The sequence below is a fragment of the Tachysurus vachellii genome, chromosome 2 (assembly GCF_030014155.1).
Source record: "Tachysurus vachellii isolate PV-2020 chromosome 2, HZAU_Pvac_v1, whole genome shotgun sequence".
Lineage (NCBI taxonomy): Eukaryota > Metazoa > Chordata > Actinopteri > Siluriformes > Bagridae > Tachysurus > Tachysurus vachellii.
In genome coordinates, this window is record NC_083461.1 from 20996261 (window position 1) to 21140439 (window position 144179).

Sequence of the window (144179 nt, forward strand, 5' to 3'; positions counted from 1 at the left end):
ACTTACTGCAAAATACGAACAAGAATCTGTTCAATTACTTTTTGGAAATCAAACTGCAAGTTGATTTTTCAATGTTTGTAACTTGGGTTTTAGTTCACTGTGGCCCAACATGGGAAGAACTTGTTGGATGAACTGGAATGTGTTAACTGAGTTAAATGTGCACAGACAATCTTGATGTAGGAAAGGAAATGGAATAGAATAGAACAGCTTCCATGTTTTAACCTACAATATTTTAATAGGTAACCTCATTTGTCACATATAACTTCCACTTCCACTGTATCTTCAAAAGATCCTGTGAAAACAGAGCATAAGAAAACGTTTAGATTAGCAAATCACTTTCACTGTAAAACGTTAATGAACATCTGCTAATGACTACATCTTTTAAACAGTTGCTACTACAAACAAACAAAAATAATAAAAGTTTCAAAAGAAACTTTAAGAAACACGTTTTTGAATGGTTATTTTAATACACCAGAGACATATGCTAGCGTTAGCGACTTACACACGCTTATATGAACCAACGAAAAATACATCTGAGACATAAGCGACCATTAGCGACAAGCACGTGTACATGCATACACGCTTATATGAATGGAAAGAAATACAAACTTTGTAACTGGGACCATATAACACTGGATAATGTTATTAAATGTGACCTGACAGAAATAGCTCATGTTACTGTGAACGGACAGAAAATGAGAAAAAAAACTAGCATCGATCGTCACATTTACACTAAGTTAACTTATTATTATTTAACTAACATCGGTTTTAGGGTAATCATTTATTGTCAGAAAGATTTTTATACATTAGACTATTTACACTCACCTTTTCAAAGTGCTTTCAAAAATCCACGGTTTGCGTGACGAGGACCAGACAGTGCATTTACCTGTTTCAGGCCCCTCCCCTCCCTTACAGAAGCGTAACATACCAAGTTGTCAAAAACCTGGGTTGACACAAAACCTGGGTTTAGAGAGAGAAAGAGAGAGAGAGAGAGAGAGAGAGTGAGAGAGAGTGTGTGTGTGTGTATTTCATGCCCTATTCATTCGGACACTGGACACTGCAATGCACAATACCAGTTTTTTTCTGATACAAAAACATTCATATCAGCTGATACTGAATGCTTTTATAAACTGGAAGCAGTTAAGTTATACTCACACAAAAATCACTTACATATCACTATATTGTAATAAATTGTACTATACAGTATATACTACTATATAGGAGTTTTACTATATTGTTTATCAGAGCTGGATTTAAATGTGTGATATTTAGAAATGAGAAATATTCTGAAAAACACTAGGTGTCAGCATTTCCTTGAGACACTAGGTGTCAGCATTTCCTTGACACACTAGGTGTCAGCATTTCCTAGAGTTTCTTTGCAAACTCTAAGCAAAAGCTCTGAACTATGTATAGAGCCACATTAAAAAAAAACCAAAAATTTAAATTAAACTCTTTGATCTTTGATTGTAATTGAATTATTTAATTTGTGTAGACCTGTGAAATAGTTACAAAATTCTATGTATTTATTTATTTCCAAATGACACAATACATTATGTATAGATAATCATTTCAAATGATCTGTTCTGTGGCTGAGTGACTGTGTCCTATAATGGAATGGCACCATGCATTGAAATACAGGGTGTTGTGTTTGGTAAGGATCACTGACCACAATTTAACCAAATACAAAGTATTTGTTCAATTTCAATTTATTAAGTTGAACATTTACCATTGAAAATACCCTCTCTAATGAATCTTTTTCATTTGTTGTTGCGTTAAATCTTACCCAGATTTTTTGATTGGCTGATAAGTGTCAGGCTGTAATAAGAACTCCAGGGGAGACGAGCTTGATTCCTGCAGGGTTCCACAGAGACAGCAGTGCAGACAGATACATTTTGGGCACTGTGGCATATTAAATATATGATAAATAGTCAAAAAGTTTTTCTGCGTGAAAAATACGATGTGTGGCAGAAGAGCGTGACAAAAGACTGAAATGCATGACTGTTACTCTCAATGCGTGACACTTGATAGCCCTGGAAATAGAATCACAAAACATACCTTTAATCCAGTAGACTGTATTGTTTTCAGGAAAGTCCACATTCTTTTCTTTTATGCAATACATTAGGGTTTGAGATCTAAAGATGAATATAACAGAGATGGACCAGAATTTTAGGTTTTCTTTTCTGATATTTATATCTAGAGGTCTGCAACAAATTAGCACGACACCTTTTATATTGGACGATCCAATTGTTAGTTGAACAAAAGGGAACAGACAAATTCTGGTATTGTATAAAATCAAGTAAATTACAATTAATATTTAGTTGCATTTCCTTCAGTTAAAGCTGCAAGCTGACACCCTTCCGACATCATCAAAATGCGTAATTTCTGCTTTTCGAGGCTTGTGCCAAAGAGCTTTATTTTTTATTTATTTACTTATAAGAGCTTTATTTATTCATTTTTTAATGAAATACTGCTTGTTTGTCTGGTGATTGACTTGGTCAGTCTAAAACCTTTCCTTTGGTGAAGTCTTTTGTTGTGTTTTGCTTTGTTGTCCTACTGCATGGCAAAGTGTCTCCCAATTAGAATTCATCCATTTCTCTGTAAATTTTGAGACAGAATGTTTCTATATAGACTTCTGTATTCATTTTGCCGCTATCATCATGAGATCCATCATCAATAATGAACATTGAATCTGTTCCAGAAGCAGCCATGCTAGCCCAAGCCATGACGCTACCACCACCACACCTAGAATGCTGTAGATTGTGACTGAGGATTGTGACGCTTGTGGCTAATCTCTGTATTTCTTTGCAAATTCATATCTGGTCTTCTGATTCCCACTGCAGATAAGTGGATTGTATCTTGTGGTATGACCTATCTATTTCTGCTCTCAAATTCTTCTTCAAATGGTGGATTGTGTGACCTTTACCACTGCTCTTTGGAGGTTGATGTTGATGTTACACTCTTTGGAGGTTGTTTTTGAGCTCTCAAAAAATAACAGTCCAATTTCTGCCTTCTTGTCTGGTTGTTAGTGCACCACTCCTTTTTTTAGCTTGGACTTTCCAAATTGTTGCTCTAATGTCTTTGATTGAATTTCTTTCATTTTTCAGATTCAAAATAGCTTTCTTGTTTCCCATAGACAACTCTCTGGTCTTCATGCTCAAAACTTAGATGTGATTTAGTGTTATCTTTAAAATGCAGCAGATATGAGAGTTGTATAATTCTATTGTTAAGGGTATTATATTTGTGCATGCCATGCATATCAATGGTTGAAACAGAACATGAAGTATTGGTGATGTACTGGAATGTTCTCACACAAGGATTGCCACTGAATTATGAAAACAATCTGCTGGGCTGTTTTTTTACACAGGAAAAGCCCAGTCAATCAATCATGTCTCATGTGACATAATAAGATGAGGACTTCTGGATGATAGCTAAAAAAAATAAAATAATGTAGATAAAATCAATAAAAAGCTATTGCTCTGTGAATTGGATTGTGTGTATGTGTTTTATGCCCTATTTATTCAATTAGTTTAGTTTATTTTAGTTTATCTCTACAGATAAACAACCAAAGTTTACCAAAGTGCTGTATATCTAAACTGTGTTAAATGACATAGAATAAAAATATGTTTTAAGAAAAGATTTAAAATCAGACAATGTTGGGGCCAGCCTCACTGACAATGGCAATGAATTCAAGAGCTTAAGAGCAGCAACTGCAAATGCTCGCTCAAAGCACTTCCCCTTGCTGAAGTCCTTTGTTGTATTTTGCATCGTTGTCTTACTGCATGACTCATCAATTAGAATCCATCTATTTCTCTGTACATTTTGAGACAATATTGTTCATTCTGCTGCTATCATGATGAGTTTCATTAACAACAGTGAACAGTGAGTCTGTTCCAGAAGCAGCCATGCTAGCCCAAGCCATGACGCTACCATCACCATGTATTACAGTTGTAGATTGTGAGCAGATTCTTTAAACCAATTTGGTAGAGGTACATTGTGGTTTTAGAACACTTGTATTTCTTTGCAAATTAAAATCTGGTCTTCTGATTCTGGTCTTCTTTAAACAGTGAATTGTGTGACCTTTACCACTGCTCTTTGGAGGTTGTGGTTGTTGTCACTGATTGTTGATTTTGCTTTGCTCATCACACCTCACTCAAAATTTCAGTCCTGTCTCTGCCTTCTTGTCTGGTTGTTAGTGCATCACTGTTTTTTTTTGTTTCCTCTGACTTTCCAAATTGTTGCTTTAATGCCTTTGATTGTGTTAGTTGTAGTTTTCAGTTGCAAAATAGCTTTCTTGCCTCCCATTAACAACTCTCTGGACTTGTTGGCCTATAATTTTCAATGACAAATTCAGTCTTCATGTTGAAATCTATTTACATAGAATGAAGCCCAGACTATATACAATTCAATAGAACTACTGCTGCTTCACTCTTAGATGTGATTTAGTGTTATTTTTAAAATTCGGCAGATATGAGAGTTGAATATATAATTGCATTGTTAACGGCTAGTATATCTGTACATGGCATGAATATGAATGTTTGAAACAGAACATGGAGTTTCGGTGATGCGCTGGAATGCTCTCACTCAAAGGTTGTCACTGAATTATGAAAACAAAAAATAATCTGCTGGGCTGTTTTTGTACACATGATAAGCCCAGTCAGTGAATCATGTTTCATTTGCTATAATCAGATAAGAACTTCTGGATGACAGCTATATATATATATATATTTATATATATATATATATATATATATATATATATATATATATATATATATATATATATATATATATATATATATAATAAAAATCCCCTAAAAAGCTACTTCTATGTGAATTGGTGGGAATTGTGAAGGTGGGAATTGTGTTTCATTTTAAAGAAACCACCCACTGTGAAAAGAGTATACAGTAGATCTATATCCTGATCTATTGGTATTAGAAATCTGGTAAAATTCCAAGCTGAAAAATAACCGCTTATTTTTGAAACTATTTTATTCTTAATCAAATTCATAAAGCCAGGCCACATGACAAAAAAGATTAGAAGATTTTCAACTCTGGGCATCAGGCCTAGATATTCTAGAGGTTTGAATGTGTCAAAACATGCAAACGTTATATGTGATATCACATTAAAAAAACCCGGCACAACAGAGGCATAGGTGTAAAATACAGGGTGGAGTAAAATATTAAGAAATTAATTAGTTGTTTGCAATTTCTTGGTGCCTGAAAGTCACATGTTCAATGATGATGTAAAAATAAAAATTAAAATATTAATTCATTCATTCATCTTCTACCGCTTATCCGAACTACCTCGGGTCACGGGGAGCCTGTGCCTATCTCAGGCGTCATTGGGCATCAAGGCAGGATACACCCTGGACGGCGTGCCAACCCATCGCAGGGCACACACACACACTCTCATTCACTCATGCAATCACACACTACGGACAATTTTCCAGAGATGCCAATCAACCTACCATGCATGTCTTTGGACTGGGGGAGGAAACCGGAGTACCCGGAGGAAACCCCAGAGGCACAGGGTTGTACCTCAGTCTTGATTATATTCTCAATGTTTTACCTCACATGTTTAGTTGTGCTGATACTGACAATCCTTTTCAGAAAAGCTAATGTTTTCTTTCATATATGTTTTTACTTACAGAAAACCTTTAACTTATGAATATTTCCACATTTTTTTGGTGTTATAAAATGAATCACTCGCTTTGGTAAAACTTATTTACATACCTGAAGGGCAAATATTAAAATATCAGAAAACTTTTAATGATTGTTTTCTTTTATGTTTATTTTGCCTAATTTATAATAAACCCGGAACCTGTTTTGTAAGTTTGAGAGGTGCGTGCATAAGGTTATTGTAATAGAAAAAGGGGGATAAGATGATGCTTTGGTGTGAACTTTATTCAGACATGTACTCTATTCATTACTACTAAACTAGATCCATTGTCTCTTATTTTAAAAGGCTAAACAAGAGAACAGAATGACAAGTATGCAGTACAATGGAACATCCTTTTGTTAAGACTTTCTGTAGGTGGACATATTTTCATCTTGGATCAGCTCATAGATAATGGATTATTTATTTATTTTTTTTTACGTAGGATGAAAATGCCAGATTGTGGGACTCATGAGGACTCTGTAGATGCTTAGCAGTAATGAAAGATTATCAAAAAGATCTAAGATGTGTTAAAAGGTGATCTGCATCTCTCAAATTTACACAATATGCAAAATGAAAAACAAAAATGTTAATTTACAACTGTAATCATTTTTTAAACCCCCCCTTAATAGGTAAACGCTCAGTTTCTTACAAATTTGCTATTATGCTAAGCCTTTGGGCTTTGGCTAAGCCTTTGTTTCTGCAGTGTCTTCCAGTTTTGTACTTTGAAGTACTTTCTTGTTTTTTTAATCTTGTTTAATGCTATTGAACTTTGTTCTTGAATTGTGCATTTCGATTGTAGTTTGGAATATACCAGTGTTTGTATGTGTGTTCTTTTACTTTTGAATGTTCTGGTATTTTTTCTCACTAGTTTTTTCCGTTTTTGCCATTTTGTACTCAATCTACTTTTCAGACACCTGTTTTGTGCATTAAACTCACATTGAATATCCCACCTCCATAGTCTGTTTTATTAACATCTTACATCATTTCAGTGTGTTTACTTTACTGCAGTCAGCCTCAGACCTTCACAAAGCTTCTTTATTGTGTACACTCATAAAGTGAACTGAACTGAAAGTAGTTTTTCTAAATTACAAACTTACACCAAATTACACCAAAACTATTTAATTACACCAAAACTATATTTTTCGTCATTAATTTACTTGTAAACCTGTTGCTGTATTTCCTTATTTTAAATAATTGTTGTTATGATAATTTACTGAATTATCTATGGATTTGTGTGGGTGATAGTTACATGTCCATTTATTCTGCAATTGATTATACAATGTTTATTGTAATGGCAATTCTTGGTCTTAATGTAAATTTTGAGGAAAGTATGTATGTATATAAATCCACTGCATCATTATTCAACTAGCTTTCAACAGGTTATTCCTGATCCACCACACTAACCGGTTTTTGTCTTCTGCCATTATCATCCTGCCAGTATGTAGTAGACATTCCGCTTGTATGTGTGAAGGCATGATTTAGCATAACCAGCATAATGAACATTATCTTATTTGGTTGATGGGAACAGGGTGAGGTTTCAAAATACAATGCTGAAGCGTGACAGTGTTGCCTGACAAGATCAAAATGAATGCAAAAGGAATGTTATCAACCATTTATTTTTCGTTCTACTTTTTTATTTTTTTTTACTTGGTCATAAAATTAAACATGAGTATGTTATACTTTTATGCATCTTTAATGCTTAAAGTCTTCTTCAGATCATGGACTGTGTTCCCTTCACCCTTGTCCCATGGAGGTTGCTGGTGAGGTCTCTGACTATTGTTATTGGGATTTTATTCCCTATGTTGTTACAGTATAGTGCTTGTGCATTGTGTCAGAGTTGAGCTGTGGCACCATATTACAGTCATCATTGAAAGTAAATGCATCTCCTTACCTGTTAAGCTTCCTTGATATTCTGAGCTCAATACTTTAGCATAGATGTGAAATATACTACTCCTTTATCACTAACACAATATGAGTCATTATTAATAGGTTAATAGTGAGGACAGCTGAGAAAATCATTGGAGTCTCTCTTCCCTCTATCAGGGACATTTTCACCACAGGCTGCATCTGCAAAGCCAACAGCATCGTGGATGACCCCACACACCCTCTTCACCTTACTGCCAATGGAAAAAGGTACCAAAGTATTCGGGCCCTCACGAACAGATTGTGTAACAGTTTCTTTCCACAAGCCATCAGACCTTAATAACTGAACTGTACTAAGCACAACACACACGAACAGATTGTGTAACAGTTTCTTTCCACAAGCCATCAGAGTATGGACTGGACGGACATACATTAAATACACACACTTCCAATATATATCCATCGATCTGTTTACATGCTGTTTTTTGCGCACTGTTTTGCTATTTGCACATTCTGTCTGACATTTCAGTCGATTGATTGCTGTTTTTCACAACCCTTTACAATATCTCAGGTAACTGCTGCTATAACACTGTGTTCATCCCAGTATTTCTGCACATGTATTATTGTTGAACAGTATTTACACTGGTCGCCACCGTTTCTGTCTATTGTCTCTTGTGTAATGTCTATGTGTATTGTCTTGTAATTTTTTGTTTGCACTGTCTTTTGTCCTGCACTGTCTCGTCTGTCTTGTTTGTCTTGTCTGCACTGTTTGCACCAGGTTGCACAGATGGAGTACTTGGACTACTTACTAAGTCCTACGCTCTGTCTTTGTGTGGCACTATGGTCCTGGAGAAACGTTGTCTCATTTCACTGTGTACTGCAACAGCTATATATGTTTGAAATGACAATAAAAGCTTTTTGACTTGACTTGACTTGACTAATGCACCCTCTGTGTTATAGGCCTTCATTAATAAGGTCCTCGGCAAGTATATGAATTCCTGCATAAATATCAAAGACCTTTTGATTTACACCCAGTTTGAGACAGAACACATACTACAGCTTTCATAAACACTTCACATACTTTCATAAAAAGGTCTGTCAGGTTCCTGTCAGGATACATTCTGGATTCAATATGAGCAGCACCCTGTCAAAGACAGATGCACTGTCTAAGGTCCTTAAACATTCACTCCTATTTGGCATCTGAAAACAACCTCTGGGATGGAGTCTTGCTTTGTAGAACCTGTCCATTAGGGGATCATGGAGGACATCCAGCTGACACAGCATTATGATCCTACACCTCCACAATATCCCATGAGAAAAGGTTATTATTGTAATTAAAACAAATTTATAATTTGTGAGATGCTTTTGTTTAAATACTTTTAATATGCTGTTAAATATTATTTTAAAAGAATTTGTATTTGTTTGTAAGCTTTATTACGTTATGATTTCTAAAGGGGAAAGGGGAATTAAAAGCAGAGCTGTTGAACTTGAAATGGTCAATGTATGATCTGTGCCTTCATGAGTATCACGCATCTCTCAACCTGAATACTCAGTGTAGCGTTAGATTCTTTTCGGAGTGGAAGGAAACATCGGAAAGACGTCGATATCACCTCCGGCGAACAGGAACCTAAGCTGCTGTTTACTGTGCCATGTGAATGGACTTTGCTGATGGACCGGCGGATAGCTAGCTCAGCTAGCAGGGACTAAATTTGTCAAAGGAGAACTCCGTGAAGCATCCAGGCTCTGTCTGTGTTCTCCATTGACTCTTCTCTAGATCTGACGTATGTACTTTATGCAACCAACTTCATCCTAAAGGTATTATTTTCCCTTTGTTGCCCTTGAGGTGAGGTAACTACACCAGGTTACGTATCTAACCCGGTTCCCTGAGAAGGGAACGAGACGCTGCGTCAGGGCTGACACTATGGAAACGCTTCTGTGAGGAAGTTGTGTCTGAAGCTCTATGTGCAAACACGCCAATTTAATGGCTCGGAAAGGACACATGGCGAAGTGATTATGCACCAGTAAGTCCATATAAGGGCATCTATGTCCCATTACTCCAGCTTCTACTTGTCTGAAGGAAGTACGAGGGGACGCCCGGGGCATGGCCAGCGACGCAGCGTCTCGTTCCCTTCTCAGGGAACCGGGTTACATATGTAACCTGGTGTAGTTCTCTTTCGAGGGAACTCGACGCTGAGTCAGGGCTGACGCTATGGGAACGGCAATACCCATGCCGCCACGCACCGGTCGATGACCGTGCCAGAGGCCATGAGAGAGCACAAGCAGACTGGGAACAGATCATTAATGGCCCTACAGGACCTGGGACCCTGGAGTTGGGTCTAAGTACAGGTTATAAAACCTGATAAAGGCGTGCGGAGAGGACCCACATGCCGCAGCACAAATATCATCAAAGGGGACACCCCTGGCCAAGGCACTGGACGAGGCAATACTCCTAGTGGAGTGAGCCCTGATGCCGAGAGATGAGGCAAGACCGCGCACCTCATAGGCCTGAGCTAATGGCCTCCACCACCCAGTCTGCCAGGCGTTGCCTGGAAACCAGATTACCCTTATTCCAGCCCCCAGAACAGACAAAAAGGCGGAGGAGTTACTCCACGAGCTAGAGCAGTGGACATAAGTCCTCAAGGCCCTTACTAGGCAAAACAAATGCAGCCCCTCATGTTCTGTCGACTCATGGGACAGTAGGCCCGCAGTATGACTGGACAGCCAGCCATTTTGGGCACCTTAGGGACATATCCTGCCCTGGGGTGCAGAATAGCCTTGGACATGCCAGGTGAAAAATTCTAGGCAGGCAGGGGGGCGATCGACAAGGCCTGCAAATCCCTCACTCTTTTGAGAGAGGCCAAGGCTAGGAGCAGAGCCAACTTCAGGGTCAGAAACTTCTCAGAGGCTGACTCCATGGGCTCAAAGGGGGTTTCCAGCAACCCCTCCAGGACCACAGAGAGGTTCCAGGAAGGAGGGCGCGGTCTGCAGGAAGGCCTCAGCTGCCTGACACCACGCAGAAAGCAAGAGACCAGAGGGTGCCTACCCAAGGAGGCCCCGAGGACAGGCTCGTGGTTCGCAGTGATGGCGGCCACGTACACCTTTAAAGTAAAGAGGGACAGGCCCTGAGAAAAACAAGACTGCAGGAACTCCAGCACTGTACCGACAAGGCAGTGAACTGGATCCTGACAGTGTTCATCGCACCAGAGGCGAAAAAGCCTCCACTTCAGAGCATTTAGCTTCCTAGTAGAGGGAGCCCTAGCATTCAGTAGAGTCTCAGTCACCTCAGATGAGAGGTCTGACTCTAGGAACTGGTCCCCCTCGGGGGCTAGACCCGAAGCTTCCACATCTCGGGGCGGGGGTGTAGGATTGCCCCCTGCGCTTGAGATAGGAGATCCTCCCTGATGGGAACCTCCCATAGAGTGCTGATCAGGAGGGAGGCTAGGACCATGAATCGAGAGGGCCAACGAGGGGCAACTAGGAAAAGGTTGACCCAGTCGTGGCGCACTCTGGCTAGGACTCAGCCACGTCCATACGAAGGCTTCCAGGCCCAAGGGGGCTGGATGAGAGAGAGAAAGCCATGGCGGACAGTGGGTCGACTGCTTGGAGGCGAACAGATCCACTTCCGCCCGGCCGAAAATCTGCCAAATTCACTCCACCATGTGGGGTGGAGGCATCACTCCCTGGGCCTCAGCACCTGCCTTTACAGGAAGTCTGCCTCCTGATTTACATGCCCTGGAATTAAAATCGCTCTCAGCAAAAGGAACCTGGTCTCTGCCCAGAGCAGAATCTGCTGTGCCAACCTGAAAAGGGGGTGCAAACGCAGACCGCCCTGATGATTGATATAGGGAACCACTGCAGTGCTGTCTGTCAGTACTAAGACATGGCAGTCCCTGAGATGTGGAAGAAAGCGTTTCAATGCTAGAAACACAGCCCTCATCTCCAGGCAGTTTATGTGCCATGAGAGATAGGGGCCCTTCCATCGACCATGGGTGGGAAGGCCATCCAAGGCTGCTCCCCAGCCTGAAAGTGAGGCGCCCGTCGAAAGAGTCCTGAAACTGTGACACGCCCCTAGAGTGGGACCCAAGGCCAGGAACCAGGGTCTTTTCCGCATAAGATGGGTACGAAGCCCACGGTGCGTAACCCTTATAACCCTGAGCATGAAAGCCTGCACCCCTGAACCAGAGCTGGAATGGCCTCATGTGAGGCAGACCCAAAGGGATAACATTGGCTGCTGCCAACATGAGGCTGAGCACCCTCTGTGCTTTGGCGACAGAGAGGCCTCGGCCTAGCCAAATAACTTTCACCGCTGACAAGATGGAATCCACCCGAGCGGGAGACAGATGTGCCCGCATTGTGGTGGAGTTCCAAACTACCCCCAGAAAGGTGGTTCTCTGAGAAGGAGAAAGTACACATTTTTCTGGGTTCAACCTGAGGCCTAGAGACCTCATATGGGCAAGCACAGCATCTCGATGAATGGCCGCCATAGCCTTTGACTGGGCCAGAATGAGCCAGTCGTCCAGGTAATTCAGTACATGGATGCCCTGGAGACCCAACCGTGACAGGGCAGCGTCCATGCCTGGTGAAAGGGCTAGGCCAAAAGGAAGAACACAATACTGTTACACTTCACTCCCAAAAGTGAACCTGAGGAACTTCCTGTGCTCTGGCAGAATGCCTATGAGAAAATAAGTGCCCTCGAGGTCGATTGTCACAAACCAGTCTTTGGACCTGATCTGGGACATGATAACCTTGAGCGTGAGCATCCTGAACCTGTAAGTCTTGAGAGTACAGTCCAGAGCCCGCAGGTCCAAAATTGGACGCAGCCCCCCGTCCTTCTTGGGAACAATCTTTTTTGAAATATTGGCTGTAAAGCCGGAGTCCTGCTCAGGGAGGGGAACATGCTCTATGGCCCCTTTCCACAGGAGCAAGAGAAGTTCCTCTTGGAGGAACACCGCCTGGTGCCTGCCAACAATCGTGGGCAAGACATCCTGAAAACACGGAGGATGGGAGGAGAACTGGATTCTGTAGCCTTTTCTACAGTACCCAGGACCCACTGAGACACACCTGACAGAAGTTTCCATGCTGCCCGGTTGTCTGATAGAGGTCAGTAGCTCGGTGGAGCTCAGATACCACCTGAGGTCCCAACAACGCGCCACCGTCGAGCTCTGTCAGCAGGTCAGCCTGGTAGGCCTGCAAAACTGCCGTGGTGTGCAGGCCGCACCTGCTTGGCATACTGCTTTGTAGGCCTTACCCACAAGGGCTAAAGTAGTCCTACAAGGCTTGGATGGAATGCAGGTTTCCTCCATGTGGGCGATGTAGGTGAGAGATAGCCCGTAAGCGTCTCTTCAATCCCAGGCATCGCCCCATACCCATGGCTTTCAAGCCCTATAATGGCTGAATAGTCAAACATGGCAGGAGAAAAAAAATACATGCTGAAAATGGATTTCTCCAAGTACTCAAAACCTCAGCGTGGAGGTCTGGGAAAAACGGCAGCCGCCTGCGTGAAGGTGGCCTTCGGTTTGAAATTAGAAAGCGGTCATCTAGCTTAGAAAGGATGACATTAACGCCCTCTTCAGGCCAATCTGATTTTAACCTAGACACAGCGCCTGTCACTGCCCTGAGGAGCTCCTTGAACACCACTGATTGTGTCGGCTGTTCAGAGGGGGAAAGCCTCTCCCCACCTGCATCGAGCTCCTGAGAGCCCGACGCGGAAAGCGACATGCTCACTTCTGGGTCGGGAGAAATCACAGCGCGAGCTCCCGAAACCGATCGAACGGAGTCAGGGGAGAGGGCAAGAGAAAGGGAAATACCCATCTCTTTCTCAGCTTCCACTAACTCAACTTGCGAACCCCATGATCGAAGCCGCCACGCCGCCTCAGCGGACGTGGGACCTGAACTACGAGGCGCAGCCGAAGCTGAAAATATAGCCAGGCAGGATCGGAGCATACGCAGAGGGAATCCCTCACAATGCACGCAGCCGGGTCCCTCGAGAGCCAACCGGGTATGCTCCTCTCCCAAACAAACAATGCAAATGTGTGTCGTCCCCATGATAAAGCAGGGGCACGGATGCACGCATCTCTTAAAATGCTTAGATTGCAACATATTGTTTTTCTCTCCCTGCACTTGACAGACAGGACAAACAATTGACACACGTACACAGAGCGCTTCCTGTAGACAAAGAAGCTGGAGTAATGTGACGTAGATGCCCTTATATGGACTTACTGGCACATAATCATTTCGTCACGTGTCCTTCACGAGCCATTAAATTGCCGTGTTTGCACACAGAGCTTCTGACACAACTTCCTCACAGAAGTGAGAACCATTTTGTCTGGCTTCTACAAACCGCAGATAAGTACAGGGCTGCAACGGTTAGACTAAGTACTTCTAATTAAGCTTTCATTTCATTTTGCTGGCTTTTATTATTTATTTTATGGCCATTTATTGATAAGTATTAGGATTTGTTATTAATAAAAATGTAACTTTTAAGTTAGGTTGAAAAGTATTCTGGTCAATATTTTGCAGAAAATCTGTCTATAATAAACTGTTCAGATCGTTTATGTTGTGTTGTGTGTGTATATTTAAAAAATTGCATTGCATTTCACACTTCTTGATACCTGTCAGTTTAATATGGAATTATCAGTAGAACCTATACTCACTATATATTACTTAAATTTAAGATTTTCATTAGAATTAAAAAGAGCTCAGGTTAGCCACCCCATAACAGTTACAGTACAGTACAATACACAAGGACAACTCATGTAAACCCTCCCTTTCCTGCGGCTGCCTGGAAAAGAATGCTTGCTGTAGAGTAACATAAGTTTGTGTACAGCCAGATAACTCTTAAAATTGCAAAAACCCCTATGCACTAGAGTGATATCGAATCTCTTCCTTTGCCTCTCCCTCTTCATGGTCGAAGATGAAAAAGGTCTGATCCATGATGGAGAGATGACGGGCACGCATTTATGCCTGTACCTCTTCCTTCCACTCAGCTTCACCTATGCCCATCTTCCCATTCAACATGGGACACGTGCAGTCCCTAGGAACAATCACAAGCTGATTTGTAACAGTAGCACTTGTATGAGTAGATGAAACAGGAACTATGGGCTCTGAAAAAAGGGTAGAAACATTAGACACTGCCTGAAAAACAGCCTGTTCCTAATATAGTCCTTCACTGTCTGCCTTAAGTAGCAACACCAAATCAATAAGTTGCTTTTATTTACATATATATATATATATATATATATATATATATATATATATATATATATATATATATATATATATAAAATGTACGTTCCTTCAGATGTACGATCCTTCATAAAATAAGTTCCTTCAGTGGCTTTAACCATGGACATTGTTGTCACAAAGCAGTTTTTCAGAATGCAATTTAAATACAATTTAAATATAAAATTATCGACAATGAGCAAGCTAGAGACACAATTAGTGAGCAAAAACTCCCTGAGATTATATCAGGAAAAAACCTTGAGGGAAACCAAACTCAAAAAGGAAGTGATCCTCATTCAGGTAACACCGACATAAATAATAATAATAACAATAATAGAAGAAGAAAAAGAAGAACGAAGAACATGGAATGCTTGAGAAGATTTATTATTTGCTACTGATTTATTACTGGTTTATTCTTATTTTGAACTGTTTCGACAGAACAATGAGTACAGAAGTACACATGAATAGATAAAAATTGTCAATCACCTACAATTATAAATACAGCTTAATTTTGATATTACTTGCCATACTCATATGCACTGCCATAGCAAAACCATGATTAAACAAAGAGAAACAAGAAACTATAGCCCTGTTAACATCACCTGTGAGGAACAATCAATAATTTCAAAATTGCATCGTAATATCAGCTGTCATAGAAATCTACAGATCGGCGTCTTCTGGAAAGTGTTCCATTGCATGACTGAAATAGGAATTTTAAAAGAAATTACAAATGGAAAACGCAATTGCATGACTTTTCCAATCATTCCACAATGTCTTTTATTAGAAAACCTACCTGTGCACAGTTGCCTGGCCCTTGCAGACAGAGGTGGACCTGGCAGTGCAGTATAATAGAGTTGCCAGAGAAGCCGGTGAACATAAACATCCTGAAGGAGAAGCGGCTGGATGTGGAGATGCCGTTCTGCAACACCTCCACTGTGCCATCAGCAGGGTTTGGACACCTGGAGAGAGTCAGTTCAGTGCATCATCATTTCCTGAAGTCACATGTTACTTTAGCTCAGTAAATAACAGGAAAAAACTTCTGATCATGTGTAAAATGATCATTTCTCTTACTCCCTTATGATCAGGTCCCAGCGAACGAGTGAGTCCATCTGGTTAATGGGTGTGGCCCAGCAGTTGTCCAGCACGAGAGTGATTTGTTTGCTGTCAAACTGATCCACTTCCACAGCTATATATAGCTGTTGGTTCATTTCTAGGGTCACATTACCAGAGTATGGAACCAGGAACTGAGAATCAGGATATGGGACCATATGGATCTGGTACGACCCCTCGGTAGACAGTTCCCTGCTGATAGTACTGTGAGAAGAATTAGATTAATTCCACATTTTAGTAATCATCATCACCATGGTATATATATCTTTCATATATTAAAATACAGCACAAAGTGCTTGACCATGTGAAAAAAGGCTAAAAATGAAACGTGTGGTGGTGTGATGCTGATGCTAGATCTCTACCTTCCTGAGATTTGGAAGGCCATGGGCATGGAGAAGCTCTGGATGAGTGGATACAAGCAAGAAAAGGCTATATTAAGCCCACTAACATGACTGATCACACCCATTCCGTCAGTTGTCCCAGCATTGTTCTTAAAGATGATGTGTGTTTCATTATGCTAAAGAACAGAAAACAGAAATGACATTTTTCAGTACTGTGTATTGGTATTGTACTGTGTATTTGTATTTCCTCTTATTAAAATCTAAATCTAATAATGAGACAAACCAAAGGGTAAAGTGACAACATTCAGGCCTATTTAAATGAACTTTCCCATAATAATCCTAGGCCTAGCTCAAATTCTAAACAAAGTTAGTGACATATTGATCAGATGCTACTAAATTGAATTGTATTGTAGCACATTCATTGGTATGGTCATCAAACACTGAATTTATATTTACATTTATAGAAAATTATGTGTGGAGGAGTTACACAAAGAGGAATTATAACTTGTTCTAATCATATATGCAGTATGTTAAATAAATAAATAATGAAGACAGTGTATGTAAATTTAAAGTATATAAAAGCGGGCTGGTTTGTACCTCCAGAATTGTGCCACACATAGTATTACTGTCAAATTTGAAGACCAGCCGGTTATTTTGGATCTCGCCTTTGCATGTTGGGTCATTGAGGTGGAGAACATCTGCAGAATATCCAGCTTCAAACAGCTGACAGCGAGACAGAGACAGTGATCCAGAACTGCCTGAACATGTTTCAATGGCGTCTGATGGAAAATGGAGCCAAAAGTAAGAAAGCAACACTGTGAAAACACCATCCACCCTGTGGAGCATGGTACAGTAGCTGTAGTTTTATGTTGAGTTTTAACCTTCAACACTTCTCTGACTAATCCCTTTTTAGCCTGTCACTGATTTTTGGTGCATGCCCTACTCAAGTAGGCAGAATCATGGCTGTTCTATGTTCTTTCTATTTTTAGGAATTTTAATTTAATTTCAGTCAGGACCACTTGAGTCAAAATAAAGACAATTCTTTTAGACATATATTTAAATTTTTATTTGCAAGCTTGTTAAAATTTACATTTGGTGGTATGGCTCTGTTCTGAATTCCCCATCCTTTTCATGAGCTCCATTAAAGCTAGTCAGGGAACAGCAGCAGCTTCTGGGGACAATCTCCCATTTAAACTGGGAAAGCAGCAAAACAAATCCCCCCATTTAGAACAGAGCCTGCATCAGTGACAACAGAATGACACTGATTAAGTTAAACAAAAAGTTTCAAGGAGGAGCTAGGGGAGGAGGTGGGTTGCAGCAATGCAGAGGAAACAGCCAAGCAGTCAGACTGAAAATGCATTTAAATAGGGCGCCCTGTTTGAAAGGGACCAACTGAGCGCTTAGGAATCAGATCAACTGATGGGCTGGGTTAGAAATTTTGACAATCAGCTGATAGCCGAGCTTGACTATGCGGCCTGCCTGAACCGACGCTGAACGCTACATTTAATTTTGTTTAGAAACAAATCCTGATAAAATTAGCAGAATTCTTCCCTAGACTTTGTTTGATAGCTTCAACAAATTCTGGTTGCCCAGAATTATTCAAGCTAATGTCTCTGGGACAAAATAATTCAGATCATGAAGAACTTTGCACAACTCATTAATGCCCCTTTTTCACCAAGGCAGTTTGAGTGCTGGTTCTGAGCCAGAGCCTAATTTAAAATCAGTTCTTTCTTTTTTGACACCCAAAGCACCGGCTCTGAACCAGGAAAAGTGGTTCTTAAGTAGCACCAAAACATTGCTGGTCTAACAGCAAACCAGTTCTTAGAAGGCTCGCCAGTGAACCAACATTGAACCAGCACCAGCACTACTGTAGCTCTGAACCAGCACCCGGTTCTTTCTGGTGGAAAAGGAGCAATAGACAGACTGACTTTAATGGTGGAACATACCATAAGTGTCTTTGTTCAGCATTGTATTGTTCTCTCCACAGCCACAGCCATAGACTCCATTTATCTGTTTACAGACTTCATCCCAAGAACAGTTCTGCTTCTGACAGTATGCTACAAAGAGACAAAAAACAGATATATTACCAGACTGCCACCAGCCATATGTTAATGATATAAACTAGGCTTTTATCACTTAATTCTATAGAACTAGAGAAGTACTGTACAGGTTTACATTCAACAGTGTGAATGTCTAACTATTACAGCACATATCCCAGGGTGTTTTCTTTCTCTTATATTACAATGATTACAAATGAGTTCCTGTTGTGTTCAAGTTCATGTAAGCAATTGCTAGATCACTCTCTTTTTATTAAAGTAAATAAGATGATGAGAAAACTCCAGCTTCTTATGTTACCAAGAAGCTGTCGTTAGATTGTCCCAAGAAACTGGGGATGCCTTCCAAACCTGTAGTATGCACAATTGAAACTATACCATATTAGAATGAATGCACTGATATAAATCTGGTATTTGAATTATTGCTAGAAGACCATGGTGTAATAAAAAAAATCATTGAAATAATATGAAGCTGGACAGCCTTAGAAATGAAACTATAGAAATCATCACGTGTATTGAATGAAAATATTATTAACATTTAGCAGCAGGTTGTACTGCTTAAAATATATATTTTTTAAATTTCAGCACATTAAGCAAAAAGAATTAATGACAGAATATTCACATGAGGCTGGATCAATGACTTGGAAAGCCCAGCGACCAGGGATTTGGACGTTGGAAGATGAAGAGAGGGTAATGATGTCTTTTGCAATTATATTGGAGGTACCATCCACTGTCTCATAGCCAGCCTTGAAGGAGTATCCAAACAACACAGTGACTATGACTTATTTTGAAATGTTCTAACAATTATTTTACAAAATTAGGAAATAAAGATGAACATGATCCTCTCACCAGCCAGTTCTGATCAGTGGAATCAATTTCTCCATAGTTCAGCATGACAAAAGACGCATCTGTACCATTAGAGACCAAAACTGCTTGGAATGTTGCGTTCTGGAAGTAAAAAAACAACTTTGATCAAATCATGGAATAACATATAAAGGTGTATTTCAAACTGTTATATTCTGAAATTGTACATGTCCACATAAATCAACACATGACATGAAGTGATCACATGAAAAAAAATGAACTGTGTAAAATTTTGTGTCGTGAGTGAAATTTGAAACTTTTCTGTACTGAAAGTATAACAATTTAATTTCAAACAGTTATCCATTCTCACCCCTGTGCTGTTGGCAAATGACATAGACTGCCAAGTGGCTATAAAGAGCCATGTTGCGTAGAAATTATTTTCTGGGAACATAGTATTAATGTCGTGTGTCGCTTGAAAAAGAAGAGGACCACTGGTGACTTCCTCATAGACGACTCTTTCATGGTTGTCCGCTTTATAATCAGTCCAGAGTGGAGCGATGATGTCCGTGCCCGTATGCGGATGAGGACTGGACTTAGTTAGTGGCTTGGCAAAACTCAGTACACCATTCTTATTTGCCTATAATACAAATGAATAGAAAAACTAGACACCTTGAAATATTCTTTCTATCTCGTCTTTTTCAATATGCATTAAAGTGGTGATCTAACACATTTATTTATCTAAACTTTATATATCCAAATTGATATAACACACTTTATTGAAGATCTTTTACAATCTGTCTTAATAGACCATTTGGTATTTTTTATTTTATTTTTTTTAACCAAGGAGGTTTCTTACATATATTGTGGCCTTGTAGGATCCAAAGAAAGGGAATGCCTGTTGAAGTGTTATCTGAGGTGAACCTTCAATATTATCAAAAAGGTCAACTTCTGATCCATGAGAAAATGGATAAAAATGACCAGGAATGTAAGGACCTGAAAAACAGAGTCATATATAACCCTGTTGTAAATGTATAACTGTTACACTCTCCTTTTATACTCCTTATATCACAGCACTGTTCAGTTCTCAAAGCAAAATTATGCTGATTTGATTTTTATTTGTGTAGCTTTGTTTATTTTGTATAATATTTATTTTGTGTAATCTTTACTATCTTTACATACAGTACTGTCATATGTATGTAGGTTATATTTTGTTTTAGAATGAACACCAAATGTTATGAGGTCACTTTCCCATGAGTGACAATTTTTTTGATATGACAATGTAGCACCTTTCATATTACAGACAAATCCTAATATGTGGACAGACCATGAGCACTAATGTTTCACTCCCAACATGTTAGAAACATATCTCTGTGTATATTTTAAAATCTGCTCTTACATGATAAGCAAGATACAAATAAATAATTCAGCTCCCCATTATTTCTTGACATTATCAAAAGTTTCTTATTAAGTATTCGTATGATTGTTTTTTTATTATAAAATGTTCACAGGTTATACCATGTATACAGACATTATTGGTTAAACTGTACCTGGGGGCAATGTTGCTAGCTCTTGATGTACTGTAAGAGACCCAGAAAGAGCAAGATCCCTACAGATTAATGATGAATGTTATGGTAATGCTGGACTCCCATTAACTATGACCTGTAATATAAAGTCGTTATAATAAAAGTGCGAATGATTGTACCTGTTTGGGATTGTATATCCATGGTTTCTGTGGTGTGTCTTGTGGCCACCTCACCTAATTTCAGAGAGAGGAAGAGAGATTAGATATGAATATTGATTCAGCATTTCCTCCCTTTTTTGGAGGATGTCAGCAATGGTGCCAATTACTGACAGTACAGTTAATGAACTGGACTGATTATTTAGTCCATTACTACAAGCTGGACTCCAAGTTGGCACAGAAAGAGATTGACAAAGGCCAATTCAATGTATTAGTTTTTTCTATAGGCACATTTCGCCAAATGATTTTATGTTTTTCTGTTACACTATTGAAATTATATTTGCAAAAAGTGAATATCTGTATTTATATGAGTATATTTTTTAAAAATAGATATCAGTCAGTATTTTTTCAAAAATTCACACTTATTAAAAAAAGAAAATAGTGTATTTGGATGATTAAAATATTCAGCCTTTTATTCATATTGAAGCACCAATGATTTACTATTTAATCAAGAAAATGCTATGCAGAAAATATATTAATTTACATCAATTTATATTCAACAACATTTAGCATTTTGGGAAATTTTTGTTATATACTTTTAATCATGGATGTAAAGTGTTCTAAATGTTACTGTTATGCTAGACACAGAGGTGGAAGCCGAAGTGAAGGCAAACAGAGTTTTAATGCCATAAACACACTGGTTAGCAGAGACAATGATATATCCGGCGGAGCGCTAGGGAGCGCGGCCCACGAAGTCCGGAAGTGAATGCAAAAGGCAGTCTGTGTCCAAATCCTAGGGAGCGCTTTAGCTGAAGCGCGAAGCTGGGCATTTACACAGGCGTGTAGTGAAAAGCACAGCCGAACCATAGATAATAACAGACGGAGGTTAGAGTGAGAGAGGGGATTATATATGGTGGTTGATGAGGTTGAAATGCGAGTCCGGTGTGTGTAATTAGTACGCCGGCGAGCCGCTCTGTGCGGGCGGGGCACGCACGGGAGAAGAGTCAGGTAGCTCCCTTACAGTTACGTGTGCCTTTGAAAATCTTTGAGTAAAATAAATCAACATGTTCCTCTGTAGGAATAGTGTTTTATGGGAAATGAGCCATCTTGAATTTAAAATTTCTTTCAAACATAGGAGAAAAATATTTGTCCTTGGTCTCATCAGACCAGAGAAACTTTCCCCAAATATTTGTAAAGTTTCAAACACATGCTTTTTTTAAACTAAAAAAGATTTCATATGGTTGTCACTCTTTTATAAAAACATGATTTGTGAAATGTCTGGACTAAAGTTTTCTTGCTTCTCTCATTTGAACTGTGCAACCGTTTACACCTTGGAGTTACTTTTTTTTCTTAATGTATATCTTAATTATGTCCACTTCACTTCCATATTTCATCACTACAAAATGTTGAAAAGCAGATTAGATCAGCATACTTATAGGTGATACTGCATAAAGGCTTGTCTCAAATTTGCTTTCAAAATATCCATAATTAAATAATTAAAACTGGTTGGAAGGCCTAGCTTAAGACTGAATAGGGGCAATTACTTTTGACATATCTGGTATAGCTGCATAACCAGTTTGCTTTAAATGAAATGACCAAGAATAAACCACTTGTGACATTCTGCAATAATGTTTGTTAAAATAATTCTGCATCATCGCACCACCGAGCTATAGAGTTTGTGACAATTTGCTGCATAATCTATAAACAGTGGATTCAAACAGTATTCAGCCCCTATCACTTTTCTCACATTGCATCCTAATACTACTATTGTTTAAATTCATTTTTATCCCTCACTTACTACCTCATATGTCTGTAAAATTATTAAAAAGAAAAAAACTAAAATATCACACTTATATAAGCATTCAGACCCTTTGCAACAACACTTGAAATTCAGATGCTACCCATTTCTCTTGCTGAGCTGTTTCTACACCATGGTTCAAATCCACCTGTGGTAAATTAAATTAATTAGACATGATTCAGAAAGGCACACACCTTTTACTAGAAGGCCTCACAGCTGACAATGCAGATCAGAGCATATCTCAGATGCATATCCGAGAAACTGTTTGCAGAGCTCAGAGACAGAATTGTTGTAAGATACAGATCTGAGGAAGGCTACAAAAAAAAAAAAAAAATTCTGGAAGATTCCCAAGAACACAGTGGCCTGTATAATTCTCAAATGGAGGACTTTTGTTACAACCAAGAGACTTCCAAGAGCTGATCGATCGGATAAAGTGAGCAATTGGGGAGAAGACACTTAAGAGTGGTGACCAAGAACCTGATGGTCAATCTGACTGAGTTCCAGAGATCCTGTGTGGAGATTAAGAAAACTTCCAGAAGGACAACCATCACTACAGCCCTCCGCTGATCTGGACTAGACAGAAGCCTCTCCTCAGTTCAAAACACATGAAAACCTGCCTGGAAAAGCATCTGAAGGAAAGGTGAGGAACAAGATTCTTTGGTCTGATGAAACCAAGATTAAACTGTTTGGCATCAATTCTAATCAATATGTTTGGAGTAAACCTTGGTCGAGGTTGGTCGGCCAACCTACTCCTTGGTCGAAGGAGTAGAGGAGGGAGGAGAGTGCACAGACAGAGAGAGAAGAGGAAAGGTAAGAGTGTAGGACTGAGAATAGGGACTCTGAATGTTGGTACTATGACAGGGAAAGGTAGAGAGCTGGCTGATATGATGGAGAGAAGGAAGGTGGATATACTGTGTGTACAGGAGACCAAGTGGAAGGGTAGCAAGGCTCGTAGTATAGGAGCAGGATTCAAGCTGTTTTATTATGGTGTGGATAGTAAGAGAAATGGGGTAGGTGTGGTCCTGAAGGAGGAGTTTGTGAGGAATGTTCTGGAGGTGAAGAGAGTGTCAGACAGGGTGATGAGTCTGAAGTTAGAGATTGAAGGGGTGATGTTGAATGTTGTTAGTGGTTATGCCCCACAGGTAGGTTGTGAGTTAGAGGAGAAAGAGAGATTCTGGTGTGAATTCGATGAGGTGATTGAGAGTATTCCCACGGGTGAGAGAGTCATGATAGGAGCGGATTTTAATGGACATGTTGGTGAGGGGAACACAGGTGATGAGGAGGTGATGGGCAAGTTTGGAGTTAAGGAAAGGAACCTTGAAGGACAGATGGTAGTAGACTTTGCTAAGAGGATGGACATGGCTGTGGTTAACACGTATTTTCAGAAGAGGGAGGAACATAGAGTGACTTACAAGAGTGGAGGTAGGAGAACACAGGTAGACTACATCCTTTGTAGAAGAGGCAATCTGAAAGAGATTAGTGACTGTAAAGTGGTAGTGGGAGAGAGTGTAGCCAGACAGCATAGGATGGTGGTGTGTAGGATGACTCTGATGGTCTGTAAGAGGAAGAGGTCAAAGATAGAGAAGAAAACTAAGTGGTGGAAGCTGAAAAAGGAGGAATGTTGTGAGGAATTTAGACAGAAGTTGAGGCAGGCTCTGGGTGGTCAGGTAGTGCTGCCGGATGACTGGGAAACTACAGCAGAAGTGATCAGGGAGACAGGGAGAAAGGTGCTGGGTGTGTCATCTGGAAGGAGGAAAGACGATAAGGAGACTTGGTGGTGGAATGAGGAAGTTCAGGATAGTATACAGAGGAAGAGATTAGCCAAGAAGAAGTGGGATATGGACAGGACTGAAGAGAATAGACAGGAATACAAGGAGTTACAGCGCAGAGTGAAGAGGGAGGTGTCTAAGGCCAAGCAGAAGGCATATGATGAGTTGTACACTAGGTTAGACACTAGAGAAGGAGAGAAGGACTTGTACAGGTTAGCTAGACAGAGGGATCGAGATGGGAAGGATGTGCAGCAAGTTAGAATTATTAAGGATAGAGATGGAAGGGTGCTCACAAGTGAGGAGAGTGTACAGAGGAGATGGAAGGAATATTTTGAGGAGCTGATGAATGAGGAAAATCAGAGGGAAAAAAGAGTAGAAGGGGTGAACTCTGTGGAACAGGAAGTAGATAAGATTAGAAAGGATGAAGTCAGGAAGGCCTTGAAGAGGATGAAAAGTGGAAAGGCAGTTGGTCCTGACGACATCCCGGTAGAGGTCTGGAAGTGTCTAGGAGAGGCAGCAGTGGAATTTTTAACTAGTTTGTTCAACAGGGTATTAGAAAGTGAGAGGATGCCTGAGGAATGGAGAAGGAGTGTGTTAGTGCCGATCTTTAAGAATAAGGGTGACGTGCAGAGTTGCAGCAACTATAGGGGGATAAAGTTGATGAGCCATACAATGAAGTTGTGGGAAAGAGTAGTGGAAGCTAGGTTAAGGAAGGTGGTGGAAATTTGTGAGCAGCAGTATGGCTTCATGCCCAGAAAGAGCACAACAGATGCAATTTTTGCTCTGAGAATGTTGATGGAGAAGTATAGGGATGGTCAGAGGGAGTTGCACTGTGTGTTTGTAGACTTAGAGAAAGCGTATGACAGGGTGCCAAGAGAAGAGCTGTGGTACTGTATGAGGAAGTCAGGAGTAGCAGAGAAGTATGTCAGAGTGGTGCAGGACATGTATGAGAGGAGCAGGACAGTGGTGAGGTGTGCTGTAGGTCAGACAGAGGAGTTTACAGTGGAGGTGGGACTGCATCAGGGATCGGCTCTGAGCCCCTTCCTGTTTGCTATAGTGATGGACCAGTTGTCAGAGGAGGTCAGACAGGAGTCTCCTTGGACGATGATGTTTGCAGATGACATTGTGATCTGTAGTGAGAGCAGGGAGCAGGTGGAGGAAAACCTGGAGAGGTGGAGGTTTGCGCTGGAGAGAAGAGGAATGAAAGTCAGTCGTAGTAAGACTGAGTACATGTGTGTGAATGAAAGGGAGGGAAGTGGAATAGTAATGTTACAGGGTGAAGAGGTGAAGAAGGTACAGGAGTTTAAGTACTTGGGGTCAACAGTCCAGAGTAATGGAGAGAGTGGGAAAGAAGTAAAGAAGCGAGTGCAGGCAGGTTGGAGTGGGTGGAGAAAGGTGTCAGGAGTTCTGTGTGATAGGAAAATATCAGCAAGAATCAAGGGGAAGGTGTACAGGACAGTGGTGAGACCGGCCATGCTGTATAGTTTAGAGACAGTGTCACTGAAGAAGAGACAGGAGTCAGAGCTAGAGGTAGCCGAGCTGAAGATGTTGAGGTTCTCTTTGGGTGTGACAAGATTGGACAGGATTAGGAACGAGTACATCAGAGGGACAGCCCATGTTAGACGTTTGGGGGACAAAGTTAGGGAGGCGAGATTAAGATGGTTTGGACATGTTCAGAGGAGGGAGAGTGAGTATATTGGTAGGAGAATGTTGGACATGGAGCTGCCAGGCAGGAGGCAAAGAGGAAGGCCAAAGAGGAGGTATATGGATGTAATTAATGAGGATTTGAAGCTAGTGGGTGCAAGTGTTGAGGATGCAGAAGATAGGGTTAGGTGGAGAGAGATGATTCGCTGTGGCGACCCCTGAAGGGAAAAGCCGAAAGAAGAAGAAGATGTTTGGAGTAAACCAGGCACCACTCATCACTTGCATAATAACATCCCAACAGTGAAGCATGGTGGTGGCAGCATTATGCTGTGGGTGTGGGAGAGTGGTCAGGGTTGAGGGAAAGCTGAATGGAGAAAATTATAAAGATATTCTTATTAGAACCTGTTGTACAACGCACAGGACCTCAGATTGGGCGAAAGGTTCACCTTCCAACATGACAATGACCCTAAGCACACAGCCAAGACAACACAGGAGTGGCTTAGGGACAACTCCGTGAATGTGCCAGAACCCTGACTTGAACCATATAGAACATCTCTAGAGAGACCTGAAAATGTCTGTCCACCGATGGACACATCCACCCTGAATGAGCCTGAGCTGATTTTGTGGAAAGCTTGTTGCATCATACCTAAAAAGATTTGTATTTGTTGTATTTGCTGCCAAAGGTGATTTAACTAAGTACAGAAGAAAAAGTTCTGAATAATTAGGTACATTTAATATTTTAGTTTTGTCTTTTTAATAACTATACAGACATTTCTAGAGTTATGTTTACACTTTGTCGTTATTGGGTACTGAATGTAGATAATGAGAAATAAAAAGAATTTGTAGATTTAGGCTGCAACATAACAAAATTGAAAAATGTGAAGGGGTTCTGAATGCTTTCTAAATACATCATAATGTATTTAAGATTTTATTCAGGTAGAATAACACGTTTCTGTTGTAAGGTTCAGATCTAAAGACTTACTCATAAAGAGAAGGGCAGCAAGACACAACAGAAATGGACACCCCATGATGACCCGAAAATCTAGAATTAGAAATGAAAGAGATGTACATACAGTATGTATTGAGACATATATCACAAAAGGGAAAGTAAATGTATGCAAACATGGAACATATTATTAGAGAAAGCAGTACCTATATAATTCTATTCTATTAATTCTATATAATTATCAAGGAGTAGTACAAAACGAAACAACAAAATTTTATCACAGAATTTGTCTTTGTGTTCACATTTATGCTATATTAAGGTTAACCCTTCCTTTAAGGTTTTAGCTTGATGGACTGTTGAATTACCATGAGGAGCTGTTTTTAATACAGACTACAAAGCACTTATCCATACAACCGTCTCCTATTGCTGTTTTATATAAAAATGTATACAGAAATCTATGCTCTCTTTTTTATTATCTCTAACTCTTTAAAACAACCTTAATAAAGTTTTATAGAAAACAGAAAGGTGATTTATATTCATATGTATTTCCCTTTTTTCTGTACAAATGTACTCGCTACAGTTTCAATGTGCATTAAAACAAATAATTATTCGCAGATGTATCTCTAGATGATTAAGTGATTTTTTTAGATCTTGATGGTCTAAAACAATTACATTGGAAACTTTGGTTTAAAGAGTACATACTTAATTTTTCCAGAAGCCTGAGTTTGTTCTTTCTCCTTTTATATATCCTTCAGAAAGGGTTCATTTAAAGATATAATATAAAAAAGGCTTACCAGCCAGCAAACTGCTTGTGTTGTGTCGGCAGAACACCTGTGCAGCTGTCTACATGAGAATTACTGGGTATCTACAAACAGGAACAGGTAACAGGAAATCAACTTGAAAAATGCAGCTGCCAAATGTTCAGCCTGTAATTCATGTCAGAAAAATACTTTCTGTTTTAATTCTAGGCGTGATCACTCACACACACACACACACACACACACATATACATATACACACACACATATATATACATATATATATATACACACATATATCAGCTTTTTTGAAGGGGTTTAACAAAAATATTAAGATTTTTATTAGGCTAATATTAGGCTATTTTTGTCACAATCCCTCCTATTCACATGCTTAAAAGAAATTGGACATTTAACTGATGTCCAATGTGTCTACGTATATTTTGGACTAAAGTATGTACTCTTTTTGGTTAACTGTTAAAAACTGTTGCCTAGTTATTCTTCATTCATTATTCCTCATAGAATTTATGCTATATACAATAATTAAGTTTACCATTCCCATCTGGGTAATATTAGCTGAAAGTGTCCACAGATAAATAATTAAAAAATCTACCAGACTTTTTGGGTACCTTTCAGATATTCACTTCCACCTGCTATGATTTGGTACACACTAATTCTAACCTCAGATACTATTTTAGACAGATTGTAGGTGAATTGGGCTGTAGCAGGATTCTTGGAACCTGTTCATTATGGAAAACTCAATATATGTGGTCCAAAGAGGTGTCTATGTAAGTTTTGAGGGCCTTCATTAGGCTGCAGAAACAAAACAGATTTATTATTGATATACTAGGAATGTTAGAAGTGGCCAAATCAACAAGTTTGTAAATTTTTAAAAAGAAGGCATGCAAGGTGTACAGTTAAAAAAGTTATAATGCTGGCTATGACAGATGGTGTCAGAACACACAGTGCATTGCAGCTTTGCTGCATGTGAAGCTCAATTTGTGGCTAATAATCTGTTGGTGTGGCTTGCAATTCAACATTTACAAAACATCTACAAAATTACACAGGTATTCATGGACAAGCTTTAAGTTGGTTTAGATCCTACCTGTCTGACCGATACCATTTTGTAGAATTAGATGGTGAACCCTCCAGTTTACTACCAGGTAATTATGGGGTCCCTCAAGGATCAGTTCTAGGACCTCTGCTCTTCTCGATATACATGCTTCCATTAGGGAACATTATTAGAAGACATGGGATTAGTTTCCATTGCTATGCTGATAACACACAGTTATATATCTCATCAAAACCAGATGAAATAGCTAAACTGTCCAAATTAACTCAGTGCCTTAGAGAGATAAAAGACTGGATGAGTTGTAACTTTCTGTTATTAAACTCTGATAAGACAGAAATACTAATTATAGGTCCAAAAACCAGTACACAGAAACTCTCACAATTTAACTTCCAATTAGAGGGATGTACTGTTACTAGTAGCTCGACAGTGAAAGACCTGGGTGTTATATTAGACAGCAACTTGTCCTTTGAAAATCATGTCGCCCAAACCACAAAAACAGCCTTCTTTCACCTTAGAAATATTGCCAAGCTGAGAAACATCCTGTCTCTATCTGATGCTGAGAAACTAGTTCATGCTTTCATGACCTCTAGACTGGACTATTGTAATGCATTACTACAGTAGGTGGTTGTCCTGCATCTTTAATAAATAGGCTACAGTTAGTCCAAAATCCAGCTGCCAGAGTTCTCACTAGGACAAGAAAGTATGACAATATAACCCCAATTTTATCATCTCTACACTGGCTACCTGTTAAGTTTAGAATTGATTACAAACTGCTGCTACTTACGTACAAGGCTCTTAATGGTTTAGCTCCCATGTACCTAACTAGTCTTCTAACACGTTACAATCCTTCACGCTCTGAGATCACAAAACTCAGGACTTCTGGTAGTTCCCAGAATATCTAAGTCTACTAAAGGCAGCAGAGCGTTTTCTTATTTAGCTCCCAAACTCTGGAATAGTCTTCCTGATATTTTTCAGGGCTCAGACACACTTTCCCAGTTTAAAGGTAGACTAAAAACCCATCTCTTTAGTCAGGCGTACACATAACACATCCCGTTATATTATATTGTGCACTATTACACTAGACCTGCACATTTTTATGAACAGCAGATATGTTAATCCCTTTGCACTGCTCTTCTCTTTTTCAACCCATGCCGAGACACCCAGACATTGCACCAGCTCCGATCATCTTCCGTGCGATGAAGTTTTTGGTTTCCGCTTAGATGAGGCCGACTCTGCGAGAATCCTGAAGAAAACATCTACAGATCTACCAGCTCCAGTTGGACTCTGTGATGCTAAGAGGAGATCTGAACTCCATGTGAGCCTTACACCAATACAACATTTGTCTGATTGTATATTTGGAATCACACCGTCTAGTGTCACCCATATGAGGATGGGTTCCCCTTTGAGTCTGGTTCCTCTCAAGGTTTCTTCCTTTATCAATCTAAGGGAGTTTTTCCTTGCCACTGCTGCCTGAGTCACCTCAGACTTGCTCATTGGGGATAAACACATATACATACACACATACACACACACACACTGTGAACTATATATATTTTGAATTTTTATTATATTAATTCTCTATATTACTCCTTATGCTTATCTTCTGTTCTATGCTTACGTTCTGTAAAGCTGCTTTGAGACAATGTCCATTGTAAAAAGCGCTATACAAATAAACTTGAATTGAATTGAATTGAACATTTACTACAAGGTGACACTCAAATTAGTCAGTTGGGTGGTGACTGTGGTAATTAATATAATAAGCACTGCACGTCAAAGTATGATTTAACAATTGCACATTTAAGCTTTATGTCCTGATATAATGTGTATAGAAAACTATAGAGGGGTGATGATGATCATCATATAATGATGAATGATCATCATATAATGATCATATAATGATGTATTTTAAAAATATCTGTATCCAAACTGTAATTTTAGTTCACTACATTGTTTGACTCCATATTTTAAGTGATTCCACACAGTGGAATCTCACTGTTGCAAATGGGCATGAGAAACAGCAGATATTTTAAAGATGTTTGTTTTGTTGCTATGGTGATACATTGGTAGAAATTGTTGAACAGGGGCCATAGCATGCCAAAATTCTCCAAATTGTTGGGCTGTAGCGTTCAGAACATCCTGCTACAATCTCAGAAAGAATAGGGTTTCCCGAATTGTGAGACCTTAGTCTTCTGAAGGCAAATCATGCTACAGTCCCACAAAAACAGAAGTTGACTGGTTTTCATACCATAGTGTTGTAAATACCAAATCCCACAAAAACCCCACAAAGAATAAAAGGTTGCCAAATTGTTGGACCATAATGTTGAACACATTCCTCTACAATGCCAGAAAGAACAGTCTTTGATCAGGGTGTACGCCTTTAAAGAAAAATCTTGCTGTGACATGAGCCTATTTGGAAAAATTCCTAAGTCTAACCAGTTTATCTGCTTTTTAATCTCACTAGTTATAATCTCACGTTAATGCATGGACAGATAGACAATCTGAATACTTAATGCCACCACCATCTGGTACGATTAAAAAAAAGTCTGCATTTCACAACACATTATGGTAAACAGAATGCATGCCTCTAGCATGTGACTACAGCATATTGTACATGGGCGCTGTGCCACACAAAACCTTAACTCAGCACAGTTACAGTATATTCACTGCTTATGTGTGAGCTGGAGTGAGAATTTGATTTCTTTTCCCCTTTGATCCTTGGTATTCCAAGAGAAATGGAAATGGGAATCAATGTACCCGACTGACAATATAACTTAGCTACAGTAGTTTGCTAGCTAACTTAATAATAGCTTAATAATAACTTAACTCAACAACAAACTCTCTTCTAAGACAAGGTACTGGAACCCACAGCTGACTAGGAGCCTAATATATATGTTTTCATACACTTCTCTGACTCTAATCATGCTATACTACATTCTGCAATCAAACTGCAGTGCTCTACTTGAAATTTAACCCTGATTTCCACTACTGCTATAACTAGCGTATGATGACGGGTTTATTTTCATAAATGAATGGATTTGATTCCTTGACATTTTTAATTTTATTAAAATTCTAGTCCCTTACTACCTCTCTGTGGACCAGCCAGGATGCCTGATGATAATCACAGCAAATGATAAGCTGTACCAAATAATGATAGAAGCTAAGCAGAACTTTAGTACCACGCTTCCATACCTGTACAGGGTCTATGCTAGTCATCTGAAAAAAGAGATATAGCAGGGTTATCAGAGACATAACACAAACTGGATGCTGCTGTTTAACTGTCAAGTGGTCCATTCCATCACACACTAATAGACGGAAGTTATTTTCTTCATTATCTCCCAAATGCAATTGTTAAATAGTTCCCTCTTTAATATTTCTTATAGTTAATGGAATGAATTATATACAGGTCAGGCTGGGCTACAGTACATGGCTGTCATTTTTTGATTGTTGTTGACCAAAGATTGAAAACAGGTGCTCTGAGGTTCATGTGACACAGATTTCTTTGTGGAAAAATAAAAATGTTAACGTATTTGTGAATCTGGACATTTATTAAATGTTATTCTTGAAAAACTTTCTATTCAGTACATTAGGTAATTGAACTGAATAATGATTGATTATTAGTGCTGCTTGTGTGATTGTTTATGTGAATTATATACCAATTAATTATTAGGTAACTGTAATTTTATTTATTTCATTTTGATTGTAATTCACTAAGTTTATTTGAGGAATAATATTATGGAAAAGTAAAAAAAAAAACTACCTTCATTCCAATCGACTGTGATGTGCAGAGGCAGAAATCTAAAATTAAAAATCTAAATATGTATGTACACACTTCCAATATGTGTCAGGCTTTTGTGTTACAGTACACTTTTAACAAAATACAATTAAAATTAAAGCTGCAAGCAGCATTTCCCAGGGTTCAAGCGTTTAAGGCCTTTCAAGACTTTAGGGCCTTTCAGGCTTTTAAAGACATGTGGAAACAGATTTGATGTTTTCTAGACTTTACGCATCTAGATCAATTATGAAAAAGACCATTTATAGGTAATGCAATCCATTGGATATAAATGGTTTATATATCTTTTCAACAATTATAGTGCACATCACATTATTCACTTATATTATACAGGTCACTTGTATTACACTGCTCATTTACATTACACAGCTAACTTGCATCACACAGCTCACTTTCATTACACAGGTTACTTATATAACACTGCTCAGTTTCATCACAGTGCACACTTTCATCGTATAGATCACTGGCATCACACAGGTCACTGGCATCATTCAGCTTATTGGCATTAGACAGGTCACAGGCATCATACAGCTTACTGGCATCACACAGCTCACTGGCATCACACAGCTCATTTATATTACACTGCTGACATCACACAGCTCACTTGCATCACACTGCTCACATCACTCAGTTACACCAGTAATGGAAAAGCCCATTTACAGCCAACGCCGTCCATTGAAAATACATGGTGTGCAGCTTTTTGCCAATTACAGTGCCACCTATCGTCCGATCAAGATAAAACTTGGCAGGATTGTTAAAAGTCATATGTCACATGTGCTCAATGAGGGTCGTATAAATTAGACTTTTCGTTTATGAGTTATAGGCTTTGAATTACTTTTTTGCCACGCGCATTTCATAAATAATCCTTTAATGGCAAGCCAAAGGATAAAGTTCCACTTTTTTTCGATAATTATTGACATTAAGACTCCAGAGAATATTACTGCACTGGATTGGTCTCGATCAGGCGAAAAACCTAGGACTAGTTCGCAAAAGTAGGTTTTTCACCTGATCAAGAATAATTAATGAACAATTTGATTGACAGCATTGGTCCAAGAGGCAAAGTTGTTCAGTATGTGGAGACCTATCAAATGATATCAATATTGTGTGTATTTATTAAGCACTACGTGATTACAGTGGCGTAAAAACTCTTTAGCGCCAACTAGTGGGCGATTGCTTTCAAATTTCTTACAGTCCTCTAGGACCACGTGTCGAACATGCTGACCGAGTTTCATTCCGATAGGCCTCCATTAACCTTGTCTAATTGGTGCTCAAACTTCATTAGCCGATGGCGGCCATGTTTTTTGAGACACGCCAACGTCCTTACAAAGACTCAAGGCACCTTGGACAAAGACACTGCACACCAAGTTTGAAGTCAATCGGACCAACACTCGCATAGTTAGAGCTGTTTTTAGTGATTTTTCTGTCATAGCGCCACCAAGTGGCCAATCGCCGCGGTTTTTGACCTGTGACCTCTTTCACAAATTTTCCCAAGTTTGGTGTTGATAGCTCATTTGGTTCTTGAGTTATTGCCATTTTAGCAAAAGTTGGCTCCACCAGTGTTCGAACATTTGGGGGCCCCTTAGTGACGATGAATCAAAATTTTAACTTTTTTTCGATAATTATTGACATTGAGACTCCAGAGAATATTAATGCACTGGATTGGTCTCGATCAGGCTAAAAACCTAGGACTAGTTCGCAAAAGTAGGTTTTTCACCTTATTAAGAATAATTAATGAACAATTTGATTGACAGCATTGGTCCAAGAGGCAAAGTTGTTCAGTATGTGGAGACCTATCAAATGATATCAATATTGTGTGTATTTATTAAGCACTACGTGATTACAGTGGCGTAAAACTCTTTAGCGCCAACTAGTGGCCGATTTCTTTCAAATTTCTTAGAGACCTCTAGGACCACGTGTCGAACATGCCCAACGAATTTCATTCCGATAGGCCTCCATTAACCTTGTCTAATTGGTGCTCAAACTTCATTAGCCGATGGCGGCCATGTTTTTTGAGACACGCCAACGTCCTTACAAAGACTCAAGGCACCTTGGACAAAGACACTGCACACCAAGTTTGAAGTCAATCGGACCAACACTCGCATAGTTAGAGCTGTTTTTAGTGATTTTCCTGTCATAGCACCACCAAGTGGCCAATCGCAGCGGCTTTTGACCTGTGACCTCAGTTTGTACTCTTTCACATGTGTGCTAAGTTTGGTGTTGATAGCTCATTTAAATCTTGAGTTATTGCCATTTTAGTAAAACTGGCTCCTCACATTCCAAATGTTTTGGGGCCCCTTAAGGACCCTGAATCAAAATTTCAACTTTTTTTCGATAATTATTGACATTGAGACTCCAGAGAATATTAATGCACTGGATTGGTCTCGATCAGGCGAAAAACCTAGGACTAGTTCGCAAAAGTAGGTTTCAGAAAAAATGCGCTATAGCGAAAAAATCTTAATGGCAGAAATGAAATCGGAGATATACGTTTTTCAAGTCATGAGCCAAGGAGTCCAATGATATAAAGCACTTGAGATTTGGAAATACGGTTTAGGAGTTATGGGCACAAATGCGTTGAGGGGCGCTGAAGTGCCCCCTATTGGCCGTTTCGTTGAGTCCTTGGGCCTGAGTAACTGTGACCAGTACTACCATCTGACCAAGTTTGAGCTCTCTAGGCCCTACGGTTTGGGCTGCACAATCGTTTGTATGGCGGAATAATAATAATAATAATAATAATAATAATAATAATAATAATAACTAATAAAAATCCTACCGAATACAAATTTCTTACAGTCCTCTAGGACCACGTGTCGAACATGCGGACCGAGTTTCATTCCGATAGGCCTCCATTAACCTTGTCTAATTGGTGCTCAAACTTCATTGGCCGATGGCAGCCATGTTTTTTGAGACACGCCAATGTCCTTACATACACTCAAGGCACCTTGGAGAAAGACACTGCACACCACGTTTGAAGTCAATCAGACCAACACTTGCATAGTTAGAGCTGTTTTTAGTGATTTTTCTGTCATAGCGCCACCAAGTGGCCAATCGCCGCGGTTTTTGACCTGTGACCTCAGTGTGACCTCTTTCACATGTGTCCCAAGTTTGGTGTTGATAGCTCATTTGGTTCTTGAGTTATTGCCATTTTAGCAAAAGTTGGCTCCACCAGTGTTAGAACTTTTGACCTGTGACCTCAGTTTGTACTCTTTCACATGTGTTCTAAGTTTGGTGTTGATAGCTCATTTAAATCTTGAGTTATTGCCATTTTAGTAAAACTGGCTCCTCACATTCCAAATGTTTTGGGGCCCCTTAAGGACCCTGAATCAAAATTTCAACTTTTTTTCGATAATTATTGACATTGAGACTCCAGAGAATATTAATGCACTGGATTGGTCTCGATCAGGCGAAAAACCTAGGACTAGTTCGCAAAAGTAGGTTTCAGAAAAAATGCGCTATAGCGAAAAAATCTTAATGCCAGAAATGAAATCGGAGATATACGTTTTTCAAGTCATGAGCCAAGGAGTCCAATGATATAAAGCACTTGAGATTTGGAAATACGGTTTAGGAGTTATGGGCACAAATGCGTTGAGGGGCGCTGAAGCGCCCCCTATTGGCCGATTTCGCTGAGTCCTTGGGCCTGAGTAACTGTGACCAGTACTACCATCTGACCAAGTTTGAGCTCTCTAGGCCTTACGGTTTGGGCTGCACAATCGTTTGTATGGCGGAATAATAATAATAATAATAATAATAATAATAATAACTAATAAAAATCCTACCGAATACAAATTTCTTACAGTCCTCTAGGACCACGTGTCGAACATGCGGACCGAGTTTCATTCCGATAGGCCTCCATTAACCTTGTCTAATTGGTGCTCAAACTTCATTGGCCGATGGCAGCCATGTTTTTTGAGACACGCCAATGTCCTTACATACACTCAAGGCACCTTGGAGAAAGACACTGCACACCACGTTTGAAGTCAATCAGACCAACACTTGCATAGTTAGAGCTGTTTTTAGTGATTTTTCTGTCATAGCGCCACCAAGTGGCCAATCGCCGCGGTTTTTGACCTGTGACCTCAGTGTGACCTCTTTCACATGTGTCCCAAGTTTGGTGTTGATAGCTCATTTGGTTCTTGAGTTATTGCCATTTTAGCAAAAGTTGGCTCCACCAGTGTTCGAACTTTTGACCTGTGACCTCAGTTTGTACTCTTTCACATGTGTTCTAAGTTTGGTGTTGATAGCTCATTTAAATCTTGAGTTATTGCCATTTTAGTAAAACTGGCTCCTCACATTCCAAATGTTTTGGGGCCCCTTAAGGACCCTGAATCAAAATTTCAACTTTTTTTCGATAATTATTGACATTGAGACTCCAGAGAATATTACTGCACTGGATTGGTCTCGATCAGGCGAAAAACCTAGGACTAGTTCGCAAAAGTAGGTTTCGGACAAAATGCGCTATAGCGAAAAAATCTTAATGGCAGAAATGAAATCGGAGATATACGTTTTTCAAGTCATGAGCTAAGGAGTCCAATGATATAAAGCACTTGAGATTTGGAAATACGGTTTAGGAGTTATGGGCACAAACGCGTTGAGGGGCGCTGAAGCGCCCCCTATTGGCCGATTTCGCTGAGTCCTTGGGCCTGAGTAACTGTGACCAGTACTACCATCTGACCAAGTTTGAGCTCTCTAGGCCTTACGGTTTGGGCTGCACAATCGTTTGTAGGGCGGAATAATAATAATAATAATAATAACTAATAAAAATCCTACCGAATACAATAGGTTTCCAGCGCTTCGCGCTTGAACCCCTAATAATAAAAATCCTACCGAATACAATAGGTTTCCAGCGCTTCGCGCTTGAACCCCTAATTAAAGCTGCAAGCAGCATTTCCCGGGGTTCAAGCGTTTAAGGCATATAGGGAGTTTTTTGTTCATGTTCATGTTTTTTGAGACACGCCAACGTCCTTACATACACTCAAGGCACCTTGGAGAAAGACACTGCACACCACGTTTGAAGTCAATCAGACCAACACTTGCATAGTTAGAGCTGTTTTTAGTGATTTATCTGTCATAGCGCCACCAAGTGGCCAATCGCCGCGGTTTTTGACCTGTGACCTCAGTGTGACCTCTTTCACATGTGTCCCAAGTTTGGTGTTGATAGCTCATTTGGTTCTTGAGTTATTGCCATTTTAGCAAAAGTTGGCTCCACCAGTGTTCGAACATTTGGGGGCCCCTTAGTGACGATGAATCAAAATTTTAACTTTTTTCAATAATTATTGTCATTGAGACTCCAGAGAATATTAATGCACTGGATTGGTCTCGATCAGGCAAAAAACCTAGGACTAGGTCGCAAAAGTATGTTTAAGACAAAATGCACTATAGCGAAAAAATTTTAATGGCGGAAATGAAATCGGGGATATACGTTTTTTAAGTCATGAGCCAAGGAGTCCAATGATATAAAGCGGAATAATAATAAGTTTGAGCTCTCTAGGCCTTACGGCTTGGGCTGCACAATCGTTTGTAGGGCGGAATAATAATAATAATAATAATAATAATAATAATAATAATAATAAAAATCCTACCGAATACAATAGGTTTCCAGCGCTTCGCGCTTGAACCCCTAATAAAAATCCTACCGAATACAATAGGTTTCCAGCGCTTCGCGCTTGAACCCCTAATATTTAAAGCTGCAAGCAGCATTTCCCGGGGTTCAAGCGTTTAAGGAATTTTACTGAACTTATTTCATTGACATTAAGTAAAAACCTATAGAACTTGCAAAAGTAGTTTTTTAAATATACATATTTGTTATATATTTAATGAATGATTTGATTTACAGCACTGATTGTACAAGCAAAGTGGTTCAGAAAACCTAGACCTAACAAATGATGATTTTAAAATGTATAAATTCCTAGGAAAAAACAGATGCTGAATAGAATGAGCCAACGAGTGATCCTCTGCTGCCATCTAGTGGTTTTTATAGCTAATGCAATACATTGGAAATATATGGTTTATATATCTTTTCAACAATTATAATGCACATCACATTATTCACTTATATTATACAGGTCACTTGTATTACACTGCTCATTTACATTACACAGCTAACTTGCATCACACAGCTCACTTTCATTACACAGGTTACTTATATAACACTGCTCAGTTTCATCACAGTGCACACTTTCATCGTATAGCTCACTGGCATCGCACAGCTCACTGGCATCACACAGGTCACTGGCATCATTCAGCTTATTGGCATTAGACAGGTTACAGGCATTATACAGCTTACTGGAATCACACTGATCACTGGCGTCACACTGCTCACTGTCATCACACTGCTCACTTGCATCACACTACTCAATTAACACACATTACTCACTCCATTATTTGTAACCTATATGCAATTACATCAGTAATGGAAAAGCCCATTTACAGCCAGCGCAGTCCATTGAAAATACATGGTGTGCAGCTTTTTGCCAATCACAGCACCACCTATCGTCCGATCAAGATAAATCTTGGCATGATTGTTAAAGGTCATATGTCACATGTGCTCAATGAGTGTCGTATAAATTAGACTTTTCGTTTATGAGTTATAGGCTTTGAATTATTTTTTGCCACGCCCATTTCATAAATAATCCTTTAATAGCAAGCCAAAGGATAAAGTTCCACTTTTTTTCGATAATTATTGACATTAAGACTCCAGAGAATATTAATGCACTGGATTGGTCTCGATCAGGCGAAAAACCTAGGACTAGTTCGCAAAAGTAGGTTTTTCACCTGATCAAGAATAATTAATGAACAATTTGATTGACAGCATTGGTCCAAGAGGCAAAGTTGCTCAGTATCTGGAGACCTATCAAATGATATCAATATTGTGTGTATTTATTAAGCACTACGTGATTACAGTGGCGTAAAAACTCTTTAGCGCCAACTAGTGGCTGATTTCTTTCAAATTTCTTACAGACCTCTAGGACCACGTGTCGAACATGCCCAACGAGTTTCATTCCGATAGGCCTCCATTAATCTTGTCTAATTGGTGCTCAAACTTCAGTGGCCGATAGCGGCCATGTTTTTTGAGACACGCCAATGTCCTTGGATACACTCAAGGCACCTTGGACTAAGTTTGAGCTCTCTAGGCCTTACGGTTTGGGCTGCACGATCATTTGTAGGGCGTAATAATAATAATAATAATAATAATAATAATAAAAATCCTACCGAAAACAATAGGTTTCCAGCGCTTCGGGCTTGAACCCCTAATAATAAAAATCCTACCGAATAAAATAGGTTTCCAGCGCTTCGCGCTTGAACCCCTAATAATAATAAAAATCCTACCGAATACAATAGGTTTCAAGCGCTTCGCGCTTGAACCCCTAATAATAATAATAATAATAATGATAATAATAATAATAATAATAATAATAATAATAAAAATCCTACCGAATACAATAGGTTTCCAGCGCTTCGCACTTGAATCCCTAATAATAAAAATCCTACCGAAAACAATAGGTTTCCAGCGCTTCGCGCTTGAACCCCTGATAATAAAAATCCTAACGAAAACAGTAGGTTTCCAGCGCTTCGCGCTTGAACCCCTAATAATAATAATAATAATAATAATAATAATAATAAAAATCCTACCGAAAACAGTAGGTTTCCAGCGCTTCGCGCTTGAACCCTAATAATAATAATAATAATAATAATAACAAAAATCCTACCGAATACAATAGGTTTCCAGCGCTTTGCGCTTGAACCCCTAATAATAATAATAATAATAATAATAATAATCCTAACAAAAACAATAGGTTTCCAGCGCTTCACGCTTGAACCCCTAATAAAAAATTTTACAAAAACAATAGGTTTCCAGCGCTTCGCGCTTGAACCCCTAATAATAAGCTTATAATGGCAATCAGAATGTTGGCTTCTACAAAGCCAACATAATAAATTGCAATGTTTAACAATTTCTTTCAGGGTAGGCAAACTTTTGAGCATAGCTAAATGTATCCTTAATGATCAAGACAGAGGCAAAGTTGGCAAGGAACAACTCCCTGAAACAATTTGAGGAAAATTTCTTGAGAGGAACCAGACTCAAAAAGGATCTGGGTTACACCAAGAGTGTGCGTATTAATAACATCCTTTCTATAACTTTATATTTGGGTGTATAACTTGACATTAAACTATATAAAATGTACTTCAAATACAAGCTCTTCAGATTGATATAAAATAGCTAAATACTAATTGCTAAATGGCTTATAGCTAACATTACATTTCTGTCTTAGTTCTGTCATATCTATATCTTAATTGTGGATGCTTGATAAATAACCAATTAAAAATTCATTCATTCATTCATCTTCTACCGCTTATCCGAACTACCTCGGGTCACGGGGAGCCTGTGCCTATCTCAAGCGTCATCGGGCATCAAGGCAGGATACACCCTGGACGGAGTGCCAACCCATCGCACACACATCGCACACACACCCTCATTCACTCATGCAATCACACACTACGGACAATTTTCCAGAGATGCCAATCAACCTACCATGCATGTCTTTGGACCGGGGGAGGAAACCGGAGTACCCGGAGGAAACCCCCGAGGCACGGTGAGAACATGCAAACTCAACACACACAAGGCGGGGCGGGAATCGAACCCCGACCCTGGAGGTGTGAGGCGAACGTGCTAACCCTTAAGCCACCGTGCCCCTACCAATTAAATTGATTTATTAAATGAACAATTGTAATAACGGCACCTACGGTTCAAGTTCAGTTCCCGGATTATGGACTTTAAATGCCATGCAAATGCTAGACTAAGCACCAAATATTGTTAGTTCCACATTACTTACCTGGTTTTATTTGCTCCACTGACTGTTTTGGTTTCACAATTGGTGCGCATTTTCTAATCAGATCATTGTTTGCTAATGGACTTGATTTCTAGTGGATTTGATTTTATTTTCTCTAAAACTCTGCATATGGATTCTGTACTTCCTACTTCTGACAGAATTGCACCATGTTTTTTTTTTGTATACGTTTTATTTTCTTTTTTTGTATTTGGGTTGTAACTGTTTTTTGTTCATAAATGTAACTTTCCTTAGGTATAAAATAATAAAAGCAATAAGAAAATGCTTGAAAGATTTGACTGATTAAGGCGGTCACTTACAATATGTGCTAAAATATGTCATAATTTTCCTTTATGAATAAGCATAGAAGAGAGGTTAAGAGAAATAAAATAATATTGTGATTATAAAATGATAGCATTATAAGATTCAAGATGAAAATCAGAATTCCATGGAAATGGCAGCTGAGTCATAGAAATCTACAGATCTGCGTCTTCTGGAACTTTTTAAAGGGCATGTCTAAAAGAATAAATAAAAATAAGAAGGCAAAATTAATGCATGACTTGCATATGAAAATGGAATTTCTAATATTTTTATTCATATCTTGTCTTTTGTAAAACTTACCAGCGCACAGTTGCCTGTCGTCTGCAAACAGAGGTGGACCTGGCAGTGCAGGTAGATCTTGGAGGAAAAGCCAGTGAATGTGAACATCCTGAAAGAGAAGCGGCTGGATGTGGAGACACCGTTCTGTAACACAGCCACCGTGCCGTCATTGAGGTTCGGACACCTGGAGAAAGAAAGAAATTACTTTTTCGTAATTGATTTGAAAGCCACATTTACATTTTCAGTCTATTTTTTTTCACCTACTCGTTAATGATCAGGTCCCAGCGGACAGAATAATCAATCTGGTTGACTGGTGTGGCCCAGCAGTTGTCCAGAACAAGAGAGATCTGAGTGCTGTCAAACTGATCCACTTCCACTGCTATATACATCTGATGGTTCACTTCTAGGGTCACATTTCCAGAGTATTGTACCAAGAATGTAACATCGGTATATGGGGTCATGTGGATCTGGTATGATCCCAAGGTGGACAGTTCCTTGCTAATTACACTATGAAAATAAATAAATGCGTTAAAAATCCTAATAATAATAATAATAATATAGTTTACATTTGACATACATTCTATATATTAAAATGCATATCTAATAATAATAATAATAATAATAATAATAATAATAATAAAAATAAAATATTTTTAAATACATACAATGTGTATTTCTTTGTATTATATATTAATTATTAGTAATTATTTATGAATAATGGAATTATTTATTATTTCAATTGCTCATAAAATGTCAGACAATATCACAGAGTTAAAACTAGCTGATTAGGTGAAATGTACTGAATGTCTGCTAAAGTTTTGAGACTGTAGCTAGATTTATACCCTCCTGTGACTTCAATGTCTGTGGGCATGGAGATGCTCTGGATGAGTGGATAAACACAGGAAAAGGTTATGTTTATCCCACCAGTGCGACTGATTATACCCTTCTGGTTATTTGAAACAACATTGTTCTTGAAGATGATGTGTGTGGCATTACTCTAAAGAAACACAAAAATGACAGAAGTTGTTTTGCAATTTTAAATGAAGGAAATTATTAACAAATGCTTTTCTTTAACACTGTTATAAAGTGATTTCAATAAAGACAGACAGCTAGATAGATAGATAGATAGATAGATAGATAGATAGATAGATAGATAGATAGATAGATAGATAGATAGATAGTGATTTTGCCAAATACAATTGTCTAATTAATGACACACTTTTTAAACATTTAACAATAAAAAGTTGGCAATAAAAACATTTAATTACTGAATTACATTTAATTTAATGAAGCATCTCAATTCAACTCAAGTTCTCAGCAAGGTGTAAAGTAATAAATATAATATAAAAGAGTGCCACTGTTTTTTTTTACCTCCAGAGTTGTGCCACACATGCTAGCATTACTGTCAAATTTGAAGACCAGCCTGTTATGTTGGATCTCCCCTTTGCATGTTTGGTCATTGAGGTGGAGAACATCTGCAAAATATCCAGCTTCAAAGAGCTGACAGCGAGACAGAGACATTGATCCAGTACTGCCTGAGCATGTTTCAATTGCGTCTGAGGGGAAAATGAAAGAAAACTCTTAAATTAGTTCACAGAGAAATGCATGAATGGAAAGGGATAATGTTATAAATAACACTGTATTACAGTTCTTCTGGATTGGTTCTAAAAATCAAGATTCACTGTTATATTTGAAAGCAGCAGGTGAATGTTACTTAAATATAATTATTTTAATTAAATTTCATTTAATTAAATATTCTTCCAGTACATTCCAAAAGTTTGCTCTACCGCATAGTACATAATACCACACAAAAACTGCATAGTACATTTAGGCTTGAACATCGGACTCTGCTCGGACTCGGAGCATGCTCCAATGATGTTGGGGACAAACAATAAAAATGTACCATAAAATAAATGTACCATAAATATTTGGGCTGCTCGTTGTAATGTAGGCACAGGCACAGCCATAAACTCCATATATCTGTCTACAGACTTCATCCCAAGCACAGTTTAGTGTCTGGCAGGGTGCTACAAAGAGAGACAAGCAGAAAAATATTAGAATTTTATTATCAAAACGTCTTGATATAAACCAGTTAACTATGCTTTCTTACTCAATTTTATAGTTGGACTTTGATAAGTACAAAATAACAGGGTAGATCATTTTTCTATAACATCGTGTCCCTGGGTTGTGGCTATGTCAGTATGTCAGTAAAAATATAATTAACATTCTCTGGCCTCAAGTTTCAATAGCAACAGTAAGCTTAACTAACACAATAAGTAACTTGATAACTAATTATGTCATGAATGAAGCACCTGCCTCGTCTCCCGGCCTCCACCAGAGGGAACCTTCGCCCGAGTTCTACATCTCCCACAAACCCCCGCTCCTGTCACGATTACACCACCACCTGCTTTCAATCACCTGTTTCCTATAAAGCATGAACTTGAACTCCCTTTCACTGCGAAGTCTCGATTTGCCGCTGCTATCGGTCTGAGCGTTTGTCTTCCTGTGTATTCCTGGTTTTTGACTCTGTTTTGGTTTTGCTCTTTTCTATGATTGTCTGCCACCTGCCCCGACCTCCTGCCTGTATTACTGTTTCTGATTTTTGCCTCACCTTCGTCATTGTGTTTGCTGATTCTGACCTAAGCCTGTTGTACCTCGAGCTTTCATTAAAAGCATGCAAATGGATCCTCTGTCTCACGACCTGTCATTACAGATTATAATTATTAATTGGCTGACTTTTTGACACACAGTTCTAATGAATTCTTCTTTTCCTAAAAAAAAAATTATAGTACATTTTAAGAATACATTTTTAATAAAACAATCTTAGCAAATACAATTTACTGCTATCTTTGTAACTGTATTGTTATAACTAGATAATCTATAACCTGCTGTTTGCAGTTTAGTTATAATAGTACAAATCTAACAAATCAAAATAGTATTCTAAACACTCTTCTACTAAGGAAAGTGAATTTTCAGTTCAGGGAAGCTGAAACAAAGCTCAGATTTTTCTAAAAAAAAAAAAAAGTGCCCTGATTGTATAAATACATATGTAAATATCTCACTCACTCGCTCACTTTCTACCGCTTATCCAAACTACCTCGGGTCACGGGGAGCCTGTGCGTATCTCAGGCGTCATCGGGCATCAAGGCAGGATACACCCTGGACGGAGTGCCAGCACACACACACTCTCATTCACTCATGCAATCACACACTATGGACAATTTTCCAGAGATGCCAATCAACCTACCATGCATGTCTTTGGACCGGGGGAGGAAACCGGAGTACCCGGAGGAAACCCCAGAGGCACGGGGAAAACATGCAAACTCAAAACACACACACAAGGCGGAGGCGGGAATCGAGCCCCCAACCCTGGAGGTGTGAGGCGAACGTAATAACCACTAAGCCACCGTGCCCCCCCTCATACTGTATATATAAATATAACAAAGTTAAAATTTACCTAGTGTGGTTGGTGGAGTTGTTGTTGTAGCTGTATTAAAGAGGCAAAGAGAAAATTAGGCATTTATTTGTGTTTAAAGTTACAAGCAGAGGTGGGTAGTAATGAGTTACATTTACTCCGTTACATTTACTTGAGTAAGTTTTTGAAAAAAATATACTTCTAGGAGTAGTTTTAAATCACTATACTTTTTACTTTTACTTGAGTAGATTTGTGAAGAAGAAACTGTACTCTTACTCCGCTACATTAGGCTACAATGAGCTCGTTACTTTTCTTTTTACCTCTTTGGTATTCTACGCATCAATTTTAATGTTTTATTTTGACAGATAGAAAAACTTCTGCTAAGGCTCTACCACGTGACTGTGTTTCACCAATCAAACGTAGTTGTGCAGTCTCGTCACGTTACCATACTCAATCTCAGCGGCGGGACGGGTTAGTTAGCAACAGAGCAGTTTTGTCGAGTTCAGCTGTTTCGAGTTTTTTTTTATGTGCTCAACTTTACTCAGCGCCACAATAGCCGACAAACAGATGACATCAGACGTGTCGTTTCTTGCAGCGCCGAACACACATATTTAAAGGGATAGTTCACTCAAAATTAAAATTCTGTCATCATTTACTCACTCTCATGTTGTTACAAACCTGTATAAATTTCTTTGTTCTGATGAGCATGAAGGAAGATATTTTGAGAAACAAAAACAGCTTCGCAACCAGAAGCTTTAGCTTACCTGAAACTAAGGAAAGTACTAGAGGCTTCCTGAAATTAATTAAAGGAGTAGAGATGTATTTCATTATTATTGCCCTTTCATCAAGGCATCAAATGTGCAACAATCACAACACAAAAGAAATGAAATGTGTGTGTGTGTGTTTCCTTCTGTTGTTCTGTCACTGGAGACACACAAACACAGTTTATGAGAATTTATGGGCTGCCTCGTTCTAGTTCTGCCTGGTAAAAAAGTATAAAGGTTTGGAAATTTGTGTTACTTGTGCATATTTATTAGGGTCCGAGCACCGAATGGTGCGAAGCCCTATTGTTTTTGCTCGGGTTTATTATTAGGGCCCGAGCACCGAATGGTGCGAAGCCCTATTGTTTTTCCTCGGGTTTATTATTATTATTATTATTAGGGCACGAGCACCGAATGGTGCGAAGCCCTATTGTTTTTCCTCGGGTTTATAAACCCATCGATATCTAAACTATGAGCTCCGCCCAACAGGAAGTCGGCCATTTTGGATTGTTTTATAAGTGCATGTGGTGAACTTTTAAATACTCCTCTTAGGGAATTCATGCGATTGACATCAAACGTGGTGAACATGATGCCGAGACATTGCACTTGCTAAATTGTGAAGGGATTTTTGATATCTCAAACAGTGCCGCCATGGCGAGGAGACTAATTTATGGCGAATTCAGAGAAACAGGAAATGTCTAATATCTAAAGCAAAAAATGTCTTATTTTGATGACACGTGGTGTGTATGTTCGGCCAAAGATTCCGATCGCATCGATGTGCCTATTGTGAATCTCGGACATAGCGCCACCAACAGGCGCCAGGAAGTGTGTCAGTCACAAAGGTGGATTTTTTCACAGCTGCATGCGGTAAACTTTTAAATACTCCTCCTAGGGGATTCATGCAATTGAGACCAGACTTGGCCACCATGACGCAGAGATATTGGAGATGCAAAAGTTTTTGATGCAAAAGACGGATTTTTGATATCTCAAACACTGTTGCCATGGCATCGTGTCAAATTTGACTTTTATTTCAGGCATATTTAAGGCTTTTGGTGTGCTTAGATTAACTTGAAATTTGACACATACATCACATTTATCGGCTGTTAAGTGTGGACAAAATTGTCAGACAAAGGTGTGTCTCTTAAGTGGCTCACTAGCGCCCCCGTTTGTCTAAAATGTGGGGTTTCATTTACCTACAGTCCCCAAATGGGTCAGTAACAACATAAAATAGTCCACTGATATTTACCCACTTGATGCACTTGCCCACCGTGCATTGTTTTCTGGGAGGCACCATATAGCGATAAAAAAACGTGCGAGGGCCGGCCATCGCTGCCTACAGCTATATATTTTTTTTTATTATTATTTTATTTATCAAGTACTTGAATTTACCTGAATTATTTTAATTTAAGCTATTTTTTAATTAATTTTAATTTAATTTATTGATTGGATGAGCCATAATTTGCCTAAAGATTATTTTGTATTTTTGTCTGATTGTTGTCGTGTTAAAAAATAAATCAGATGTTACTCAACAGTTACTCAGTACTTGAGTAGTTTTTTCACCAAGTACTTTTTTACTCTTATTCAAGTAATTATTTGGATGTCTACTTTTTACTTTTACTTGAGTCATATTATTCTGAAGTAACAGTACTTTTACTTGAGTACAATTTTTGGCTACTCTACCCACCTCTGGTTACAAGTGATGTAGAATTGAAAGTTAGTTCCTTACAAATCATGATGTAATTGAAACATTGATATACAGAGTTATGCTGATGATATACAAAGAATTGTAAGAAAGTACCTGTAAATTCAAAAGCCCAGCGTCCAGGTATATTGACATTACTAGTTGATGACAGCTCGTAGGCATTGTTTACCGGAATGGTGACAAAACCGCTGTTCTCCATGCAATAGCCAGCCTAAAAAGTTCAAATTTCAGGTGAATACACTCCATACATCATGAAAAATACATGAGAAGTGAATCTTCAGACAGTTTTGTCCTTTACAGAAAGATATGAACACATACTTCACCTGTTAATAATCAATGATTCACATGTGAAATTTACACTTTTGTTTTTTTAGACACTTCCCATGTTATGCTTCACACTTTTTTAACATGTACTGCATGTCTGTTTCGTTCTTCACACTTGATATTTACAGATGATAGAAGTAGTTATTAAATATGTTTTAAACACACTTAATTGTTTTTCTATATTTGAATTTTACAGAAGAATTATATGTGACCATGAAGTATTTACCATCCAGTAAAAGGAGTTAATGTAAGGAATGGTCCCATAGTTCATCAGGACAAAAGAGCGATCTCCACCATCCGAGGCCAAGACGACTTGTAGTGATGCCGCCTGACAGAGAAGGCACATTTAATTAATATTGTGTGCGTGGGATTTAAAAACGCTGCACCATTTTTATTGACTCTTACCTGGTACCCAGAATTTTCAAGGGGTACGTTTTCCCAAGTGGCGACAAAAACCCAGGAAGCAGAAAAGGACACATAAGGGAACGTCCTGGTAATTTCCTGGTTAGCCTGACGTATAAGAGGCCCGCTTGTGGCCTGCTCGTAGGTCCATCTTCCTCCAATGTCAGCATCCAGATCAGTCCACAATGGAGCGATCATGTCTTTGCTGAGATTTCGGTCGGGTACTTCAGTGTCGACATATGGATCAAAGAAAGCCACATAGCCGTCCATACTCAGCTGAGAGAGAAAAGATACAAATTATTCATCTACCAGCATGGGGACGGCAGAACACACAGAAAATACGATATAAGTTTGTTAAGCTTCAAAGGCAAAAATAAAGGAATTGTTTGGATAAAATTATCATATATGCAAAAGAATGGATTTTACATAAAATGTCACCTCCCCGTATTTGTACTTACATAGAATTGGGTGTAGGTTTTCCCTGCGTACTTGAACGGTTGCTGCAGCTGAATGGTTTGATATTCTCCATCACTGAGACCAAGTGGTGTAGTTCCAGATCCAACTAGAAACACAGCTGAAAATAAAACAAATCATTAATTGAATTTAAAAACATATCAGATCTTATTAAATTAAGGGCATTATGATATGTGGATGTCATATTCGTACGTTTATACCTAGACACAGTCAGAGAAATTTTACCTGGTTGTTCTGCTGTAGTTGATATATCTGGAGAGAGAGAGAGAGAGAACATGAGAGAGAAAGATTGTGTAAGATCTCATTAAAAATGTGTAAGATCTCATATGGTTACAGACAATAAAATGCATGGATGTCATATTCAAACGTTTATATATAGATATACTGTACTGTCAGTGAAATTTTACCTGATGAGGTTGTTGTTTGTGGTGTATCTGTAAAAAAGAGAGTGCAAGAGAGAGAGAGAGAGAGAGAGAGAGAGAGAGAGAGAGAGAGAGAGAGAGAGAGAGAGAACACGAGAGAGAAAGATTGAAAGAAAAGGATACAGATTATTCATCTACCAACATGGAGACAGCTCACTAAAACAAAGCTGAACATGAAACAAATCAGAAGTTGAATTTAAAAATGTGTAAGATCTCATATGTTTACAGACAATAGATGCATGGATGTCATGTTCGAATGTTTATATATAGATATACTGTCAGTGAAATTTTACCTGGTGAGGTTGTTGTTTGTGATGTATCTATAAAATAGAGAGAGAGAGAGAGAGAGAGAGAGAGAGAGAGAGAGAGAGAGAGAGAGAGAGAGAGAGAGAGAGAGAGAGAGAGAGAGAGAACACGAGAGAGAAAGATTGAAAGAGAAAGGATACAGATTATTCATCTACCAACATGGAGACAGCTCACTAAAACAAAGCTGAACATGAAACAAATCAGAAGTTGAATTTAAAAATGTGTAAGATCTCATATGTTTACAGACAATAGAATGCATGGATGTCATGTTCGAATGTTTATATATAGATACACTGTCAGTGAAATTTTACCTGGTGAGGTTGTTGTTTGTGATGTATCTATAAAATAGAGAGAGAGAGAGAGAGAGAGAGAGAGAGAGAGAGAGAGAACACGAGAGAGAAAGATTGAAAGAGAAAGGATACAGATTATTCATCTACCAACATGGAGACAGCTCACTAAAACAAAGCTGAACATGAAACAAATCAGAAGTTGAATTTAAAAATGTGTAAGATCTCATATGTTTACAGACAATAGAATGCATAGATGTCATGTTCGAATGTTTATATATGGATACACTGTCAGTGAAATTTTACCTGGTGAGGTTGTTGTTTGTGATGTATCTATAAAATAGAGAGAGAGAGAGAGAGAGAGAGAGAGAGAGAGAGAGAGAGAGAGAGAGAGAGAGAGAGAACACGAGAGAGAAAGATTGAAAGAGAAAGGATACAGATTATTCATCTACCAACATGGAGACAGCTCACTAAAACAAAGCTGAACATGAAACAAATCAGAAGTTGAATTTAAAAATGTGTAAGATCTCATATGTTTACAGACAATAGAATGCATGGATGTCATGTTCGAATGTTTATATATAGATACACTGTCAGTGAAATTTTACCTGGTGAGGTTGTTGTTTGTGATGTATCTATAAAATAGAGAGAGAGAGAGAGAGAGAGAGAGAGAACACGAGAGAGAAAGATTGAAAGAGAAAGGATACAGATTATTCATCTACCAACATGGATACAGCTCACTAAAACAAAGCTGAACATGAAACAAATCAGAAGTTGAATTTAAAAATGTGTAAGATCTCATATGTTTACAGACAATAGAATGCATGGATGTCATGTTCGAATGTTTATATATAGATACACTGTCAGTGAAATTTTACCTGGTGAGGTTGTTGTTTGTGATGTATCTATAAAATAGAGAGAGAGAGAGAGAGAAAGAGAGAGAGAGAGAGAGAGAGAGAGAACACGAGAGAGAAAGATTGAAAGAGAAAGGATACAGATTATTCATCTACCAACATGGAGACAGCTCACTAAAACAAAGCTGAACATGAAACAAATCAGAAGTTGAATTTAAAAATGTGTAAGATCTCATATGTTTACAGACAATAGAATGCATGGATGTCATGTTCGAATGTTTATATATAGATACACTGTCAGTGAAATTTTACCTGGTGAGGTTGTTGTTTGTGATGTATCTATAAAATAGAGAGAGAGAGAGAGAGAGAGAGAGAGAGAGAGAGAGAGAGAGAGAGAACACGAGAGAGAAAGATTGAAAGAGAAAGGATACAGATTATTCATCTACCAACATGGAGACAGCTCACTAAAACAAAGCTGAACATGAAACAAATCAGAAGTTGAATTTAAAAATGTGTAAGATCTCATATGTTTACAGACAATAGAATGCATGGATGTCATGTTCGAATGTTTATATATACTGTAGATACACTGTCAGTGAAATTTTACCTGGTGAGGTTGTTGTTTGTGATGTATCTATAAAATAGAGAGAGAGAGAGAGAGAGAGAGAGAGAGAGAGAGAGAGAGAGAACACGAGAGAGAAAGATTGAAAGAGAAAGGATACAGATTATTCATCTACCAACATGGAGACAGCTCACTAAAACAAAGCTGAACATGAAACAAATCAGAAGTTGAATTTAAAAATGTGTAAGATCTCATATGTTTACAGACAATAGAATGCATGGATGTCATGTTCGAATGTTTATATATAGATACACTGTCAGTGAAATTTTACCTGGTGAGGTTGTTGTTTGTGATGTATCTATAAAATAGAGAGAGAGAGAGAGAGAGAGAGAGAACACGAGAGAGAAAGATTGAAAGAGAAAGGATACAGATTATTCATCTACCAACATGGAGACAGCTCACTAAAACAAAGCTGAACATGAAACAAATCAGAAGTTGAATTTAAAAATGTGTAAGATCTCATATGTTTACAGACAATAGAATGCATGGATGTCATGTTCGAATGTTTATATATAGATACACTGTCAGTGAAATTTTACCTGGTGAGGTTGTTGTTTGTGATGTATCTATAAAATAGAGAGAGAGAGAGAGAGAGAGAGAGAGAGAGAGAGAGAGAGAGAGAGAGAACACGAGAAAGATTGAAAGAGAAAGGATACAGATTATTCATCTACCAACATGGATACAGCTCACTAAAACAAAGCTGAACATGAAACAAATCAGAAGTTGAATTTAAAAATGTGTAAGATCTCATATGTTTACAGACAATAGAATGCATGGATGTCATGTTCGAATGTTTATATATAGATACACTGTCAGTGAAATTTTACCTGGTGAGGTTGTTTGTGATGTATCCAATGGCGTAAGTTTGATTTTGACATTGGTGGCGACATAATTTATTTTTCATTGGCGGGGACATAATTTATTTGACATTGGTGGGGACAACATTCCCCGTATTTTGTGCATAAAACTGTTCTTATAAGAATACTTTCTTACTCACATACCGGTAGCCTGCATAATCACGTTGCATATTGCTTCATACAACGGAATATAGCTGCAGCCTCCTACCTCAACACATTAGCGAGAAAGACAAAGCCAATCAAACAGCGACGTGGGTTAGACAGCAGGACTCAAAAAAGGCAAAGGCCAATCCTTTTAGAGAGGTGAGTTACAGAGGCGGGATTCATTGCAGGGGTAGATCTGTTAACCGTTTGTGTTCCACAAGTTGCGCTATTTTTTACAGAACGCTGTTGTAAAATATTTTTCACCTTATTTAATGATTCCTGGATAAATGTTAAATGAAATAAGTAAAAAAGCACAAGACACAGACGGACATCAGTGGTTATATATACATATACATACATTACATATATATATATATGAGTAGAACTGTGAAAATCAACATTTTCTGTCTAGAATTCTCAATTCAACAACACTGGGGGATAAACATGATATACAGTATACATTAGATTTTATTATTGCCAAATTGAAGAAAATAATGACCTGTAAATTGAAAAGCCCTGCGTCCAGTTATAAGAAGATAATGAAAGGGGAAAATGGACCGGAAAACGTGTCCAGAGCAGATAGAGAAATCAGATAGCATGTGGCTTGTATGTGTGTGTGTGTATATATATATATATATATATATATATATATATATATATATATATATATATATATATATATATATATATATATTCAAGCACAAATAATAATAGGGAGAGGTGGAGTGCTTGTGTTTACATGGAACGCCCAAAGCAGAATTTGATCCAAATAGGTTTTTCTCCCTAGTTGTGTGCCAGAAGAGCTACAGTTATGCCAAGCGAACCTAAAAGAGGCGGTCTTGAAAATGCTTTGGTGGGAAAACTGCAGAAAACTGGCAGACTACCCGGCAGACTACCAGTCGGGATAAAAATGTTAAATCACTCTCCGCTTATTTCTAATGCTCCCTGTAACAAATGTCACCAGTGAACTCATTTTCAAAACTGACCTTGGTGGAAAACAGGAGTGTCTCTGTCATTTAACTTTAATGTCTCTGGAGAGCGACATTCTACAGAAATTGGATTTACCTATCTCATCAAAGACTTTGCAGCAAGAAACATGAGAAAAAAAAACGTTTTATAGGTAGGCAATCAGAATTGATTCGTACATTAGCGCAATTTTAAATTGTTCATGGGGAGGGAGGGGCCCATAGTAATGCTGTAGACCAAGGGCCTTTGCCTATTTAAATGCGCCCCCTGCTGATACGTATTACCACACTACACTCTGGCACAGACTATGTCCACAGATGTCGCGCCTTGTGCTAAACATCGGCACGTGACCAAGAGACAATAAGGAAGCGTGCTGATGGCCATGGAATTGCCTGCAAGGCACCCGCAACGTTACAGAAGTCATGTTTACACAGTAATTTTCAGCAATCATACAGTGAGAGAAATTTACCTTGTGTCGTTGTTGTTTCTTCATGTCATTTTAAAGAAGAGACAAAAGTGCAGGGAGGAACAAAGAACAAAACAATCAAATGAGTCATTTCCACACTAATCCAGATTATTATGTAATGTATATTTAAAATATGATATCTCATATGTTGAAGGATTATGTAATGTTTATGATTATATATAAACACACTGTCAGTGAAACTTTACCTGCTGTTGTCTCCTCACTTGCAGTTTGTCCTAATGCCAAATCAGCAAATATGTAGGAGAGAGATTTTTTTAATAAGCAGCAATGATGTTGTTCAGTTCAACACAAAAGAAAGTACAATTCATATCTGAGAATTTAGAAACAACTGAAAGAAAAAGATTCTTGAGACCATTGATCAAAACAAAAGCAGTTTGAACTCAAAGTTATTGAAAGAAACCAAAATGGTTGTTTCATATTCATTAGCTAAATTTACATATATACAGCTTAATAATGTGGCAACAATCTAATTGAGATCTCGATTGGAATAAAAATAGATTGAATTTTATATGAATTTTTAATATATGGAATCAATTGTGACAAGTATTTATTCTGAGTTTTTAAACTGTAAATGGATATTTAGACACACAGTCTTTGAAATTTTACCTGTTATTGGCAGCAATGTTGATTGTCCTGTTGCCACCCCACCTAATATATGAAAGAGAGAGAAAGAGAGAGAGACAGATTTCAGAAATTTTAGAACTCATAGATGTTTGCTCTCATTTGCTTTTCAGCAGATCTGACCATGTGCACTTTCAAAACTATTAGTACTATGAGCTGATAGCAGGGCTCACGATTATTCAGTAGTTTTAAGAGAGTCAATTCAATTCAGTATTTATTTTGTATATTGCTTTAAACAACAAACGATTTGCAACATAAATTTTACATGTATACAGTACATTCACTTTTTTGAACTTCACATTTATGTAACAGCCCGTGGCTGGGTCTTTGGTTAGGCCACTAAATAATCTTTGGCCACTATATAAAGACCACAGAGAACCATGTAGATAAATAAATAAATAAATAAATAAATGGTTGTTAGTAACAAGCAATCTGGTGTTCCTCCCCATATCCTTCTTATTTAAAGTTAGTTACTTACTGATAAAGGTTTTTGGTTTTATTTGCTGTTTGGGATTTCTGCCAAACTTGCAGCATTATGTCAATGAAAAAAAGCTTGAGTATAATTATATTAGCAAACTCCAAATACTTACTCATAAAAAGCAGGGTGGCCAGACACAGCAGCAGTGGACACCCCATTAAAAGCAGTAATTCTAGGATTGGGGACAAATTCATTAACACACATAATTTCTCACAGATTTATATATAGATACACATAAGATATTTTTATTAAATGATTTTATCAATGAAATCCTTTTTAATACACATGATTATACACACATTTGCATAAAGATCTATGTGAGGATTTTGTACTAAGTTAAATTAAATGTTTAATCCATAATTTTTGTTTAATTCATATACCATTTGAGTACCTTTTAATCCACAGTGTAAAATAAAGATACAATCAAGGCAAACGTTTAAAAATGCACATATTCATTGTTTCTATTTATCCATGGGCAAAATGTTGCAAAAAAAAAATAAATAAAATTATTGTAATAATATTGTAGCTGTATTGTAACCTGCCAATTATTTTCTTTTTTGTAATCTGTTATTTCTGTGTAGATATTTCCTTTTATTTGTTTACAATTTTTCAAGCAACAACAACATTTTTTGCCATTTGTAATGTATAAATAAGTAAAATGGAAGAAAGGCACTGGGTGAAATGTGTAATGCAGCAATAGCACATTTATTATTCTCCAGAAAGTGGAATAACATTAAAGGTGATTAATCTATTTGCTTTTCATTATGATTATATTGAATACAAGTTTTTCCTTATTTAGTGCAGAATTTTTTCTAATAGTCTAATCTTGTTTATTTTGACTCCTAATATTTTCCTGTAATACATATTTTAAAATAAATAGGTAAAAGTAAGAGAAGATACATAGTTAGATTAAGTTAGATTAAAGAGAGTTTTTGAAAATTTAAAACTTACAGGCTGTAGTCCACTTTTATTGCGTCTGCAGAATGTCTGGGCGGCTGTCTATTTAAGATGTGCATCACTGGGTATTTTATATAGACCTGTAACAGGAAACAAAAGCTGAAAAATGCAGCTGAAATATGCAGTGATCACTTGATTTACTGGTTCTACCACTGCTTATGAGAATACATTTTTGTTTATTGTGCAGTAGATTGCTGTACAATGACTCATATTATAAACACAATTATGTCTGAGCATTATACTGTATATATGTGTATTTACAATTAGCATTTTAAATCTGTGCAGAATAATCTTTGTGGCAAAAACAAATGTGCAATTTCTCAGTAACAAGCTACATTCTTTGTTTAAATTAATTTCAAGAGAAGGACAAAAGATAGGCAATGAGGGAATATATACAACCACTATGGTTTAAGTAAAAACAGAAACTAACTAATGCAACTGTGAATGTATATGCAATGATTTGGTGATAAAAAGAGAAGCTGCTCCAAAAAAAAAAAGTTTTAATGAAATGAAGAGTGAGTAATTTGCATTTGCATCTTTTGTCAAACTCATACTGGGTGGGACGGTGGTGCAGCTGTTATAGTTGCCACCCTACAATGACTAATCTTTGTTCATTTCAAGTAAATATTTTCTTTATGACACCAATTGTGAACATAGTTTCACAGCAATAGTGCAACATAATTAGCTACGAAATTTCCCCAAAACAGACAACCTGAGCTGTCCCACTGATGTGCTTGTTCCTAATCCTGTCCATCCTCGTCACTCCTAAAGAAAGCCTCAACATCCTCAACTCTGCTACCTCCATCTCTGGCTCATGTCTTTACCTCACTGCTACAGTCTCTAACCCATACAGCATAGCTGGTCTTAATTCTGTCTTGTATACCTTTCCTTTCCTTCTTTCTGACACTCTTCTGTCACACAACACAGCTGACCTTTTTCTCCACCCACTCCAACCCACCTACTCTCTGCCTCTTAACCTCTTTTCCACACTCCCTATTGCACTGGACGGTTGCCCCCAAATACTTAAACTCCTGCACCTTCTTGACCTCAGCCCCCTTTAACATCACTGTTCTTCTTCCCTGCCTTTCACTTCAAGCCAAGTCAAGTCAAGAAGTTTTTACTGTAATTTCAACCATATATAGCTGAAGCAGTACATAGTGAAATGAGACGACATTTCTCACACTATTCACATGTTTAAATTTGGCACATTTTACGCCAAATGCCCTTTCTGACGCCACCCTCTCTGTTTTGTCTGGGCTCGGGATAGGCACAGAAGTTGCTGGCTTGCAACCCCTCTGGCTAGTTTGGATTTAAGCAGGATAATGTGAAAAAAACAAGTTATGTTTTGCAATGAACACTTCCAGTGAATACTTTGCATGTGAAGGTGTTCTTGGACATTCTGTTACACTGTAAAACTGTACAAACCGGTTCAATTATGATCAGCATCTGATGCTTTAAATCTGTTTTTTTTCTGGTATACTTTGCATAAGTGCATTTAACTGGGAGAACAGTGTTTGATTTCAATACAATGCCATTTCTGTATAATGCAATATTTACATGCTAATGGCAAGATTACGACATCTACACATCCTGAGTTTGAACTTCATCCTGATATCGTGAGACTTCCCAAGCTAGTATTACACTGGTAAAAGACTGAACATTTTAAATAGGGCTTTTGCTATCCTAAATATGAAGTTAGTGTTTGTAATAGTTTCCAATGCATTAACTAAACTAATTTTGTCAGTCTATTTTGGAAAACCAAAACTGTCACATATAAGCTTTATCATGTTGCTTTAATATCCATATTGTTCTTTTTTCATTTGTGCTTATTTTTATAAGCTTGCCTTGGCAGAGTTAACAAACGTGTTCTGTTGACAATAGAGCAAGAGAGACTTGGAAATTCCTCACCATACAAGTTTCTACTTTTCCAAGTTGCAAGATGAATTTTCAGATCTAGTTGTGTGCAGCATGTCACTGTCCTGAGCAGAAAGAAAAAGCGATTTCAGCGTATTGGGGTAAAATACTAGAAATGCAAGGAATACAGAAGACACGCAATCCCAGTATCCTAGTATCCAAGCTGAAACAGACATTTACTGAATGAACATGAGCAGTTTACAAAGCTCCTTGATTATTTAGGTACAGCTATTTTTAACCCATGAATTTCCCAAATGCTATTGCCTAACTTGCAGTTGTCAAAGTAATTAATGATGAACAAAAAAATTCTGATGAATGTAAAGAAATTTATTATTAGTTTTATGCAGGTTCTTGGTTTGAAAGAACATTTTGAAGATTATAAAAAGCATATTTATCTGGAATGGCATCTGGCATAAAACCTGTGACAAATGAAAATATGCATATTAGATGAACCACTGTGGTGACCCCAAACAGGGAGCAGTTGAAGGACAACAACAAATTTGTGTTAGACACTTTAACCACGTTGAATCACAGACATATTGCAAAGCCTTGAAGTTTATCCCATCAATCCTCTAAGTTCTGAGCCATTATTATATAGGCAGAAAAAAATCAAAGTACACGTCAGCTTGTTTTAGACAAGACCAGATCTGTACAGAAAGTTTTCCTCTATTTTTTCAACAATGTTCAAAAAACGTTCAAAATTTTCCATAAAAAGCTTTGTTTTTCATAAAATAACTGTTTTATCTGTAATATTCATCTGTAATATTCTATTGTATGATATCTGTATATAAACGACGTCAGAAAATGAAAAACGAATTTCTGAACTATTGTTTAAACATTCGTTGATCTTAAACTAAATTGACAGTGTATTGCAAAAGCAAAATAATAAACCTGTTCGGTTGCATTATTTGGTGACTGTGCATCTATTCATACTGGAACTCTTTTACTTGCTTATTGCTTTGTCTCTGTGTGTGTGTGTGTGTGCTGTGTGCTGTGTGTGTATGTGTAGTATGATCGTTTTCTTTCCTGATCAGAGTTTGTTAACAAAAACTGACAAGACTCTATTGTTTATTTCAACCTTAAATATTTTCTTTGGTACTTATTATTGGCTCAGGAATCCTGTCTAATAGATATTCATGGTCAAGTTCACTACAAAACATAATGCCATCTAACTTCTCACATACTTCAGTAAAGTTCAGCTAGCTGTATGGCTGCTACCTTTCTATCTCTCAAGAACATACCAGTATGTGTAGTGGCTAGGGTAAATTGACCCTAGGTGAGAATGTGTCTGGTGGCCTGTAATGGACTGGCACCTCATTCAATCTTCCAGTGATATAGCTATTAAAATATAGATTTCAAAATACTTTCATAAACCATATCAAGGAAAGTGGACACAGTGTTTAATCACAGAACCCTGAGATTAAATCACTAAAAGCCACTTTGTATATAGAACTCAAATGTCACATGCCTGCATCAACTCGGTCATCAACTGCCATTTGAATCTCACTGAAAGACATCCCAGTTTTCCCACTAAAAAACATCCCAGGTAGAAAATATTTTTCAATGACATCCTGGCCTGCGATGTATGAAGTATGCCACGACAAATTAACCACTACGCTATCGTCAATGGATTTTTTTGCCTCAACCACGGATGCAGCAACAGAGAAGACAGCCATGTCTGAGATCACAGCTGTCTTCTCTGTCTTCCACTGCCCCGAGAGGCTATTCAGTACTAGCGGGAATATAGTATCTTGTCAAAGATTGGCTCTTAAGCCAACGTCAGTGACTATGCTAGTGTTCTTAACAAAGAATCTAATGCTCTGACTGTGATGTGTCTGCCACATGGATGGCTAGTTAACTCTTAAAGTGTTTACTTGTACAGTCTCAGCACTGACATTCTAACCTGACCTCCATTTTATGTTTATTAAAATTTTTATGACCTCCATTTATGCAAAGAATACCTCATTTGACTTAACTGTTACTTAAGTCTTGATAGCATTTTTATTTTATTTTTATAGGCAGTAATTGTTTTACATTTGGAAGGTTTGTTTGGATTGCTGTTTACATTTGTACTTAAAATTGTAGGTCAATTTTATTAGGTGACAATATTGTGCGGGCTCCTGTTAGTTACAAAGTTAAATTACTTTAGTTACTGTTAGACTAAAGTGTTATGGAGTCATGTTATATAGGGAAAACACTACCAACTTGTACTGTACCATGGATACGTTTGTACTGTGTATAAGTAATGTAAATAAATGAAATTGTTCAGAACTTGGGTGAGGTCACCCTCTGGTGTTATAGAGGGCAAATTTCTTAGCTCGATGTTATAGAGTCATTACAACAATTAAGGAAATAAATAATATTATAACCAACCTGACATTTGTAAGAAACCCTTGAGGTTTGCATCACCATTAGATATTGATATTGAATTCTTGCACATGAATTTTTGCTTATTTTTATTTGGTCATTCTGTGCTTTGGTATCTGCTTTTGGTGTGTATATGTGTGTTTGACTGTGTAAGACTCGTACACCAGGACAATTATCGTGTGCTTATTGCCAGTGTTTTTTGAGATGTGTTTTGATGTTCATACCAAGCAATTTTTACTGATGACGAGCCAAGTGAATGTGCAAATTCACTCTCTGACATTAGGTAGCACTTACTGTAATGGTGGTAGGGTGTTTTCGTATTTAGCTCCCAAACTTTGTAACAGTCTTCCTGATAGTGTTGTGTCCTAATGTAGAGTAGTCAGGCTTATACATAATACTTCCCATAATCTTTTGTTCTAGTGCATGCACATTATCATCTAGTGCTTGCTAATGTTATGAACAGCAGCTAATTCCTCTCCACTGCTTCTCTCTTTCTACCCATCCCGATGCATACAGAAATTGTACCAGCTCCGATTGTCTTCCGTGCCTGAAAGTTTTTGGACCCTCACTGAGTTGAGGCCAACCATGTGAGGATCCTGATACATCTAGAGATTTACTAGCTCCAGTTGGACTGTGGTTCATGAAGTTTTCGGACATACTAAGAGGAGATGCCAACTGCATGTGGTCTTTAAGGACAACAAACTCATACATTTGTCGGACTGTATATTAAATTAGCATATATTTACAATCACACCCTCCAGTGTCACTCAAATGAGGATGGGCTCCCCTATGAGTCTGGCTCCTCCCAAGGTTTCTTCCAGTACCATTCAAGGGAGTTTTTAATTGCCACAGTCGCCTCAGGCTTGCTCATTGGGATAAATACAAAATAAATTTAAATATATCTAAAATTAATCTTAAATTTTTGTTTCATATTAATGTTTATATTAATTTTTTATGTTTATGTTCTGTAAAGCTGCAATGTCAATTGTTAAGCACTATAAAAATAAATTTGAATTTCAATTTCAATAATGAAAAACAGAAATACACAAGAAGGGGGGGATATTATGGTAATTATGTGGACTTAAGGATGAAGGTATGAACATGAAAGAGATTTATGTGGTGATTTAGTTTCATGTCAATAAAACATATATTAATCCCTTGTCAGGTGGAAGAACGTGCCGGAAACCAACACGAGGTTTAAACCTTGCACAGTGTAAACCGAGGGCTGGTCCAGCACTTCCGGTGGAGGGGGCCTTGCGTTACCGGGATGTTGAGCGGTCGATGGGGTGTACGGCTTGAGGAGGGACACGTGAAAGGTGGGGTGAGTTCCAGCCGACGCCGCCTCATTGATCTGCCGTTCGACCCTGAAAGTCCCGAAGTATCGGGTGCTCAGTTTCCTGCAGGGGAGCCGCAGACGGAGGTCTCCAACTTCCGTCCATCTGCGTGTCGCCGAGTCTCTCTCAAAGCCCTGCACAGTTGATTATGTGCAGCCTCCCATGTCCTGACACTCTACCGGGACCAGTGGTCCACCATGGGCACGTTGGGGAGTAGGCAGAGGGATGAGTTTGACACAGGTAAGTGTCGGGGAGTCTTTGAGATGGCACAGATGTTGCAGCCCTGGACGAATCCCGCCACTGTGTTATTCATCCCCGACCACCAGTATCGGCTCTGAGACAGATGTAGAGTCTGTCTTCTACCCCTTTCCAGAGCCGGAGACTTTGTGTATCGCCCTTATTAAGGCCTGTCGACACTCCTGTGGAACGAAGATACAGTCTTTCAGACAACCTGGGAGCGCTGATTGGGCTCAGTATCAGCGCAAGAGGGAAGATGGGTTCTGGCTCGGCGGATTCCTCAGGCCCATAAACCCGAGAGAGCGCATCAGCCTTTCGATTTCTTGACCCCGGCCGGTAGGTGATGCTGAAACTGAACCGGGTGAAGAAGAGAGCCCATCGTGCCTGAAGGGGGTTCAGTCGCTTGGCCTCACGGAGGTATTCGAGGTTCTTGTGATCCGTGATGACAGTAAATGGATGCATGGCCCCCTCAAGCCAATATCTCCACTCCTCCAGGGGCAGCTTGATGGCTAGGAGCTCTCTGTTGCCGATGTCTTAGTTCTGTTCGGCTGAGGACAACTTTGAAAAATAGGCGCAGGGGTGGAGTCAAGGTGGATTCCTCGACTGTTGGGAGAGGGTGGCCCCTATGCCTGTGGACGACACGTCCACCTCCACCACAAATGGGGACTGGGGTTCTGGATGGTGAAGGAGCGGAGCGGCACAGAACCTTTTACGCAACTCCTTGAAGGCTTCCTGCGCCTCGGGGGTCCAGGAGAGGGCCTTGGCTTTCCCTCGAAGGAGGGACGTGAGTGCAGCAGTGACCTGGCTGAAACCCACAATGAACCGGCAGTAGAAATTTGCGAATCCCAGAAACCTTTGGAGCTCCTTGATCGAGATGGGAAACGGCCAGTTCCGCACTGCCGTCACCTTCCTCTCATCCATCTTGATACCTGCGGTGCTGATGTTGTAGCCCAGGAACTGTACTTCTGAGCGGTGGAACTCACACTTGGGGAGGTTGAGGTACAGCCGGTGTTCCCGCAGCAGGGTAAGGATTTTGGTCACATGGTCGTGATAGTCTTGCTGAGTCCTAGAATAGATCAGGATGTCGTCGATGTAAATGATCACAAATCGGTGAAGGAAGGGACAGAAAATCTCGTTCATAAAGTTCTGTAAGACTGCCGGAGAAATGGAAAGCCCATACGGCATGACCCGGTACTCATAGTGGCCAGAGGGGGTAATGAACGCCGTCTTCCATTCGTCCCCCTTACGTATACGCACCAAGTTGTACGCACTCCAGAGATCCAACTTGGTGAAGACACGGGCCTCACACAGCTCCTCTAGGGCCACTGGAACCAGCGGAAGCGGGTACAGAAGCGGGGATATCTGTGCGTTTAGGCCCCTGTAGTCAATGCATGCCCGTAATCCACCATCCTTCTTCTCTACAAAAAAGAAGCTCGAGGCGGCTGGGGAGGAAGACGGGGTGATGAAGCCCTGTTGGAGGGCCTGTTGGATATAACCCTCCATAGCTCGATGTTCCGGGGCTGACAGGGGATAGACTCGACCCTTAGGCAGCTTGGCCCCCGGTATCAGGTCAATGGCACAGTCCCACTGCTGAAGTGGGGGTAACTGGGTGGCGGCTTCCTCACTTAAGACGTCCGTGAAGGCTTGATATGCTTGTGGAACGTCCACCTGAACGGGCTGGGGAGCACCCTCCACCTGAGTTGCTGCCAGGGTCAAGGGGGTCCGGAAGGGCGTTGGGAGTGGACGTAGACAATTCTGCCGGCAGGCGGGGCTCCACTCCAAGATGTCGCATGGGTCCCAGGACCATGTGGGGGAGTGCTTGGCTAGCCAGGGACGACACAGGATCACGTTCACTGTAGAACCCTCCAGTACGAGAACCTGTATCTCTTCTTGGTGGAGCACCCCGACCTGGAGGACGATGAGTGGAGTACAGTACTTGATCTTGCCTTTACCTAAGGGTTGTCCGTGGATAGTCTGGACAGCCAACTCCTGTGTCCCCTTCTCCCACTGTAGCTGGAGGTGTTCTAAGCACGCCTAGGAGATGAAGTTCCCCGTGGAGGCAGAGTCGACTAGGGCGGTGGCCAACAGAGAGGGAGCAGAAGTTACTAAGGTGACGGTGAGTGTGGACAGGTGAGTAACGTCAGAGGAAAGCTTAACCGTACTCACCGTCCGAAGAGGAGGTCGAGCCGGACATTGGGCCACGCGATGCCCTCTCTCTCCACAGTAGAGACATGCTCTGTTCGCCCACCGGTGCCCCTTTCCTGCTGAGACAGCCACTGTGATCCTAACTGCATGGGTTCAGGTTCAGGAGCTGATGACACCGTCAAGGCTTCGGCTGGTTCAACTTCTGGGATCCTGCAGGCCACAAGGTGTTGGGAGACACGGATGGATCTCTGGATGAAAGCCTCCAGCCCCAGAGAGTCGTCATATGTAGCCATTGCCAGCCGGAGCTCCTGATTCAATCCCATGTGATGCGTTCCCAGCAGCGCTGTCTCATTCCACCCACTGGTGGTCTGCCAGAGTGCGGAAGCGGAGGCTGTAATCCGAGACGCTGTCTGTTCCCTGGCGGAGGTTAAGCAGCTGATCGGCAGTTGAGGTGACCCCGGGGGCGGTGCTGAATACCTCGGTGAAGGCGGCGTATGACGTGCTCCAGAGCGCTCTCGCCCATGCTAGCGCTCTTCCGGTAAGCAATGAAATCAGGAACGCGACCTTTGCCCGCTCGGTGGGAAATCGGTGAGATTGCATCTCAATGTAGAGGGATACCTGAAGCAGGAAGCCGTGACATTCGGCCGCGTTTCCAGAAAAAGTAGCCGGGAGAGTCATCGGGCTGCCAGATGGTGGTGAAGCTGGGCTTGCGGCAGCCGGCGCAAACGCCTCTCGGAGCGCGGTGGTGAGCTCCCTCACGAACTCTGATGAGGCCTTGGGTTGTGAATCCATGACGAGGTAACGCTGGATTTTCCTCCCGTTTTCTGGTGCCCCTCGGTTGAAGGTCCGTTCTTCTGTCAGGCGGAAGAACGTGCTGGAAACCGAAGTGCAACTCACGAGGTTTAATGGAGAAATAAAAGGGCAAATGCAGAAAACGGCAAAGAGAACTAAACTGTGAAAACAATACTATGAAACGTAGTGTACGAAGCTTGCGTAGTCCAGCAATGATCGTCAGCCTAAACTGTAGAACGGACAATGAGCTTGGTGGGGAACGGAGGTTATATAGCCTGGAGGCTGATGAGTGCCAGGTGTAGCACATTAGTAGGTAGGAGAGCTGCTAGGAGTGATAGGTGTGTTAGGTGAAGGTGTGGCTGGTGGATCCCTGACATCCCTCAAGGTAGTACATTAATGTCATTAAAATATATATTAAACTTGCTTAAAAACAAAGAAATGTACTACCTTGGGGGATTAATAGTAGGATGCATGAAATTGCCAAGTGAAAGGATCCTTAAAAATAAAAAACCCATGCCTTTAACCCTCTGGGGTCTGACCATTTTGTGACACTGGCAGAGGTTCTGACATGCTCTTACATTTGGTCTTTTTTCAGTTACTTCAAAACATAATGGCTAATATCACATAACACTGTATTCAGCACAAACTGGGGTACATTATTATGTAAGTAAAATGTATGTACATGTTTGTATTTTTAAGTAAATGATGTTTATGCGTGGTTAGTAAAAAAAGAAAAAGAAAAGTTGCTGAAATAAGGCCAAGAAACACATACTAAACATTTGTTCACAAACAAAGTTCTCTACTCTTGTAGAGTTGAGAATTTGCTACAAAAAGATGTAAAAATCATTTTACCCACTCATTCACATGAAACAATACATTGATTGTTGTAAAAAATAAGATAAAAAATAAGATAAATTTGTAAGCCATCACACACTGAATCTTTGAGAATGGAGTTTAAATGTCGTCATGCCATTGCTCAAAACAGTTCCTATTTAACTGAACACACATTAGTCTCAGTTGCTTTGAGAACTGAAAGAGACCTACGGCGTGTGTGAGTAGCAGGTGATGGTAAAGGTAAAGGTGATGCAGACACATTCCTAAAAAAAAAAAAAAAAAAAAAAAATAGTCTCATCGTGTATTTTCCAAAGTACTAAGCAACACATTAGTAATAATAATATATAACTACTATATACTAATATACAATATAACAGAAAAATGGGTACATGTGGACGAACTCTTTTTTTGTTCCCGGTCCCGTTGCTGCGTGCCCTCGTGCGAGTATCAGACAAAGGTGAACGTGTTGCAGCCACATTCCTAAAAAAATATCATAATTAGTATCATGTATTTTCAAAGTACAAAGCAACACAATTAATATAATGTATTTTCCACATCAGTAATACAAATATTCTGCACGCATAATAGAAAAAAATGGTTATATGTGGACGTACTCCTTATTGTTCTCATTGCTGCATGCCCCCCGTGCGAGCATCAAACGAAGGTGAAAGTGTTGCAGCCGGTGCAGGTGAAGACAAGAGTGATGCAGCCACATTCCTACAAAAGTTTTTATTAATTAATATAATGTATTCTCCACAGTAACAAACTTATAAAGCAATAACTAAGGCAGTTAAGCATAGCTGAGATTAAATAATTGGGTACAGAGATGCACTGTATGTTTGTTAACGGGCCATTACCAGACATATTTATGGCTAAACATTAACACGACATATCTCCGGGCACATTTACAGCTCATCGACACCACATCGATACATTTACACCCGAACAGATAGTCACGTAAACAAGACTAGTTGAGGCATAAACACTAGTCAAAATATATTCTAAATAGTGATATTGCTATATAACATATTGTATATTCACATTACATTAATCAGCATACAGCTTAATAAGAATTTACATTTTAAGGTAAATAAAAGTTGCCAATTACGAGACGTTTCTATAACGTCACTCTTAATATCTGCTTGCAAATTGTATACAATACAGTATATATAATTTTACATCACACAACAAATGTAAGATTTCAACAAATGTAAGTAAAACTTACTCTTCAGAAATTATATCCTCAGCTGGATCAAATCGCTCTTCAAAATACAAACGTTCGTCGTCGGAGTCCTGCTCTTCAATTTGAGGAAACTTCCTCAGCTGTAAAGCGTTTTATCTTCCCAGCGCGTTGATAAGTGAATTAATCTGTTAAAACTTTGTGCTTCTTATAGCATTGTTTGGGGCGTTGATCTTGTTTGCATAGCCCGCTCAGGTCATGTTCATATGAATGGCGCGCACGGCAGTAGGTGGGATCACATTAGTGGTAATGAGGTCGAGCCAGAAAAACTGTACCTCTCTTTACTTACATACAGATTACACAAAAAGACAATATTTGCTTTCGATTTTAATTACCTCATTTAAAAGTAGACATTTCAGGCTTTCATTAGACATATGTATCATGTTCGTGTGATAAGTATTGGCGGATCACGTTTTTATGTTTGTAACGTGTTTCAGGAAGAAGGGCAAGTTCACAAAGATGTCTGAATGCACAACCTGGTTATTTTCTTTATTTGCCAAAAGCACAGTGTTTTGTTGTTAATATGAAGGCACTCAAATAAAAGTAGACACTTCACAGTTTCGAATGATGTATTACATGTATGTGTATGATTATGAATGACGGCGTATTTTAAGTGGACTTCACGTTGAAGAGGGAAAAAAGCGCCAAAGACGCTTATGACCCTCTGCAACCCCAGAGGGTCATATCCCTAAACTAGGAACCAGATGCCAGTAATAGTGCAGTTGTGAAACCCCCATGATATTTGGCCCAAACTGATGGTTGCCCTCATGTGGTCCCCTGCTGTTCTGGACCGGAAACTCGTGCCTCACCTGCATCTACTCACTCCTACATTCCTCCTTATTCTCCCACTTCACCACTCTTGTATTTATCCTGAGCCTCCAGATCAGCCTGCTGATTCTCCTGCGCCTTTCAGTACTGGTTCTAGCTGTGTGAACCTTTATGAATAATAACTATGTTTTGATTACAATGAACTGCTGTAAGATAATTAGTCTCATTTATAAGATTATTAAAAGCTGTTTAGGCCATTTTGAAATAGCTCATGTTTTAAGATGATTTCAGTCAGTACCACTTGAGTCAAAATAAAGACGTCTTTGACGTATATTTAAAATTTTTATTTGCAAGCTTATAAAATTACATTTGCCAGTATGGCTCTGTTCTGAATTCCCCATCCTTTTCATGAGCTCCATGAAAGCTAGTCAGGGAACAGCAGCAGCTTCGTGGGGGGACAATCTCCCAGCAAGACAAAATCCCCCCAAACAGACCATACCAGGCAATCCTCCCTGGCTCTTCCTGCTAACTGAAGAGCCAGCAGAGGATTAAAGCGAGCATTTCACTAGCCAAACCTATTAGTAAAACACCAACAGAGTGGAAAGCAGTTCTTTTGCAATTTACTAGCAACCAAAACCAACGGAAGGCGCAGCGTCTGTATATGATTCAAGGCCTCAGAAGACTCGAGGAGGAGAGCTAGCAGCAGCAGAGAAGGAGGGAGAGCTAGCAGCAGCAGCAGAGGAGGAGGAGAGCTAGCAGCAGAGCTAGCGCAATCACAAACAGAACACAAGAAACCAAGTGCCTCCTGCCTGAATATCTCCCGAGTAGCCATCCCTCTAGGATCCATCCAACAACCCGAGAAAGGAGACTTCCAAAAGGCTCAACAGGAAATCCAGTCTTAACTTCCTTTCCCAACAAAGAATCGACAATTTCGGGTTCTTTAACAGCAGAAAGCAAATTATTATAGGCAAACTAATGAGTATGCAACCAAGACACTCCTGCGAAAACCTCGGATAAGTCCAGCTATTAAATAATTGAAGAAGCAGTGGTTAGGATGCTTCACAGTGCCTTTCCCAGCTTTGGAACGCACTATCCTTCGCTGGACACTGCTGCAGAGCTTCTACAAGGAGGAGAGAAGCTTTTCATTTCGTTGCTGGCTAGCATTTAACCAATGTCAAGTTAAGAAGTTAGACCATTTGTCAGTAAACATTTCCTGCATAACGCATCATAACAGCCTAGCGAGTCCTAATAACGCATCAGTGCCTAGCAAGGCATGGCATAACCGCCTAGCAGGGCAAAGCATAACCAGAAAGTCCTAACACAACGCAACATAACGCCCAGCAAGGCATGGCATAACGCATCACAACAGCCCAGCGAGGCACAGCCCAACGCATCACAACAGCCTAGCAAGGCATAGCACGACGCATCAGAACAGCCCAGCGAGGCACAGCACAATGTAACCCAACACAGCCCAGCAAGACACAGCAAAACGTAACCCAACACAGCCCAGCAAGGCACAGCACAACATAACACAAACACAGCCAAGCAAGGCATGGCATAACGTACCATTACAGCCTATTGAGGCATTGCACAACTCAACATAATGCCCAGCAAGGCACAACGCATCATAACAGCCAAAGGAGGCACAGCATAACGTAAGAAAAAGCATAGCAAGGCACGGCCTAACGCATCACAACAGCCTAGCGAGGCAAAGCACAATGTAACGCCTAGCAGGTATGGCCTAACGTATCATAACAGCCTAGCGAGGCACAGCACGACACATCACAACAGCCCAGCGAGGTACAACATAGTGCAATGTAACCTACATGGCCTAGCAAAGCATAGCGTAACGCAACACAACCTAGCCTAGCAAGGCACAGCACAATATACCATAACACAGTCCAGTGAGGCATAGCACAACGCATCACCACAGCTTAGCGAGGCACAACATAGCGTAACGTTACCCAACACGCCTAGCAAGGCACAGCCCAACGCAATGCAACACAGCATAGACCAGCAAGGCACAGCCCAACACAGCCTAGCGAGGCATAACATAGCGCAATGTAACCTACCATGGCCTAGCAAGGCATAGCATAATGCAACACAACATAGCCAAACAAGGCACAGCACAATGAATCACAACAGCCTATCGAGGCACAGATCGACGTATCAAAACAGCCTAGCGAGGCACAACATAGCGTTATGTACCCTAACACGGCCTAGCAATGCGCAGCACAATGCAACGCACCAACATAGCCCAACAAGGCACAGCACCAAGCACCATAACACCGCCTAGCGAGGCATAGCATAATGTATCATAACAGTCAACGAGGCCTAACACGGCGTAACGTAACATGGCCTAGCGAGCCATAGCATAACGTACCTAACATAGCTTAGCAGGGCATAGCATGACGTAACCTAACGTAGCTTAGCAGGGCATAACAATGTAACCTAACATAGCCTGGTGAGGCATAGCATAACGTAACCTAACCTAGCTGATCAGGGCATAGCATATCGTAACCATAGCATAACGTAACCTAACCTAGCGTAGCAGAGCATAGCGTAACCCAACATAGCTGAGCAGGGCATAGCATAACGTAACCATAGCATAACCTAACCTAGCTTAGCAGGGCATAGCATAACGTAACGCAACATAGCTGAGCAGGGCATAGCATAACGTAACCTAACCTAGCTTAGCAGGGCATACTGTAGCATAACGTAACCCAACATAGCTGAGCAGGGCATATCATAACGTAACCCAACATAGCTGAGCAGGGCATAGCATAATGTAACCATAGCATAACGTAACCTAACCTAGCTGAGCAGGGCGTATCATAGCATGACCATAGCATAACGTAACCTAACCTAGCTTAGCAGGGTATAGCATAACGTAACCCAACATAGCTGAGCAGGGCATAGCATAACGTAACCCAACATAGCTGAGCAGGGCATAGCATAACCCAACATAGCTGAGCAGGGCATAGCATAACATAACCATAGCATAACGTAATCTAACCTAACTTAGCAGGGCATAGCATAACAACCATAGCATAACGTAACCCAACATAGCTGAGCAGGGCATAGCATAACGTAACCTAACATAGCTGAGCAGGGCATAGCATAACGTAACCATAGCATAACGTAACCTAACCTAGCTTAGCAGGGCATAGCATAACGTAACCTAACCTAGCTTAGCAGGGCATAGCATAACATTACCTAACCTAGCTTAGCAGGGCATAGCATAACGCAACCCAACATAGCTGAGCAGGGCATAGCATAACGCAACCCAACATAGCTGAGCAGGGCATAGCATAACGTAACCTAACATAGCTGAGCAGGGCATAGCATAACGCAACCATAGCATAACGTTACCTAACCTAGCTTAGCAGGGCATAGCATAATGCAACCCAACATAGCTGAGCAGGGCATAGCATAACGTAACCAAACATAGCTGAGCAGGGCATAGCATAACGTAACCTAACATAGCTTAGCAGGGCATAGCATAACGTTACCTAACCTAGCTGAGCAGGGCATAGCATAATGTAACCCAACATAGCTGAGCAGGGCATAGCATAACGTAACCTAGCATAGCTAACAGGGCATAGCATATCATAACATAACCTAACCTAGCTGAGCAGGGCATAGCATAACATAACCTTACATAGCCTAGCAGGGCATGACATAACGTAACCTTACATAGCCTAGCAGGGCATGGCATAATGTAACCTTACATAGCCTAGCAGGGCATAGCAGAAGTAACATAACCTAGCAAGGTAAGCCTAGCTAACATAACATAGCATAACCTAGCATACCATAACGAGCTGGCTTAGCAAGGCATATCAGGCATGCATTACCTAGCATGAGGTAATCTAGCCTAGTATAGCAAGTATGGCATAACCCATAATGACGAGCAATGCAAAAGCATAGCATAACCTTATCTTATATCATAGCGTAACATACAATATAACCTAGCATAGCATAACATACATAGCATAGCAAAGCATAGCCTAACATAGCGTAGCATAATAGACTGTACAACACGCCAGCCCTAAGGTCGCTTCCGGCTCAACAAACGCACCATTATACACGAACATGCGCGCCGTATCGATTTACCATAAGTTCAAAGTGTCTTCAAAACTTCCCCTTCAGCTCGAGTATACTAATAGTAATCACGACCTCTTATAGTTCCACATTGCGAACACAAAAGGAGATAGCTTGCGGTTTAAACTATAATCAGCCGCCGAGTTTAAATTGCAGCAGCAGCAATGCAGAGGCAGCAGCCCCACAAAAGATGATAGCTTGTGGTTTAAGCTCCAAATAGTCACCGAGTCTAAATTGCAGCAGCAGCAATGCAGAGGCAGCAGCCCCACAAAAGAAGATAGCTTGCGGTTTAAGCTCCAAATAGTCACTGAGTCTGAATCGCAGCAGCAGCCCCACAAAAGAAGATAGCTTGTGGTTTAAACTCCAAATAGTCACCGAGTTTAAATCGCAGTTGCAGCAATGGAGAGGAAACAGCCAAGCAGACTGAAAAAAGCATTTAAATAGGGCGCCCTGTTTGAAAGGGACCAATAGCGCGCTTAGGAATCAGATCAGCTGATGGGCGGGGTTAGAAAATTGACATCAGCTGATAGCCGAGCTTGACTATGTGGGCTGCCTGAACTGATGCTGAAACGCTATATTTATACTAAATTTCATACTTTAAACTTTGTCATTTTAAACTTTGAGATATTTATCAACAGTTGTTTTTAATTTATCTGGGGTCATGTTGGTGGTATTTGCATTCAACACAAATTCCAGAAATGTTGGGACATTATTTAAATATGAATAAAATGAAAACTAAAAAACTTTCAATTCACATGAGCCAATATGTGGCATCTCTGTACTAGACAAATGTGGGAAACGTCGTAAATGTGGGAGTCACAGTCCTAAATCAAAATGTCATCGATGTAGGTGTTACGTCCCTTAAAATGTCTTGTGGGAGTGCCTGTGTTTCTCTCTCTCTCTCTCTCTCTCTCTCTCTCTCATCTCTTGCTCTCTTAGAACCTCCTGTAACTACTGATTGGCTCGAGGAGATGTCAATCATCATTTAGCTTTGACCTATCCACTGCCAATGAACTTCATCCGGCAGATATAAAACGCCAGGAAAAAAAGCAAGAAGGACTTCCGCTTTTCCTTTGATGTTATACTGTTACCTTAATATTGGATTTGTGTTTCCTCTCTGAGTTTTAGGAGCTTTTGCTTCTTTTGTTCTACTAGAGGAAGTGGGACAGGTAAGATGTTGTGTGACTTCCATTGTACCACACTTAGGTAACTCGATGTTTAACCCTCTTATTTTCCTCTTATGCAAATTAGGAGCGCCGAGTCAACTTACATTTACATTTACAGCATTTTGCAGACGCCCTTATCCAGAGCGACGTACATAAGTTTTTAAATCTCTAGCCTTGAATACATTAATGCTGGCTCACTAGGTTACATACTTAAGATACCATGAGTTTAAAACATTTGTTCAAAGTTACAATGAAAAAGTGTCAGTTTTTTTTTTTTTTTTTTTTAAATGCAAAAAATAGGGAAAGAGGTGCTAGTTGAAGTGTTTCCTGAATAAGTAGGTCTTGACCTTGTCTGTTTTGACTGCTTATAAAAAATTAAGTATATATGATAGCCATTTTTAGACCTTTTTAGTCTAACTTGTTTCCAACATATTAACATATATTTTGCAAAAAAAAAAAAATGTATATTTGGTATAATGTCCATCCATCCATCTTCTACTGCTTATCCAGGGCCGGGTCGCGGGGGCAGCAGTCTAAGCAGGGACGCCCAGACTTCCCTCTTCCCAGACACTTCCTCCTGCTCTTCTGGGGGAATACCGAGGCGTTCCCAGTCCAGCCGAGAGACATAGTCCCTCCAGCGTGTCCTAGGTCTTTCCCGGGGCCTCCTCCCGATTGGACATGCCCGGAACACCTCCCCAGGGAGGCGTCCAGGAGGCATCCGGAACAGATGCCCGAGCCACCTCAGCTGACTCCTCTCGAACCTTATTTATATACAAAATGCCTCAAAAACCAGAAATTTTAAATTATTTTTACTATAGTGGCACAAAAGTTGATGCACAATTACAGGCTGGTATATTTCAAAAGCAGGATATTGTTTTGAAACCATTTTGACCATTTTTAATGTCAGCAAATAATAAAAGCTGTTTTTTTCCAGGCCAAATTGACTTGAATGCTTATAAATCAAAAATTATACAATTATCACGATTCTGTGTGTCTGTTTTACACTTGTAATATCTATTTTTCATCTGCTCAACCAACAACAAGCTACACACACACCCCACCCCCACTCAAAAACATGGCATAATTTCATGTGAATAAAACTTTTTACACTCCTTATGTTTAAGTAAAAATTATACTTAATAAATTTGTGTGTGTGAAGCTTGTTGGTTGATCAGCTGGACAATAACAATATGCATATAACAAGTGTGAAATATATACAAATGAGTAGTTTTCGTTTTTTCTGGAGGCCTAATGTATTGCAATGCCCAATTCTTGTGTGTGTGTGCAGCATCATTTCGGTAGATCATATTTTGCCCTCTGCTAGGCAAAGGCATATCAAAAGTGTGAAATATTTACAAATGTTTGGCTTTTTTTTTCTGGAGGCCTAATGAAATGCAATGCCCAATTTGTGTGTGTGTGCATGTGTGTGTGGTGTGTGAGTGTGTGTTTTGGGTACACGTGTTAGTGGACATTTTATGTGTGCATTTTTGTGTCTTTATGTATGTTCATTATGTTGAAAAGGGCAAAAGTGTGACCTATTGCCCCACTAAATGTGGCCGGGTCCAACTGACCCGGGAGGATCCAAAACGCAAATTATATATTGGTCCGAACACATAGTTCAACGAAAATAGACAAAATTAATTTTACTTGCAAAGTTCATAATTTGGAACAATCCTGGTAAATTTCAGGCAAATATGTGGAAGAAAACCCAAGTTATGACACATTAAACTTTCATTAAACCTTCCAGATATCTGGGTCAGATAGACCCGAGGAAAATAGGAAGGTAAAATACATCAGGTAAGATGTGTATGCCACCCCCTGTACGTTTTTTTTTTTTAATAGCTTAAAGTAGGGAAGTATACGGCACTCTGTGCTGAAGACTTTCTTTTCTTGTTTATTAGTTTTCTTAGTTAGGTTAGAGGTTTAAAACAGTAAGTATTGGTTTTGTTATTTTTCTTTATTTACTTTGGCGTCACTAACGTCTCATTTTCTCTTGGGCTTATATTTTTATATTTTGTTTGAATTGTCCATTTATCTCCTTTCTCACCTGTATATAATAAATCACACATTTCATTGTTATTCCATGTCCCTACATTCTTCCTTTTGATTAGTACACCCACAAAAAAATACCACAACCATAAATGTTACTCCTTACCCTAGACAACTTTTAAAAGGTTGTAACAGTAGGTTATGATGGAATGATTCAGGACGTTCTTGAAGATCTTGTTTATGAACAGTTGAAAGATCGCGGGAGCCCACATGGCATCACCAAATATCCATAGTGTCCACACGAGGTTTGGAATGCCGTCTTCTATTCGTCCCATTCACATATCCTGATCAGGTTATAATGCTTCTGAGGTCCAATTTGGTTCTAGTGCCGAGGGTACCAGTGGTAGTGGGTAAAAGTGTTTCTGTTATAGCCTTTAGGCCATGATAATTGATGCAGGGCCTTAGTCCCCCATCCCTCTTCTTCATAAAATTCCATAGAATCCAGAGGCCACTGGTGAGGCCCGGCTGCCAGAGCTTCCATGATGTATTGCTTCATCGCTTTGGCATCTAGTATCAGTGAATAGTATGGAGGTGCTAGGGAGTAACCCAAAAGCAGGACAATATCCAATGAAGAGAATTTAATAAAAATAATCCACCATAGGACTCAGTTGAGGTGTGAATCCACACAGGATGCAAACAAACAAAGAGAGGCATAAGCAGGGCAAAGTCACAGCACAAACCTCATAGCAGGAAAACAGTGGCTACAAATAACCAGGGTATGTCCAAGTTACAATCCATAAACAGGAAATATTACACACACGGGCAATAATAATCCACAGGGAAAAAGGGAAGAGCAAAAAAAATCGCAGCATGCTCAAAATCCAAATAATATAATCCAACCGGCAGGAAAAGCTCTGGAGCACGAAAACCGTAACAAAGCACAGGCTAGCAAAGTACACAACTGAAGTTCACCAAAACAGGCAAAACAAAAGGGAAAAAGCAAATCCAACATGGCAAAAGTCCACTCGGAACAACAGCAGCGAGACTACAAGAAATAACTAGAACAGGAGGACGGCGAGATAACTCACAGATTGCGAGGTAACTGGAGCGAAATCATCTGATGAAAATCATGCATGAACGGCGTTCTTAAATAGCGCTGCCTGGATAAAAAGTCTGGCGACTCGGAAAAACGTCGCCAATGAGCGCCGCAAAACTGGAACTCCGGAGGAATACGCTGAAATCTAGCATGGAAGGATGGTAAATTTGTCTCTTGGGTGGAGTGATGAGGGATAGGAGCTCTATAATGCAGTTCCATGGACGATAAGGGGGTAACTAGGTTGCATGCTCTTTGCTGAAGGCCTTCTGGCTGGAAGTCTTGGTATTTGGTATGTTGATAATCTGTGCAGTGTTTGACTTTGCACTGATGTGATGAAACATGGAAGACAGAGGGGTCCTTGAAAACAGTGACAAACATTTAGGGAACCATTTGATCAGTTGTGAGCCCAGGAGATAAATGGATCATGGTATTGGAGCCAGGGAAAACCGAGGATGATAAGATTCGAGAGGTCAGAGTTGATAAGGAGTGAAATCTCTGTATGGAACAAACCAATTTGGAGGGTGATGTAATGAGGTCATCACCTATGGGTTGATTATCAACCATGGTGATCCTCCAGGGTATATAATTTATGGTGGTTGGGAGGTGGGTGTGTGCGAGACTGCTAATTATTAGGCAAGACGAAGTGAAGGGTATAAGTTTGTGGAGGCCTCCTATTTTTCAGATGTCTTGTTCAAGATTCAAGATTTTTATTTGTCACATACACAATTATATAGGGCATATATAACCAGCAGTGAAATGTGAGTCAGGTCTGCTCCATGGACATTGCACTTATTAGAAAAACACAAAAATGAAAGAATGAGATAAAAGTAAACAATGAAAAATAAGAATAAAATATATAAAAAAGAAATATATATACACTGTAGAATGGAAAATAATGTGCATGAATGTAAACTGTAGTTATAAATATAAGATACACAGGGATGTACAAGAGGCAATGTGCATTTGTGCATTAAACTGTAGTCTTAAATATTAAGATACACAAGAATGTGCAAGAGGCAAATGTGCAAACAGGTTGATCCATTCATAAATAATGTATTAATCATACTACAACCAATAGGCTAAGTTCTGAAAATGACGTGGTACTTACATGGGAATTTTTAATGCACTGCAGACAGCTCTAATGGCTCTTTCTCCTTGTTCCCTCACAATTCTCACAATCCTCTCCACAGCTAGAAAAAGGGAATTCCACCTAGTGTCATTTGGCCTCAAGAGCTGGAGTTTGCAGTTTTCTTTGATTATCTCAGCAGCTGTGGTAGATCTTGCACTTTTGTGCCACAGACTTGAGCACTTTGCAAATGCTGAGCGAGACAGACGTTTGTAAGCTGAATTGAAATTGGCTTCCAAGACCAACTGTAGACAAAAGATTCAGGAGGTGGCAGGCACAGCGATGGTGTTTAGGCAATTGATATTCCAGGCCATCATCTTGGTCCAACATTGTTCCAGATTCAACAAACTCAACACCCTCATTGTTTTCCTCCTCTTCATAGTCATCATCATCATCATCATCATCATCATCATCACCACTCTCTCTTTTTCCCACTTGGCTTTGCCTGGCCCCTTCCACAGTTTCTGGATTATTGTTTTCTTGAAGCTCACCATAGATACTAAACGCTTTTAGAAAATTGGAGCCGTTGTCAGTTGTTGTGCGAACAATCTTGTCACAGATGTTAAACTTAGTGTGAATTTCATACATGGCACCTGCAAGTGCAGAAAAAGAATGTGTGCCTTTTAGTTGTTTACATGCCAGGGCACCATAACATCTCTGTAGAGTTTCTGGATCTATCCAGTGTGCCGTGACACCTATGAAGCTCTGTCGGTGTGCTGTCCAGCAGTCAGTGGTGGTTGCAATGAACTCAATTTCACTCATGGCTGCTTTCAGCTTGTTCTTCATTTCCTGTGTTGCCTTTTGAACTTTGTTTTTTACAGTACCTCGAGACATTACTGCAACACATGGTCGTAAGAGATGCACAAGGGATTTAAAACCCTCCTGTTCAACAACACTTAGTGGATGTAGACCATGAATGACAAAGCTTACAATAGCTTCATCTACGCTGTGCTGTGAGACCCTCTTGGTTTCCAACAACTTCATTTGCTTTGATGAGGGGCCTTCATCTCACGATCTTCTTTTTAAAGCAGTTGAAGTGAGCTGGGTATACCTCTCCAAGTGATTGGTGTGCTTTCTCTAGAAGTGACAAGTAGATTTAAGAAACAGACAGACACATAGGACATAGAAAATTAATTCAACTAACAGAATTACAGTTCCTTAAAAGTAAACATTACTGTATGCACCCGTGGGTGATATAATGATGGTGAATTAAGTTAATTAATATTCCAATAAAAATAACAGCTAGCTAACATTACAAATGTATAGTTAGCAAAGTTAACTAACATTCACTAATCAAGCAAACACATGTCCGAAATGTGCATTCATAAAAATTTCTGCTAACATTACAGACATAGCAAACACTATTATTAATGAAAACATTAAAATGGCTCATGACAAGAAAGATAATAATGAAACGTTAGATTACCTGTATGTGCTTTCTCAAATTTGATGGTGAATTCTTGAAAGCCAGCACTTCGTGTTTTTTGGGTTGACACAATTCGCAACGCATTCGCCAGGAATCCTTTTTGATGCCGATTATTTCAAACATCTCCCTCATATATGGCCATGGGTGTTCAGGAATGTCCTCGTTGTTAGTTTAACATCGGTGACTCCCTCTGAATTAACATTAGCCATTCCTTTTGTAGGCGTGCTGCTCATTGTTAGCTCCGCTGTCCTTAGCCTATGTCTGATAGCCAGTAAATAATACACCAGTGACGTGGTGAAAAAGCCGCACAATGATAGGATGATAGGCTGGAAACAGCGTTCAATGAGAAGAAATAATACTAAAAGTAACGAGTCTGTTTTGAAAATGTAAGAAGTAAAAGGTGCAGATATTTGTGTAAAAATGTAATGAGTAAAAGTAAAAAGTTGTCCAAAAAATAAATAGTATTTAAATAAAGTATATAAATAAGTATATAAATAAAATTTACTTAAGTACAGTAACGGAGTATTTTTACTCCGTTACTTCCCACCTCTGGGTAAAGTGAATATTAAGTGGAGACATGAAGATGTTAAGAGGCTGGTTTTGAGTTTAGGAGCCTGATGGCCTGGGGGAAGAAACTTGTTGTTAAGGTTATGGTTATGGATAATAGACCTGGAGCAAAGGAAGAGCATGACTTTAAAGAAGGTGTGGGTGCAGATATGCTGGAAGGCTAGTTGGGGTTGGTTAAGTTCATTGGTAAGTATTATTAGACAGAGCTGTCTAGATGTTGAGAATACTACAATTTTAATTACAATTAATTTATAATATCATTTTTGGTTAGGGTGCAGGTGGCAGTGAAATGGGTAATGTACATAAGCAGGTGGTTAGTGTTAGTTGATTACTTTCTATTAGGAGTGAAGTTGGTGTAGGAGCCATAAAGTCAAATATGTATTTAGTACTGTAAATATAATGTTTACCATCTCACCGTTCATGTTCACTTGTTTATGGTGTTTTGTGCTCCCCCTGTGGTGAATGGGAAGAGTCGCACCTGCCTTGGCACTTCCTGTAAGTAGCCATATTAGACAGGAAGTGATGTGGGAAGGGAGACAGTTTTTTGACCTACATACACAATATGGAGTTGGATGTATCTTTTTGACTGGAAATTAAACTCTTTTGAATAAATCATCCTCATTTCAACTATGAAGTAGTGTCAATTTTACTTTCCCACCAGAAATAGCTAAACTCAAAGGAAGCCATTACAGTTGGATTAGTAAGTAAATGCCTGCAACTACTATTATACATGAGTTGAATAGGGCAGAGGCTTGGGTCGGGCCTTCTTTGGCTGAAAGAATTCTGAAGTTTAGACCAAATTGGGTGGATTTTCCAGTGGTGGCTAAAATAATTCTTATTAGGCGAATAGTTATATCAAAGATTTTTTGCAGGGTTTCTTGGGAGCTAAACTTTATTGCAATTCAGACTATGGCTAGCATTAGTCCCATATCTACAACTTAATTATAAATAATGGCATGGGGGGCTGCTGTATTAGCGTCAGCTCAGCCATGTCACCACCCAGTTAGTAGGAAAGACATACTTCCAACTCCCTCTCAGCCGTTAAATATGTAAAAGCCATTAAATGTAATTATATCTACTAGGAATAGTATTAAACATTTGAAGATTTGGTTAAGGTAAAAGTCAGAATGTATACAGTGCATCTGGAAAGTATTCACAGTGCTTTATTTATTCCATATTTTGTTATGTAAAGCCTTATTCAAAAATGGATTAAATTCATTATTTTTCTCAAAATTCTACAAACAATACCCCATAATGACAGCATGAAAGTCATTTGTTTAAAATCTAAAAAACAAACAAACAAAAAAAATCAAATGTACATAAGTATTTACAGCCTTTGCTCAATACTTTGTTGAAGCACCTTTGGCAGCAAATACAGCCTCAAGTCTTTTTGAGTATGATGCTACAAGCTTAGCACACCCGTCCCATTATTTTTTGTAAGACCTCTCAAGCTTAATCAGGTTGGATTGGGAATGTCGGTGCACAGCCATTTTCAGATCTCTCCAGAGATGTTCAATTGAGTTTAAGTCCGGGCTCTGGTTGGGCCACTCAAGGACATTCACAGAATTGTCCAGTAGCCACTCCTTTGTCATCTTGGTTGAGTGCTTAGGGTTGTTGTCCTGTTCGCCCCAGTCCTGAGTTCCAGAGTGCTCTGGAGCATTTTTTCATCAAGGATGTCTCTGCACATTGCTGCATTTGTCTTTCCCTCTATCCTGACTAGTCTCACATCCCCGCAGATGCTGCTACCACCATGCTTCACTGTAGGGATCGTATTGGCCAGGTGATAAGTGGTGCCTGGTTCCTCCAGACATGACGCTTGCTAATCAAACCAAAGATCTCAATCTTTGTTTCACCAGACAAGAGAATTTTGTTTCTCGTGGCCTGAGTGCCTTCTGGTGCCTTTTGGCAAACTCCATGCATGACAATCGGGTTCTTGGTCACCTCCCTGTCTAAGGACCTTGTAGTGGAAAATGACCATATATGATTGTTAGTGTAACTAACAATGTGTACATGACTTGTGTACAATGCTTCTCGTTTCTGACAGACAGGCACACATACACAAACACAGAAAGGTCAGAAGTTGAAGGTATAACCAGACGAGTTGTTTTCCTTAAACACAGAAGTTACAGTTACTGTGTGGGGGCAAAAATTCAGCATATAAGTTTACCAGTGTCCCACGTTAGGCTGTAAGAAGAGGAAGTACCTCTCTCGCATGCTCTGTTATATGTGTGTAAGACAGACTTCTCTCTTCAGAGAATAAAGGTACTTGCTGTTTTCATTTATTCTTGGTCGACTTTGATTTTCAGATTCCACCACAATTCTATGGCACCCCAGATGACACCTCAAAGGCTTTACTTCGTCCAAAGTGTGATATTGGCATTAGATGCTGCGGAGCTTGGATACTCCACGCTGTTCAGTGACAAGGTTGGCGAAGTCTTACTGTAGTAAGTTAAATTCTTGCACGAACTGTACAAAACTGGTAAGACATTACTTAGACTTGGGATGTGTCGACAGTGGACCTAGGATCACTCTAAAATGACTTGTTGATCACAGTATAATATGCAACTGGCATGTCGGTGTGTTAGAAGTCTTTGTTACAGTATTTTGTATGCTTGTGCATGGCTTGCATGTAGACAACAAGGAAAAACTATATTTAACTGTGCAAATTCCCATGGTTGAAGTAGCAGGCCCAGATGGCAACCCTGCTCTTGTCCACCACCCATGGACTATCGCAGACATAGAGGAGGTATACAAACAACTCCTAAATCCGAAGGACGTGGGTGGACAGAGTTTCGAGAAGAATTAAAACGATTCTGCCAAGATTTTCAACCCACTTTCAGTGAACTGAAACCTCCTGGGTCATCAACTGGGGGTGGATGTCACACGCCTGTGAATGGTATGGCCAGATGGACCTGTGATAAAAGTTCCAGACTGGGCTTATGCTGACAATGCCCAATACCGTGACTTGGTTGCACATTTAAGCACAGCCCTCGAGAATGCATTTCCAGTCAGAATGGATATGACACTCATCTTGTAAACAACAAGATTTATGGAATGCATGATCAAACCCAGTAACATGCATTTATGGAATGCATGATCAAACCCAGAACATTGTATGGACCCATAGTCAAACTGAACATGGGCTACCTACGGAACTAGCAAAAGAGTTTGGAATTATGGATTACCTTATACACAATGTAACAGACCAGGGCATAAGAATGTATCTGTCTTTACACATCTTCGTGTGGCCAAAAATCAATAATACCACCGTGCGGACGACAGAAAAGACCAACTGGCGAAAAATAAATGATAGAGATATAGTATATCCCATAGGAGCTTATTTTACAGGAACAAACTGGACTAGTTAACTGCCTTTCAGAATAGATGATTCTGAAATAGAAAAGGTCAAATTAAAATGGAACGGAATTCCTTTGAACAGTGTAGGAGAAAATCGCCTCCAACCTACATTGGCCCAGGCTAGCTCCTGCAATCTGACTATAAGTTTAAACAATATTTCTAAGTTGAAGTTCGAAGAAGAAATAATCAGCCAAACTCACGAAGACTGGATTCAGTTGAGGTAGGTTTATTGACAGTCGTATAGACAGCAATCAACCAGCTGGTTCCAGGGATACAAGTTTGTCCAGTAGACGATACTTGCACCGAAGCACTGCTGATTACAGTAAGCTTATATACAGTTCTGACATGCCCCCCCTTTCGCCATACCCTCCCTCGTTATCCAATCATAATTCAGCTCACGTACTCAGTTTCGCTCACTTACAGTAAATTACCATTATTTCCAAATGGTCAATGTTTTACCTATGCATTAGGCCATCTAAATTCCCATTATCTTCCAACCGAGGGGCCCCGTTCCTACAGTTCTTAAGACTACAGCCATGGAGCTTATAAGTTGGTTTTATGTGCTTTTAGACTTTATTCTCCTTTCTGAGGTCTTCAAAACAACACAACACAATTTTGTCATGGGTATGTATGAATTTCTTGTACTTTGGAAACTTACTGCCTACCAACATCTCTTTTTCTTTATATGATTTGATCCTGTTCTTCTATTGTTCTGTCTCTTTGGATACGGTGTGCAGTAGCCATTAGTTTACTTATTAACCAAGTGGCCAGAGTCTGTACATGCTTACTGAGATGCTATGGTCTTGTGTTGTGTTCTAGCTTCAATCTGAAACCAACCTTTTTACACCGTCACCTACTGCCGATCTTCTCACTGAGGTCATTACTCATTATATTCAGGATATGGAGAGTCATGGTCGGCCTAGTGACACATCTGCTGTTAAGGGGGGTCAATGTTTCAACCCAGACTCCCACAGTTGCTAAAAGTCTACTCAAACTCCTTCAGCCCCATCCACAAGTGCACAAGCTACTCAAGCTCCATGGCGTGTTAACAAAAAGACTCAATATCCTCCTTGTTATGCTGACAAACTATTTTATATTAAGAAGTGATTCTTTTGATTTTGCATCTTCTTAATAAACCCTTATGCTCAGTTTTGGGCCTTATCATTGTGTGCACATGTGTCCTTTCTGTGTGTGTTGGTAGCTGTGTGCTCTCAGCCTGAAGGGGTGTTTAGTTATTCTTTACCTTTAATGGCCTGTGCCTAGGACCTGCTCGCCTCCATGAGTTTAATGGCCTGTGCATTGAATAACATTTGATTTTCAATGCATGTTCTTTTTTCCTCTCTCACCTTTCCCTTAAATTACGTTGTCTTTTACATTATTTTAGAGAAAATTTCCCACAACAGGACAAAGAATGGAACATGTCCTGGGTTAATATGAAAAGATCATACAGATCATACAAAGCAAAGTGCAGTAAAATATGAAAATCTTATAGACGTTATAACAGCTAAGAATAAAACAGATAAAGGAGTCCGGTTGCTTGGTTGCCCACCAAGACTGCTAACTGAATGGGTATGGCAACCATATAGAGAAACCCCATTTAATAAAGAAGGAGTAAGTTGCTTGGGACATGGGTATAATCGCACTTCAGGAGTGTTAATTATGATGCTCATGAATCAAATGCTAAAATACTGTGCTAGTAGTTTGGTTGATAAGGCTGACTTTGCCCACACTAGCAGAAGCCTGTATCTTAATTACACTACTTATATGGAACCTATAATGGCAGGCCCGATTTGGGCATGGGTTGATATAATGCATAATCAGGTATCTCAATGAGAAGGAGATATGTTTGGACAGCTGATATGCATATACCCATCTTTATAATAATGCTTACCAGAGGATGGAGCGCTGTCGAAAAAATAGCAAAAGACACCGGAACAATTTTATATGACTGGGGAGAAAAACTTTGAAATCTAATAGAGACAAAATGGGGAGTAATCATGAAATGGTGGTGGATAATTGTTGCTATAGTAGGAACTTTAATAATCTTCATAATAGCAGTGAAATGCATGCAATGTTGGATGCAATGTGCAAGATGTTTGCAAATTGCAGCTTGCGGAAGTCGTAAAAACGTTGGGGTCAGGTTGAAGAACGAAGGGAGCTGCTGATGTGGTCAGTATAAAAACCCAACACTGACACACACTCAGTCACTCTTCACGTCACGTATTATTCAAGACTAAATCTAGCAAGGCTTTAAGAAGCAGATTTCTGGGAAACCAGGATCTAAATTTTTGATCTCAAAAATTCAACTGATCTGAAATGGCAACAAACTTCAGTGACCATGCTACTGCTTCCAGCAGCAATTGCACTAATCTAGAAGACGGCTCTAAACGATGGACAACGGTAAGCATTAATATCTGTCTTTGGCTTATGGCTTGTATCTATTTGATATGTGATCGACATCCTGGTTTCAAAATTATAATAGGACTATTCAGAACAATATACTGTCAACAATTAGAGGAATATCAATAACGTTAACTTTAATCATGTAGTAAAGGATTCAATCAAATATGGAAAATAAGGGGAAGAATCTTATCACTGATGGCATTTGGCTATACAGCCTCAGCCACTTTAGTAAACCTGTTTAAAGGACCTAATTGGATCACTCTATGTGCAATTATGTTAATGAGTTTTTGGATTTTGTTATGGGTAACCATTTATGTATGGAAACAAAATAGATTTAATAGAGTGAAAGTTCTTGCCCCAAATGTTATCTTTACTAATTATATTAGGGTTGCTCAGTCTCAAGTCTTGTTGTATGGCTGTGTATTTATGTGTAGAGACAAGATGGATTTTAATGTTCATTCATTCATTCATCTTCTACCGCTTATCCGAACTACCTCGGGTCACAGGGAGCCTGTACCTATCTCAGGCGTCATCGGGCATCAAGGCAGGATACACCCTGGATGGAGTGCCAACCTATCGTAGGGCACACACACTCTCATTCATTCACGCAATCACACACTATGGACAATTTTCCAGAGATGCCAAATCAACCTACCATGCATGTCTTTGTGCTAACCACTAAGCCACCGTGCCCCCCACATCCACAATTAATACAAGAGAAATTAACAGGCAGGTTACTAATGAAATACTTAACGTAAATAATTATTGCATCATTAAGAAGTGAACAGGGAAGAGATTTTTTTTCTATGAGTACAATGTCAGGAATGACTGGGACCATTTCCTACCTGGACACTAGATGGACATTCTGGCATTTTTTGTGTCTTGTGCCATTGTTCTCCTTATTTATACCACTTGTCTTGTGTTTGTTTTTTGCTTAGTGTTTGATTTATTATTCACAGTCCAGAAACTCAGGAACACAGTGATGAGGGTAAAACAGAGGTGGATAGAGTATCCAAAATCTGTACTAAAGTAAAAGTACTTATGGAAATATTTACTCAAGTAAGAGTAAAAGTAACTATCTTAATAGTTACTTGAGTAAGAGTAAAAAAGTATACAATGAAAAAAACTACTCAAGTAGTTAGTTACTAGTTACTTCTCATATGATTGATATGAAGCAAAAACCCTGATTTTCAAACTACTTGGAGAGCTTTCACACACCTCTCCTTAGTCTCTTTATTCTGCTAATATAAAACACAGGTTGAAGTGTATAGGCTATATAAAATGTGATTAATGGTTTAATGATGTGCTGGGCTAACCTGCTCTTCCTTTTAAGATTAAGTTACTTTATTCTTACATTTGTTACATTTTATAAGTAAGTACATGTATTATTTAGGTAGGGATAAAACAAAATATAATCCCGTTTTTATTTTGTATATGTTCTACACTTTAGTGGAAAAAAAAAAACTTAGTCAAAAAAAACTTGAGATGTCAGGATTTGCGTATAAATGCAAAACGTCTTACAGTATGCAATTCAATTTATTTTGTGGAACATGGATATGAAAATGCAGATGCTTATTATAGCAGCAACCAGTAGCCGCTAAGAGGCTGAGTAGAGGGAGTTAAAGATGACACGTTTCAGTTGCATACAGGTGGTTTATTCAGAAGTCAGATTATAATGTTTAGCAGAATGATGGCAAGATAAAATGATCTCCAATAAATGGAAAAGGAAGTAACTGTAAATCAAAAGGAAACGTTCAAAGGAAATATCCAAAGAAACGTTCAAAAGAAACGAAACGATCAACAGAAAGTGAGCGTCCCAGCTACTCACCCTCTTCCAACCTGCAAACACACGCAAACTCATAGATTACTGTATATGCACCTGTGGACACCAAGTGACGTAACAAACAAAAAAATGGCAATTTCAAAATAAGAGACATCAAAACCTTACTGGGCACTTACACACCAGCCTCTGATTATTACACCCAAAAAAAAGTAATAATCATAATACGATACAATCACAGCAGACTACACAATGAATGTTTCTGTACAGAATGTCATTTGAGAGTTATCAGTTTCGAGAAGAAGGCAAATTTTAGTAATAGGTCTGGTCAGGTAGGTACTCTTGGTCTTGATTTTTACTTGACGTATGAATCCCTTGGGAGTAAGGGCTTCCAAATCATTAACATCAATTGATGCTCTAGATATAGGACGATTGTTAAGGATTGATTCAATTTCACAAATCAGTGTGTGTAGACCCTCCTCATCCAAACTTTGTCTTCTAAGGATAGAATTTAGAATCTTTCTTACAGACCTTATAAGCCGCTCCCAAATTCCTCCAAAGTGTGAACCAGACGGAGGATTGAAGTTCCACTTAATTCCTTTTTGAAGCAAAAATGAATTGATTTGATTATGATTCCAGTTGTTTTTGGCTTCCTGCAACGCACGTTGGGCACCGACAAAGTTAGTACCATTGTCTGAACGTATCTCGACTACTTGTCCACGACGTGCAATAAATCGTCTTAATCCATGAATAAAAGAGTCTATATCAAGTGAAGATAATATTTCGAGATGAACAGCTCTTTTGGTCAAACACGTGAAGATTATTCCATAACGTTTTATAATACTCCTTCCTCGCTTAGCTTCAAAGAGACCAAAGCAGTCCACTCCAACATGGGTGAAAGGTGGTTTGTCAGGTGTAACTCTCTCCTGTGGCAAATCTGCCATCTGCTGATGACCCGTGGTTCCATGAAGACATTTGCAGACTACATATTTTGATAAAATCCTCCTTATCGCAGTGCTAGCACCAGGGACCCAATATCTCTTTCGCAAAGTAGTCATCATATAATTCTGTCCACAGTGTCCAAGGTCATTGTGAATTTGCCGCAGAATCAAATCTGTAACATGCAGGTCCTTAGCCAGTATAACCGGATGTTTAACTTCAGGCATCATAGCCTTGTCCAGACGTCCACCAACTCTAACAATATCCAAATGAAGCACAGGGTTAAGTTTATGGAGTTCGCTACTTTGTTTTACCAGTCCATCCTTCTGTAGACTAGACAGTTCCTCAGAATCTCTCTTCTTTTGGCATAGACGAATAATCTCCAATTCGGCCTTTTCCAGTTCTTCTGGAGACAACAACTTAGAAGTCATATTGGATTTGAACTTTTGCATCTCTTTGTCAAGAGTCTCTTGTTGCAATTTGTCCATGTCACAGTAATCAGTCATAAACCTTTTCCTTTCCTTGCTTAGATCAATTAAAATGTTCCTGAATCAAAGTATCCAAGCTATGCCATTTTTCAATCGCATCCATGAAGAATAGTGATTAAAGTATGGAATAAAATCATACTCTTGCTGAACTTGTACAGTATTCACCAGAACACTTCCTTTTACTTCTGGGTCATTAGAAGACACTGCACCTACATCAGTAGGATCCATAGGCCACGACACTTATGGTTGAAGAAGAAATGAAGGACCAGAAGTCACCTTTAAACCTCTGGATACCAAATCAGCTGGGTTGTTGAAAGAGTTTACATAACTCCATTGCATAGTTTCAGAAACCTTTTAAATTTCAGCAACTCTGTTGGCTACAAAGGATTTGAACCTAGAAGTCTCATTTTGGATGCACTTAAGAACAGAGGTGGTATCTGTCCAGAATACAGAATCCTGAAGATTTATCTTCAGCTCTCTTTTCCACAACTTGTCCATACGACTTTCAAGCGTAGCAGCAGTGAGCTCCAGACGAGGGATAGTGATTACTCTCAAAGGTGTCACTCTTGCTTTACTCATTAGCAGAGTAGAATGGGCAATTTTCTGATCATTATGAAGCAACAAGTAAGATACAGTGCCATAACCTTTCTCGCTGGCATCTGAAAAGTGATGTAATTGGGCAAATGTAACTTCTCCAAAGTTGTCAGGCTTAAAACACCTGCGAACCTTAAATTTATCCAATTCATAAAGTTCGTCCAACCAACTTGTCCATCGCTGAATGTACACTGTTGGAATAGTGCTGTCCCATCCCATTTTCTCTCGACACAGATCTTGAAGTATAATTTTGCCACGCAAGATCACAGGAGACAGAAAACCAAGAGGATCATAAATAGAACTAATGACAGAAAGAATTCCTCTTCTGGTAAGAGGTCTGTCTTTGATGGTCACCTTAAACTTGAAAACATCTGACTCAGCACACCACTGAACACCTAATGATCTTTCCAATGGTAACGTGTCATATTCCAGATCCAAGTTCTTTATTTTCTGGTCTCTGTCTTCCTCAGGTATGCCGTTCAACACAGCACGGCTGTTACTTATCCATTTCGTTAATCGAAATCCACCTTTGGCACATATTTCAGTGAGTCTTTGGTACAGCTGCACAGCATCGGAACTTGTAGGCACAGATACAAGACAATCGTCTACATAAAAATTATTGAAGACAACGTCTACAGTCTTGGCATCATACAGATCCTTATGGTCCTTTGCACACATTCTCAGTGCATAGCTAGAGCAACCTGGAGATGATGTAGCTCCAAACAAATGCACAACCATTCTGTATTCTTCCAGAACACCATCAATGTTTCCTCCTGGCCACCAAAGAAATCTCAACAGATCACAATCATTAGGATGCACCTTGACCTGATGAAAACATTGATTCTATGTCGGCCATCATAGCAACATACTCCATTCTGAATTTCACAAGAACACTCACCAGCGGGCTTGTTAAGTCTGGGCCTTGCAGATGATGTTCATTCAATGATGTTCCTTGGTATGATGCTCCACAATCAAACCCCACTCTGATCTTTTGCTTTTTGGGATGATATACCCCATGGTGAGGTATATACCATAAGCGTCCATCATTTCGTTCCAATTCCGCTGTGGGAACCTTTTCAGCATGGCCTTTAGAAATGACGTTCTCCACGAAATCATAGCATGTTGTTACACTATTGCTCTATTTCTTGGCATGACAACAGTTTCATTTTTGAGTGGAAGACCAATGTAATAAATGTTCATTCATCAGTCTTGCTGATCGAGAAACAAAATCCATAAATCGATGATCTTCCTTTGACAATCCTTGTTGTTCCACTTGAACGCATTCAGGAAAGTCTGTCTTGAACTGTCGCTCCCACAACTCCTCCAACTTCATAACTGCGATCCTATTAACAGTCGTATGAGGATACTCCTCAACAGCATGCTTCTCCAGTAGGTTCATTGGTCCATTAACTGTCCACCCAAACATGGTCTTTATAGCATATGGGCTATTATTTTGACTACGAATAATCTGCCATGGCTCCAATGCATCTGGCACATTAGCTCCAATCAACAACTCTACACCAGCATCAATTGACGGCAAACAGATGTGATTTAAAGGAGGCCAACAAGCAAGATCATTTTGTGTGGCAATGTTAGCTTTGCTTACAGGCATGATCTTCTGAGTGTATATACTTCTGGCAAAGTACAGTAATGCTCTTGTTTCAATCCTGACACTTCCAAATCCTTAAGAACATGACAAAAGATGGATTTATCCTGATTCATGGTTCTCATTAGTATGTTGATTTTCTTGGCAGAGAGATTAAGCTTTGACATTAAACTCTCTGTGCAGAAAGTTGCAGAACTTCCAGAATCCAGGAATGCACAGGTGATCACCACTTTACTTCCTTTCTTAGATTTTACACATACAGGTACAATAGACAATGCACAATCGTCTTTACCAGCCCCAGTAAGAGCACTGGATTGAAGCGAGACCAAAAGCACTACCCAGTGTTGGCTTTGATTCTTCTTTCCTAGGTGTACTGAATGCTCCTTTTCTCTGATGAAGAAATATGAAGAAGACTTGGGTGCTTGAGATGACATATCTTACATATGCTTCTCTCCTTGCAATCACAGCTGACATGCCCTATACATAAGCAACCGAAACAAATCCCATTCTTCTTCAGAAAATTCATCTTTTCTCCATGAGATTTTTCAGCGAGCCTTTTACAGAAGTCCAATTTGTGTTCCCCTTCACAGAAAAGACAGATTCTGTTTACAGTCTTCCCACTACATTCCTTCACATCAGTTGCAGTGACTGTGGTGGCAAAACTGCTTCTAGATTTGGAACGAGGTGACTTTATATTCAGGTTTCTACCTCCACTAGGCAGAACATCGTGAATGTTTCCAAATACTGGATCTGTGACTATTTTCACTTGTCTTTCTATGAAATTCACAATCAGAAAAACAAGCTGGGTGATTATGTCTCTCCTGTAAATCATATGCCACTATCCTCCATTTTATAAGGAACTTATAACTTATAAGGAAGTTTCACAAGAATGACTCGCATATTGGTGGCAAGATTCAACTCATTCATATAATGAATATTCTGCATAACATTACAACAACCTCTGAGAAACAAGCCATAATCCTGCAGAGCTTTAGCATCCTCAGACTTTATTGTTTTCCATAAGAGTGCCTTCTCCATGTAAGCTGAGGCTATTTAAGCAAAGCTCCTTAAGCAAAGCTTTGGCCCTTATGTACCCTTGAGAAGGAATCATGTGCTGACAGCTCCTAACAAGCTCCTTAGGTTGTCCTCTAGTGTACTGCTCCAGAAAATGTAAACAATCTGCATCACCAACTGCTTTCCTTTCCACTACCTCTTCAAATGTCCGTATAAAGTCATAGTAAAGTAATGGCTCACTATCAAAGAATGAGACCTCCCTTGGTGGAAGCGAAGCCGAATTACGTTGCTGGATTAATAGAGCAGCAATTTCATCTTGCTTGTCAATAAGCTTAAAAACACTTCCTCCTTCCAAGCAATCATGTGGACTTGGTCCATTATCATGACGGGTGCTGGGTAATGCAGAATGTGTCTGCCTTGTATTAGATCTAACAGTATATTGCGGTTGTTGAACTGACTGAGTTGGGAAATGCATTAAATCCTCTTGGGTAGCATGAGTCTGTGAATATGATGCAGGTGGATGTTTTGACCGTACACATGAACCTGAAGGTAAAGATGATTCCACATTAGGAATAAAAGATTCAGTTCCAGTCTTTCTTCTTTAAAACATTGGTATCAGGAGGCGTAGTAGATATACTTGATTTCGATCTCGAGTCGTTATATACTTTCATCTTGGCCATTGATGCAGCAATTTCAGTGTCAAGCTCTATTTGTTCCCTTTTCTTCCTCAGATCCTCCTCTTCTTTCTGCGGTGCATGTTTTTGCTGTAACATTTTCTGACGTGCCAACAAGGCTGCCGTTTCAGCCTCTGTCTTAAGACGAGCAGATGCAATAGAAGATCGACTGGATTGAAATCCATGAGTTGTGTTACTGGACGACGTTTTCCTGCTCACATTAGAAACACTGTCTGTTGGTTGTATTTGATACTGTACTTCATCATAGCCAGCATTAAGGTTCTGATATTCACTTGGAACATGCATATTGTGAGATGATGAAGCTGGTTCAACTGAAGATGGAGGTATAATAGGATTATCCATTGGTTTTGTATAATGTAGAACAGAGAGCGATGAGCCAAGATTTGCATGGCTTTGAGTAGAACTTGATTCTGTAGTTTGAGCACTTTGCTTGGCATTTTCCACTTCATTCAGCCATTGTTCCACATCTTCCACAAATCCATCAGTGTGCTTACATATTGATTCAAACCACTCTGTTTGTTTATTTAGTTCATCAGGAGGGAGAAACACAAAGTATCTTTTTGTGCAACACAGATACATCATCCCTTAAACATTTCAAAGACGTCAACATTGAATGCACTTGTGGAGCATTGTCATCACATTTCATGAGGCCTTTCATAGATAAAATCCTTTTGCAATCCCTCAATTTTGACTGCCAAGGCCTTTGCAGTAGGCTTAGGCTCTCTCTTGCTGCTCTCAGCAGCGTTCTCAGGCTCATCTACATTCATTTCACCCACAACGCGATCCACATTCATCAAACAGCGCCGTACTCACAGCGCATTAATCAATCCTATAATTTCATGAATGGGCGCAGCACCACCGCGCGACAAGAAGTGCGTAGCAACTTTGCACCTTGTTCCACAACCACAATCCAATCCAATCCAATCCATTCAATAATGCGGTACAGACTTCACGCAGCAAAAAAAGGGCGTCTTCACATTCAATAAACAGCAACGCTGTAGCCAAACACAGCAAAACCGCTAACATACCTCTTCTGTAGTCATTGTTTGCTTCGGTGTGCGTCCGTGTTTCATGTTCTGCCTGCAGAGAAGTCCTTTCCAATGATCCAAGATCCCAGTGATTTATAATCCCAATGATCCACGATCCCAATGATCAAATCCAACAGCAAGCAGTTTACTGAGTAGAGGGAGTTAAAGATGACGCGTTTCAGTTGCATACACACTGTAAAAAATTTGGAGTGGGATTTACTTGAAAAAAGCTTGGAAAGTTTTCACTCAGAAAAGGCTAGTAAATTTACAAACATTTGCCAAGTAAAAGCCTAAACATAATTATTAGTAAGTTTAGACATTTTTAAGTTTTTAATTGTTAAGTTTACTTGGGAATTCCCAGTTAATCTTATTGACTTTTTGTTTGTAAATATTACTTAAGTAATGCTTATAAATGTATGATGATTTATTGCCTTTTTTTATTTATTTATTTTTTTTTTACACAAGAGGCCTAGTTATCTTTTTTTAGTTATCCTGAGTAACCTTTACTTTAAATATTCTTTAAACATTATCTAACATAATTTGTGATGCATTATAACTGATGTCTTCAAAAAAAAAAAAAAAAAAAAAAAACACTGACAGACATTTTCCTTGAGTACTTTTATTAAAGAAATGATCAAACCAATGGACAAACACTATGTGAAACAGTTCAGTACAACTTTACCTTAACAAGTCTTTTGAGGACATTCTCACTTGAAAAACAATTAGCAAATACAAAAAGTTTGAGTGCCAAACAAAATGGCCAGCTAGCAGACTTACATCAATAGCTTTCTCTGCAAAGAGCTAACTTTGAGAAAATTTCAAAGCATCCAGTCCAAGAAAAATTTTCTGAAAACACTTCAAATGTGTTTCTTAGCTTAGAAGGATAGCTCAAGTTCAGGGAGTAAATGAAGCCCATGAGCAGAAGGCAGGCATTTGTAAGATTCTTGCATCCCGACAGTACCGCAGTTCCCTCAATGACGATGACGACGCCAGCTATGTTGGCATCTTCCTCTCCTGCGGTGCTGCCCAGAACAACGATCTTCATTAGATGATTGGTGAAGCTATCTCCAATCATGTCTCTTCTGACATCCTGTCAAATACACAAATGAGTGAAAAAGTGGTTACAATATTGTACAGTAAGTTGTATGTTCTCTTTAATTTTATGTGATAAGTGCCCCACACAGAGGTTAAATCTGTTATTAAATGAAGAATGAAAAAATTAAGAACTGTGAAGAACTATATTAACTGAAGAACTGTGTCTACAAGACACTTAAACTACTTGCAAAGCTTCAGTACTGTAAAACGTTTTAGGCACTTGTGTAAATATTCTGTAAAGTGGGGATGCCTTTAAAATGTTTTCATAAATTAATTTTCATTTACCTTCTATTGACTAATTCAATATTTGGTGTGATCACCCTTTGCACTTAAAGGGTTAGTTCACCCAAAAATAAAATTTCTGTCATTAATTCTTCCCCTTCATGTTGTTCCACACCCGTAAGACCATCGTTCATCTCCAGAACACAAATTAAGATATTTTTGGTGAAATCAAAGGGCTTCTGATCCACACATAGGCTCAATGCCATTGCACCTTTTGAGGTCCAGAAAGGTAGTAAAAACATTGTTAAAATAGAGAATGTACGGAAGCGTATTGCATTCACTTGAGTAAAAAAAAATCTACTCTGTTTTTCTGAATTAACGACTTAATATTTCAGGAAAAAAAAATTTTTGCTCTGTTTTTCTGAATTAACGACTTACTTATCTCAAAATTATGAGATAATTTTTCAGGAAAAAAATTTTTTTTGCTCTGTTTTTCTGAATTAACGACTTACTTATCTCAAAATTATGAGATAATTTTTCAGGAAAAAAATTTTTTTTGCTCTGTTTTTCTGAATTAACGACTTACTTATCTCAAAATTATGAGATAATTTTTCAGGAAAAAAAATTTTTTTGCTCTGTTTTTCTGAATTAACGACTTAATGTGGATTGCATGGAAGTAAACATGTCCCGCCTTTCAACTTTAATCCGGTTTTATTTTACTTTGGGTTTGAGACATTGGGAGATTCTGCTGTCTTTAAGTAATATAAATGGTATTGTTATTAGTGCGTCAACTTTGCGCAGACACCTCAAGACTTTGCGCCTGTTCAGACGAAAAGAACATTCTGATCTGCTTGACGTTGCTGTGTTTCTCCAGGATCAGTTGAACCGATATGGTATGCTTCACGGATATAAGATGATGCATCTAAAATGCATTCAGGCTGGCTATGTGGTGACACAAGAGACAATCAGGCAATTGTTGAAAATACTGGATCCCCATGGAGTGCAACTGAGGCGCCGGAATCGTCTTCGGCGACGTTTGTATCATAATCCAGGTCCGAACTTTTTATGGCATGTTGATTCATATGACAAACTCAAACCATATGGGATCTGCATCAATGGTGCAATCGACGGGTTTTCACGAATGCTGATATGGCTACATGCATACTCTACAAGTAGTGATCCCAAGGTCATCGCTGGATACTTTATTGATGCGGTGTTATCAAGGAATGGGACAGCCACCCGAATTCGCTCAGATTTAGGGACAGAGAACTGTTACATGGAACAGATGCAGATGTTCATGAGACATGATCATACGGACGACTTTTCGAGAAATTGCTATTTGTATGGCTCAAGCAATCATAACCAACGGATAGAGCATTGGTGGGGATTTTTGAGGAAACAGCATGCACAGTTCTGGATCAACCTATTTCAAGATCTAAAAGATTCTGACGATTTCTCCGGTGACTTCCTAGACAAAAGTCTAATACAGTTCACATGTCTTGAAATAATAGAGGTAAGAAATGTGCTTTAGACATGTAAATTGTGATATGTTATTCAGCTATAGATTTTGTCAATATGCCAAAATGTTGTGACATGCAGCATAATTATGTCATTTCATAGGTCTAACAACTGTTCCATAACAGAAGCAAATGGACAATAACCATTAGTTATTTAATTAGATTATGAAATTAATTTGTAGATCACAATTTTTCCCTTCTTCCCATATAGTTGACTTTTTAAGAGATGGATCTCAGTATAAGTAGTTAGAATTAGCAGCAGCCTACGTCTACAACAATAAAATGCAACACAAACATTAATGCAGCTGTAATATTAATCCTGTTATATGTATGTTGCACAAACTGCTATCTAATATTAACCCAAAAACATCATAATATAAAACACTGACAAGGAAAATTTAGCGCACTATGAGTAGCCTACTTTTATTAATTTTATTCTGGTTTTTTTTATGTACATTTTGGTGAAAGAAAATTGTTTCTCTGCATTAGTGGGACACAGTATGTGAGAGAGGGATGACTTATCTGACCCTGATCATATAACACAAATCTTAACATACAGAGATTTATTGTTTTCAAATATAGAATTTAACATGCATGAAACTGTTTGAGAGAACGGCTCTACTGTATCATACTGGACCATAAGCATTTATTTTGCCTGCAGGTGCTATTGCAAAGGTGTGGACTAACTTTCTTACTTTCCCACTCTTTTTCTTTATATTTAGAGAGAGCTGCAGGATGTTGTTCACCTCTGGAACACACACAGAATTCGCCCATCCAGAAATGCTGTGTCCCCATGTGGACGTCCAGTGATGATGTACACCCTACCCCAACTTTTTGGTGCTAGGGAGTACCTTAAAGAGGCATCCCAACAGAAGATACAGGCTTGTAGGGAGGAATGTCGTGAGAGAGGACCATATCCTTGTGATAATACAGTGTTTGACATTTGTTGCCTTGCCATGGCAGAAAACAGTCTTCATCCACCAACCTCTCCAGAGGAAGCCATTGATCTTTACATGTTCTTACGTGCTTACATACGTACCCAAATTTAATAATCACAAGTTGTTCTACTGGATCAAATGACTGAATGTGAGCACCCACTCATAGCCAAAAAAACAACAGAATTGCCGTTTGGACGGAAAAGGATATATACCATGACATTCACTGTAAATGTTTGACAGAAGTACTGTGTTTAAGCAATCGATAATAGACAACTCTTTCATAATGGACATCTCCCAACTGAGCTCCATATCATCTCTTTTTATTCATCATTATGTAAAAAGTACATCTCATCAACAGAACTGGGAAAAATCCTGTACCTGCAAATGAAAGGTATCACATGTTGCCATTGTCAAAAATGGCACATTTGTCCTTATGGTGGAACTATTTCGCATCACCAGATGTGGTCTGACACACTTTGGGCTCATTGTAAACAGGGCAACCTACATGATGTTTGGATGGCTTTTAAATCAAACATATTATTGTATCTTGTTATCATGTGTCTCTGGGCTGCACATAAAGCACTTTTTTACACAATTATTTGGCATAATATAAATACATGCTAAACCAGTAAAACATTTTTTCTCCCCAGTGTGATTTACTGTGTATGTAGGAAATAGACCTATTTGTTAATGTAGAGATGACTGTTTAAATATGTTGTCTAAAGAGTACTGGTGAATGCAGGAACTGCAGTGCAGTTGTCAAAACTCAGTAATTCTATTGTGTGAGACAAAATTTGTGTGTTATCTGCAGTAAAGACCCGATTTGTTTGAAAACATCTGTACAAAACGAGAGAAACCTGTGCTTTTTATTTGTAAAAAGCAGAACACCTTCTAATGTACAGTGCTGTATGTTAGAACAGATTTCCAAACACTGGCAAAATTTAGATTTAACATGAGCTGACATTACCCCAGGGTCCAAGTTAAAATGCAACTTTACAAGAACATTTCTTTTAAATTGTCCCAAAAAGTATGCTCCTAAACTGCTAACAGAAATGATGGCTTACATAAAAGTACATAAAAATACTGGTACATGTATCTAAATCACTTAAAAATGAAAACCACATGCATTTATAACATACATTGTGTAAAAGGCTTATAATTGTTTTTTGGTTAAATGGACCTTAAAGTATACTAACAAAATGTTCAGCCACTCAATATGTTTCTACAGACAGTTTAAGTCTGGTAATAACAGCAACTGCATATGAAACGTTGCAAAACATGTTGCCATTGTCAAAATGGCAAAATTGGTCCTCATGGTGGAACTATTCAGCATGACCAAATGTGATTTGACACACTTTGGGCCCACTGCAAACAGGGCAACCTAAATGGCATTTAAATGGTCCAGTATCATTATCAATAAATCAAACTGATTATTGAATCTTATCATGTGTAAATGTTTCTATGGGCTGGATATATTCGGAGTCCATCAACAAAATGCTCATCAGCCAGTAAACATGTTTCCACAGTAAGTTTGGTAATGACATTTTGGATAAAACTTAAACTGAAAAACAAAATAAATAAATTACTCTGCGCTCATTATGCACCACCCGAGTTAATTACTTCCCCTATGTGCTCTGTCTTACATTCACACACTATCTAAAGGTACTGTAAACAGATGGCACTGATAAGGCTATAACTGGGCAAGAGGGAAGAGTGTGTACATGTGAGTGAGAGAGACACTTCTATGCAATGTCCATTGCATAGAAGTTGCTGGACAGTATAGCCTCCATTTCAGCTCGGAGGTCAGGATAGCTGTTGTAAGTTGATGGCAGCTCTAATGTTGGGCCACAAGTATGTGCAATAGGCCGCCTAGATAACCCTTCCAAAGGGGTGAATATGACTTGAATGTCTTTAACGCAGATGACATCAGACCCTGTCATGAATCTCAACATCTTCCGGAGGCCTATCTCATCCAATCCCCTGATGTACTGATGTAAAAATTGCAAACTTTGGTTCTCTGCTGGAGTAGCTGGAGAGGCCGTGATCAACTTTAAAACCTTCCGGGTTGATGGTTTAAGATTCTCATACATCTTCTGCATATCCAGCACACTGGGGAAGAACTCCCTGAGAGTTGGTCCTGCGACTGCTGCAATGTTATCCAGTGCATATTTTGGTTGCTGGATTATTTGCTTGTGGGCCACTTGGAGAAGCACAGCTTTCAAGTTCTCTTGTGTTGGTACTGTTCTTACTCCCATGCGATCCATAAGATCAAGAAGCTCATCTTTATCATCACCATCAAGGGCGTCTTGCAAAGCAGTGGACAAGAGATCACGCTCAGACTGACTAAGATACAACATTAGTGAGTCAAACAATAAATCAGGTGAGACAGTGTGTTCACCAAATATGATTGCTGCTGTAAAGGCTTGAGCCAGCCGAGAAGGAAAATATCCATGTTCCTTTAATCCCTTGACCATTATCCTACCAACGGATTTCCATTCTTCCTCTTGCCATTTTGGGGATAGTGATGGCACTCTCACATCTGCACCCTCTGCTGCACAGTCTAAAAACTCTGTCCAGAAGGCAGCATATACATCCCTGGACACGCCATCAGCATCTGCCCCCATTTCATGAATGAAGCTGTATTTCACAGAGTAGGACATAATCACTTCATCCTTGAATTGGGTAATCAGTTCCTCCAAGAGATTGACTCTGTGGAGTTTCACTGTCACATGCAAAGGTTCATAAGTAGGACTTAATGGGCCAGCAGGCACTGTGTCAGAATGGACAGGAGTTGAGCTGTAGGCGTTGATGTTTATCTGTGCCTCTTCTATAGGCTCATGTAAGATTGTGTCATCAAGATCTTCTAAAAATGGTCCACCTTGCAAAGGGCCAAAAATGACCTCCGATGTATCACACAAAGATGTAAGATCAACAATCTCTACAGCAGTAGAGACAACATCTTCTACAGTATGTGTCTGCTGTTCACTGTCATGTGTTTTTTGTGTCAGCTGCTCATTATCTTCTGTTGTGTTTTTCTGTTGCTCATTTAGCCTCGCTGCATCTGTCTGTTCATCAGTTCCTTCTGTCATCTCTGTGAACACTTCATCTTCATTTGTCAGGTGCTCTGTGAACAAGTAAAATCTTAAAATCCCCAATTTATGTGTCTCATAGAGCTCTCCCACACTAACACCCTCATCAAGGTATGCTTCCTGAAAGTCAACAATGTTGTGACTGAACTCTTCCCACTTTCCCTTTCTCGATTTCTCATTGGGGAAAAATAGCTTTTTAGCTTGTGATAGAATCTCTGTTTTTGTGGCTTTCTTGGAAATATCAAGAACTCTGGTTCCTCCACCATTGCGTTTTCTCACTTGTTTCTTGTCGTGTATCCATCCTAGTTCTATTTTCCTTGTCATCTTCACGGCCCTTTTGTTATTTCTCAGATGTATCTTTGTTGGCTGCATAGAATGCTCCTCCTCAAAATCTTGATCTGTGTCTTTATTGCTTGTCAATGTGCCCAACTTTCTTCTAAGTTTTTCAAATAAGGACTGTCTTTTTAGATCATCACCACCTTTTCTCTGTTTTTCCATACAGAAACGCCTTGTAGCAATCCTATCACCATATGCTGGAATGTAAGCAGTCATAGTGGCATCATCTATTTCTCCAACTACCGAGCTGTCAATCTGTAATAAAAACAAAATAATACAGTAAGATATATTGGTTATCTTAAATCTAAGAGATGGCTATATTTCCATATGAGTGAAAATTAATTTCTTAGCAGTAGCTACAAATCAGCAATTTATTTCTATTTTTCTTCACTTGCTTGTTTCTCTTTTCGCATGGGAATAAAAAGGAGCTAAGATATTAAGTAATTTAACACAAAAACTGCTGTCTAAAAAATGGTTGTAACCATAACAATGAAGTTTGAGTGACATAATGATGCTGAAAATAAAGTGTATTAACAGTGAAAATCCTTGACATCAAAGTTAGTCAGGGGACTGATTACTTTCATGTATTCCTCTTTAATTACATAACTATTTACCTCAATTACAAGAAAAGCACTTCTCCCTTATATTACTGCTATTATGTACTCCATAATATTGCTATTCCATATTGATTCCATACTTCAGCTCCCAACCAAGGCCTGTGCTGGCATCTAAACATTACTCCATCCTTTTAAAACAATATCAAATCACAACAAAATGGAAAGCAGTTATTGTAAGGGCACAATATTTATTTTGTGTATTTATTTATAATTTCAAACATATAAGTCAGCACTTTGCCTGAATGTATAATGGTGATGCTACTGCACAACTACTGTTACTTGTTTATGTAGGGTAGAGACCAAAATATAGTGTGAATTGACTCCTAAATATACCTATAAACCTTATTTTACAGGGCTAGAATAGGGAAGACATGAATGCATTGTTGGGAGAGACAGGTGTGCTTGGCTTAAAAAAGAAATCGGAAGCACTGGCACTAAATGTGATAGGGTTACAATTTATGATTACTTGTATAATCTGCAGAGATTCAGTAAAATGTAAAACAATTAAAATTAATATATTGCAGGAATGAATGTGCTGTCACCTACATGATCTTGCTGCATTTTCTGAATATTTTTCTCAGGAATCCCTCGGCTCTGAAGAAACATCCACAGTCCATCATCTTGTGGGAGGGGGGTATTTGAAGACGTAGCCATAGCTGGCCCTGAACAAATGTCGGAAAAAGGCAGCATTTATGTAAATATGCGTTGCACCACAAATATAAACAGATTTAGGACTGTACCCTCAAAAGTGTAATTGCTTTAAATATCTCAAATATGTATTTCGGCCAAGAGTGTGATAACGTTGCTAAAAATGGATGTTTCATGTATCAACTGTATAGGTAGGCAACTATAGGCCTTTCTTATCACTTGGAAGTCAAACTGTCTTAAGCATTTGAATGTGCTCACCTTTAACAGTAACATTACTCAAATCATAGAGATGGCTAGACTCAAGAAGGTCAATAGTGTATAGACACAGGCTATACAGTATGTACTCATTTATCTGTGATTCACTGCACAACTGGAATCTAGTTTCTGAAAAATATATAACTTGCTTTGGAAAGCTTCAAAAAGCTAGCTTTGTTTCTAAATTATTAAATGCATCAAGTACACAGTTTAGAAAAATATCAACAAATAAAACAATTACAGGACACATATGCATAGTGACAAACCAAAAGAGAGGGCACAACTAAAGAAACCGAAGCAATGTCAGAATATATTCAACATTATTATTGGTGTAGCACGCTGAACACTATACTAAACGTCCGTGCAAAACTTAATCGAAATAGTATCCCTGCTGGCTTTGAAACTGGCAAAGTTCTGAATGTTTGTTTACTGTTATATAATGTCGCGATGTCCAACATGCAGCATGCACTGTGGATTTCTGACGTGACTTTTTCACTCCCCCTGACAGCAGCCTCGCTGTGTTCGAGGACCTCTTGATTTACAAATTAAGCACTAAAGTTACAGCAAATAGCGTGGTTTACTTATCTTAGCCAACAAACTGAAAGAAAGGTGGTTAACGTTATATTCCTCCTAAAAATAACACGTTATTATCCCCTCGACCTTAAAAGTTAAGGTTCCTTTTGCTGACTAATGATAAATATTAGCTTAACGTTACATAAGTTAGCCTATCAACTGCAGTTGATGGTGTAACTTAAGTTAACGTAGTTAGTAAAAATATGCCCGTAACATTATCGTTAACATACGTTTATAAACAGCTATTCTAACCTCGTTTTACATGTCGTGACGCGAACAGTTAGCAGACATCATTTGGCATTAACATGTAGCCCAACTATAATAACTTCGCTATCTTACCTGCACTGAACCCATGTAGGCCTGGCACTGTTGTTGTTGTTGTTGGAGGGTCAGGCTGATTAGCATCAGCAACTGTGGCCTGACGTTACTTCGTGCAGGTGAGAGCTTCTCGTAGAATTTTGAGGGATCTCGTTAATTCAGAAAAACAGAGCAAAAAAAATTTTTTTCCTGAAAAATTATCTCATAATTTTGAGATAAGTAAGTCGTTAATTCAGAAAAACAGAGCAAAAAAAATTTTTTTCCTGAAAAATTATCTCATAATTTTGAGATAAGTAAGTCGTTAATTCAGAAAAACAGAGCAAAAAAAATTTTTTTCCTGAAAAATTCTCATAATTTTGAGATAAGTAAGTCGTTAATTCAGAAAAACAGAGCAAAAAATTTTTTTTTCCTGAAATATTAAGTCGTTAATTCAGAAAAACAGAGTAGATTTTTTTTTACTCAAGTGAATGCAATACGCTTCCGTAAGAATGTGACTACAGTGGTTCAACCTTAATGTTGTGAAGCGACGAGAATACTCACCAAAAATGTCTTAATTTGTGTTCTGAAGATGAACAAAGGTCTTACGGGTTTGAAATGGCATGAGGGTGAGTAATAAATGACAAATTTCTTTTTTGGGTGAACTAACCTTTTAAAGCAGTTTTTGGCCTAGGTACACTTGATATACTGTAGTTCTTAAGGTAACTTTGCATGTACGTTTTTTTTTTTTTAACATTTTGGATATATTGCTACAGTTGTTCTTGATTTAGGCTGTCTCAATTTTCTCTCTTTCTGTGTGTTATAACAGACAGACTCAATGAAATGTGAGATCAGAACTTCTGTGGAGCACCAACTGTATGACTCCCTGTGCATACAAAAATCTCACTTGAATATTACAAATAATGGCAAAATGAATGTTTAGGAATGTAAACTAGGATGAAAATACTAATGTGCCTTAGACTTTTGCAGTACTGTACACATAAGAAGTCAAAACGAAATTTGAATTGACCTATTAATGTACCTGGTAGGCTTCAATGAGCTCCTCAGATGATTCTCCCAGGTAGGAAAGCAGGCACCGAATCACAGCATCTCTCATCTTCAACTCGCTGTTAAAACAAAAGAAAATTGCAGCGAACATTAACAGTGTACAGTGTAACTCCAAAAAAAAAAAATCTATAAAGTCAGGAAGCAGCAGGATATCAAATGTGTAATATATACATTTACCTGGCAGAGAGAATCTAGCATACTTCTTATTTTTATGCCTGCATCCCCACCCTTCATTTTAAACAAATCCAGGAGCTTTGGAGTGTAGAGGTCCAGTGTTTGCAGAAAGGTTGGCTCCAGGGGAACTGTGGTTATCCTTCTGAACTCATTCTTAATCTAGGACAAAGAAAATAAAATGTAACAAGATTTAGTAGTCAAATAAACACTATTTTTTGCCAAACGAGTACACACAGACACATCATGCTATACTAATGAAATTAAAATATTTTATTGTTTTTAATGAATGAAATATGCATTCCAAAAGTTATAAGTACCTACATATTACCATCACACAAGTAAGAGAAGAACTAAGGTTTACCTCAGATTCACAAAAAAGAGCTGGCCATCTCTCCTTGAAATCTTTGACAGCAGGGCAGTGATTAATGATTTCTAATCTTCGATAGGAGAAAGTCTTCTCCATTTTCTCACCAATGAACTTTTTGTTGTTTTTCTTCTGAATTTCTTTAAGAAGATCAACTCTCTCCTTCTCTAGAGTTTCCTCAGTTTCCCCAAATGGAAATGGGGGCAAGTAGTTTACTTCAGCCTTCCTGGGTCGTTTTGTGCCTTTGAGGCAAGACTTTTCATTTGTCTTCTTTCTTTTCAAAGAGTTGACCTCCAGCTCTGGGCAGGAAAGCTGACTGCCTCTTAATTTTGCACGATAATTGCCCATCTTATATTTAGTCCTCTGTTGCCACCCATACTGTCCATTGAAGGACCCTGGCTCTTTGAGACATGGGTACTTTTCAATCAACATCTCCACTACGTTCATAATCTGGACACCTGTTGGGTAGGCAGTGAAACGAAATATTGTCTCTGCTAGTGTCTCAAGGACACTTCTTGTTACTCGTGGGTTGTTCAAAAGGGTGCCATCCTTTTGGTAGGCTTTGTTTCCTTCTGAAAGCAAGAGCTCTGTATCAAATGAAAAAGATGGTATTTTAAACTTTGCTGGCCATCCTTGAGAACGGCATGGTGTGGAGCTCTCAGGCGAAGATAGCAGAACAGTGTCTTGGGAACTGCTGGATCTGGAGTCTAAAGAAAGGAATGAGGTCTCATTTTCAGAAGGACAATACGCAACGGTGTCCTGAGAACTGCATGATATGGCATCAGACTCATTTTGTAGGATTGGTTCTTCCACAGCACTCACATTCAGGGTGATGGGTTCAGTTTGCACCACTCTTAAAGTACATTTATCCTGTACATCATCGACTGAGCTCAAGGTAAAAAACTGACCCCCAAAATCCATGTCTTCATACATCAAAGTAAAGCAGTCTGGAATATTAAATGTTTCTTTGATTACACATTTTAGGTCCTGAAGAGTACTGGGAATGCCTGAGGGCAGAATCAATTTGTGAATGTCTTCATGTTTTTGAATTCTCTTCAAAAACAATTCGCAGCTTTGCTGGGGTACACATCTGCAACAGAAAAAAAAGCAATTAAAACAATTCATCCTAATTAAAAATGTGTACACTACAGCATTAACTTTGATAACCATGCACCTAAAAAGAGGGGCAAATATAGTGCTTTAAGGTAGTCAGTCGTCTTCCTGCAACACTGTAAGCAGCCAGGGGATAGTAGTCAACCATTTCACTTTGCTCAAGTAACTGAATGTTGGCTGTGTGTTCCAACTCATAGCTCCTAAGGTGCTCGTTGTACCATGAGCTTAGTAGTCTCACAACAAAGACCAGTTCATTACAAACCAAGATAGACTGTATCACCTCACAAAAATCTGGCAAGTCTGCAGTGAAACCATGACATAGCAACATTCCAGGTTTATATATGGTGCCTAATAAGCACACATTATTTGCAATGTGTACCATTGTGACACGTAGATACCTAGCTTGCACCAAATCTTTTATGTCATCCTTTAGGACATCCACAGAGACTTGTGAAGTTGTTGTGACCGAAAGTGATGACTTGATCACATTTGATTCATGGAGATGCAATGCAATCATGAGCTGGTGTTTTTTTGCAAGGGACATCAGTATGTTCCTGAAACAGCCTGTTTGTCTGACAGCTTTTTTAAAAAAGCCATGTTTGGCTTCAAATCTCATGGTCCACAAGGCTGACAGTGGACCAAATTCCTGAATGAGTTCAGGATAGTGCTCGAGAAAGTGGTGTTTGGGAAGAAGCTTTTCTTGAGGAAAAACTTCCAGAAATCTGTGTCGGTGCTCAGAAATCAAAGAGTCAAGATAGCAAATGCTCTGCTCTGTATGAACTGGGGCCATCACAAGTTCCACAATGTCTTTTAAGGTCATTAACATCTGCCACACTTCATCATCCTCAGGTACTTTCAAGCCTATCATGAGAGGCAACAGACGCAACATGCACCAATTTTCATGTGCATTACCTCCTACAGATCTTTTTGAGGAAAAATGAGCAGGTATCAAATGTGGACGGTTTGTTTGGTCACTCCACTTATATAAGGGAACTGTCGAATGCAATTATTGAGCTCCACAAGAGAAAAATATTTCTTGATAAAGGCTTGAAATGACAATGCCAGTTCCACTGGAACAAGACCTTCAAGAAGGTCATGTAATGCATCTGGTGGATAACCAGATGTTACATGAAAATGATCAAGTTTTTCAGACAGTGCACACTGTTTTTTCACACCATAGCAAGGTGTGGAAGTAGGACTTGACAAAACTGCCTCAACATGCAGAGAGTGCTGCTCTTTATCTCTCCTCTGAAATAGTCCAGATCTTACTTCTGTGGTCTGAAATTGGGACCTGTCTGCAAGACAAAATCGACAGACATGAGACCCTGTGAAGTTTTCAATGAATCCTCCCACAGAATGTGCTCCCAAATTATCAGCCACCACGCTCACCACAGTGCCTTTCATGACTTTTCCTAAACTTGGAATAAAAATACCGTCTTTTTCCAGGCTTTGAAGATCGGTTAACAGTGGCTCTAGAACTTTCTGAAATCCAAATCTCTTTGTGTCATCTGCCTTACAAAGAATGGCTAAATTAATAGATGCCAATATTGATCATGCATGTGCTGGAAAGTTTCCTAACACCCAGTAGACAGCTGTGACTTTGTGAATCTTGCGAGAAGTTCCCAAGGGATTGCACACTTCGAAGTCATCGATATACAGAATAAGACTTAATCTCTCGACATCTGCGAAAAATTCATTTGCATGAAAGTGGGATCCATCATGGAAGGACTGGTAACGTGATGCACATCCAGTATTTTTTTTGAGTGACTAGGTCCTTTTCTTCAATATTCTTCAAGACTTGCGACAAAGACTGAAGTATCGGAACATACTGGAATGTTCTGTTGTCTTTATTTTCTAGTATGTATTCTACTGGTTCAACAACTGAAAAATTTGCTTTCATAAATTCTCTCCTCTTATATGCTGTTGAAAAAGGTCCATCTTTCCCTAAAGCTGAACTGACAGGGTTTGATTCACACAGATTTTTCACCAAATCTGAGATAATCGTTGGATCTGTGTCACAGTTATGGCTCTTTAAAGTGGGCTCAACAACATCTTTCAGAACTGGAGTAGATGCAGAAGATATGAACTGAAGCTCATCTACGATTTGATCAATGCACCTGTTTGACACGTTGAAATTACTTTCCAACTTTAGGAAAAGTTGACCAAACTTCTTTATAAGTTCAGACAAATTATCTTGTGCTTCAACCAAAGTTTCATCCAGTTCTGTGTCATCCTCAGAAACCTCTGAATCATTTTGTAAAACAGTGGGATTTGGGTATTTTTTCAAGACTTCGGTTTTAAAATCTTCGAGGGAGTGTTTATTGTGTTTCCTGTGTTTATGTGTAGCAAAGGTTGAATAAATGCTTGTGCTGAAGTTACAGTTTTTGAATACACAACTCACTACCTCATACCTCCTCAGATGGTTGCTAAGGTGCTCAAAATATTGCTTCTCTGAAGAGAATGACAACGAATTGCAAAGAAGACAACTAAATGAAAGCACCTCTGTTGGTTTGACCGATTCTGTGTGGTGTCAGGACAAATGTATTTGAAGAGCATTAAATGATTTAAATAAACAAGGGCAATCAGCATAAAGACAAGGGGTTGATGAGTGACAGCCAGAATTTCCGTGCTTGAGCTGTAAATGTTTTAAAAGTTTAAGTCTTTTTTTTGACTCAAAGCTGCATTTTTTACACAACCACCTCATGCTGTGGCACCTAAATGAAAGACGTGCGCGCACACACACACCAATTTAGAAGATGGCCCAGAATAACTTCCAGTTTTAGTTTTGTTTTACATTTTAACCGAATCAAAATTTTAATATATATAAATATATTTATATATAAATAAAATATATTGCTGTAAGAAGTATTGCCAACTTACCTTGCATGAACTTGAATGGTGAGTGTAATCTGTGGAACATATGTAAGAAATGTTAGTCAGAAACAAATTTTTTACCAAATTTGAATAAATATATTGACCTTTTTTATGTGAAATTTGTATCAATTGTGTATCAACAATAAATGTTCGCAAGATCATCTGGTAGAGTTGCCTGAACACATACACTGCATCACTATTGTATAAGTTCAATAGAACGTATAATCTCTGTTTCTCATGATTAAAATGCATCAAATGTTTATCAATTTTATCGATATGAGAAAACAGTACACTCTTAAACCGAATTAGTTGACATTACTAGAAATTTGCGAGGAAACTCGTTGAACTAAACCATTTTAGTATTTACACAGGATAAAACTAAACAAGTTGTCTGAACATAGAATCTTAAGTAATGCGATAGACAAATCAAGTTTAGTAGTAGTAGTCTTAGTAGTCTTTAAAATTCATTAGTTCACATTACTAATGTTTTTGTGCATATGTTTTATAAAATAACTTAAGTTAAACAAATTATTTTAAGTAGAAATAATGTTATATTTAAGCAATGTCTTATTTAAATTATACTACGTAAATGAGATTTTATCTATTAATTTAATAAGAAATTAAACAATACAATTTTATTTTTTTTGTTCACAAAAAACAGGTAACACTGCAATGTACTCAAGTTCACAATGTTAACAATACAGTGTTTAGAGGAAAATACATTCTTCAACAAGAAGAATCTTAGACAAGTGGAAGTTAAGTGCATCAATTTAGTTAAATGTGCACAGACAATCTTGATGTAGGCAAGGAAATGGTACAGTTCTGCTGTAGCTTCCATGTTTTTCCATCACTTTCACTGTAAAAAGTTAATGAACATCTGCAAATGACTACATCATTTAAGCAGTTTAGGTTGCTACTAGAAAAAAACAAAAAAATAATAAAAGAGAAACTTTAAGAAACACATTTTTGAACGGTTATTTTAATACACCCGAGACATATGCTAGCATTAGCGACAAACACATGTACATACATACACGCTTATATGAATCGACCAAAAAAAAAAAAAAAAAAAAAAACACAGTAACATGAGCTATTTCTGTCAGGTCAGAAATAGCTCATGTTACTGTGAACGGACAGAAAATGAGAAAAAAAAAATAGCATCAATCATCACATTTACACTGTTAACTTATTAAAATGTAACTAACATCGGTTTTAGGGTAATCATTTATTGTCAGAAAGATATTTATATATTAGACTATTTACACTCACCGTTTCTAAGCGCTTTCTAAAATCTACGGTTTGCGCGCCGAGGACCCTCCCCTCCCCTCCCCTCCCCTCCCTTAAAGAAGCATGACATACCAAGTTGTCTCTGCTTAACGTGATCATTGCACTCAATATTTCATCTGAATAGTGCAAACAACTACTTTGACTTAGTAGTGACAACGTTTTTTTTAAAAAAAACAAAGAATAAGTAATGACCACTTAAAATGTTTCATTAACTCAAAATCTGGGTTTAGAGTGTAGTTGATGTGGATTAATGGGGGATTAACCGTTTTCTCAATCACGTTTAAAGTAAATGGCCTAACGTTACCCGTGGGTCTCGGGTATCATTCTGGGTTCGTAATATGACTTCCGAGGCTGTGACGTAACATGTCCAATTTCTAATTAGGAAACTTGAATTTATAAGTCAGATAGCACGTGAGGGCACAATTACTTATTCACACAGATGGATAAACTCACGCCCGTGGGTTCTATTGCCATTTGTCGAAAGTGTCGCGGCGCTCTCGTCGGGCAAAGTTCACTGTTCATTAAACATATGCGTAGATTACATGTAAAATACAAGACAATTGTTTTCGGCACAGATGCATTTTTCTAATAACAGATGTTTGTGCAAATCGGTTCTTTAGCAAACTTAACTCTGTCAACTATTAACACTTGACGCCTTAACTCTTTAGCCACCAGTCTGCAGACAGCTTAATAGTTCTATAATTTTCTGCAAACGTAGCTAAATTGACCAATAAACAAATATTTAATTAACTTACCGTGTAATAATCACATCAGTCTTCAAGACGAATTTCCGTAGCACTCCTCTGCGCCACATCGCAACCAAGAACGCATGCGCATAGATTGCCTGGCTTCTTTGAGTACGTTTTACTTGGTTTTGTTATTTTTTTTATTATTATTATTGTAATAATTTTGTATTTGTATTGTAATTTTTGTTATTGTTATTTTGTACATATTACTTAGGCAGTTCCATTTGAATTTACCTATGTATTTAAGCACAATAAATCAAAACGAAACCTCAAGTAGCTTATTGAATTAAACGTGACATTTTGAAGTAATAAGACAAAATAGTATTTGTTTGTAAAATTTACTTAAATTATGCTATCTTTATTTACAAGTTCAAAAAGATCATTTTTTACAGTGCAGGTGGTTTATTCAGAAGTCAGATTATAATGTTTAGCAGAATGATGGCAAGATAAAATGATCTGCAATAAATGGAAAAGGAAGTAACTGTAAATCAAAAGGAAACGTTCAAAGGAAATGTATATCCAAAGAAACGAAACGAAACGAAACGATCAACAGAATGTGAGCGTCCCAGCTACTCACCCTCTTCCAACCTGCATCCACACGCAACCTCACAGATTATATGCACCTGTGGACACCAAGTGACGTAACAAACGAAAAAATGGCAATTTCAAAATAAAAGACATCAAAACCTTACCGGGCACTTACACTTATAATGAACGTTTGTTCATGAACGTGTTGTTTGTAGGGTTCACAAGATTGCACGAGAGCGTATATGAGGGGGAAAACATTCAGACAGTGTGTGAAATGCAGGGGCGGAGCCAGGGGGTGGCCAATGGTGGCCGTGGCCACCATGCACGTAATCACGGCCACCCCACTGGCCACCCCGCTCGCAACTGCATTTTTAATAGAAGAAAATGATCTCGTGTCTGGCCCTCTGTGTCGTATCTGGCTACCGTTCTGCGTTGTGTTCTTGTGCGATGTAAAATAAGAGACCAGAGACATCTGCTGATTCAATGGCTGTGCTTTATCCAAAATTGCTGCATAAATCAGAAACATGCAGTTTTAACCGTTGCACACTCGTCGCCTGCCCCTGCTCGCTCTGCTCAGGTCTCAATCGGACTGAAGCGAGCGCATAATACAGGAAACATCGTATTTCACAATGACAATATATAGATAAGATAAGATGATAACAAATACCATATGTAAATTATCTAGGAGAACTCAATTACTTATTACATATGTATCAGAAATAAGAACACTCTCATTAGCAGTATAAAATACATTAAGTATTTATACTAACATCTTAAGAGATATAGTTATATATACATACACATATAACCAAATGGTTATGCACCAAGAAAATAAAGAGATGGTTTCATACCTGCATAAATCAGAAACATGCAGTTTTAACCGTTGCACACTCGTCGCCTGCCCCTGCTAAACATTCCGACACAAACACGGAATTAGCAACCACGCTTAACAGACCAACTTTTATGCTAATGGACAACGTGACACTGCATTCCCTCAATTACAAACAACTTCTGCTGCAGGTAAAACACTTTCATGTTACATCGTTTTATTGTACATATATATTCTTTTGATATTTTAACTAACAAGGAACCATTATTTAACAATAACATTTTATTATTTTTCCACATTATAAACCGGAGCGCTTAAAACACCAACCTCGCTCTGCTCAGGTCTCAATCGGACTGAAGCGAGAGCGCGCAGTGCTGACGTCACAGACAAAACGCCCACAAAACTTAAAGAAATAAAATAATTTTACTGTTTCTTTTTCCCTTTTATTCTTCGAGTACAGCGTTATTGATCTCAACCAAAAGCAAGGATTTTGCGTGAATTCAAAATAAATTAATTAATACACATCTCTTTTAACACCGGTTACACTCTCCCCCTCCTAAATTCACCAAAATCCTAAAAACTCGCTCATGCTAATACAATTGACTGTGGTACCCAAAACAACCAATCCCAGCCTAAATATGCTACCTTCAGATAAGGTTGAGAGATATTTAAAGGGTGATCAGGCCTTAAAACCCTCCCAGGATAAAATGGTGCCTTTTACACCACATCAGGTTACATCCCACCAGTCTACTCATAATAGCTTCAGCTGAATTGCTTAACAATCATAAAAAATGATAATATTGAGGTACATTTCAGAATTTGGATTTGAAAAATAAAACAACCCTCTAAAACAAAGTCAGTAATGATTGGGATTTCCTACCCAAGGTGTTTGTGAATGACCTAATCTTGAACGGTCTCTGCGCCATAGACTCAATAAGACGATTAACCTTTTTAACTACTCTACCGGCACCTGTGACTCTCCCTTGAGTAGTTCCTATATTAGTCTGTTCTGTACTGGGGATGTCTTGAGTCCCTACAGGAGGAATTACTCTGTTACTATGGGGGTTAGAACAATCTGTCTGACCACTACAAGGCTCAACTCTAGATTCGTCATCCTCAGAGGACTCAACAGAACAATCACCTCCTTGACTCGGCTGCGCTCCCTCAACATCAGGTTGTTCAGAGGCACCGTCATTCAGTGCGCTGTGACCCAAAGAGTCATCCAACATCCAACGACTTGTTTGTTCCTCCAAACTTTCACTTTCTAAGTCCTCCTCAAGATCTTGAGAACTAGCGACAGACACCCTCCCACCAACACATTCATTGAGGTATGGATTGCCATTTCCTCCAAAATCTGCCTGAACGGGTAAGAAACTGATGTCTAACAGAAGATTACGATGAACAACTTTCCGTACCCCTTCCTCACCCTGCACTACATAAGTATGTGTCTGAGGGTTCCGATTTGTGACTACATAAACAGTTGACTCCCATTTATCTGCAAGCTTTTTTCGCCCTCTTTCTCCCTTGTTAGCAATCAATACCCGGTCTCCAACACTCAAACAAGTACCTTTCACTCTCCTATTATAGCCTTGAGCTTGTTTGCATTGCTCTTTACCAGCATGCTGCTGTGCAATAGCCGCCGCCTCGTGGAGATGAGAAAGTAACGTCTTAGCGTAACTACCATAATCTACCACAACAGGATCTCGGAGTACCTGCTTAAACATTGCGTCTACTGGCAGTCTCGGCACTCGACCAAACATGAGGTAGAAAGGTGGAAAACCTGTTCTTTCATGCACAGTGGCATTGTAGGCGAACGTTAGTGTCTGAATTTGCTGTGGCCACTGAGGTTTTGCCTTGAGCGGTAAAGATCGCAACATCGCTCCTAGGGTCCTATTAAATCGCGCTGTTCCCCCATTACCCATAGGATGATACGCTGTCGTGTGTGACTTAGCAACACCTGACAACCTAAGTAGCTCTGAAATCAACCCACTCTCAAAATTAGCACCTTGATCAGTGTGTATGCGTTCAGGAAATCCGTAAACACAGAAAACATGATCCCAGAGTTTCTTGGCCACCTGTCTCGCTGTCTGGTTTGTACAAGTAAACGCATGAGCCAACTTTGTAAAGTGATCCGTAATCACTAACACATCAACAGGGTTCTTTTTTTAATCTAGTGCAATTCAGAAATCTAAGCATACCAATTCCATTGGTGCTGAGGTTTTGATGCTCTCTAATGGAGCCCTAGCAGATGGTTCAGGTGATTTAGCGAGAATGCACCTTTGACAACATTTCACATAAGACTTAATGTCTTGTTCCATTCTAGGCCAGTAGAATCGCTGTCTTGCTAAATGAAGCATTCGTTCTTGACCCTGATGTCCAGCCAGGTCATGAATACCGCTTAATGCTTTGGCTTTAAAACTCTGTGGAAGCACATACTGGTATCGCTTTTGTTTAGTCATTGGGTCTTTAATCACTCGATAGAGTACGCCATTCAAGAATACAAGTTTGTCCCACTGTTTACTGAGAGAGAGTGCACTCAAATTGAAATTTGATTTCTCCCATCTAGAAGGTCTTCTTCCACGGAGAACAGAGGGAACTACTACAGCTATGTTGGGATCCTGTTCCTGCCCTTGTTGAAGTTCTTGCAGGGAAAACGCCGGTAAAACGTCTTGACTTAACGGCACAACCTGCTGAATAGATTGGATTAACTGCACTGCCCTGGACTCTGCTCCAAGTTCCCAGTTGTTAAATGTTTCGCAAAGGGCATGAACTTCACAAACATCGCAGGCATTTGAACTAGGTATGGAGGGAATCTTCCCAGAACCAATCACTGACTCCCGGTGATGACAAGAGACTTTGAGTCTGAAAGAGTCCTGAATGCCTTCCTCACTAACTCCGTCAGCTTCCGATAACAACGTCTTATACGGTTCATTGAGCAACCTATGGCTGATCGTTCTTGCAAAAGGATCGCGACTAAGTGCGTCAGCCACTACATTCTTGCTCCCTGCTATGTGACGTATTTCAAAGGTGTAAGGGGCCAGTTTTGCAACCCAGCGTTGTTCACAGGCATCCAGTTTTGGTTTAGTCATTATGTAGGTCAATGGATTGTTGTCTGTCCACACAGTGAAAGAATGTCCTTTAAGCCAGTGACTGAATTTCTCACAGACACTCCACTTCAAAGCTAAGAACTCCAGACGGTGAGCTGGATATCGCCGCTGAGAGGCACTAAGGGTTTTGCTTGCAAAGGCAACGGGCCTCGCCCTGTCCTCGCCCTGGGGTATCTGAGACAATACTGCCCCTAACCCATCCAAAGAAGCGTCTATGGACAGAATGAAGGGTCTTGAAAAGTCTGGATGCGCCAAAACTGCACAATTCAACAATTTCTCTTTCAGGGTGTTGAGACTTATTTCACACTCTGTTACCCAATCAGATGGTTTCAGTTTCCTAAAGGTACCTGCGTGTTTTATAACCCTTCCTCTACCCTTCCTCTTTTGGCCAGCTGTGAGGGCAAACAAGGGTTTAGCAATGGCAGAGCAATTTGATATGAAATGCTGGTAGTAGAATACCATTCCCCGAAGGATTTAATCCTTTTTACTGAGGGAGTAACTCCGTCATCCTCCATTAGATTGCTCTGAGTCATGCGGGAGATCACGTCCACCTTTTCTGGGTCCACAGCCACTCCACCCTTCTCGATAATATGCCCCAGAAATCTCACAGAAGTTTGCAAAAGATGACACTTTTTAGGGCTTAACTTCAGGTTATTCTGACGAAGTCTCTGGAATACCACCTCTAGCCTATTCAAGGCTTCCTTCTCAGTAGTCGCAAATACTAATAGGTCATCCAGGTAACATAACAGATGACTGAAATTTAGATCACCAAATATATTTAGCATCATTCGCATGAATGATGCCGGACTGTTACACAAACCTTGCGGCATGCGATTATATTCATGCAAGCCAAGGGGTGTAGTAAAAGCTGTGTATTTTTTATCCTCTTCATGCATGGGAATGTTGTAGAAGCCAGAAGTCAAATCCATGGTGCTAAAATAGGTATTCCCTCCCAAGGATGCCAAGCAGTCTGACTGATGTGGAAGTGGGTGTGCGTCTTTTAAAGTTCTGGCATTAAGCCATCTGAAATCGGTGCAAATCCTCAAACTGCCGTCCTTTTTCCAAACCATCACCAGGGGTGATGCAAACTCACTAGTCGATTTTCTGATTATGTCCTGGTTTTCCATCTCTGTCAGGACTTGTCTCAGCTTTTGATAATGAGCTGGTGGAACTCTCCGGTAGGGAAGACGAAAGGGTCTTTCATCCATTAAGCGAATGCGATGAGAGACACCCTTCGCCTCTCCACAATCCAAAGCGTGTTTCGAAAATATGTCATTGTAGTTAACCAAAAGCTGGGTTAAATCTAGTTTTGTGGAATGACTAACCTGACAAGAGTCGATATCTATACCCTCCAGGCCAACCCCGGCAAGCTTCCTCCCAAAATCCTCACACATTGACTCAGGGTGAGTTACTGTTTCCCCCGTTTCCTCAACCTGACTGGTGTTCTGGAAAACAGTGAAGTCCTCAACAGCCACACAAGGTGATACGTCGGCCAGTTTGCAATTCCTTTTCAAAGTTACGGGGTGGTCTGAAAGATTCATTAGTTTCATAGGCACATAACCGTCCCCCCACATGGGTGTGATCACCCGGCCAACAAGGATGTTTCGTGGTACAGTCCTTGAAGATGTGGATTCAACAACTACTGTGCTACCTGGGGATATAGGGGCGTTTTTCGGCAGTTTGCCCCATATGAGATGCTCATGCCTGGCCAAAAGTGTGACGGCTTGAGTCAGCTTTACAGTCCCAACTTTATTAGGAGTTTCACCACGCTGCCACCTTGCTAAACCTGCCATCATATCTAAGAATTGAGAAGCGTCAGGGGGCAATGGCATGTCACAACTCTGAGCAGTCACTCTCCAATAATCGTCATGTTTTTTTAGTTCATGCATGAGGTATTTAATGACGTTGGATCCAAGTATGAGCTCGTCTTTCTGTCCCGAGACGACAAGAATAGGAACAGTACACTGTATCCCATACACTTCTATCTCTACTTCGTACACACATTTAGGGTGAGTTTGATGACCTCCACAACCAATTAAGACGATCTGCTGACTCAACTCTTTATCTTTAATGATGACATTTTCTTCAAGCATCCTAGATGCTGTTTCCTCATTTACTGTGCAAGCCATGGAGCCAGAGTCAATCATTCGCTTGACTTGGAATGTTTTGTTTACAGCTACTGGAGCATAGAATAATTCACTGAAAAGCCCAATTCTTTGTGAATTCTGCCAAACAACTGGAACTCCTTCAAACTTGGTTTTTGATTCGTTCTTGTACCATTGCTCCCAATTAACATAATTTTCTTGGTCGATGGTTCGACTTTGTCTGCCTGCACATCCCCACTCCGTGCGCAGACCCATTGGTTTAACGGCGGCTGCCCTTGATTTGACCGCATGCCGGAACTGCGGGTACCAGATCCTGACTCACAACAGTCTCTCCTCCAATGTCCTGCTTTGAAACAGGACCAACACAGTCCATCACGCCTGCAGTGCATTGTGGTGGAATGATCAGTTGCTTTACAAACCCTACATGGCTTTTGGAATCGCTGAAAGCCATTTGACATGTACGGAGCTTGAACTGCTGTTTGGTGGTTCTGTTTTAACACCCGATCAAGTTGAGCAACAAGACTGTAAGCTGGTATTACACTCGGTTTGATTTTGCAGATCTACTGGGGTGTTCTCCTGGATAGATTCATCCACTGCAGCTGCCTGTAGATACGCGGCAGCATATTTCTCAGCACCTGAACGTTTTGGTTTGTCCCATTGCTGCTGAATCTTTAATTGCATCTGATGATCATCGAGACGTTCCTGGATTTCACTAGCTTTCCATTTGTCAGCTGTTTTGAATTTCAGTACCGCAGAAAGGGCCGGATCTGGACAATGTTTAACAAACATCATAGTCACCTCTCTACTAGGATCTTCAAGGTTACGGCCCTGTCTTTTCAGGCATTCTTCTGCTACATCTACAGCTTTGTTCAAGCGGATCCAGTAATCCATTGCATTCTCTCCCCTAGTGGGAAGGGTGTTGTAGAAGTCTGCTAGTGGCATTGCTGAATATGTCAGTTCACTGAAATGTTGTTTTAAGATATCTATTATTACTCTCGGGTTTTCACTAGGCTTTATTGATGTGTTGCTGCGCAATGTAACTCTGATGATGTCTCTTGCTTTCCCTTCAAGTCTCGACATAATTTCCTGAGCCTGCTCACCGATAGGTGTACCTCTTTTCCTTAGATAAACATCGATTTTCTCTTCCCACTCATGGATAGAGAGTCTATCAGTCCCATCTCCACGAAAGCTTGGCGGCTCTTTCACATCAGACTGTACTACCAACTTTACACCAGTCATGGTCAACGAATGTGAGTCAGCTGAATGTGGTTCTACACCTGCACTGCTTTTACTGCTGTTCACCTCTTCATCCTCATTACCCCCCTTCTTTAATTGCGCTGAAATGGACTGACCTATTTCATAAGCTAACTGTGTATTGAGATGACTTATGTCAGGTGAAGCTGTGTTCGAAGTGGGGATCTGATTTTCATCTTTCACCCGGGTAGAGCAAAATGCAGGAGAGTCAACAACACGGTTGGGGCCGGGTGTAAGAATTGTATTTCTCAAGAACTGCCCTCTCCCCCTACCAAAGTCTACCTCATCCTGTACATCATCCACAACATAAGTAAATGACATTGTTTCAGTTTTTTTTTTTTTTTTTTTTTTTTTCCGGCAGTTAGTCACACAAAACCGTTTTTAAGGGACAGAGTGAGTCCACATAAATTTCCACTAGATGAGACACGGTTCCCCTTTTTTTTCGTGTATAATAATAATCAGTACCTCTCTTCCAGCAGATTATACAGGGAAAGAATAACTCAAACCAGTGTGAACAGTAATTGAAGCACTCAGCGACACCCAGCAGTCAATCTGATGTTGATCCTTCTGAAGAATCCGGGTCACGGCACCAATGTAGCCGGTCTGGCCCTCTGTGTCGTATCTTGCTACCGTTCTGCGTTGTGTTCTTGTGCGATGTAAAATAAGAGACCAGAGACATCTGCTGATTCAATGGCTGTGCTTTATCCAAAATTGCTGCATAAATCAGAAACATGCAGTTTTAACCGTTGCACACTCGTCGCCTGCCCCTGCTCGCTCTGCTCAGGTCTCAATCGGACTGAAGCGAGCGCATAATACAGGAAACATCGTATTTCACAATGACAATATATAGATAAGATAAGATGATAAATACCATATGTAAATTATCTAGGAGAACTCAATTACTTATTACATATGTATCAGAAATAAGAACACTCTCATTAGCAGTATAAAATACATTAAGTATTTATACTAACATCTTAAGAGATATAGTTATATATACATACACATATAACCAAATGGTTATGCACCAAGAAAATAAAGAGATGGTTTCATACCTGCATAAATCAGAAACATGCAGTTTTAACCGTTGCACACTCGTCGCCTGCCCCTGCTAAACATTCCGACACAAACACGGAATTAGCAACCACGCTTAACAGACCAACTTTTATGCTAATGGACAACGTGACACTGCATTCCCTCAATTACAAACAACTTCTGCTGCAGGTAAAACACTTTCATGTTACATCGTTTTATTGTACATATATATTCTTTTGATATTTTAACTAACAAGGAACCATTATTTAACAATAACATTTTATTATTTTTCCACATTATAAACCGGAGCGCTTAAAACACCAACCTCGCTCTGCTCAGGTCTCAATCGGACTGAAGCGAGAGCGCGCAGTGCTGACGTCACAGACAAAACGCCCACAAAACTTAAAGAAATAAAATAATTTTACTGTTTCTTTTTCCCTTTTATTCTTCGAGTACAGCGTTATTGATCTCAACCAAAAGCAAGGATTTTGCGTGAATTCAAAATAAATTAATTAATACACATCTCTTTTAACACCGGTTACACTCGCAGAACAGAACCTCGATCACATGTCTACAATCATTGGACCGCGAAACTCTCGTGACACCTACCGGCACTGACAGGCATCGCGGGAGTTTCGAAAAACAGCGCGGTTTTCCACCTATCGTAAAAAGCGGGAGATGAGGAGCAAGTTACAGCACAGCCTCTGTTCCTGGTTGACTGTTCTTATTGAACCATATAAAGAGGTGTTCCACGAGCTCTTTAGATTGTGCAAAATTGCTGGTGAAATACCTATCAGTACAGCTGCATGTGAACGCAGCTTCTCTACTCTCAAGCTGGTAAAAAGTTACCTGCAATCAACCATGAATGATGATAGACTGAGCAATCTGGGTGTCTTAAGTGTCGAGTCCAGACGAGCCAAGTCTCTAAACCTTGAGGAATTTGTGAATTTCTTTGCTTTAAACTACAAAAACCGCAGAATCCAACTAATGTAAATTGTTTGTACTAGTAGTACTAGTGTTATGGATTTTGGAAGCAGATTGTAAGTTTGTTACAGTTTTATTGTTTGCACTTTTAATAAAATGCACTTTAGTAGTCTACATTATGCCTACATAATTGATTTTCTGGTCTTTATATAGTTTTTTCAGCAATGGGAGATATGAATTCTGGTTTCAAAGTGAATTTCATAAGTTTTATTTGTTCAAATAGTTTTAAAAAACATGTGGTTGAATTATGACTATACATTTAATGTGAATTTAAATAATTTTTATTTAAATTAATTTAATTAAAATTAAAGTATTGCACGTCATACATCCTTGTAATTTTGGCACCTATACTTTTAAAAAAGTATTTTAAGGTTAGATGAGTGTTGTTTGTTTGCATAATGATATTTTCTGTGCCACCCCAGAGTAAGTGCTGGCCCCTGCCTGGCCACCCCTATGAAAAATCCCTGGCTAAGCCACTGGTGAAATGTAGTGTTTTTTTTAGGTTGGAGCTGGAATTCTTGTAAGCTGCGATGTCTGTTTGTTTTGGTGCACACAGAATGCATCGCATTATAAAGCTATTATTTTTTACATCTTGAAGTGAAAATATAGAATTAATTTGAGACCACGGGTGATATGCCTTTGATAAAGCGCAAACGTCTTCCTCTGCTTCAGCCATCATCTTCCAACTAAAGGCGCGCTAAACTTCAGCGGGAGATGCACAGCATACTGTCTCAAAGAAGCCTCTCCAACTCTCGCGAGACTTATTTATTAAAATTATTATTTATAAAAAATTATTTATAATTATTTATTAAATCTCATATTTATTACCATTTGAGTAACGGAGGAACGCCGCTGATTGTAGCAAAGTAAAAGTAAAGTTTTTCCCCTAAAAATCTACTTGAGTAAGAGTAAAATTATGCATCTTTAATTATACTCAAAAAGTACAAGTTACCCAAAAAATGGACTCAAGTAAATGTAACGAAGTAAATGTAATTCGTTACTACCCACCTCTGGGGTAAAATAATTTTATTGTCACACTACACTTCCACGTCTCAATCAGCATGTGTCTGAGTTAAAATCGGGCCATAAAAGACCTTTATACTAAATTAAAAACAATAACTGAAATTAAATTATCTTGTCTTTGAATTGGAAAAAAAAAACCCATAAAATCTGATCCACATTTTATTTATTTAGACTTATTATATGTTCAACTGTATACAGTGTCTCCCTTTGTTAATAAGAATAATCTTCCTCCTTATGTATGTTTCTGCACTGTCACCTGACTAGCTGACATCTCCACAGAAGCCATTAGTGATTGTATTATTTAATTATTAATTAGTTTATGCAACTCTGAAGATAAAAAGATCTGTTTACTTTTCATCTACATCATGTAGTCATTTTTTTTCACTAAGAATTAACCAGCATTCTGATACCAGGTGGGAATAAAGTGCATCCGATAATTCAGTACCAGTTACAAACACCTTTAGCAACAATAATATGAAGTAAACGTTTTGTGCAGGAGCTTTAATTCACAGCACAGCATTCCAATGAGGTTGAGGTCTGGACTTTAAATCTGCTTTTCCGACAGCTTTATATTTTCTTCTTTGCCATTCTGGTGTTGATGTCCAGCATCATCATCCTGTTTTATGACCTGATTGCAGCTCAGATTAACCTCTGGACAAAGGATCTCACATTTGCCTCAGGAATTTCTAGTAATAAAGTAGATTTATTCGACTGTCTCACATAGGTTTATAAGTCTGAACATTACAGTCTGACCTTGGACTGAATTTGCTGTGATGCGCACTAATGAAACATACAGAGCAGCTGTATTGACGGTTTTCCCCACATGTAAACAGTCCTATTGTAGGATAAAGTCTAGGATTTAAACTCTGGCAGTAATCTGTATAAAAGTTTTTGCATCTTTTGGAGCTCATTGTTTATATTTGTTTGGAGCTCATTGTATATTTTGGAGCCCATTGTATATTTCTTTATATCTGACTACAAATTTGGTGCATTCTAATTAATTAATTGATCATTAAATTAAAACGATGGTTTATTAGTTCCAAAAAACGACGTGATGTGGTTTGAGGCCACAGCTTATTGACTCTTTTGAATTCGGCAGTGTTCCAGAAAGCTGCGATTTAAAAGACGCTTCTGTACAAACTCACTATCAACGCTCTTATCACGCCCTGTAACACGGACAAGTACGGATTAGATGACTTGTTTACGAGTATGGAGAGAGATGAGTGAAGACAGGAAGCTGTGCGGTTTACGAGATGCGATTGGACGGGTCGCTGTGTGACGCGGTGCTCAGAGTGGACGAAGTGGACTTCAAGGTCCACATGAACATCCTCTCGGTGTACAGCCCGTATTTCAGGTAAAAAACCAAACACAACTTTTCATCTTAAAATGGTACCTAATGAGCAAAAAGATGAAATGGTATTTACAATAGTATTAAATGAACAGATCCATAGTCACAACTCCACGAGTCTGATTTAATGATGATTTCTTAACGCCGACGTTTACTCACAGCCATCTGACTGAAATCTACCCTGTTACACGATATTGTAATAAAACAAGTGTCAGGATGTTAAGGAGCGCATGCGGTGACAACTGGGCTGTAAATAAACTATGAAGTGTTTATCTTTCATCATCTCTTTCATCATCTCCACCTATGGGAAGGGCATCCGTTCCTGACCTCTACAGAAGCATCCAAATGCACCAAGTCTGGCTTGACAGACAGGAGTGCGTGCCAAAGGCAGGTAAGGTAACGCCCCTTACCCGAGTGCATAATGCACCTGCACGCGCTACCTTTCCTCAGTTAACATTCGCTTCTCGCGACTTCTGCTCCTACCTCACAGCACCCTGGTTTTTTGGACTGCACTTGTTGTCTTTAGGAGGACATATCGGCTGATCAGCCTCCACTGGACGTGCTCGTCCTCAGCCAGGTTAGCTTCGCGAGCCACCCACGCTCGCGCCCCACTTTTTTTCTGTGGGCTGCCCGGCCGCGTGCGGCACGCTCATCGCCGCGAGGGATTCCCATCCCGTCTGCGTTGTCTGCACGGGGCTCAAGCATGCGCAAGAAGCTCTTGACCTCCCGGAGAACTGTAGCTATTCTCTTTCGCTCCCAAAAAAGCTCCTGCGTCGCAGGCTCAAAATGGCCGCTGCCCAGTGTGTTGATTTCGGACTGTCCGAAAAAGACGTGTGAAAAAGACACTGGGCCGACATGTGTCCTTCCCCGTTTGAGGATTTGCTACTGGCCGACGACCGTTTCCCCGACGGACCCGGCAGGTTCCGGGGATGAGGTCGAGGCGGGCCTTCTCGATGGCTCGGATGACGAGGAAGCCATCCCGTCTTCTGCGGTCCCTCAGGCTCCCTCCGCCCCGCCTCAACCGGTACTGCTGAAGCTTTGAGAGCATGCTGCCGTGCGGCTCAACATCGAATGGCCAGCTCTCCTGAATGCTTTGGATCAGGAGAGAGATGTATATGACGGCAAGCTTCTGGGGCCTCCTGCCGGCCCAAGAAAGCAGCTTCTGCCCGTCCTCCCTGCATGTGCTAAACACATGAGACATTGCTGGGGTGATCCGCTTGACCTGAAACACGGTTTCGCGAGGCTTGAGGTGAATGATATGGCGGGTCTGGGCATGGGCGACCCCCCGTGATCGAGCCTTCCATCGCCAGACACCTTAACCCATCTCAGGGCGGGCTGTTCGCCCCACCCAAGCCCGTCCTCTGGGTCAAGATGGATCGCTTCTCCGTGTCGATTCATCAGGCTTCATATAAACCCTCGGCTCTTTCTATCCGAGAGTGACACTTCAACGGAGTGGTCTGGTCCCACACGGACCAGAGCTCTGCCAACATTCTGACAGACGAAATCTCATCTCTTCTCCAGAAGGGAGCGATTCGAGTTGTAGCCCCGCATCTAAGCGATCAGGCATTTTACTCTCGTTATTTCCTGGTCCCGAAAAAGGACGGCTCTCTCCGTCCTATTCTGGCTCTCAGAGTACAACTTCAGAATGTTGACACACGGCTCTCTCATACGATCGATAAAGCAGAACGATTGGTTTTGCTCGGTCGACCTAAACGATGCTTTTTTTCACATAAGCATCTATCCTCCGAATATGAAATTCCTTTGTTTCACCCACCAAGGCGTATGTTACAAATTTACAGTTCTCCTGTTTGGGCTCGCACTGAGTCCGAGGACATTCTGTCTGTGTGCGGAGGCGGGGCTTGTGCCGCTGAAAACAGCGGGTCTCAGGATCCTGGCTTATATAGACGATTGGCTTATTATAGCCGATTCGAGAGAGAAAGTGATTCAAAACACTGCCCGTGTGCTCTCACACATCGCTGCGCTCGGGTTCAGAGTCAATGTGTCAAAGAGCAATTTCACTCCCGCTCAGGAAGTTATATTCTTGGGCTTGGAGCTGAATTCTGTTATGATGAGCGCGCGCCTGTCACAGAATCGCATTTCTTCATTCATGGTCTTGCGTGGTTCAGGGAAGGAATGCGGATACAGTATCACACATGTCTCAGATTACAGGGTCTTATGGCTTCGGCTATCCATGTCTTGCCTCTGGGTCTTCTGAGAATGAGGGCTTTCATGAAGTGGATTTTGTCCCTTCGTCTCAGCCCGTTGCGCGATCTTTGCCGCTATGTCACGGTGACGCACGTGTGCATGGCCGCGCTGCGCCACTGGAGAGCTGCGGAGTTTTACGCGCATGAGACCCCTCTCGGGGCGATCATGCTGCGGAAAGTGGTAACGACAGATGCCTCTTTGACAGGGTGGGGAGCCACTCAAGAGGGCAGATCAGTGAACGGTGTGTGGCCGAACTCACTTCATTCAGCCATATAAATTACTTGGAGCTCCTCACTGTGTTGAAGGCTTTAAAGCATTTCTTGCCCCACCTGCAGGGACATCATGTGCTGGTGCTCTGCGACAATACGACAGCTGTAGCACATATCAACTGTCAAGGCGGCATGGGCTCCTCCAAGCTTCATGCTCTGGCACACAAGCTGTTGGTATGGAGCGCACGGCATTTCCTGTCGTTACGGGCGACTCACGTCCCGGGCTTTTTGAACAGGGGTGCAGACCTTTTGTCGAGGGGGAACCCGTTCTACGGAGAGTGGTGGCTCCACCCTCAGATAGTGAGGCTGCTTTGGGAGAGATTCGGCCAGGCTGCCGTCGATCTCTTCTCCTCGTGCGAAAACGCCCACTGTCCTATGTTCTTCTTGCTTCGGGACGAGGATGCCCCCCTCGGCATGGACGCGCTGGCTCATCCGTGGCCCAGCGCGCTACTCTATGCTTTCCCTCCGCTCTGCCTGATATCTCCGCCTCTGGCCAGGGTCGCTGTACAGGGTTTGTCTCTGATCCTCATAGCTCCCAGGTGGCCCAAGGCACCTTGGCTAGCGGAGATAATACCTGTATGCGGAGCCTTGGCCCCTCCCATTGCGCACGGACCTCCTGGCCCAAGCGAACAGGGAAATCTTTCATCCTCACCCAGACAGGGTGGCTCTCTGGGCCTGGCCCGTGAGAGGGCGAATTTAAACACCCTGGGGCTTCCCCCGCGTGTTATTGCCACTATTCAGAATGCCAGGGCCTCTTACACACGTTCGCTCTATGATTGCAAATGGCGTGTGTTTGAGGAGTGGTGCAAGGAGTGCCAGCTTGTTTCGTATCTGTGCTCCGTCGCTGATATTCTGGGTTTTTTGCAGAACCTTATCGATTGTGGCAGAACCTTTTCGACGATTAAGGTCTACTTGGCGGCTATCGCTACTTGGCGACACTACGGTGGGACAGCACCCCCTTATCCGTAGATTTATGAAGGGCGTGCGCCGCTCCTTGCCGATCACCAGAAGTGTGGTCCCGGATTGGGATATCTCCTTGGTGCTTGAGGTGCTGGCCCAACAGCCTTTTGAGCCCCTGGTGGATATCTCCCTCAAGCTGCTGTCCTTCAAGACGGCTCTGCTCCAGGCTTTGGCTTCTGCCAAATGTGTCAGTGATTTGCATGCGCTCTCGGTTCATTCCTCGTGCACCAAATTCTTGCTCTGTGGAGATAAGGTTTTGCTTCGGCCTAACCCGGCCTTCATGCCTAAGTGCTTTCCAGCCTTCACTGTTGGTGTGATTGAGCTCTCCGCTTTTCACCCTCCTCCCTTTTTTTCTGTGGAGGATCAGAGGTTGAATGCTTTGTGCTCTGTGCATGCCCTACGGGTGTATACAGACAGGACTAACTCTTTTCGGCGGAGCGACCAGCTCTTCGTCTCTTGGGCCCCGCCGAACACGGGGAAACCCATCTCTAAGCAACGCCTCTCTCGCTAGCTTGTGGGAGCCATCTCCTTAGCATATGAATCTAGAGGCGTGCAGCCTCCAGGTGACCTCAAAGCTCACTCCACTAGAGGCTTGGCTGCTTCTTGGGATCTGTTTGGGGGAGTGCCCCTGCAGAACGTTTGTGCTGCTGCGAGCTGGTCCTCTCCACACACCTTTGTCAGGCACTACCGGCTTGATGTTATCAGTACCACGGTGGCTCATGCGGACTTAAGTGTGGGCTCTTCGTAGCCACGTGCTACTAGGCCCGCACTCCTTTCAACCCTGTCTGCCCGGCCTGGTTATGCATGTTTCAAGCATATAGTCTCCCCCTCTCCTGGCGCCCAGGTTGGTCCATTCACATGTTTATATACAGTACATGTTCTTTTCCTGCAGGCGGCTTGCTTGTTGGACATCAGGGGAGTTCTAACATGCATGTTGCCAACAGTCGTGTTTCTCTTTGGCTGGGTTGTTTACCCCGCGCAGTATGTTATATCTGCTGCTTTGTGACGTGCCGTGCACCACCTTTTTGGCCTTCCTCTGGCTTACAGGGCCTCGCTGTGAGTGTATTGGGCAACCGGGGAGTTGTCTATATCTCCCATAGGTGGATCCCGAACACGAGATGATGAAAGTGAACAATAGGTTACTTTTGTAACCCCGGTTCTCTGAAACATCGAGTGGAGAGATCCACCAAGTTTGCCCCGCTTGCTGCACGAGAAGCGAATATGCTCACTGAGGAAAGGTAGCGCGTGCAGGTGCATTATGCACTCGGGGTAAGGGGCGTTACCTTACCTGCCTTTGGCACGCGCTCCTGTCTGTCAAGCCAGACTTGGTGCAATTAAATGCTTCTGTAGAGGTCAGGAACAGATGCCCTTCCCATAGGTGGATCTCTCCACTCGATGTTTCAGAGAACCGGGGTTACGAAAGTAACCTATTGTTTTTTTTTGCTGATATTTAGCTCGAGTTTAGTTTTGTTTGGCTACACCGTCTTCATCTTATCTTCATGGAAGAATATTTATATAGCGATAGATTTATTTCTTCTTAATATTCTGGATTTTCTGAATGATTCATTATAGTGTCTGAAGTACAATTAAAAGGTATTTATTACTGGACTTGTCTACACGTTACATGAGCTACACGTATGATTGGTTAGCGTTGCTCTGATTGACAGCCTAGAGGAACGTCCTCCGTTTAAACTCTCTCTAACTCCTGACTGCAGCTTCCACATCATCAGGGCTCCAGTCTATTGTGTGGAGATAGTTTTCCTAATATATGTTCTTCTCTTCCTGATCTGCAGAGATCTATTCAGAAGATGTATCAATCTGGATCAGAATGTGTACATCACTGGTGTATCTCCAGAAATCATGGAGCTTATGATCCACTAAATGTACACGCAGGACATTCAAGTCACCACCAATAAAGTGGAGAGACTCTTGGATGCAGCCAATCACCTGCTCATCCATGACCTTGCACTGAGCTACTGTGAATTCCTAAAGGATCATCTAAACCCGCATAACTGCGTAAGGATTTGCGTAAGGAACCTGCTGCCGAAGGTGAGTGTCAGTACACCCAACCAGACCATCCAGACCATTCCTACAATACAAGTTTGAATGGGACTGAAACCAGACAGTAGACTAACAGTTAGGGTTCCAGTGATAGCACTGACTTAATTTAAGCTAATTTTGTTGTTGCAGAAAAAAGCACACATTGTAGAAGATTCTTTGCTCATGAATTTTTAGACACAATATAATCTGAGCAATTTAGTAGTGTTAAAACTGGAGGGAAAGTTTGATTAAATTCTCACTTGTGTAAAACAAACAACAAGGCAGCAAACTCACTGGACATCTATAAATACATAGTGGTGATGGGCAGAAAAGCCTTGTTATTCCAAAACTTCTTGTTTTATGCTGATTTATGACATAAGCTGATGCTGTTATCGTTGGAGGATCTTTATTAAAAAAACATATTATCTCAGTCTGCTGTACAAATCAATTAGGATTTTATTGGGATCTCGTTCAGCTTTACATGTAATAATGTCAAAGTTCAGTGAAATCACACAGTGTGAAAAACATAAAAATAATCTGTGTCCATTTCCACATCCTACAACCGTTATTCTAATCAGTGGACTCTGATTGAGCCGATGCACATGCCCAGGAGTGGCCTAGGTGTCATTGCGCTGAACAACCAATTGTTTGCTGTAAGAAATGAAAGTAACACACATACACACACTGAAAATTTTAACCATATGACCTATGTACTGATATAAGGATAGAAATTTCATCATGATCGGTGGACACTGATCGAGCCGATGCACATGCGTAGGTGTGGTCTAGGCGTCATTGCGCTTAACAACCAATTGTTTGCTGTAAGAACTGAAAGTAACATGCACTCTCTCACACACACACACACACACACACACACACACACACACACACACACACAAATGAAACCATGTGACCTTTGTACTGATATTAGGATAGAAATTTCAAACGTTAAACAAAAGTGAGGCAGTAAATAAAACCAACTCCTGGAGGATTCTTTCCCCCATGTTTAACCCACGCAGCAACTTTGGCATCGAGGTAACGAACCTGGTGTTAATACAAGATTAGACCCAACTCCAAAACCTGGAGTTAATGAACTATAATCCATATACAGTACTGTCTTCACATGTGATTGTCTTCTTCTTCTTCCAGGTGATGGACGGTCACTTGTACGTGATTGGTGGCTGCAATGATGAAGGCACATCCTCCAGATGCGAGTACTACGATGTGTATAAAGATGAGTGGTAAAAGCCGCTTACTGTCACTTCCAGAGATCTGGGGTTATGTAGTTAAGTTTATCCTAGAAACTTGTTTGTGTGTGTATTTATTGTATTAAACTCAACCCCAGGATAAATGTGATATTATGATGATAATTAAACACAAACACCACAAACATGACAAAAGGTTGATTTCCGGCAGGTTCAAGATCCAGAACATGAACATTTGCCACAGTGCAGTGAGCTCCTGTGTGGTTTCTGGGCTTTCCAGCGTCACAGATTACACCACAAAACGTGATAATTTTCTCTAGATGCATAGCCTTTTCTTCATCTGTCTTCATATTTGCTTCTCATATAGAATTGTTTGTATTATTTAATTGCCAGGTATTGTGAATGGATTTATTAATTAATTGTGCATTTACTGACATAAGGAACTCTATCTGTCATTTAAAACATTTATTTTATTGTTCTAATCATCTGCCTAATTCACCTATGTTTATGACACAATATTCTGTTATCAGAAATCTGTGTATAAATATTCAGGGATAACAATGTTATTTATTTATTGCATCTTTGGGAGCTCAGAGTTTATATTTATACTGTATACAGAACAAATCAATCAGATTACGTATTAAGTATTTAATGTAAAAGTGATGAATGAAAGGTACGAAAAGTAAAAAAAATGTATTTCTGTATTTGTGTATAACGTTCTTTATGGGAAATGTTACTTTATACCTTTAAAACTACTCGGGTGTGTGTCAATGAATAGTAAATGTTTTAAAATGAATATACATGAATATAACAGTGCATTGATAGAAGCAGGATCTGTTCTCATTGTATTATTTTGGTTCTTTTGAACTTCAAAAAAAAAAATCATAATGTTCTGGGTGTTAAAACACAATGTTTAATATAAAATGTGTCTTTTATATATATATATATAGAGAGAGTTGTTTTTTTTACTTTCTATATGAATCAAAGTGTACAGAATACAAAACTTGTCTCACTTTATTATTGTTACTAAATCTCATGTACTGGATCTATAATATACACTCCAGCAACACTCCATATACAACGTGTAGACCAGCTAAAGCGAAAGACAATAATGTTTAATACAATTGTTTATGTATCAGAGACTACACTGAAGTTGTTTTGCTCACAGAAAACACTTTCTACATGGATCAACCTTAAAAAAACAAACTAATACAGCAATAAAAAAATTCTGTAATGGATATTCACTTCTTTTTGTGACCAGACATACAGGAAGTGATTACTTCTGTGCAGGACGTTAGGCCTGTTTAGGTTCTTGAAATCACTTTGGAAAGGAAAAATAATGTTATTAATCAGTTCAGGACATTTTAAACAAAATAATAAAAATTTAGCTTGAACAATTTTAGTTGATTTTATTCAAATTAAAGTTTTCATTTTCGTTCCCTGTAGAGATTCTAATCCCTGATTCTTATCAACCAATAATTATCTTTGTTAATGCAGGGGAACAGGTTCCTAATCACTAAATTATGTCAATGTGATTGAATTGGGAAAACCAGATTATTCACTCAAAACTATGATTTATTAATCCGAGGAAACGAGGCCATGTGGTTTGAGGCCACAGTGAAGTCATGTGGGGTTTATTTCCCAGAAGTCTTTAATAAATAAAAAAATAAATAAATAAAAAGCACAACAGTGCTATAAACATATACACACTGTTAAAAAGATTCTTATAAATCACACACTCTGAGTTGCCATTTCCACACATTAGGTTCCTTTAGAAAAAAAAAAGGTGATTTAAAAGGTGTTAAAACATATACACGATTTCTGAGATCTTGCATTGAGCTGTTGTGAATTCCTACAGGAACATCTCAGCCTGGATAACTGCTTAAGGATTTGGCAGTAAACTGTCGCTCACTCAGACTACGTGCTGATACACCTTTGCATCACTTCGAGGATGTCATCTGAAAAGGTCCTCGGGCTGACCGCGGAGCAGCTCAGTGACTTCTTGAGAATAATGAACTGAACATCAAGGAGCAAACAGCGTTCCAAGCTGTTTTCCTGTGCTTCAGGCACGAGCCCAGCATCTGAAGGCAGCACATAGTGAACCTGCTGCCAAGGGAGTGTCAAAAAGCTTGACTCAGAACTTCCTGACCGTTCCTCCAGTATGGAATTTGAACGGAACTGGAAGCAGAATAACAGTCATAGTTCCATTGATAGCTCTGAGTTAAGTTAAGCTGATTTTGTTGTTTAAAAAAGAATTTTTGGTCATGACTTAAGATTTGATTAATTTCCCTCTTTCCGTCTAAAATAAGAAACTGGAAGGCAGCAAACTCACTGGACAGCTATAAATACATAGTGGTAACCTCTTGTATTATAACAGTCTGTTTTTGCTGATTCATGACGGAAGCTCTCATGACGGATCTCTGACTATTTAAATCTTCAAAATCAATAAATAATGAGGAAGGCAGAGGAGACGGTGGCACGAAAACACTTCCTGAGATGAGATGAAGAAGAAACCTTGAGTAGAATTAGGCTTAATGTATTAATGCATTAATTAGAATTAATGTAAATATAAATAATGTAATATCTACAACAGTTTATAATTGTACAACCGAGAGCTCCTGAGGAACTAATGGGTCAGTGCAAACTTTGAGTACACCATAAACCCAACACTAATTCCTTCCTGCCAAAGTATTCAAATAAAGACTGATAAAGACCAGAAAATACAGCTGACTGATGCATCAATGGTTAAAAGCATGACAGTCTCCAGCAGGGTGACCTGTAAGAAGAGACAATCAGACTAGAAATCAGAACCTGATTTCCTGCAGGTTCAATGTCCAGAACATTAATATTTACCTTACCACAGTCAGCTGCTGTGTGGTTTTTGGGCTGCCCAACATCAGTACACAACCGAACATGATGTTGCTCTCTAGATGCAGAGCCTTTATTATTAAGTATTAAAGCACATGAAGCACAAAAAGATTTCAAAACAATAATTTTTTTAAAATGATCAAATAATCAGTGGCTGTAAGCAGATTCACAAAACTAAAACTTTTTGAGTGTTAATTAAAGAGTAATCTGACAATTCATTATGGAATATTATTGTCTAAAGACAATAGAAAGACAAGAAAGCAAATAAATCTATTTATAAGAACCCCGATTGTCATGTCTACCACCGTCATAATCTCTAACAGAATCTTTTACAGAAAATAATTTTAAACTGGAATGAATTATTTATTTAATATTAATAATGACATATTATAATTAACTTATAATTAATACAAAAAGGATTAATCAAAAAAATTAAATATAGTAGCATTTATGTCAGGGGGGCATGGTGGCTTAGTGGTTAGCACATTCGCCTCACACCTCCAGGGTTGGGGGTTCGATTCCCACCTCCACCGTGTGTCTGCAACTTCCATTTAGATGGATGTACTGTAACTACTTGCTCAACCGTGAAAGACCTGGGTGTTATATTAGACAGCAACTTGTCTTTTGAAAATCATATCACCCATATTACAAAAACGGTCTTCTTCTACCTTAGAAATAATGCCAAGCTAAGAAACATCCTAAAAAAGCTCTATACAAACAAATTTGAATTTGAATTAGAATTTGAAATAAAGCATTATAAAGTTCTGTCTCTTTCTAGCTGACTTAACATGCCAGTATTAGGTTCCTAGCAGAAATCATACAAAGCGTTCAGGAGTCTCCTAAAATTTGCTGCTAATTGTCCAGTCCTTAGTAGGGTCTTTTGGGTTACACACTACCCCAAAAGACACTCTTTTGGGAGAAAAGAATGTAATATATTTATCACCAAACATGATTTTATTGCTGTTTTCCCTGTGTCTCTTAGAAAAACAGAGATATTAGATATTCATGGAACAATCATACAAATCACACAGTGTCATGAGTGTGAGAATGAGCTGATATTTAGAAAGGGATAATTTTTTGTGAAGAGTGTTACTTGCAATCATACATGTTATCAAACTCTTTACATGGCCCAAAATGGCCTACAATCCTGTGGTCCCTGATTCTAAAGGTTTTATACCAAGAAATTTACCAACTATGCCAATACCATGGCAATATGCCAATACTATGGCACCAAGGTGGTGGAATGAACTTCCCCTAGAGATCCGGACCGCTGAGTCACTGGCTATTTTCAAGCAGCAGTTGAAGACCTACTTATTCAGGAAACACTTCAACTAGCACTTCTTTCCCTATCTTTTGCATTTAAAAAAAAAACAAACAAAAAAACCCTTTGACACTTTTTCATTGTAACTTTGAACAAATGTTTTAAACTCATGGTATCTTAAGTATGTATGAAGCCTAGTGAGCCAGCATTAATGTATTCAATGCTAGAGATTTAAGCACTTATGTACATCGCTCTGGATAAGGGCGTCTGCCAAATGCTGTAAATGTAAATGTAAATACGTTTGGAAGGTAACAGCAAGACTTAAAAACATTCTTTAAATGAATGAAGTTTTTTGAAAAACTTTAGTCACTTTTTACAGAATAACCACTGAATTGTATCCAAAACATAACCAAACACAGATAATATTCTGTTGTTAGTTACAGTATCAGTCTATAATTAACCATCTAGGATTGAGACCTTGTTATCAAACTTGATATCTTTTCTATGAATCCACAAACAAGGGGCACGGTGGCTTAGTGGTTAGCACGTTCGCCTCACACCTCCAGGGTCGGGGTTCGATTCCCGCCTCCACCTTGTGTGTGTGGAGTTTGCATGTTCTCCCCGTGCCTCAGGGGTTTCCTCCGGGTGCTCCGGTTTCCTCCCCCGGTCCAAAGACATGCATGGTAGGTTGATTGGCATCTCTGGAAAAATTGTCCCTAGTGTGTGATTGCGTGAGTGAATGAGTGTGCGCGTGTGCCCTGCGATGGGTTGGCACTCCGTCTAGGGTGTATCCTGCCTTGATGCCCGATGACGCCTGAGATAGGCACAGGCTCCCCGTGACCCGAGGTAGTTCGGATAAGCGGTAGAAGATGAATGAATGAATGAATCCACAAACAGGACTGGAGGCAAGACACACCCTTGATCAACACCTACATGAATGAGGACCTAATGCCAAATGGCAATCAGCTGACAGCTCTTCACTAAAAAATTACATTATTTAAAGAGATAAAATGTTGCATGTGGAAACCTGGCTAAAACCTAATAGAAAAATGAAATCATTTTGGTAAATAATACCAATGCATTCAAGTAAAGTATCCCTTTAACATAACTTCCATGATTTTGCTTATTTTGACTGACTAGTATCTGACTAAACTGTCTCTGGTTCAGAATTGCAGTCATTTTCTTGCTATTATTAATTTCTATAAAGTAAAAAAAAACAAGTGTACAAATGCATGCAAATATAAAGCTCTCTTTTTACCACCTTGTGTTTTAACCCCTGGTCAAGAACTGTGGAGAGTGATCTTAAGTCTTTTGGCTAGGGATAAATATATCTAAAATGATATTCTCAGCCTGTTACCAGCATGACCCTCACCAGGAAAGACAGAAAGAAAATAAATAAAGAAATGAATGAATTACTGCAGCTACACCCTTCTTTTAGTCTGTTAAATAAAACACAGTCCCTTTTTAATCATCTTTATTTTAGGCAGCATTGTATTACAGAAAAACAAATATTTAAACAGTGAATAACATTAATATAGTAAATCAATATATAATTTACACAAGATGATTAGATTCAATAAACTTTTATATTTATTTCTCGTGTGATAGCATGTCACATGTGGGAGCCTAGCCAATACATACAGAAAAATATTAAATCACTGTGTGAAAACAATATCAACCAATGTAATTTGAGCCAAACTTTTCCACTATTCTACAAATCAAACATATTTTACATATTTCCTGACTGAATCATTTCTGTTTAAGAATTATACTAAATACATTTATTTAAATCAATAATAATAAAACCATAAAAAAAACATAATGTTTCTTTCTATATTCATGAATGTGTACTGTGTGTACGGAAGCATCATGAATGTTCCATTTCTTTCTCACAAATGATGTGCAGCTCAGCAGCTCTTGGATTTCTCACTTTGCCATTTACAGTATATTAACCCAGGGTAGGCTTAGAAATCAGGCCTGTCCTTCTTCAGTTTGCTGTAGTCCATGTTCACTGAGAAAAGCTGTGTAAATAAAAATCGAATATTTGCTTCATCATTAAGAATAATTTGATATCCTTGAGGTTATAACAAACAATTTTTTAACTGCAGATCTGTTTGTGTATATTATATGATCAGTAACCAGGAAAACAAGGTTACATTTGCAGTTACATACAGTAAGGATTACATATAGGAAGAAGCTGTTACACCATTTTACTAGAACTTTACAAAGCAGAATCAAAAAAAGGAGGAAACAATAAACAAAGAAGATGCCAGAATAGTGTACTCAAATGAAGGAACCTTCTTTATTAAACAGAAAAAATAAAAAATAAAAAGGTTATTAGGCTCCCAAAACATAAAACTCTTCACAGGGTAGTTTTCACTGATTAGCTATAACATTAGTACTGTACCACTGTTAAGTGAAGTGGATAACACTGATCTCATTACAATAGCACCTTCCAAGGAACAATAACATCAGGCATAAAATTCAGACCATTATACCAAACAATTTGATATATATAATGCCGTAGATAATATTTCTGTTTTTGATCAGTATTTAGAACGTTTTAATCCCCTACAAGAAACTTATTTTCACTGATTTCTTCTTCAAAATTATCAACCTGCATACTGGATCCTTTACCCATGTGTTTCTTTTAACAGATACTACCAGTAGATATCCAACCCATTCTAAAGACAATAAATTCTTCCCTTAGCACTGGATATGTGCCGAAATCTTTTAAGCTAGCAGTAATCAAAACTTTGATTAAAAGACCCAACCCAGCTTTCCAACTATAGGCCAATATCAAACCTCCCTTTTATCTCCAAGATCCTAGAAAAGGTTGTAGCTCAGCAGTTATGCTCATACCTACATAGGAATAATATTCATGAAATGTATCAGTCAGAATTTAGGCATCCTCATAGCACGGCGACAGCGCTGATTAACCAGCACTGTCTCTGTGCTATGATCAGGGTTGTGTCTCTTTGCTAGTATTACTTGATCTTAGTGCAGCTTTTGATACCATTGGCCATGCTATTCTACTTGATAGGCTAAAACATGTTGTTGGTGTTGAAGGGACAACCCTCTCCTGGATCGGGTCTTATTTGACAGATCGATATCAGTTCGTAGATCTAAATGGTGACCACTCTAAACAAACCAAGGTAATGTTTGGTGTTCCACAAGGTTCTGTTTTAGGCCCATTGCTTTTCTCCCTATATACTGTATGCTACCCTTTGGTGGAATTATTCGTAAACATAGTATTGGCTTTCAGTGGTATGCTGATGACACGCAGCTATATGTTTCAGCTAAGTCAGATGTGAGTCACCAGCTTAATAAGACGGAAGATTGTGTGAAGGACATTAGACAGTGGATGCTTAGTAACTTCCTCCTGCTTAACTCTGACAAGACAGAAGTGCTTTTATTAGGTCCACAGGCAGCCAGAAGTAAGCTTTCTGATTACATCATGTGTAGCATTAAAAGACCTTAGTGTGATTATTGATACCGGTCTCTCATTCGAAGCTCACATAAATAATACCACAAGGGTAGCCTTCTTTCATCTTCTTTCTTCTTTCATCTGATTAGCTATAACATTAGTACTGTACCACTGATAAGTGAAGTGGATAACACTGATCTCATTACAATAGCACATTCCAAGGAAAAATAACATCAGGCATAAAATTCGGACCATTATACCAAACAATTTGATAGATAATGCAGTAGATAATATTTCTGTTTTTGATCAGTATTTAGAATGTTTTACAGACAGAAGTGCTTTCATTAGGTCCACAGGCAGCCAGAATTAAGCTTTCTGATTACATCATGTGCAGCAGTAAAAGACCTTGGTATGATTATTGATAACGGTCACTCATTTGAAGCTCACATACATAATACCACAAGGGTAGCCTTCTTTCATCTCAGAAATATTGCTAAGATAAGAAATACGATGTCATTACATGATGCAGAAACACTAGTTTATGCATTTGTTATGTCTAGGTTGGATTATTGTAGTGCATTACTGTCTGGATGTTTCAGTAGGAGAATAAACAAGCTCTAGTTAGTCCAGAATGCAGCAGCTAGAGTCCTAACTAGAATGAACATATCACCCCGATCTTATCCTCATTGCATTTGCTTCCAGTCAAGTTTCACATTGATTATAAAATACTATTATTAACCTATAAAGTGCTTAATAGTCTCGCACCACAGTACCTGAGAAATCTTTTGTTTTTTTATGATCCGTCAGGCGTACTTCGATTAAAAGGTGCAGGCTTTTTGGTAGTACCTCAAGTATAATAGGCTACAGCAGGGGACAGAGCCTTTTCTCACAGAGCCCCACAGTTATGGAACAGACTTCCAATTACTGTTCGGTACTCAGTCTCAGTATTTAAGTCCAGGCTAAAAACACATTTGTTTAGTCTAGCTTTTTATGAATAGCTTTCCTTAGGTAAAGTAGAGTAGATCTGAAGGGTTCATGGGCATACAGTGTTTGGTAAACTGGGATGTCTGGATGATGTCAGCTTACCACCCTCGCAAGTCGTGCAGATTTGCAGACTGCGAAGTGGTGGGACGCTTTTCATCCCAGGAAGCCCTCATGTCCATCAAGCCTTCTGGCTCTAGCCTTTTAGTTATTCTGTCATAGCTAGTCTTGCCAGAGTCCCTGTCTGCACTTTGCACATAATTTACATTGTCCATAACCTGATTACAGTCATACCGAACAATTTTTCTCTCTTTCTGTCGCACTATACTGTATATGCCACTCCCGAGCTCCAGGTGTTCCGAGTTCCTAGCCTAATCGTCTCTTCTTACAGAGCTTCTTCGTCAATCCCGATGTTCTACTGCTGGCTGGAGTCTCGTCGCCCGGTGGTCACCTTGCCAGGGATTGATCTGTATAGTCAGCCAGTGTCTCATGGGATTGTTGTATACTGTATGAAGCCGCCCAGAGACTGTCATGCTTTCTTTTGAACCAATGTTGTGTCAGTCAGCTGTATGATCTGGTCTTTATCAGCAATCAGGTCTGTGCTGAACTCATTAGTTCCTCAGGAGCTCTCAGTTGCACTATTATAAACTATTGTAGAAAGGACATTATTTACATTTATACTATTTACTGCAGAGTGTCACCCAAATGAGGATGGGTTCCCTTCTGAGCCTGGTTCCTTTCAAGGTTTTTTCCTCATATCATCTCGGGGAGTTTTTCCTTGCCGCCGTCACCTCCGGCTTGCTTATTAGGGATAGGGATAGGGATAGCAGAGGTGGGAGTAAGTCACACATGTGCAAGTCACAAGTAAGTCTCAAGTCTTAACCTTCAAGTCTCAAGCAAGTCCAAATCTATTTTTGTGAGTGTCAAGTCACTGCTTTATGTCAAGCAATTCAAGTCAAGTCGTAGCTTGAGTCAAGCAAGTCACTGGCAAGTCATACAGATGTTTGATGATTTAACTAAATGTATATATTAAACAAAGTTAAATCTGCAGTATTTATGGTATTTACAGTATTTAAAACTCTATGAGAGTTTTATTTGCAACAAAAAAATATTATATTTATTTTTAAAAGGTGTCCACATACAGGTGAGTTGTAAATACAATAAAAATCTAAAAATGAATAAAAACTACAAAGCCTTAGATGTTAATGTAGCTGAAATAAGGCACCATAAAAGCATGAAAAATTTCAAATGGCAGAAGACCATGGAAAAGTATATATAAAAAAGTGCAATAGTTTCTATGCAACCAAATCGCATTTTTTGAACAGGCATTCCCTTTTAATGGGACATGAACACATCCTTAAATTAGATCCTTCCTTTTTAACAACAGAATAACAACAACAATCAATCATGTCAATCAAAAAACCTAAATTATTGAATCACACAAACCTTGAAGTGAATTAACTATTGGAGAGAGAGAGAGAGAGAGAGAGAGAGAGAGAGAGAGAGAGAGAGAGAGTATAATTTATTAATATTAAAGGGATAGTTCACCTAAAAATTTAAATTCTGTCATCATTTTCTCACCCTCATGATGTTACAAACCTGTAAAAATTTCTTTGTTTTCACCTCAGACTTGCTCATTAGAGATAGATGAGAGTGTTAAATAGTAATTTAATTTATACTTTAAAATTTTTATTCTGTTTCTATGCTTCTGTAAAGCTGCTCTGAGATAATGTCAATTGTTAAAAGTGCTATATAACTAAACTGAATTAAAATTGAATTGAATTATTAGCTGTATATAAACAGTCCAAATGGAAATTGATAGCAAACCCAAAATTGCTTGTGCTCAGGGATCTTTCTCCAGGGAGTATGCTTCTGTTTTTCATGCACCAATGATTTTTTTAATTAACACCATCATTAGTGCTAATACTTATTACTGTATAATAACCTGTGTAAAGGTTATTGACTTTGGATATGACTTGACAAATTTGTGCTATTTAATCAGCAAGCGCCCACACCCCACACCCCACACACAAACACACACCCCACCCCCTCACCTTGTATTGATCGTTAGGGCCAAGCTTGTTCCACGGTTCAGGGTTATTGGTCCGATCCCACCTGTGGTGCACAGTATGTGGTTATAAACTTTGTGTTATCAAAAATTTTCAGATAGGTGATGTGTCACAATATATACTGCAGTTTCACTAACAAATTCAGTATATTTTTTAAAGATCTTGTTAATAGAGATGAGCCGGATACTCGGCTGAAACGAGTATCCGGTACGGATAAAGCACTTCTGCCGAGTACGAGTATTATACGAGTAATACGAGTCAATATCTGTGCTTGGATTGAATGAAAATCATCATTGGGTAGCTGATTGTGTCAGCGTTCTGTGATAGGCTAGTCACAGCGCCCCTCCCCTACACACATACAGATATATTGTGTTGCTGTGTCTCACTCTGCTCACTCACAGTCAGACACAGAACAGCTCTCTGTCTCTCCCTCAGTCACTCGGGTTCGCGGGTCTTTTCCGTCAACGTTTAGGGTTTCTTCAGCTTTTTACTTCGGGTTGTAACGTTAATAATACGTACTTACTAACTAGGGATGAGCGAGTACAGAATTATCTGTATCTGTATCTGTATCTGTTAACCATATGAATTATCTGTATCTGTATCTGTACTCTGAGTGGGTAGGGCCTAACCCAGAAGTAGGCGGGGCTTGTCTTGAAATGGGCAGGTCTTTAACCGGTATGTTATTTTAAGCATGCAACTGATATGGGTTGATCAGAAATTGTTATATTTATTGCTGATTAGAAAAATATTTACAGGACAGCATCAGGATTGAGCTTCAGATCAATGGTTTTGATCACGATAGCAAACGAACTATATTACAGAACAAGTTTTGCAACAATGAAAACAAAACAATGCAGTGCAATTATGAAGTAAAATGTAATGAACAACATAACTTTCTTTTTTAACTTTTAATTTTTTTATGATCAATGTGATTTTTTTTTTTTTTATTTCCACACCAGGTGTTTGTGTGTGTGTGTGTAGCTTAATAATTAATTTGTAATATTTATAACACTAGCTTACTACCTTTATGTTTTTATGAAATACAGCAAAAACGTGTCAGACACTCAGTGTCTGGTTACTGGTTAGAGACAGCTGAAGGTTTAAAAAAGAAAAAAAATCTCCGACAAGCAGAGATGCAATGCGAGTCGCATTCTACCAAGCAAGCACCACATCTGAACGAACCCACGTTTACCAGAACTCTACTGGTTAGTAAGTACGTATTATTAACCCGTAGTAAAAAGCTGAAGAAACCCTTAATGTTAACGGAAAAGACCCGCGAACCCGAGTGAGTGAGGGAGAGACAGAGAGCTGTTCTGTGTGTGACTGTGAGTGAGCAGAGCGAGACACAGCAACACAATACATCTGTATGTGTGTAGGGGAGGGGCGCTGTGACTAGCCTATCACAGAACGCTGACACAATCAGCTACCCAATGATGATTTTCATTCAATCCGAGCACAGATATTGACTCGTATTACTCGTATAATACTCGTACTCGGCAGAAGTGCTTTATCCGTACCGGATACTCGTTTCAGCCGAGTATCCGGCTCATCTCTATTACTAACCAGTAGAGTTCTGGTAAACGTGGGTTCGTTCAGACGTGGTGCTTGCTTGGTAGAATGCGACTCGCATTGCGTCTCTGCCTGTCGGAGATTTTTTTTCTCTTTTAAACCTTCAGCTGTCTCTAACCAGTAACCAGACACTGAGTGTCTGACACGTTTTTGCTGTATTTCATAAAAACATAAAGGTAGTAAGCTAGTGTTATAAATATTACAAATTAATTATTACTGGTTAAAGCCCCGCCCATTTCAAGACAAGCCCCACCCACTCCGAGTCAGAACCAGAATCTTTGCCTTACAAGTCAGCACACAATTGGGTTTTTGGACTGTTGGGGGCGCTAGAGGGCTTTTTTTAAAAATGGCTGTTTTTAGTGATTTTTCCGTTATAGCGCCACGAAGTGGCCAATCGCCACGGTTTTTGAACTGTGACCTCAGTTTGACCTCTTTCACATGTGTCCCAAGTTTGGTGTTGATAGCTCATTTAGTTCTTGAGTTATTGACATTTTAGTAAAACTGGCTCCTCACAGTCCAAACATTTTAGGGCCCCCTTAAGGACCCTGAATCAAAATTTCGACTTTTTTCGAAAATTATTGTCATTGAGACTCCAGAGAATATTACTGCACTGGATTGGTCTCGATCAGGCAAAAAACCTAGGACTAGTTAGCAAAAGTAGGTTTCGGATAAAATGCGCGATAGCGAAAAAATTTAATGGCGGAAATGAAATTGGAGATACACGTTTTTCAAGTCATGAGCCAACGATTCCAATGATATAAAGCACTTGAGATTTGGACATAGGGGTTTTAGGGGTTTAGGGGTTATCGGGACAAACACGTTTTGGGGCGCTGAAGCGCCCCAGATTGTCCGATTCCACTGAGATTTTGGCCCTGAGTAACTGTGACCACCCAGTCAGCAAATTTCCTTTGGCCCAGATTTGGGCCAGATAAACAGCTGAGCTGTGGCCCAGATTAGTTTGTGTTTGTCGGCCCAGAAATGGCCCACATCTCCTTTGCCAAAACTGAACCAAAGCAGTGCCATAAGTCCACCAAGCATGAGCCAAATGTAATTTATATGGCCCAAATATGGCACACCTATTCTTTGCCATAACTGAACCAAAGCAGTGCCATAAGTCCACCAAGCATGAGCCAAATGTAATTTATATGGCCCAAATATGGCACACCTATTCTTTGCCATAACTGAACCAAAGCAGTGCCATAAGTCCACCAAGCATAAGCCAAATGTAATTTATATGGCCCAAATATGGGACACCTATTCTTTGCCATAACTGAACCAAAGCAGTGCCATAAGTCCACCAAGCATGAGCCAAATGTAATTTATATGGCCCAAATATGGCACACCTATTCTTTGCCATAACTGAACCAAAGCAGTGCCATAAGTCCACCAAGCATAAGCCAAATGTAATTTTATGTGGCCCAAATATGGCACACCTCTCCTTTGAAAGAACTGAACCGAAGGAGTGCCATAACTCCACCAAACATGAGACAAATAATACAATTTAATGTGGCCCATATGTGAGCCTTATATGCAATTTTAGTATGGTTGAGTTCTGTTAAAATCTAACGGCCCATACGTGCCCCACATGCAGCTGACAGTATGTAAAAGTCTTATTAACTTAAAGGTGAATGAAACACTCAACAACAAATGTACTCAAAACAATTTACTTCAAAACAAGTGTTTAAATAATTACAGCTTTAAGAGTAAACATAAGAATACATTTAAGAATGTATTCAACTCAGAGTAATTGAGTTTTGATGTGCAGAGACGTTTTGATGTGGTTTTGATGTGCCCAATGAGGGTCGGCAGTGTTTTGTTGGGCCTTGTGTTTCTTCATTCGCTCCCTCCTACCCCCCTCTCGGTCTCCAGGGAGGTGCAATCATTTATGTTGATTTCAATGTCTTTATTTGAGGCTTTTGCAGTAAGGGGATTCTGCCTGACTGCACCTGCAATAAAGATGAATTTAAATAATGCTAGCAGCAATACAACCTGGAAGTTAGAGCTGGAGGATAATGGGGGGAAAAAAAATCATTTAATATAAATTATTTCCTTTAATATTTTTAATTGCAATAATTCACCACCTCTGATTGACCAAAAAAAAAATTCCAGTATATTTTCGAAAGGAATTGCAAATTGTATTTTTAAATATGTGGGCCATAATAATACCATAATTTCTTATGACAAATTATTTAGATTTTGTTTTTAGAATATATTTTTAGAATACCTTTTCACCAACTGGTTAAAATTGACAACACTGGATGTATTCTGCTTTAAAAAAGACATGCATGACTTTCAGTGCATGAGACAGAATCCAAGGGACCGTCTGCAAAGTGCAAATCCCGAAAAGCGGATACTAAAAAAGTCAATAACGTCACTGTAATACACTGTACTGTCACCAGCTCACACATCACTGAAATACACTGTACTGTCACCAGCTCACACACCACTGTAATACACTGTACTGTCACCAGCTCACACTTCACTGTAATACACTGTACTTTCACCAGCTCACACATCACTGTAATACACTGTACTGTCACCAGCTCACACATCACTGTAATACACTGTACTGTCACCAGCTCACACTCCACTGTAATACACTGTACTGTCACCAGCTCACACATCACTGTAATACACTGTACTGTCACCAGCTCACACATCACTGTAATACACTGTACTGTCACCAAATTCAGCTCACACATCACTGATGTCCTGATAGTTATACTACAACACTTATTTGGGGGAAATGTGTGTTACTTTTGGGGGAAATATTTTCATATAAAAAAACATAAAAATTATACAAAAAGACATTTCTCCCAAGTTGACTGTTTTTAGTATTCGCTTTTCGGGTTTTGCACTTTGCAGACGGTCCCTTGGTTCGCACATAGAGACAC

General features: G+C 39.5%; 5 protein-coding genes and 1 pseudogene across 28 annotated transcripts in view; 2 read left to right on the forward strand and 4 right to left on the reverse strand.

Moving 5' to 3' along the window:
- Positions 1–15106: 15106 nt before the first annotated feature.
- LOC132841467 (alpha-tectorin-like) lies at positions 15107–27803 on the reverse strand. 2 transcript variants are annotated; one of them, XM_060863786.1, is made up of 14 exons: positions 27682–27803; positions 26924–26983; positions 20755–20808; positions 20600–20629; positions 19909–20045; positions 19423–19689; positions 19098–19196; positions 18871–18994; positions 18141–18251; positions 16792–16973; positions 16216–16370; positions 15815–16057; positions 15537–15702; positions 15107–15443 (listed from the first exon to the last, which is right to left on the reverse strand). In XM_060863786.1, the coding sequence occupies exons 2-14, from the start codon at positions 26967–26969 to the stop codon at positions 15387–15389; spliced, it is 1671 nt and encodes a 556-aa protein (XP_060719769.1). In that variant the 5' UTR covers positions 26970–26983; positions 27682–27803; the 3' UTR covers positions 15107–15386. The 2 variants fall into 2 exon arrangements, with proteins under 2 accessions (XP_060719769.1, XP_060719770.1); XM_060863787.1 differs by lacking the exon at positions 20600–20629.
- A 13427-nt stretch (positions 27804–41230) lies between these two features.
- LOC132841358 (alpha-tectorin-like) lies at positions 41231–56053 on the reverse strand. Of its 21 annotated transcripts, XM_060863703.1 has the most exons (24): positions 55997–56053; positions 55158–55217; positions 54553–54594; positions 54132–54161; positions 53929–53946; positions 52032–52058; positions 51764–51790; positions 50895–50921; positions 50323–50349; positions 50041–50067; positions 49717–49743; positions 49409–49435; positions 49227–49253; positions 48986–49101; positions 48531–48803; positions 48352–48453; positions 47898–48012; positions 45381–45410; positions 43843–43950; positions 43295–43479; positions 42766–42920; positions 42188–42430; positions 41945–42107; positions 41231–41839 (listed from the first exon to the last, which is right to left on the reverse strand). In XM_060863703.1, the coding sequence occupies exons 2-24, from the start codon at positions 55201–55203 to the stop codon at positions 41762–41764; spliced, it is 1920 nt and encodes a 639-aa protein (XP_060719686.1). In that variant the 5' UTR covers positions 55204–55217; positions 55997–56053; the 3' UTR covers positions 41231–41761. The 21 variants fall into 21 exon arrangements, with proteins under 21 accessions (XP_060719686.1, XP_060719722.1, XP_060719717.1 ...); XM_060863739.1 differs by lacking the exon at positions 52032–52058 and having other exon boundaries at positions 55997–56035; XM_060863734.1 differs by lacking the exons at positions 50895–50921; positions 51764–51790 and adding an exon at positions 51478–51504 and having other exon boundaries at positions 55997–56035.
- A 38929-nt stretch (positions 56054–94982) lies between these two features.
- Positions 94983–98223, forward strand: LOC132841278 (uncharacterized). Its single transcript, XM_060863571.1, has 2 exons — positions 94983–95838; positions 96565–98223. Exons 1-2 carry the CDS (start codon positions 94996–94998, stop codon positions 96889–96891), a joined length of 1170 nt encoding a protein of 389 aa, XP_060719554.1. The 5' UTR covers positions 94983–94995; the 3' UTR covers positions 96892–98223.
- LOC132841262 (uncharacterized) lies at positions 97621–111458 on the reverse strand. 3 transcript variants are annotated; one of them, XM_060863541.1, is made up of 8 exons: positions 110796–111458; positions 108192–108220; positions 104196–105288; positions 103838–103993; positions 103635–103719; positions 102638–102765; positions 101369–101484; positions 97621–100460 (listed from the first exon to the last, which is right to left on the reverse strand). In XM_060863541.1, exons 7-8 carry the CDS (start codon positions 101474–101476, stop codon positions 98523–98525), a joined length of 2046 nt encoding a protein of 681 aa, XP_060719524.1. In that variant the 5' UTR covers positions 101477–101484; positions 102638–102765; positions 103635–103719; positions 103838–103993; positions 104196–105288; positions 108192–108220; positions 110796–111458; the 3' UTR covers positions 97621–98522. The 3 variants fall into 3 exon arrangements, with proteins under 3 accessions (XP_060719524.1, XP_060719533.1, XP_060719542.1); XM_060863550.1 differs by lacking the exon at positions 110796–111458 and having other exon boundaries at positions 104196–104905; positions 105021–105288; positions 108192–109159; XM_060863559.1 differs by lacking the exons at positions 101369–101484; positions 102638–102765; positions 103635–103719; ... (2 more) ...; positions 108192–108220; positions 110796–111458 and adding an exon at positions 100820–100960.
- Positions 111459–122336: 10878 nt separating this feature from the next.
- On the forward strand, positions 122337–125605 carry LOC132857957 (uncharacterized; annotated as a pseudogene).
- A 9112-nt stretch (positions 125606–134717) lies between these two features.
- Positions 134718–144179, reverse strand: part of ndufa4b (NDUFA4 mitochondrial complex associated b) — a 39696-nt gene continuing 30234 nt past the window's right edge. Inside the window, exons 3-4 of the mRNA XM_060891058.1 lie at positions 139702–139762; positions 134718–135260 (exon numbers count right to left, since the gene is read on the reverse strand). Of these exons, the coding sequence (XP_060747041.1) occupies positions 135204–135260; positions 139702–139762 (118 nt within the window). The 3' untranslated portion in view covers positions 134718–135203. The remainder of the gene's footprint in view (positions 135261–139701; positions 139763–144179) is intronic.

Excerpts from the sequence above, each read along its gene's own strand:
- LOC132841467 (XM_060863786.1), bottom strand. The coding sequence starts at position 26,969 with ATGGGGTGTCCATTTCTGTTGTGTCTTGCTGCCCTTCTCTTTATGA. Across the intron at positions 20,809-26,923 it reads TGCTGCCCTTCTCTTTATGA|GTGAGGTGGCCACAAGACAC; the intron begins GTAAGTCTTTAG and ends CTCTGAAATTAG. Across the intron at positions 20,630-20,754 it reads GGATATACAATCCCAAACAG|TACATCAAGAGCTAGCAACA; the intron begins GTACAATCATTC and ends GGTCTCTTACAG.
- LOC132841358 (XM_060863703.1), bottom strand. The coding sequence starts at position 55,203 with ATGGGGTGTCCACTGCTGCTGTGTCTGGCCACCCTGCTTTTTATGA. Across the intron at positions 49,254-49,408 it reads ACAAACAACAACCTCATCAG|ATATATCAACTACAGCAGAA; the intron begins GTAAAATTTCAC and ends CTCTCTCTCCAG. Across the intron at positions 49,102-49,226 it reads AACTACAGCAGAACAACCAG|CTGTGTTTCTAGTTGGATCT; the intron begins GTAAAATTTCTC and ends TTTTATTTTCAG.
- LOC132841278 (XM_060863571.1), top strand. The coding sequence starts at position 94,996 with ATGGAAGTAAACATGTCCCGCCTTTCAACTTTAATCCGGTTTTATTTT. Across the intron at positions 95,839-96,564 it reads CATGTCTTGAAATAATAGAG|AGAGAGCTGCAGGATGTTGT; the intron begins GTAAGAAATGTG and ends CTTTATATTTAG.
- LOC132841262 (XM_060863541.1), bottom strand. The coding sequence starts at position 101,476 with ATGGCTACGTCTTCAAATACCCCCCTCCCACAAGATGATGGACTGTGG. Across the intron at positions 100,461-101,368 it reads AGAAAATGCAGCAAGATCAT|ATTGACAGCTCGGTAGTTGG; the intron begins GTAGGTGACAGC and ends TTTTTATTACAG.